General features: G+C 36.9%; 1 protein-coding gene across 3 annotated transcripts; it reads left to right on the top strand.

Annotated features, from left to right (window-relative positions):
- Window positions 1-55,765: 55,765 nt before the first annotated feature.
- Frmd6 (FERM domain containing 6) lies at window positions 55,766-141,518 on the top strand. 3 transcript variants are annotated; one of them, XM_021724847.3, is made up of 14 exons: window positions 55,766-55,788; window positions 99,791-100,037; window positions 107,592-107,682; window positions 113,296-113,399; window positions 114,374-114,450; window positions 116,489-116,675; window positions 119,860-120,015; window positions 122,982-123,047; window positions 123,887-123,955; window positions 126,597-126,771; window positions 131,592-131,927; window positions 132,988-133,119; window positions 136,369-136,460; window positions 138,539-141,518. In XM_021724847.3, exons 2-14 carry the CDS (start codon window positions 99,939-99,941, stop codon window positions 138,821-138,823), a joined length of 1,869 nt encoding a protein of 622 aa, XP_021580522.1. In that variant the 5' UTR covers window positions 55,766-55,788; window positions 99,791-99,938; the 3' UTR covers window positions 138,824-141,518. The 3 variants fall into 3 exon arrangements, with proteins under 3 accessions (XP_021580522.1, XP_021580523.1, XP_005322911.1); XM_021724848.3 differs by lacking the exon at window positions 55,766-55,788 and adding an exon at window positions 56,062-56,181 and having other exon boundaries at window positions 113,296-113,375; XM_005322854.5 differs by lacking the exon at window positions 55,766-55,788 and adding an exon at window positions 56,062-56,181.
- Window positions 141,519-144,179: the final 2,661 nt, after the last annotated feature.

Genomic DNA, 144,179 nt, shown 5'->3' with positions numbered 1-144,179 from the left:
TGTTCATACCCAGTTTTATCCATGGCCATGGTCCAGTACTTCTCCAAATATGTTCCATAAAACACTAGTTCATCAGGATATTAATAAGCAATAAAAGAGAAAAAAAACTTTAAAGTTGACTTTCTCTTAGCTAATAATATGGAAAACAACAGGTTGCTAAACATTAAAAACATTTTTTTTTACAATGACGGATTTCTCAGAGCATAGTCTGACACTCCATTGAAATATCTAGACACTTCTTCAAAGATGTATCTAGAATTTTCCAAACATTTGACAACAGATCCATTTTTCAAGTCGAATCTCTTAGGATCTGTCTCTTGGACAGTTTTGGTTTGGTTTTTCCAAACCTGCTAATGTCTGCTAATATCATTTGGCTATTCTTGGAGAGAGAAAAATTGTTCTTACCCAACCACTTTTTTTTTTTACAAGGTTTCTTATAAAACTAGTAAATCCTGGAAGAAATGCTAAATTCACCCAGGAAAGGTAAGCCAGTCTGGGTCCCTTATAGCTGAAGGGTCTGGTTTATGTGCAGCATTTCCCTGTGAGGAAGAGCACAAGAAGCAGCCAGAAAATCCTAGGCTTTGATATTCTCATGTTAGTAATTACATGTCCTTAATAAAGACATCAATAAAGTTCAATTACCAAAGGCAGTGAAGGAAAGGGAAACTTGCTTTCAGACTTACTCTTTCTAAATCCTGGTGGTTATATATTTACCCCTTAAGAGATATGGCTGTCTCTTCAAAGGTCTGATCCAAATGCAGAAAGGAACTCAAGTTCTGGGGAGGAAATGATTTAGCTGGGTGGAAGGCACTGAGCTGCCCAGGGCCATCTATTCCAGGAGGACAGCTCTGACTTATCATTTTGCTCTGTTGAAGTCAATATGTAGCCTGATTTATAAATGCCTAGGAGGGCCCTATTGCCTTTTTCCTCAAATGAAACCTGTTCAGCCTGGTATCTGATACCTCCCTCAATGGCATCTTTATCTCTCACCAATTCATTTCTCACCTTAGATAAATCACTTAGCCAATGTGAGTCTCTGTGGGTTCTGTTTTGTTAGTTTGTTTTAGCATAAATTTGGGGAAATCATATGCTTTATTAATTCTGAGGATCATGCTAAATATGGATCATATTGGTCAGGACCAAGGCTGGCTCATATTGTAGCTTTGTGCCAATTAGGAAAAGGCAGTACTTTGGGAAATTTGCAGCCTGCTTGCTCAGGTTTGGCTAGCAGCTCGGGCTAGATTTCAACCCCACCTACTCCTGAGCTTGGTATGACTCGTCCAAAACTGCACAGCTAGTATCAACATATCCAAGAGGACTTTGTAAACTGAAAGATGCTTTCGTCAGGCAGTGTGGTGGAGCAGTCGAATATAGCACTGCCTAGATCTTGGTCTCATTACTGACTGTGCTACAGCTATGTGATCTGTGCAAACTCATCAACCTCTTCCTATCCCAGTGTCCTCATGATAAATTGAGAATGATAGCATATGAACTCCAAGAGAATATTAAGTGAGATAATGTCTAAAAGAACCTGGACTAGAGTAAACACTCAATAAATGTTAGTAATTACTATTATTATTAAAGCATGTTAAAGTGGACTTTTGGGCATTATTATCAATTTTTATTCTAGTGTAGATCCTTCCAGCCAAATTAATCTTCTTCCCAATGTAACAAGGTCCATTGGCCAATTGCTGGGCCTTTCCTTATGATGCTTCTTACCAGAAAGTAGCTCAGTCTTGGTCAACCACAGCGATCATGATATAAATCATGCTACAACATTACTAGAGACTAGTTAATGATACGAATTAATTCTTATGATAGTTCTATATCATAAGATTCAAATCTAACTTAAAGATCATGATACAAAATAATATACTCACAATCCTAATTTTGTAAAATAAAAAATGTTGAGAATAGGCGTATCCATGTTTTACATTGGGCTCATTTTAGTTATTGTGGATTAGTTAAATAATACTTGACCCCAGCAGCATAGTTCAATTTCCCTTAGTATATTGAGCAGTTGTACAGAGTAAAACTTCAGGTTTATCAGTATAGTCCACAAATTACTATATGAATGACAGTTCACATCATGATCACTGACCATTCATATCACCAAGTCTGTGATTGATCAGTTCATGCACAGGCAGCAAAGTTATGTGGCTGTGTTGCCTCCTTGTCTCTCAGTGAAAAACACACATGGCACGCTTTTTAATGGACAATAGAAGAAATTGGTCAATGTTAATGAAAGTGCAGCAAAGAAATGAAAAGTTGTAATGGTGGAAATGAAATTTGAATTGAATGTATATTGAGTTGTAGAAGAAATTGCTGACTATGGAAATATTGAGGCTGCCACCTTTGAGAGATTCTAGACATGATACACAGATAAAACTTAGTTAAGATGAAACTGATAGATGAGGAAAGTGGTTGTGATTAAAAGTATGAAAATGTCAAAGACGAATGGAAAGTAGTAAATCTTTACATTAAAGAAAGTCTCAAAGGTAGCTCACATCTTTGAAAGTAGAAGGCAATCCAGACCTAAATGATAATTTGGTATGATATGATAATAACATGATATGATATGATATGATAATTTGCCAAAATGTAGTAAATATGCTCCCTCTGTATTTAAAGTTGTACAATGAAAACCAGACAAGTACTGTTCAAATGGCTTTTGTTTTTTACAAAAATGAAAAAATAAACTGTGTGTGTGTGTGTGTCTGTCTGTCTCTCTGTCTGTCTGTTAGGTACCAGGATTGAACCAAAGGGCACTTAACTACTGAGTCACATCCCTAGCTTTTTAAATTTTTTTATTTTGAGACAGGTTCTCACTAGGTTTCTTACAACCTCAATGGTTGCTGAGACTGGCTTCAAACCAGTGATCCTCCTGCTCAGCCTCCCGAGGTGCTGGGATTTAAAGGTATGCGCCATCATGCCAGACAGTGTTCCTATATTTTAAGAGTACTAAATATTAATTTTACTATTTTTATTTCCCTATATACTTGTAACCAAACAGTAAGCAAGATTTTAGTGTTTTGATTTAAAAGAAGTAAAAGTCATAGAAATTAAATTTTCCCCATTAATAATTATTGTCACTTTGCATATTTTCAGCTTGCATAATCCTTTCTACAATCCACATAATCATGAAAAGTGACAACCATCTTGATATACTTGAATATCCCCCAAAGGCCTATGTGTTGAATGCGTGGTCCTCAACCTGTGGTGTTAGTGAGAGATGGTGGAACATTGACCAGGTGGGACCTACTAGAAGGAAGTTAGGTCATGGATGGGCCCTTGAAGGAAATATTGTACCCTGCTCCCCCATTCCCAGCTGCTGTGAAGTGAGCAGCTTTGTTCTACCACATGCATCCTACCATAATGTTCTGCTTTGCCACAGGCTCAAAGCAATGGTGTCAAGCAACCATGAACTAAAACCTCTGAAACCTCTCCTTGCTTAAGTTGATGATATCTCAGGTATTTGTCAAGTGACGGAAATCTAACCAACATGCCTATACCTATATCTCCATAAGAAAAAAAAGAAACATCTAAATGAAAATACACCAAAAAGTTAATATTAGAATTACAGCTGATTTTAATTTCCTCTCTGAAATTTTTATATTTTTAAATGTTCAACCATTAGCATACATTACTTTTATGATCAGAGAAAAAGTTATTTATAAAGTAGTTAGGAGCTTAAGACACTTTTGAGTGGTCCTTACTATATTTTGTTCAGGGACCCTCAACCAAACATGATTAAGGGCTGGGGATGTGGCTCAAGCAGTAACACGCTCGCCTGGCATGCACGAGGCACTGGGTTCGATCCTCAGCACCACATAAAAATAAAAAAATAAAGATGTTGTGTCCACCGAAAACTGAAAAATAAATATTAAAAAATTCTCTCTCTCTCTTAAACAAAACATAATTAAGATGCCTTTTTGCTATACTGTAACTCTATAAAAGCTTTGTGTTGCTGCCTGTAATTTTAAAATTTTCTCAACTAGATTAAAATTTCTTTTGGGTAGGGACAGTGTATTTCATGTGTTATCTCTCCTATCCTCCAAGAATATACAATGTTCTATATACACAATAGGCACTTAAATATATATTCTAACCTATCTTCCAAAAACCTGCTAACTATTGTTGGGGGAAAATTACCCACAGATGCTCAAGGAACATATTAGAGAACATTTGAACATATTTTACAAAACTTCATGTAAAATTATTTAAATATTCTATTCATTTGATTAAAAATTTAATTCCTCTTCTTCAAACAATATAATGATTGAGAATCTAGAGGCTTCTAAATCATGTTAGTTACATTTTTGAGGTTTCCATGGTAACTGCAGTGCAGCTTCAGTGTCTTGACATTTCTTTGGATGATGGCAAATGGAGTGAAATTTATTATCCATAGCTACAGGTCAAAGGAAAGTTATGATGTTTTAAAATCCACAGCTTCTATTTCTTAAATGTTGTTCCTTAACACCTATCTCAAACATGACTTTGAAAGAAAATACATGTCCTTGTTAAAAAATGCATGAAATACAATGAAAGAAAAACTCTGAACCTTCTTCATCACATTTAGGGATTCACTATCTGAACCAGCTCAAGACTGATAGTGATATGGAAGAATTAGGCAGGTGTGTGATGTTATTTTGTCACTCAGTTTAGTACAGAATGCATTTGGTAGTTTTCACCTAAACCTCCTTCTTATTTTTCATAATTTGCTCCTGAGTTGTATTTCACTGCATTGCCCCCATCTTAATCTGACGTCCCTGATGCCTATGTCCCCACCTCCACTTGACCAGGAGTGTAGAGGAGGGGCTATCTACCACCTGCTACCCAACAGCTCCAGCAGACTCTCCCTTCTAAAAACAAAGGTGTTTGCAGTATACCTCTATGCCAGTCAAAGAGAGACTCTGCCTCCCTTCTTAGCTTTTTGCATTCACCTTTTCCTGAAGAATGTGAATAAGTAAAAGCAAAGGCAAATTCTAATTTCAAAACGTATCTAGAATGTCTAGCTCTCCTCTCCTAGCCTTTTTAATAAACAGCTTCCTCCTTGCTGGTTTATTCAACTGTACCAGTGACAAGTGACAAATAAGTGACTACTTTTAGACTTGTGTCAATACCCAAAGTTGGCTGGTGCCCACATGTCCCATGCCTCTGAAGGATGCTCAGATCCTCTGCCCTCAGCCTTGGAGATGATAATGAACATGTGAATGTGCCAGACAATGGTGAACTTGAGCTTTCTAATGACAAACCCGATTGTTTTGACTCTGTCTGCCCTGTTGGAGTTTATGGGCTTCATTCTTAAAGTGAATAATCTAGATAAACATTGATTCTCACTTCTGGATACCAGAACAGTTGTTGGATATATTAAGTACAAAATCAAAAATGGCAATTTAACATATTTACTATATATTTGCGAAGCCCCCTTGTCTACCACTGTGAAATTTCTGTTCTTTCTTGTCAAGAATTGAATCCCCATACTTTCTAACCAAAGATAGGACAAAATGGGTTTGCATATATAGATGTAATTTTGGGGTGTGGAAGTGGGGATGTCACGGTGAGTTATTGATAGAAACCTCAAACTCTTTTCTTATTCTTTCCAGAGATTTATGAAGAACAGGAAATGAGTACATGTTTCAACCCTCTTCCACCCCACTAATCCAACTCCCCATTACACTTAGAAACAGAAATAGAGAAGAAAGTGTTCCTGCTATTTACAGGTAGGAGGGTTTTGCAGAGCCATTTAGCAAAACTGACTGCTTTGAATTTTCATTCCTTCCTTTGGATATGATACTATCCAGAAAACTACAAGAACTTGTATAGAAGAGAAATAAAGAACTGAATGATGCCCTTTTGGGGTTCATCCAGCCTTAACAGAAGGGATGTGGAGCTCTGAACTGTGCTGGAAACCAGAAGAGCTTGTATTTCTCATCCCCAATGGTCCCAGAAGTCCACAGGGACCAATAGACCAAGGTTTTTAGAACAAGTAAATGAAGCACATACTTATAAAATATGATTTGAGAGTTCTTGAAAAATTCATGTTGCCAAAGCTATGTCAATCCTCTACACTTGGGTGCCCAGACTTCTGCCTTTTAGGATAGCAGTGGCAGAGCTAGTCACAGTGGTGCAGGTCTATAATCCCAGCCACTCAGAAGGCTGAGGCAGGAAGATTGCAAGTTTAAAGCCAGCCTCAGCAACTTAGTGAGACCCAAAGCAATTTAGCAAGACCCTGCCTGAAAATAAAAAAGAAAAAGTGCTGAGGATGTGGCTCAGTGGTTAAGCACCCCTGGGTTCAATCTCTAATACTAAAAAAAAAAAATTAGCAATGGTAGGTAAAGGCATTATGGTCAGAAGATCCCTTTGAATGCAAATATGTGCCCTGGAAATACAATTTAATTTTCATTAGCTCTTATTTCTCTAGATTATTTTATAAAACACTTTAATGTTCCTTTAACAGAGACTGGGGAAAAGATATTCAGAAATCATAATACATAGGACTGGTAAACTTATTGTATTAAAAAGGATGATAATAAAGCCTGCCTCCAGGGTAGAACTGCTATGAAAGTGTCATTAGCAGTGTGAGGGTTATCTCTGGAGTGAAGCGTCAAAAAGAAAAAGAATATTTAGAGAAGGGAACATAGGGTAATACCATAACAGCATCAAATCCAACAGTATCTGCCAAATCAAAGATGGCAAGATAGGTACCCTTCTGCTTCATGGAAAACACAATTCATAAGGATGAATTGAAGATAATATTATAGATCAATTTTATATGCAATAAAATAGAAGGCACAAGTTTTCCATATTGTTACAGACTATGGGTTCATTAAAAATATTTCACTATACAACAGCTTTCCTTCAAGTCTTAGACAATAATGGGTCTTCTCCATTCTGATTTTAATATTAAAATATTAAATTTGATTCTGATTTTAATATTAAAATAATTAATTAATAGGATTCTAATGTTGAATGGAATCTAAGTTTCACAATCTTGAATTTATAGTTCTTATATTTTAGAGTTTGTGGAGTTTTATATGTTTTGGTTTGTGCTTGTGGAAAAATGTTTTACTTCTGCTGCTGTTGAAATCATAGCCGCCTGCTGTTTTGCTGCAGCAATGAAATATTGTAAGTCTTGTCACTTGCAGAACTAATGTTCCCTCTGATGTTCCCTCTCTAGCCCTTTTGATTAAAAAGTGGTGATGGCAAGAGACAAGGTCTGGGACTGAGAGTTGCCTATTATTTTTGTGTCTTATTTTGTCAGAGTGATTTTCACCCCAGATGTTAGAGCAGAATGAACTATGAAGCTTTTTGGAATTGTGGAATTTCCAGGAGTGGGGGGTGGACTTAAATTCCACAGGGAATCTTATGCATAACTGGAATCAAGAATCCTCACTTCTTTTGACTTTAGGGAATATTTTCACACAGTATAAGTCTGAGGTTGGGAGATGATTTAAACTCCATAAGCTGAAACTATATAAGATCCTGTCAAATTATTAGATTAAAATATTTTGTGAGCACTCCTCTCTCTGTTAATGATTGCTCCTGTGACTTCCATGAAAGTTACAAGTGTCCTCCTTCATAAGTTACCGTGAGGCTAAAGGTACAGAGAATCATCAGAAATGACTTTGAATGTGCTGCTTTATATAAGGGTGGAAATGTTTTGCATCCTGAGGGTGGTGGCCTGAGTTGTGGCTGAGGCTCAGGCCCACAGTTAAATGGTGACAATTCTTGTGGCATGTGAACAGAGCTTGACATGTGGGCAAGTTGATGGGTCAGAGTTACCTTGACCAGAACCCTACGGCCTTGGTTCAAAAGTTCATGGGCCCAGAGAGGGCAATGAGAATGTAGAGGTCCTGCAGAAATGTTTTGTTTTACACAAGAGGACGCAGAGGAGCAAGGTCCTCCTGGTTTGTATGAGACAAACACAGCCTTGCATATATTCGTGGGCTCCTCAGGTTGCATTTGTTGCTCTGTTATTGCAAGTCTAAACACTACACAAATGTTTATTCCCTCAGGAAAAATTGCATAGCATTTGAATAACACATGTTAATGTATTCATTTTATAAATATGCATTTTTATAAGAGCCTCATCTCAATGTAAAAGAGGGCATTTATTCCTGAAAAAAACATAACCTTTATGTGCACATTCATCCAAGCATTTTTCCCACCGTGTGATAGAGCAACACATATTGTCTAATGTTTGCAGAGGCATGAACTAGGTGCTGTGGGAGCTGGGTGGTATGGGAGGAGAGAGCAGCTCTCTATCCTACCATGGAGAGCTGACCTTATGTTTATAGACAAAACGTATGCACCATGACTAGAATACAGGGTAGAACATGGCACATGACACATGGCACAATTAAACTACTTTGCTATTTAAAATGAGGAGATTGACTCCAGCTGAACGCAATTAGCAGAGACTCTGGGACAGACAGTATTTGAGGGCTAAGTAGGATTTGGACAACACAGAGGAACCAGGTGGAGGAACCAGGTGGGATGATTTCCAAGCAAAGGGAGCAGGGGTGAGCAGAGGCAGGAGACAGAAAACCTAGGACTTAAACAGCAAGTCTGGTTGGAATATGGAAGGTATAAAGAGGAAAGGCAGCTCTGCCACCTGGCAGAGGGCCAGCCCAAATGATTGTGAAGCCTCTCTGTGCCCCAGTGTCCTTATCTGAAACAATGGAAATAATAGTGCCTACTTGCTCGGACTGCATGAGGAACAAATGAGCTGAGTATGCAAAATATTTGAAACTCACTTTGGTACATAGTAAGGGCTCTATAAATGTTTAAGCCTAGTGATTAACAAAAGGGATAAAGAAATCCCAAGACCAAGATGACCTAAAATGGTTCTAACTCAAAAGACTTAGTATTCAGGGCCACTAAGAGTTCTGCATGTTCTCTGACACTGGGAGCGGCCAGCTCTCCAGGCTGAGGTGACACTGAACCTAGGGGCAGTTTTGGGGAACAGGGTAGTCAGAGACAGAGGCCTGGACATAAAGATGATTCCAGGTACAGAGGGCTGCCCCCCCCCCACTTCTGCTGTTGAAATTATTACAGAATTTGAAGAGCAAGAAACCATCCCAGGAAGCCTCCAGTGGAAAATTTCTTACTTTGAATTTCCTTTAGCTTTCTTTCACATCTTATTTAATAATGAAAGGATTAAAAAAGAGAGTGAAGAGAAAGATAGCTTTGCCTTAGGAGAAAAAAAAAATAAAACAACACACCCAGAAGTCAACATTAAAATCTGTATTCCTAGAACACAAAGTGGCCCCAAGAGCCAAACCTCCATGCTTACCCTTCATGCCTGTGGCAGAAAGACCCCAGGAATAACTGAGAACTAATGAGACAGGCTCTCTGGTGTGGGTAGAAATCAGTCTTGCTTGCCGGGTCACATCTCATTACCTTTCTAAGGCAGGTACAAAGTTCCTTAGTCATGTTCACTCTTTTCTTCTTCAAGTTTTTTTTTCCCCTCAAGCTTGGTAGTCAAGTTCTGAATGGTAACAGCCTCCCAGGTTAAATTCTCTTTGTTGGATATTGAAATAAATGCCTCTGAGACTCTCTTGCTTCTCTGTACAAGATTCTCCTTGAAGTTTAGTCTGGGTTCTGAGTGTGTCCCTGAACGCTCAGGTCCTCAGGGTCTGAACAGGGAGCCTGGAGTGTAGGTCCCCATTTCAGCTCCCCCAACACTAACCCCATCTCTGCCTATCACACAGACTCCCTCCAGATCATTCTCACCCCAGAGGAGTTGTCAGAAGACTTGAAATCACAAATCTGAAAACCCCTGCCCTTTATAAATTCAAGGTCACATTGTCGCTATTTGAAGTTTTAAAAATTACAGACTCTTGATTTTTCTCCCAAAAAGGCATACAAAAAGAAGACAGTGTGATTTGTATTTTTTTCCTCCTTTCTTAGCGAAAGCTCTCTTTTGAATCACCAAAGGGAATTAGTTAGTTGAACACAGACACAGAATTATTGTGGTGATGATAAAGTAAGATGCGCTGAAGCTCAGGGGCTTAATTTTTTGCTTCGTTCAGTAACATATTTCAGAAGAGCAGGAGTAATTGGGACATAATTTATTTATCAACAGGAATTGGAATACTTGCTTGAAGTTGATTTTAGAAATCCATTTGACTCTTGCCGAGTGTTATCATCAAGATGAGAAAGGCTAGAAACAGAATTTCAATGACCAAAGGGGGAAGAGTTCACTGTGGATGTTTAACACAGGCTGGCATTTGGCCACCAACCTCTGGGTCTTCCTTCGAAGTTCCTGATGCCTTCATTTGTAAGGAGGTTAATAATAGCCTTATTCCTACTCCTCCGCAGTCACAGCTAAATAACAATTTCCATGATAAGCCTTTATTTTTCTGCAATTTAGAATTTAAGGCAGCAATTTCATCTACAATGTCTAAGCCCAGAATTTATTTTTAGCTTTTACAAAAGAGAGTCATACTCATTTAACTTTGCCTGACAAAAAGAGAGAAAAATATTTCTTAAAGCACAGACTTTAATTAGCTAGGCAGTGTGCCTTTCTCTGAACCACCGAACCCTGGCCATTGCCAAAGGCAGGGAGCCAGTTGAAGTGGAACCCTGGTCTGGTTATGGAGAGGCAATGTCAAGGGTTTGCTTCAACCAATAGCCTGGTCTAATAATGTGAATATTATTTTAATGACCTATTAGTACTTGGCTTTGAAATGAAAATTGGGTGATTAAAGGAAAGAATATCTGGGCAGCAATTTTGAGAACATAGAGATAAGGTGCATTTTTCATCACTGCTTTTCAGAAGCTCTGAGATGCCCAGATGTTGACCTTCAAGCTGCCTCTCCTAGCTCTGGGGCTTTGGGGCAGACCCTTCCCCCAGAGCTCCCTGTGCTCTCTTTTGAAGCCTCTGGCCAGGGTCACCAACCTAGGGAACATTGCTGCTAGGGAAAGTGGGCTGGCTTGTAGCCTCTAGGTTTACGTGTGTTTTGTTTTTTCCAAGACTACCTTTGTGGGACACCTCACAGTAGGATGTTCTGCCCCTGTGTTTAGGGTGTGTCTTCAAGGAAAGAAGACTTGGGACTTCAGTCTGGGTAACTTACCTTCCTTCTTCTCCTTGGGGAGAAACCCTTGTATACCACATTTTGCATCAAAACCAAGTCCAGTGGTTGCCTGAGAGTTAGTGGTGAAACTCCCAGGTTCAGTCACTTGCTAAAAGACTCATGTATGCCTTTTATTTGGAGCTTTACAAATCTCTCAAAATTTAGGGAAAAGTTCAAGGACTGCCTCCCAGCTTGGGTTGCTGCTTAATGCAAAAAGTGTTTTTCTTTGATCATTTATGCACATATAAAACCATAAAATAGGGACTTCAACTGGATAAAAGCAATGGGACCCTGAGGAGGTTGCAAAACCATGATCTCTAATATTGGGATAAATCTCTCTAACTATCTCTGTACATTCTAATGTTTTTTGAAAAGGGAGAAATATTGTTTGCTTATTTTATGAGCGTTAGAAAGTTGTTTATCAGAAGGCATTAAAGCAAAAAAAAAAAAAACAAAATATTTTGCTCCCCTAGACATCTAGCTGTCCCAGGCTATGTAAGTAGTACAGGAAGCCTCTTGACCAAAGGACAAAGCCTCTTCTGAACCACTCCATTCTATTGTCTTTGGGATACCTAGAGTCCCAGCCTTCTATTCACTCACCCATCCACCTCCCCCCCACCCTCTACTCCTTGCTCTGTACCTTTCATCTTAAGGACTTTTTTTCACAAGAGAAATTATGGAGGAAGGCAGGGCATCTTTATAGCCAATATTTTCCATGATACATGTTGGGAACTGACAGTTTTTCTAATGTGTTTGAGCCCATCACCACATGAGTGGTTGAAGAATGACAAAGGTTAGGGTCCTATGTCTACCAATACCAGGCAAATGTCTCCCAATGCCTAGGCTTAACAGCATTGTGCAATTATAGCAGTCCTTTACATAGCTTGGCTATTTCATTTATTTTGTCACTTTCTTGGCAGTTAACAGCTTCCGATTTGAATTTTTATTTTTCCTTGTACTAAAATTGTTCTGTCTCCCTGACTCAATTGTGAGTACCCAGTAGACAGAGTTATCTTAGCCTTCTTGGCAAGCCTCTTCACACCAAAATCAGCTTCCTCAATGAAGAGCTGGATATCCTGCCACTCAGAAAGGGCTTCCCCAACATCCGGTTAGCCACGTTTCTAGCGGTCACTTGAGTGGAAATTCCAAGGGGCAGGGCTAGTAGTCCCTGCCAGTGACTGCTTATTATGAATTACTTCAGCCATGTGGTAGATGCTCCCAGAAATAGAATTGTCTAAGACAAATGGAAGTAATTTTTGACCCCATAGAATACGGGGAAGTTGTGGCCAGACTACCAAGGAAGGATTTGAGGTAACCAGGGGTGTGTGTGTGTGTGTGTGTGTGTGTGTGTGAGAGAGAGAGAGAGAGAGAGAGAGAGAGAGAGAGAGAGATCCAGGAGAAGAAAGGGTTTGAAAGTGAATCCTCACTAACTCTGTAACTTGGTTTGTGGCTAGAAGCAGATGAGAATTATGTTTATAAGTACAAAACAGATGATTTGGAGATAGGGTGGGCAGACTCTAGCTGTTTTTACATGGCACCTTAGCTAAGGGTAACTTTTACATTTTTGAAAGGTTGAGGAAAAAAAATCAAAATAACAATATCATTTTATAACATGAAAATTATATGAAATTTAAGTTTCCATATCTATATATAAATAAAATTTCAGTGAAACCGTCCTACTAATTCATTGGTGTATTGCCTATGGCTGTTTTCCTGCTATGAGTAGTTTTTAAGCAACCTTGTGGCCTGAAAAGCCTAAAATATTCACTACCCTTCCCTTTACAAGAAAATTCTGTTAACTCCTGATTTTTTTTTCTTTTTAACTCTAATATCTTTGTATGAACAGCTTTTTATTGCTGATAAATATTTTTGAACAATGGTATTTCTTCCTTTCAAAAAGGAAAAAATGTAGAGACTATTAAAGAGATTTTCATACTAACATTATTAACACAGAGAGAACAAAAGTTCATGCCTAGCCATAGGGTGTTGGCCAAATTATAATGCATCTATACAGTTGACTGGTATAAAATCACTTATTGGTGCTGTTCTAAATGCTTGCGCGCGCGCGCGCGCACACACACACACACATACACACACACACACACACACACACCCCACACACATTAATATGTTGAAATGATGGTTAGGAGGTAAGGTTTTAGGGAAGTGGCTAAGTCATGAAGGTATGAAGGTACAGCCCTAATGAATGGAAGTGGTATCCTTATAAAAGAGACCCCAGAGAGCCAGCTAGCTCTTCCACTGTATGGGAACACAGCAAGAAGCCTCCAGATATGAACTAGAATTCAGGCCCTCAATAGACACTTAATTTGAATGTATCGGCAGCTTTATCTTAGACTCCGAAGACTCCAAAACTATGAGAAATAAATTTCTGTTGTTTATGAGCAACACAGTATTTTGTTATAGAAGTCCAAACAGATAAAACAAGTGCCATAGAAGTTTTTCTAATATTAACTCTTTATCTAGCATGTGTCCATAAAAAGTATTCTAATCAAAAGTATATTCAAAGACTTATACTAATATTTAGACATGTTATATCTGAGTAGTAAGACTGCAAGTAATTTTTTTCTTCTGTTTCTCTGTATTTCTCTAAATGGTTTTCCATGAACAAATATTACTTTTATAAAAAGTAAAAATGTATAATGAAAACCCCCTGTTTCTCTGATACTAGACATGCATAGAAAAATAAAACAGATAGTACATTTGATTTTTTTCATCCTTCTGTAATGTCAAAAACAAAATCTTCTGGGGGACAGTGAAGCAAGGCCTGGGCATCAAGCTGCCCACAAGGCTTTATAACTCTAGTCTGCTAGTCACTGGTTGGATCATATGGTGTGAACTGCTTATGCTCTCTAAGCCTTGGATTCCCAAGTCTTCAATTAAGGAAAATAATATTCTCATAAGACTTTTTAAGGTACTAAATAAGACCAAACATAAAAACAACCCATGACTCACATGGTGACAGGCACAGAAGCATTAAAAAACTAAATTTTCAACATATCTTATGGAAAATGTTGGCTATAAAGTTGTCCAGCCTTCCACAGTAATTTCTCTTGTGGAAACAAACAACAACAACAACAACAAAAATGTCCTTAAGGTGGAATGTATGGTGTGAGGAGTGGGGAAGGTGAGTGAGTGAACAGCAGGGCAGCAAGCAGGTGGGAATGCCAAGTATCCAGTGGACATGGAGTGGTTCAGAAGAGGCCTCTGCTTTGCCATTGGGTCAGGGACAGCAAGGTCAGGGAGCGGGGTGCCATGATGAAATGTCTGTAGGTGTGGTGGTGCAGGTCTTTGGAGGAATTCTAAAAGTTCACAGCACAGTTAACTTTTTAGAGTGCCTGCTAGGTGAAAAGCACGAGGCATCCCAAGATGCATAAGGCATAATCTACTCCAGAGTGAGCCGGTGGGATTGGAGAGATGACTTTGGGATGAGGTACTGAGCGCTGTGTGCCACACCTATACAATTCAAGGAATCAATGCTCCAAGGAATGCTTGCACACTCAGGGTTAGCAAGAAAGAAAAGGAAGATTACTACTAAAATGCTGTTAAAATAACCATATTGGGGCTGGGGTCATGGCTCAATGGTAGAGCCCTCGCCTAGCACATGCGAGGCACTGGGTTCCATCCTCAGTACCACATAAAAATAAATAAATAAAATAAAGGTTTTGTGTCCAAATACAATGAATACACACACACACACACACACACACACATATACATACACGTATACATATATGTGTGTGTGTACAATAACTACACTTGAAAAAATATTTGATATGATAGGACTAAAAATAAAAATAGTCACTAAAAAAATCTAATGATAGTTAGGGGAATAAATTCTAAGAGCTTAAGACAATGGAGAGAAGTGAAGTCTCTAGCCTATGATATTGGACACCAAGGAGCATCTCTTGGGTAAGATAGCATCAAGTGTACCATATTCTTTTATTCTTCCTCATTCATTTTGTTTTACAGGGAATACTACTAGGAGTTCATATTCCACATTTACCATTCCAGATCCTTCTCTTATCCATCTAGTTCTAAACAATTAAATTAATACTTACTATTAATACTGCCCTATGAATATAACCCAGTCCTTGAGATTATATCCTTGTATTTCCAATGGCCGACAAGAGTTGTGATCTCAAAACACATGAGGGGTAAAAGAAAATAAAAGCCAACCAACACCATAACCATCTCTTTGTGAAGTTCACTATATCTCCATCCCTGTCCTGCCACCATCTAATTCATCACATAGTCATTACTTTTTCCAAGCTGTTTTCTGGTCTGTGGGTTCCTTTACACATTTATTTATTTACATACAGTCTTTGCATTGTGTTACTTATTCAAATTTTAAGGGGGATTTGCAAAGGCAAGTTATTGCTATATCAAACAAGGGAAATAAATTATTTTCTTAATGTGTTTATGCCTGAAGTATTTAGAATCTCTATAATTGCATTGCTTACATCTTACCACAAAGATGTATGTTCTACTTAAATGCCCTTCATGGGCACAGGAAGGATATATATATCCCAAGAGGCTCTCCAGTGGGGATGTCATACCCCTTCTATAGAAAAGGCACCCAGTAGACCAAGATTATACATAATTAACTTCCTGTGGGATATGGAAGGATATGATTCTTTATGAAGTGAAGCCTCCTCTGTAATGGGAGATAGTAAGTGGACCATGCAAAGATTTTGATATTATGTTATACATTTTGAAGCCTGTTGAAAAGGAAGACAACTGACTCACAAAATATCACTTAATTCATCTATAAATGGAATTAATATGTGAGGCAGAAGGAACTAGAACCCCTGAGTCTAAGAACTTGTATATTTCCCCTGCTGAAGCAGAATACTCTGAACTTCTTTAGGGTGATTATTTATAACCCAGTTTCCATGCTATTGGCTCCAGAGGATCAGAGAAATTGGTGCCTTAATTGAAAACTGATGTTGTAGCTAGAAGTTCCCAGAGGCTAGCTTCTGTCCAGGGTAAAGTGAGGACTATCTTCTGCAGGGACCTGTGAGGTTCCAGGAAGCCTGGAGGAGAGAGTCAAGGATGCAGCATCACATCTCCAAGCAACTTGATAGCACCTACTTGGGATCCTTGTCTGGAGAAAGAAAGATCCTCCATTCCACACATATACTCACACTCAGACTTGCACACACAGATTCACACACATGCAGTGGTACACAAATAAATAGTCACAAATACACATGCACATGCACATTCACACACATATAAACACACATACAGTTATATATACAAAAGCATGACATCCATGTGAACTCTTAGGATTCACATAACATGTGCACATCCTCTCACATGGACTCCTGCACATATATGCACAAACCTACTGGGCACTGTGCAGGATCTTTCCAAAGAATAGTCTTAGCCCCAGCTTCCTCCCAGAGCCTCTGCTCTAATGATGTTCTGACCTTGGGATGAGCTCATGGTGACCCTGATACTCCTGGGCTTGGTCCATGAATTATTCCCATTCCAATAGCTCTAGGGTTGAGTGTCTGAAATGAATACTAAAAAGCAGGAAGGCTGCAGTTGGAGAAAATGAGAGGGCAGAAGGAAGGGGGTGATCTCTTCATCCTCTTCTGGTTTAAAAAAAAAACCTGTGAAACCAGCAATGTTTGGTATGTTATGGTGGAAAGTGAATTCTGCATGTAGTTTAATATGGAGACGATCAAAGAAATTATTGGTCCTGTCACAGAAGTGCTAATCCTAATCTTGAACAACAAAGAAATATCAGGATTCATCTTTCACAGAATTATTTTTTCTTTCTTAAATTTCTTTGATTTATTTTATTATTTTCTTTATATAATAACATACGAATGTCATATTATTGTGAAAATTTCAAAAAAAATATAGGTAAAGCCAAAGTCATCCCTCTCCCCTCAGGTGACCCTTCCTTAGAGTCAACCATAGTTAGCAGGCAGCATAGGGTCTTCTAGAATGTGGGCTGTCCGTGAACCTTCTTTCCAGATGTCTGTGACACCTTAATGCATGAAATGTCTTGAGACTTACCGTTCTTGCTTTTAAATCATATGTCTTAAAGAGAGAGAAGTCCCCAGGCAGGATCTTTGCCCCCTTCCTGCCCAGTTCCACATGGTGCCTGTGGTTGTTACAGAAATCCCTGATTCTGAGTTCCTGCCTTTCCCCATCTTCCAGATGCAGCACTTGCTGCTTTACAGTGTGTCTTGGCTCCTGCCTGTCTGCTGTGGCCACGTGAAGGAAGCAGAGTCGTCTTACTGTAATTATTTGAGGTTCTGGGCAGTTTTCTGTGCATCAGATCCCGTAACACAAAGCAGAAGAAAACCATTATGCCCCAAACCCAGCTATTTACTCTCCCACACAGCATTTTCTGGGAAAGGGAGGTTGTAGTGATCTCTGTGGGAGAGGGAGCTGTGAGATCCCTGGCTAGGAGGCAGGGTCTGTGGGGAGCACCCTGGGTGCCCAGGCAAAGGGACTCAGGGAAAACAGGACCTAGGAAGGCTTGACTAGAGCACTTTGGCCAAGGAGAGTAATTCAGTACATTTTTTCCTCTTTATAATTATACATAATAGTGGGATTTGTTGTTACATATTTATGTATGTACACAGTGTAACGATATAATTTGGTCAATATTATTCCCCAGTATTCCCCTTTTCCCCCTTTCCCTCCCTCCCCTGGTTCCCTTCATCTGTTCTACTGGTCTCCCTTCTATTTTCATGACATTGCCCCCCACCTAGTTCCCACTCCCTCTATTTTTCTCACTAGCTTTCCACATGTGAGAGAAAATGTACAACCCTTGGTTTTCTGAGTTTGGCTTATTTCACTGAACGTAATGATCTCAAGTTCCATCCGTTTTCCTGCAAATGACATCATTTCATTTTTCTTTCTGGCTGAATAAAACTCCATTATGGATACATACATTCTTTCTCCATTTGTTCACTGATGAACCCGTATGCTGTTTCATAGTTTGAGTATTGTGAATTGTGCTGCTATAAGCATGGGTACATATGTATGCTATAGTATAATGACATTGATTCTTTAGGATTTAGGGGGATTGCTTTAGCTGGGTCCTATGGTGGTTTCATTTCTAGTCTTTTGAGGAACCTCCATAGTATTTGGACTAATTTACAATCCCAACAAGAGTATAAAAGTGCTCCTTTCCCCACATCCTCTCCAGCATTTGTTATTGTTTGTATTCTTGATGGCTGCCGTTCTCACTGGAGAGAATAGCCTAATATTAACACAATATAGGCATCATCATCATCATCAGAGTTTATTTCTCAAATCCCAGTTTCAGGACCCATTGGCTCTAGAACTTCAGTCAGATACATATTATCTGCACACCTTATCCTTCTCATCTAAGGAATGGATATATAATAGTCTCCCCTTATCTGTATGGATAGTACTGAAACCTATATATTGTTTTTTCCTATGTGTACATTCCTATGATAAAATTTCATTTATAAATTAGTCACAGTAATAGTAATAGCAATAACTAATAATGAAATAGGACACTTGCAACAATGTGCTGTAATAAAAGTTATTTAAAACATATGAATTATTTATTTCTGGAATTTTCCATATAATCATTTGAACTAACCCGTGGTTGACCGTGGGTTACTAAAACTGGGGAAAGCAAAAACCACAGATATGGGGAGACCACTGCAATAGCAATTATGGCCACTTTATGGGGTTGTGAAGCTTATGTGAGAGAATGCATAAAAGTCCTTAACACAGGGTCTGGCATGAAGTAATTCCTCAAGAAATATAAACTGCTGAGTGAGCTTTCTCTTCTCCTTCCTTCTCTTAGAATTCTTCTTGGTGATTTCACACCCTTGTATCTGTCCAGAGAGCCACCCTTTCTGTGTTCAGACATGCTTGCAAAGCTGACAACCTGCCTCCTACCACCAGACTAGCCCTCCCCTAGGTGGGAGCTCCCTGGGATTTGCCCTCTCTCATCTTTCCTCAAACCCTAAAGCTAGTTGCTTTAGATCTTCCTCTGAATCCCTTGGGTAATTGAAATTGACCCGCACTCATTCACACATTTGCCATTTATTCCTTCAATGTATACTTATGTTAGCACCTACTAAGTGCCGGGCACTGCAATAGGATAGAAAGGATAGAAAGTGACATAGTCCCTCCCCTGAGGGTGCCCAGTCTATTGGGTATCACAGACCAGTAAACTAGTTGTCATAATGCAGGGTGACAACCAAATGCTCTGTATGATGCCTTGAAGAGGGCATGCACACCAGCCTTGGAGTGGCTTCTCTACTTTCTGTATTTCTCCAACTCTATTTTCCAAACCTCCTATTGAATTTTTTATGCTATCAGTTACATTTTTAATTTCTAAGTATCTTTCTCATTCTCAAATTGTTCTTTAAAAAAAAAAAACAGTGGTACTTGAAAGGTATGTAGGAATCAGCCTGAAATCCTGAAATATGCATTTGAACTAGAGAGATTCTAACAACTTGAGAAGGAAACCTGGTTATGATTATCCCAGCCTCTTTGGCTCTGGTTCTCTGTGAGATCTAAGCAAATAATTGGCCAAGCTGATAAATGCCGTCATTCATTCTCTCATTCCTTGCATCAATATCATTTTTGTCTCTATGTTATGGCTTATGGTTTGGAGTGTCAAGGGGCATGGACTGTACTTCTAAGAATTCACAGACAAGTGGAAGATTGCAGCATATGAAGAGTTACAATACCAATGGGCAACTCTACAAGTATCAGTGATGTATTGCTCAGGAAATGGTATAAGAAGAAGAAGGGAAAGGTATGGCAGCAAGGGTAATATTATTGTTGTGTCTTAAAGAATAAGAGGTCATTCATCAGGCAGAGAAGGCACAGAGCAAGTGGCAAAGAAGGAATAATATTCTTGGCAGAGAGAAAGGCATGCATTCCATTGAACAAGTATTAAAGATCTTATAGCATGATTGAAACTGGTGAGAAGTTCTAACACTGGAATTTAGTGTTCCCAGAGTAGAGGGAGGTTGAGGAAAAGAAACCTGCAGGAGATTCAGATCAGAAGAAGTTGGTTCATCTGGATTGTGCAGGGCCTCAGCTGTCATGGTAAGGACCAGGACTTTGTGGTCATTAGACACTTAATATGGATCATTTAGAAAACATGGTAGAAATTATGACTTTTCTCATCCCCCAAATGCACATAAACAGAGTTTCAGGGCATAGAAACTCTAGGCCCCTTCTTGTCCTTTTGTTGAAGCAGAGGGGAAGCCTCTAAGAGGCTTTAAGCAGGAATTTCACATTGAGATGGAGGATCCAGTTCTGACTTACCCACTTTCAACTGCGTGCAGGGCCATGGAGTCACCTCTGGTGTGAGCATCATATACCTGAAGTTGTGATGGACAGTTTTGTGCAGTGTCCCCTCCCTTGACCTGTACACAGGCTCACTCTCAGGGCCTCTGTCCCTTTTGACATAGGGGAAAGGAGAATTGGTGGATAAATGCCAAAGCCTCCTTTCTTCCAGGCCACCACCCCTCCAGCCACTTTGTTTTCAAGAATTCTCTAATTGCTCATGGACATAGAGTTCCCATTCTATTCTCTTTTTATACCTTTTAATTTTAAAAAATTGTTTAGCGGCTATCAGGCAGGAAAAGAGTTAAGTGCTTATACTCAATTGGCTGTCACTAGCTAGATATTTGTTTAATTTTTTTGTACTAGTTAGAATAAAGCTTAAAATAAAGTATAAAATGTGTTTTAACAATAACTTTTAAATGGAAAACAAATACAAAAGTAAGGTTAAAAACAGAAGGAAATTAGAACCAGGAACCTCAAAATTCTGATTTAAAGATTTTAAGAAATTTTAAAAATCACTTTACGGGGGCTGGGGATGTGGCTCAAGCAGTAGCGCGCTCGCCTGGCATGTGTGCAGCCTGGGTTTGATCTCAGCACCACATACAAAGATGTTGTATCCGCCAAAAACTAAAAAAAAAGAAATAAATATTAAAACTCTCTCTCTCTCTCTCTCTCTCTCTCTCTCTCTCTCTCTCTCTCTCTAAAAAAAAAATCACTTTTCATTGGCCAAGTAAAATGCCATATGCCATGTTTCACAATAACATTCTCTACAAAAGTCAAAATACTCAGCGTATGTGATAATAGGTAAAACTGACTTCCAGTATTGAAAAGGTGTATACTCCCTGGTCCCAGGGTTAGAAACTATTAAACACACTGAAGGATTAGGAGAGAAAAGTTTTCCAAGGTAAATCAGAAGTTTGGATTTGAAATGGTCAATTGAAAAAAAAAATGAGGAGAATCAGTTGATGGTCATGACCTTGGCTCTTCTTTCAACCTATGGCTGTGGCATTGTGTAGACAGAGTCAGATTCAAAATTCACTGACTTGCTTAAGGGCAAGCAAAGGAGAAAATGGACATGGAGCAAGCAGGATAATGTGCTGGAACAAATAAAATTACTGAAAAGAAACTGAGGAATCTTTCTATTGCTTCTTGGCTCTGTGATACAGGAAAACCACTGTTTGTGGTCTTTGAGCATGATCTGCAGAGGGTGTTAAAGCCAGGAATCTCTTTGGAGAAGGAAAAGTAGTAGAGGCTAGAAAGAAAACTGCAGATAGGAAAACTAAATAAATTTTTAAATTCCAATTCCCTTTAAAGTATTTTGCTTTTGTTGTTGTTTTGTCTTATTTTACCAGAATTTCCCATGGAAATGTATAGAATGATCTAATAGGAAGAACTCTGTCAGTAAAGAGGGCTGCAAAAACATCCTTTGATCAGTTCCTGGCAGGAACTTGGTTCCTTCTGGAATCACCAGGCAGTACTGAAAAAGACTGATGTTTGGGTCCCACTTTTAGAGATTTTGAGTTAGCATATATATGACCTGGGTATTAGGATTTTAATCATCTGTCCAAGCTCTTCTAAAGTACAGCTGAGCTTGAGACCACTTTCTTCTCACTACAGTCTTATACTTTATTGTGAACATGAATCATCTGGGAATCTCATTAAGATACGGATTCAAATTCAACAGATCTGGGCTAGGACAAGAGTCTACATTTCTAACAAGCTTTCAGGTACAGAAATATAGATGCTGCTGGTCTGAGAAGACCACACTTTGAGGAGCAAAGGACAAGAGATCACTGAGGTCATTTTGAGCTGTTAATGCTATCATGCAATCAGCTTGCTAGACTTTGTCTTTAAATATTACTCCATTAGGATTCAAACAACTCTAAGCATTATAGAGTGAGTAGTTGATGGACTACTCACATTATGAGAGCCATGAAAAGTTATGCCGATGAAGATACAGTAATAATGGAAGAGTGTCCATGTCATGATACAGAGTGAGATAAAAAAAAATAATGGCAGATGAAATTTTGTGAGATCACAAATATGTCAAACCAAAAATGTACAGAAAAAAAACTGGGAAGAATTATATCAAATGTCAATAGTAATCTCAATGTTGGGGTATTCTATTAATTTTTATAGTTTTGAGTATTACAAAATGAACACCAATGACTTTTATAACAAACACAATATTTTCAAAAGAAATGCCTAAAACTCTACAAGTTGAAATAATATAGTGCATTAAGTACTTTTGTGTATCTAATTGTATATTTAATCCATCCTTGTTTATATTAAGAATAAATACAGCTAATGTAAATCTCTTCATTTTGCAGATGAGAAAACTCTAGATGAGACAGGTATTTTAATTACATAGCTAATAATTCACAGGGTTAAGGATAAAACTAGCCTCATGTCACAATGCGGTCTTTCCTCTGAAAAACATTCTATCTCTCTGTAAAATATTTCATCCTTTTTGTGCTGAATAACTCAGAGTGCTACAAGTTTATGTAACCATGTAAGACAAGAGAAAGGGGTTAGACCAAGTACAAGAATACTAATTTTATCTTGCCAGGAAACTAGGTACATGACCTTGGGCACATTGATTATTTTTCACTTCCATAAAATGGGTATTAATAGAAATGCCTACTTCAAAGGTCATTATGAAGATGAAATGAGATAGCAGGAACTTACTGAGATGATTCTACATCCGAAGGTCTTGATTTGCTTGTCAAAGAATGAGAAGGCAGAATAGAAGACCTCTAAGGCTTCCAAGCTTCCTCCAAACTCTAAAGTGTAAGATGGGAGAGCTATATTTTTGGAAGGCCCTATAGAAACACTACTTGGAAGTTATCTTCTGTCAAATAACTTCCTACCAGTTCTTAGCACTGTAATAGGCAGCAAGGACAAAAATTCACAGTAAAATTCAATACAATAGGATATGTGCCATATGGGGAGATACAGAAAGTGCTATGAAGTATCTGAAGATGGAGATAAACACATTGTTGGTTGCAGATTTGGTTTATCAACTCTGTGGGTTTTGAAAGGGAAGGAAAGGGTATTTTGGCAGAGGGGAGCAAGGTGTCAAACCTTAAAGGTATAAAGGAAGGCTAGGTCCAGTCCAGGGTGGCTGGAGCATATCTTGAGTAGGGGAGAGGATACAGAACCTGAATCCAGGAAGTTAATAGAGCAATACTCTGGCTACAATGAGGGGTTTATGACTTAATCTTTGAACCAGAAAGTAATATAATCAGATTTGTGATTTAAGAATTAACTTTAGGACTAGTTCCCTGGTAAAGTATGTGCTTAGCACGTGCAAGGTCCTGGGTTCAATCCCCAGCACCACATATAAGCAAAAAGTAATAACTCTAAGAGTAGCAAGAAAGATGATGTGAAGAAAGAGAGGGGAATTGAAGGTTATGATAATAATGAAGGCAAAATAAAACCCAAAAGGGTGTATTAGAGAGACTGATAGTTCTTAATGACTGTTTGTGTGTATGGGTGTGGGTGGGGAATGAAGAAATACAACTGTGACCCAGATAGAAAATGCAGGAGGAGGAACAGGTCATAGTGAGAGGTGCTAATAAGTTCAGTTTTCCTGGAGAAACCAGGAAGACAGAGTGAGCAGATGGGTGGATATGTGTACCTCCAAATCTAGAGGGAGAGCGATCATAGACTCTGTGTATAAGTGGTGAAGTGATGGATGGGTCAACCTGTGTCTCTAAAATGCCAGTAATGTTAGGGGCTTCCAAATGTGGTCCAAGGACAGCCTTGCCTGTGTCACAGTCCCTTGGTACTGGACTCTATCAGAGGCCCACTGATACAGTCTCTGTAGGCTGAGGCATGAGCATTTGCATCTTAACCAGAGTCTTTGCTCTAAGAAGAAATACATTTTGAAAAACTGACAAAAGCTGTAGACCCAGACCATCCAATAGAAATTTAATGTAAGTTACATATATAATTTTTTTTCTAATAGCCATATTTTTTAAGAAGTAAAAAAGGGCAAAATTTATTTTAACAATGTTTTTTAGCAAGCATATAGGTAATATTTTTATTTCAGTTAATCCATATAATAATTATTAATGAATATTTCACATTCTTTTTTATCACTGTAAGTCTTCAAATTTGAGTGCAGAGTTCATTCTTCTAACTTTTAGTTATTGATAGACCTTTATTTTACTCATTTATTTATATATGGTGCTGAGAATTGAACCCAGTGCCTCACGCATGCCAGGCAAACACTGTAACCCTGAACCACCACACCAGCCCCCAGATTTCATTCTTAACCACCCACTTTAATTGAGGGCAGAGCATATCAAGTGCTCAGTAGCTACACATGGTAGTGACTACTGCAGTTATCCATTTCCCATTTCCTGCCCTGAAAAATACACATACACACAAAATTTGCTAGCATCCTGGGGATTCTCACGGCTCATAGAGCACATCTGTACTTGGTTGACAACTTTGTTTTCTAGGGTCTTTGAGGTTTTTGTTTGTTTTGTTGTTTGAGCCTGATTCTGGGAGTAGATGGCTTTCTTTGGTAGAGTAAGGATTAACTTTAAATATTTTACTCACATAGAATATAGAGCAATGTACACTATAGAATGATTAGAATTCATCCTTGTACTCAAAAGAATGGTTTAAACAAATCTCTTTGTTTTGCAATTCAGTAATGGACTGTCTATTCTAAAAGATGGATTTTTGCATTTTCCAGGACATACTGTTGGTTGCAGACTTGGTTTATTAACTGTGGATATTGTTTCCAGGCCAAACAGAAATAGAGAGTTCTATGTGACATTTTCTGGGTGAACACTTTAGATAGGATTTTAGTCCTGTGAGTTCTTTTCTCTGGTTTGAGTGGCTTCCTTTCCCCAGGCTTGGTTATATACATATTGCAGAGAACTGTCCTGAGGCTGTCCTCTCTTCCCAGACTCCTGCATGTGGGTCCTTAGGAGCAGCACCTTCATAAAGAATACTTCTTACTGAGTCTCAGGCAGAATTATTTTTAGAGGCAGCATCGTGTTGTGTTTGAAAGAATGACCCCTCCTGTAATTAGGACTATTGGGATGATTTGATTGTGGTCTCACCTAATTATAGACCTGTGACAATGGTCTGAGACCATCAGCATATTTCCGAGGCCTCTAAATCAAGGGTGAGCAGTTAATTGCTCACAGGTGTTTTCTTGTGCTTATGAATACATGCAGTCTGTGAGTTTTACAAAACTTGGCAGAAAAAGGAGCTATAAGTCCGAGCAGGTTCTTAGATTTACTGAGCTGATTAATCAGGCAGAGGAGGGATCTGACTACTCTGTTGAAGAAGCTGAGTGGTTGGAGTACAACTGAGATGTAACCTACACATTCGAAGGATAGTTTAAGAGGAAATCAAAAGGAAACAGAGAAAAACTTTAGTAAGCTGCTGCCACTAAAGATTCAGTGCTGTGGCTCAGCCTGTCCTTGCTGCTCTGTGGAGATAAGTCACCTCTGAGAAATGGTGCTAGGTGCTAAAATAAAGCAGAGTATGTCAAGATATGAATTTTAATTTCTAAAGCTATCTGTAAACTATAAGCCACACCATTGATTCTTGTCTTCTGCCCACTAAGAATTATTTTTGGGACAATGACCTTGGAGAGTATGGAAATGTAGATGAGAGGAATTTTATTTTAGATGTGTTTGGAAATTTATCCTAAGCAAGCAAATGTGATATTATTATTCTATGGCTTATGATAACACCTCAAAGAATGCCCTAATAATTGTCCCAGGTAATTTCTACAGCAGTTACCCATGAGAATAAAAGCACACAGACTTGCAGATATATAATTCATTTACAGCCAGGTAGACCACATCATTCTACCCAAGAAACTAGGTAGAAAATGATTTTGCAATTCAGTTCAACAAGCTAGAGTGAATGCCCATAATGAGCTGGTACTGATATTAACAGAGATGAATATATAGCACATTCCTGCTCTCACTTTGCTTACATTTAAGAGGAGATGATGAAGAAAAGAAAAGAAAGTGGAGAATTCCAATTGAAAGTGCCACATGCTATAGAAGTCTCAAAGCAGCCAGGGAATTCTGGAAACATTTCATGGAGACTGTAGCAACTGAGCCAAGTTGTGAAGGATTAGGAAGAGTTAGTCTGGATGTGAAAACCTAGTGTTCTGGGGAGAAGATTAGCAGAATACGAAGGACTATGTGGGGAGTGGGAAGACATGAGAGTGGAGACAGCAGTAGAGATGACAAGCCCCAATGATTCCTTTCCAAAGAAGGAGAATTAAGTTTGCTTGCAATCTAAATGGAAAGATCCAGTAGAAAGAAAGAAATAGAGACATGTGGAAAATATGGGTATAAAGGACAGAGTTTGAAGTTGTTCTGAAATAGAGGGGTGTATCAATCTCCAACCCAAACTGGAGAGAAGGGCAGCAGGGTGAGAGTAGATGTGGAAAGCTTGTGGGGGGATGCAGAGTTGAGACACCTGTGCTTTATGGCCTCACATTTTCTGATAAAGTAGAAGATGACATTATCTGCTTAGAGCAATGGTTATAATCCTTGGCTGTAAACTGGAATCATCTAAAACAAAATAAAAAATTTATGAAAAAGTACTGATTCTTGGCCTCATTGCCAGTAAATTCACTTTAGTGGAACTAGGATGCAGGGTAGGAATTGGAATTTTTCAAAGGACCTAGGGTGACTTTAATGGGTTGCTACAGTTGAGAACTGCTGGTTTAGACAAAAGGGGTTCAAGAAAGCAGTGAATATTTGAAACAGCTGCTGGGGGGAAGGAGAAATTCAGCAAAAAATAAGCAGTGTAAGTGACAGAGCCACTTTTCTGCCAGGCTAAATATATAAGGTCAGTGTGAGGACTCTCAAAGACCAGGTAAGTCTTGAGCTCATATATTTATGAGGACCAATCTGCAAGAGCTTATCTATCTATCTATCTATCTATCTATCTATCTATCTATCTATCTATCTATCTATGTATCATCTCTCTCTCTATCTGTATATATTATTTATTTATTTATTTATTTATTTGTTTGTTTGTTTGTTTATTTAGTTTTACCTAGCAGCACTGTTTGTGAGTTTGTCCCAAGGTGGGTTTTGGTGGCTACTGGGCCTGATGGTGATGAAGAGCATGGGCTCAAGGAGACTGAGGTCTGAGAGAAGGTTCAGGTCATTTCCATGCAATCTAAACTGGGCTGGGAAGAAAAGGAGGCAGGAAACAGGCCATCTGAATTTCACTATTATCCTATATTTTTGCTGGGGTAGTTTTGATAAACAGAAATATGGGCCAAAAAACAAGCAAATAAACAAATCACTAGGAGAAACAAAGGAAGCAGGGACTCTACTACCTATGTAATTAGTTGCTATATAACCTAGAGGTGACAGTGCATGCTTACTATAAATACGCATGGTATTACTATGTCAAAAACTGAATTTTATCTCCATCCCGTTCTGAAAACCACTTTATATGCTCATAAAGTAAAACCTTGAATATGTCTATGATGTGTATGGCTTTCCCATTTGTCATAGGAAGCTTCTCTTAAATCCTTAGGGGAGCTGTGTGGTAGTCCCCTTGTTTTCCACAGGGACAGGCAGCATTGCTCTTGTTAAGGCGGTGACCTACTATTGAACTGCTTTGCATGTACACAGTGAGTCATTGTTCTGGCAGAATTCCCTGCTCTCCACACACATTTTGACCTACCTTTGGAATGTGGGAAAACTGACCTTATATATGTAGCCTGGCAGAAAAGTGGCTCTGTCAGAGATTTTACTACTGAACAGCAGGGGATTGGTGGGGGGGGGGAGAAGAGAAGAGAAAGGAAGGCAGGAAGAGCAGTGGCAGGAGATGGAGAGCAGAAAGGGCACAATGGTGAAGAGGAACCGGAAGTCATTCTTCCGTCTGCAGTATTGCTCAATTATGGGAAACCTGATTAAGCAAATCACAGTATGTTACAGCTACATTTCAGTGAGATAACAATATGAATGTGTATTTCTAATGCAAAATCTATTTAAATAATATATTACTGCATGAACATGTTTGAGACCTTGGACAAGTTATGTAACCTCTTTGTACCTCCAATTTTCTTACTTATAAAAAAGAATGATTATATAACCTACCTTGTAGGGTTGTTGAAGGGATTAAATGAGTTAATATAATTGGAAAAATTCTGGCACATGGTAAGAGAGCAATGTGATAGAGAGGACTTTGTTCCCAACACAATGAAATATGTCTGAAGGGACAGATGTGCTAATTATTCTGATCTGATCATTATATATTGTATACCTGCACTGAAATACAACAATGTACCCCCAAAACATGTACAATTGCTATGTTTCAACTAAAAATATATTAACAAAATATTAAGAGCAGTAAATATTTATTCTTGTTAATATTGTTTTTCTGTGTATTAGGCAGCTGTGAACTTGAGGATCTTAAACCTCCTTTTCTTGTTTAATTTCCTCTTTTAAACTTGTTTTGCTATCTGTAAAAGGAAGATATAATCATCTGGGGAATATATCGATAAATTTAAGGGATTAAGGACAACCGTGTACTTTAAAATATGCAATATACAAATGTTATAGCATACAGTGATGATACATTTATTCACAAGAATTTATTGGACATTTATTATGAACATTTATTGAGCCAGAATAGACATAGTATCTGCCTTCATGTCTATAGTTTGTGGTAGAAGTTAGGCATTTTACACTGAGAAAGAAACCTTACACGTATTATGTGTTAAATTATATAAGATATATAATGATACAATAATTATTATAATAATAAATACAAAATTCAAAGTTGTGAGGGTTGTGAAAGAGAACAGATTATTAGGTCTGAGAATAACAATTGCATTCTCTGGGTGTATTACATCACCCACCTCAATCTGGGTGTAAGAATTTTTTGAAGATTTACATTTAGAGAAAACTTGAGGGTAAAAAGAAACCTGTCAGTGTCCAGGGTGGGGTACAGGGTGGTAGGGAGAAGAAAATATTTTAGATAATTTTCAATACAAAGAAGGGCAAGACAGCTAGAATTTAGGAAGCCAGGGGGAAAGTGGCACAAGATCTGAACTCCATTAAGGTATCTGGAAGCAAGAGCATGAGTTGCTCATATTTTCTTCTTTAAAGGGCTGGCTGTGAATAGAACAGAGTGGATAGGGGCCAGTGTGGATGGAGAGTGACCGAGGGGAGGCCATTGATAAATGGTCTAGCAAAGAAATGAAGGGTGGCTTGGGGAGAATGGAATAATTGAGGTAGGGAGAAAAATAGGCAGAGTCAAAATATATTTTGGAGGTGAAATTGACAGGAAATGGTGCTAGAAAGATCACAAAGTGTGAGTGCTGAGAAGTATCAAGAATGACGCCCAGTTTTCTAGTCTGAGATGCTGGGTAGATCGTGTGTTCACTGATTGAAATGAGGAAGTCTAAAGGAGGAACAGGTTTGGTTGGAAGATGATTACATGTTATTTGCTTTCAAAATTATTGAATTAAAAATAGAAATTATTTTAATCCACTGAATTCAGTAAATTATTATAACTACAAATGTACTTTTATGAAGAATTGACAGTTTCACTTATGTGAAATATTCACGTGCATGTGTATATTTACATATATATGTAAATTTGTAATATTAAGGAAGTCCAGATGATCCTTGAACTTCACACACTTAAAGAATTTCAAATAATTGGTTGTGAGTAAAAAAAAAAATATGTAATCAATCATCAGGGAACCCAGAATCCCTTTGAGTGTTATTTTGGCATCATTTGAACCTACTATTCTGCACATGACAGAAATTTGTCATGACAGAAGTTTGATTCAATAAAATGAAGAGTCTTCTTGTATTTATATTAAAACATAAATTTATATCTTTACAGAAGCTGAGAAATATGAAGGAATATTCATTTTTTCATAAATGCACAGGAGATCAGGCATGGTGGGACACTCCTGTAATCCCAGAGACTTTGGCAGCTGAGGCAGGATGATGGAATGTTTGAGGCCAGGCTCTGTAACTTAGATTCTGTCTCAAAATAATAAATAAATAGGATTGGGGATGTAGTACAGTGGTAAATCACCCCAGTATCAAAAATAAATATACTAAATGCATAGGAAGTTAAGGTTCAATCAGTGAACAATGAATACAGTGTCTCTTCTGCAGTCTTTTGCTGTACATAGCCATTCATTAAATAACATAGTTGGGCTTTGAGATATAAAATAAAGCAAGGGAAAGGAATACAAAGAGGAGAACAGGAGGAAAATAAGGACAAAAAAGATGGGAAAGGAAATGGAGGAAGGAAATGAGAGAGGGAAGGAAAAGCAGGAAGCAAGGGAAGGGGAAAGGGAGAGGAGAGATGAGATGCTGGCTTTCTGTCTCACATAAATTTGAGGCCAACACAAAAAGAAAAAAACTACCATTTGGAAGGGTTACCATATGACAAGAAAGATTTCTTCCCAAATAGCCTACACACACACACACAAAAAAAAAAAAAAAAAAAAACCAAAACCTCCCTACCATCATTACCTCACAGAACCATCCCTCACTATTCTACACTCAGAGCATAAAGGTCTCTAGCTATTGGGCAGTGTATGACTACAACCTAGGACACAAATCAGTCCATATGTTTGGAGAGCCTCATATTTCCTAGAAGCTGGTCCTCTGTACCTACCAAATTACATCAGATACTTTGCATACTTTTTGGAATGTCTGAAATAACTTAACAGCTGGATTCCGTGTGTGTGTGTGTGTGTGTGTGTGTGTGTGTGTGTGTGTGTGTGTTTGTGTGTGTGTTTAGGATTTAATATTAGTCCATGGAGAAGAAAGAGTTGGAAAGTGAAAAGAAAGATGAACTTGAGAGTAACAGACAAGGCTTTCTTATGATAACTGTATTCAAGTTGTCCCTGAAGACAAATGGGCATTTCCCCTGTCGCCCAGATCCTTTCAGAGATGACCAGCCAAGAGCTGTGAGATAAGACAAGTTATTCACCTTTACGAGCCCCAGGTCCTTTGTTTGTAGAATGAAACAACTAAAACTAAATAGTCTACTTGAGATTTCTTCCAGGTCTATCCTTCTACGACTTTGATTCACCTTCCTGGGAACACTGTATTCCAACACCATGGGAATTGGCTTGACTTGCTCTGTGGAGGTCATCCAAACCTGATTTCCACTCAGCTTGGTCTGTGGATTCTACTTTTAAATTGGCCTGGGAACTTTTCCTCTAAAATTTACAACTGGATGAAATAAATCCATCAAGGGCAGCTAATTAGCACAAGTATAGCTGCCAGCAGTAACTTATGAAGGAAGTTCTGTAAGGATAAAGGGAAATTATTCTCCCAGACCACAAGAAAATTTCCACTGATTTGGCATAGGATCAGGAATTGGGCACCAGAATAAAGGGCAGAGGGGTGATAACTGGATCCTTTTCACTGAGAAAGGTATGATTCTAAAATGGGAATGGACAAAAGTCCCCCTGTGCCCTTCATTCTATTTAGAACAAAGTTGGCTACCTCAGGCACAAGAGCTTCCATGGAACACATGACGACAGAACTATGGTTCAAGTATTGTCCCCATCAATGTTGCTGGCATATTATTGTTTGTAAGTTGACACCAAACTTGGTGAGCTGGGCAGAGCACATACACTGTCTTTAAGTTCTGACCTTCCCAGAGACAGTTCTGGAGTAGGAAGTAGTAAATTCAGGGAGAAGAAATGTCCAAGCCAGCTGACTTGCCAGAGTTTGCTGATAGAATCAACTTTGTTTGCTGCAATGGGGCTTTCACATCACCACATTCCAGGCTGAAGTATACTTACTTTAAACACAGAGTGGCATTTAACGATGCCACAGTTTATATGCCCAAATCAGCCCTCAGAGAAAACTGCCTTAACTTTTTGATGTAACCTCGACACTGCACATGACTTTGGCAGAGCAAAAGAAGCCTGGTTATTTGTGCCTGATGGGATGACTCCAAGGTGCTGAGTGGTAGAGTTTCCAAGGGAGCTGTCTCAATGTCCTCGTGGGTCCAGCTTTCAATGGGGTGGAGGTTTTCTGCCTTACTGTCCTTTCAAAGTGATGTAGTAGGAATGAACTATTGTGACCCATTAAGGTCAAGTTATTGCCCACATAAACTTCCTTAGCTCCACCAACACATTCAAATGGCATGTTTCACCCAAAGGGGAAGGGCCTAGATGAGCTTTTTAACTGACCTGAATTTACTACTGCTCCACCCAATAGGTTGTTCAGGAAGATGGGTGGATCTTCATGAGAACATAACAGCAGGGACTAACTCTACTGGATTAGATGGTCCCATTTATAGATTCTTGGATTTCTAAATGAAAGAAGCTGTACATACCAATGACTGATTTGCTTATTTTCTTTTGGTTCTAGGAATTGAATGTAAGGCCTGATAAATGTATCAGTAGGCAAGTTCTCTTCCATTGAGCTACATCCCCAACCCCCAGTGACTAATTTTTTAAAATCTATTTAATTCATATAATATCCAAACAATGCCTTTTAAGAAGATAGAAGAACATAAAAGAACCCTTTTCACAACCTATTATAAGTAGACAGTGTTTCCCCTACTTTAGGATTGGGAAACAGAGACTATTTCAGGCAAGCTGGGACAGAAAGCCAGTGAAAATATTAAAGTTAGAAGTGAGGGCTTATCATCTGGGCCAAGCTTGTGTGGTCACAGAGGGGACCAACATAATTAAGCTGGCTATATGATTTCTCATGCAAAACAGGACTGTTTTTTAGATTGCAAAGGGAATTATTAAAATATAACCAAGAATTACAGGTTTAACCTGAGACTTTTATCCAAACCATTCTCCTGCAGCCTTTACTAGTAGTACCACATCTGGGTGAACCCTGAAACCAATGAAGTGGAAGCTTCAGATTGCACAGGTTTCTGTGAATGCTGGGTGAGGCCAGCACTCCTAGAATGTTGTAGGTTTAGGACCAAAGCAATCAGGAAGTATTCTTTTGTAAAATTTTCTGGTACCTCATTTAAAGAGAGGTAAAGTCCCAAATCTCCAAGGCTTGTCATTTAGTTCCTTCTTCTAAATAATTATTCTGAATTGTCTTTACTTTACATACATATTTTTATTTTTCTCAAAGAGCACCCTCCTATTCACTCCCTCACTGCCTTCCAAATTGTATAAACTTCAAGCTCCTCACCTGGTGGAAGGCCACCTGTTTAAATGGGATGGTCTGAGAGAGAAGTAGGATTCAGAGTCTATCCAAGAGGGTGCAAACCAGGCAATTTCTCACACTACCACATTTGATCAATGGAATCAGAATTAAAACCATCACTAAAATTGTCTCTAGAGAAGCTAAAGCAAAGGGTCACAGGTGAAACAAAAAGGGTAGCAGTAGTCCTGATTCCAATTCTCTGGGTGTAGAAAGAAATGTGAAATTAGTTCACTGAATGCTTATGAGCTTCAGAACCTTTTGTAGTGTCCTGTTAGAGTTACTTCCCTGTCCCAGAGCTTCACACCTAGGCAGTCCCTGACCACACCACAACTCCCCCACCTGGGAAAAAGTCAATTGAGTTTCCACAGAATTTAATTATATTCACAGCACTACAAAGATACAGCCCAAGTCAAGCTTTGGGAATCTTACAACTGAATTCCTTCTCTGCACAGATCATTTTGTGGTTTTGTAATTTGTCATCAGAAGATCCCATTTTCTTGAATGTGCAGTGAAAATAAATAATCCCTGCTCCTCAAAAAAAAAAAAAAAAAAGAGTTCCAACTTAAAAATCAACTGGTCTCTATTCTTATGAAGCAGTGTCTTCAGTGTGGGGAATGTAAAATAGGAACATGTAGTTGTTAAAACAAAGCTAACAGCACAAAAAAACCCAAACTAAAATAATCTTGGTGGTACTCATCATGTTTTAAAGAATAAATTGAGATTCTCACTCTGCAGAATCTCTGCTTCAACAAGTTGTGCATTTTGAACCAGTCCATCATCATTATCCTGATCCTAAGGAAGTGGCCTTTTAAATGGGCTCCTGGATTCTGCAGGTCCTAATGCTCAATTACAGTTGATGAAGAACATCAACCCCAGGTCAGTCACTCTGAATGCTGTAGTTCTGCACATCACTCAGTCCTCTCTCATCTCTGTGGCCTTTCAGATTTTTGCAAAGATCACACACATTTTCTCATGCTTCCCTACTTATTTACAGCTTTCAACCTGGACTACTTCCCATCATTCTCCAGTTTTCCCACATACCACAGCTTCCTGGAAGACTGTCAGACCACTCACTGTTGCCCGCTTTCATCACTGGTAGCCTCTTGTTCCTGCTCACGCCCCAGCATGCTGAGCTGTGTTATGAGGTTTTGTTGACTAACCCATCTCCTTCACTAGATAAAGGCAATCTGAGTGTGAAGACTGTTTTGGCTATAGTTGTAGACATTCAAGGAGTGCTGGGTAAAGGACCCAAATGAATGAAAGCAAGAAGACACTGTATGGCACTGACATGGCAAGAGTTGTAGTTTGGTGGCTTTGGAGATAGATGTAGAGAATTTCTTATGAAACTTACTCTGCTGTTTCTCAACTTAGAATCTGCAGCATTTACTGAAAATATCATGTGGGTAATACTATTCAAAGACATATAAAAAGAAAATTCCAAGGTCTGAAAGATTCTGAATGATATATTAAAGGATAAATTAGACTCTCCAGTCTAGTTTCTGGACTTTCTTTCTTTCCTAGCTTATAATATTGTGGCCTTCCTAAAATTGAGATAAATCTGTAGAGTGAGTGTGAACAAATATATGTCATTCCATTGTGGAATACATCTATCTATCCTGTTGGTCTTTTTGAAAGGGTTTCTGGAAGGCTCTGCTTAGCCAGTGGACCAGAGCATCTTCTGGAGCTGCTTCAGTGCAGTTCCAGGAGCCCTTTAGGGATGTTTTTCACTTGACCTTATAAACTGCAGCACTGAGATAGCTAAACATCAGCATCAAATCTTTTATGCTCCACAGGTTAGTAAAATGAATTTTTAAAGTCAAAATTGGAGCTGAGGGAGTTTGGAAAGATTTGTCTGGAAATCTAACTTGCTATCTCAAAACTTACTAAAATAATTGTTCATCCCCGTCTTGTACTCATTTAAAACTGCATAAAAACACTGGAAATTTTTCAAATTGTCCAGGTAGAAGAAAAATTGTAATGACAATATAAGATTATATTGTATTGTTTGAAAGCCATAAAGACAGTTAACATGATCTCTCCTGTTATATTAATGGGCCAACATTATAATAATTTTAAAACATTACTTATTTCTTATTCTGTCTCCAGCATAATATGAGTTGGAAGGGGGCAAAACAAGGTGTTTGGAGGGAAACTTTGTAAGCAAAATCTATATTTGAACATTCAGTATCTGACTTCCAGCCATCTGCATATTTAGAATGAGATGAATTTTTGTGTGTGGGAAGCAGTAGTAGAAGGTTGTATGTATTCATCTCCTAAAAACTAATTCAGGAGAGGTTTAATAATTTCTACTATTGCATTTTCAGACAACAAATGAAACCAGAAAATCTAAATAGAACCCAGAAATTTTAAGATTTCTAAGCCTTTATTTGTCCTATTGTCCTTCTGGAGTTTCCCTTATCTTTTCTTCTTTTTAAATGATGGTTGAAAAATAGACACATTTCTATCCATGGCAGGAAGCAGTACCTGGATAACTCTTCCTTGTACCCTTATTGGAACGGAATTCATTTAGTGTCACAATGAGCTGCAACACACACACACACACACACACACACACACACACACATCCACCATGCGGCCAGCGCAATGGTTTCATTAATGAGGTTCTTGGCATAAAAGTTAGCTAGCAGAGATCGAAATAAAACACACAGACTCAGGTACCTTTTTCTATGACCAGGTCCGAGAAGGCTCCCCTCTCTGGCTCCCACCTGGAACCACCCGTAGGGCAGCAAGGATTACTCAGGGCTAGCAGGAGGGAGAGAGAGCGAGCACGCCAGGGAGTAGTCTTTTATTGGGGAACAAGAAATTCAGGGGAGAATTCCATCCAATGAAGGTTGGGGGGGCCGCACTCCAAGGTCAGGGTCAGTGATTGGGCCCCATGGGTCGGTGGTCAGTCACACCCCCACACGGACGGGTTCTCTCATCAGGAGAGGGCCGGGAAAGCTCTGACACAGCCAGAACGCCTCAGACCCAAGCCAGGAGTCGCCCAGTCACATGTGAGAATGGCTCTACACACACACACACAAACACACACACACACACACACACAAATTGCTGTAGCCTTCAAATCTTGTTAGCTGCCAAGAACAAACCCTATCATTCCAACCAGGTGGTTGTCCTCCTTGTTCTTTGATATGACATTCTCATTCCTAGCTCTAGGTCTTTGCAGAATGTTCTTTCCTTTCTTCTGTTTATCCACACTTGCTTCTATCAGGTCACAATACCAATGTGTCCCCCATTCTCTTCAGCTATTGTTAACTGTGCCCTTTTCTAAATTTCCCTAGTACTTACTGTCCAAATCATTCTTTTTTTTTTTTTTAGAACTTAATCTTATTTTCTCTTTACCAAATTATGAGAACCTAAAGTACAAGGTCTATGTCTTTTTGGGGGGGGGAGTTGTCATATGCTGGGTTCATGCTTGGCATTAAAGGTACAAGATAAATATTTATCTAAGCAGACTAAAAAATCATCTAGCCTTGGGGTGGCACTCCAAGGTCTGGAGAGCAAGATAGCTATAGAGAAAACAGGCATATGGATTTTGAGTCAGAATATTTTAACCTCGCTTGCCCTGGTTTTTGTTGTTTTTTTGGTTCTCTTATCCTAAAAATAGGAATAAGAATACCTACTTTGCCAAGTTATCAGTATTAGAAATTATAAAGGGGAAGGGACAGGTACGGGGCTTTCTGCATAAAGACTTTCAATAAGTAGACTTTCAATAAGGTTGTTTATGTACCTGGTAAATAATTATCCTATTTTGTATTAGTTTGTAAGTGTGTCATAATCATCTGTGATATAGTGCTCTTTCAATTTCTTGATAATCTTAACTTGAGATACTGGGACTGAATAAAGTTGAAAGGAAATGTTATTAAATTATCAAGTCTTAAATTAGCCAGATTTAATTAATCCTTGATATTGTTGGTCACATTTGTTTTTGTCCATAACATAAATTGCAGATTAATAATCTTGGCTTCTTAGGTATATCTTTGTGAATGAGACCTAGAAAGATACTTCATGAGTGACCGAAAAATAATGATTGAAAGATAGGGTTTTCCTTGATTGAAATGGGGCATAAAAGAATCAAAAGAAGGTAATAGCCAGATAGTACAACCTGGTGCACAGGAGACTGAGACCAGCAGATGGAGGAGCATAGTCCAAAGGCTCAAAAATAAAGACAAATCAGGAGATGGTAGGGCACAGAGTGGCTGCTGGGCCAAGATAGGAAGTGGCAGATGGACATGTTGGGTGCTAGTTCTCAAAAAAGCAGGCCATGTCATTTCCATTGCTAATGTTGGAGGATAGAAGAAGCTTCTGGCCTGCTCATCTTCTCCCTGCCTCTATGGATTTTGTATTTAATGGAATCACACAATATAATCTTTTTTGCAGTATATCTTTTGCTTAGTATAATATTTTTGACATTCATCCATGATGTAGTGTTTATTCTGAAATGGTCCATGTCCATGCATCAACTTCTATTATTAATAAGGCTGCTATAAATATTCACATGCATGTCTCTGTGTGGATATATGTTTTCATTTCTCTTGGATAATTTTAAGAGCAAAATTGTTGAGTGATAGGTGTAATTTTTAAAGAAACGTCCAATTGTTCTCTAGGATGAAAAATATCTTATATTCCCCACTAGCTCCACATCCTTTCCAACACTTCTTATTGTCTGTCTTTTTAATAGTACCCATTTAGTGGATGTAGGCATTCTACCATGACGAATCTACTTATCAACTTGAAACAGGCTCTTTGATATCTGAATAAGCAGAAATGGGATGTTAGTTCAGAATCAAGGAAGTTATTTATTCTTCATTTTATTCTCAAAATAATGGGACTGGGTGAGAAGACACACATGCAGAGGAAAAAGGAAAGCAAAAACCCAATGTTTACTAACTGTCCACATGCTAGATATGAAAGGAGCATTTCTATGTTTTTTAAATGCAAAATTTATAATCCTTGAGTTTTATAATTGCCATTTCACAGATGAAGCAGAACAGGCACAGAGATGTTAAGAAAATGAAAAGAGGTCACACAGATAATGAGTGAAAGTGGGATTCAAGCCCATAGCATCCAGTTCCAAACTTGATTCTATTTCACTATGCTAACTGAGGTAAACAAAGAAGGAAAAAGTTTAATGATCAGGAGAATTGTAACAGGAAATAAATGTACCTGTCAATTAATGAGAAACTATGAGATTTTGCAATTGCCAATTATTATACCTAAATTACACGGTCAACAATATCTTGTGATACAGAACTTCTACTCATTTTCACACTTTGGTGCTGTATGTATATGCAAAGTTCAAACCCTGTGGTCTAAGAGTCCTAACTGAAAGCTTCAGGAGAAATGTGGAGGAGTGGAAGTCCTGCTTATTGAAAAGGCATTTTGACTTTCTCCCAGCTGAGAAAAGATTGTTCATTCTGAGTACTTGCCCAGTCAGTGCAGAGAAAATCCACAGAGACATTTTTACCATCCAAGGTGAGAAACTGAGACGTTCCAGAATTAAACTGGTACATTTTTTGAGTAATAGTTTTGCTTCCCTCGGGGAAGAGGAATCTTTGCTGATGTCATTGCCACCCACCACCACCTGGCATCTCTGCATGGTGGCTCCAGAGCAGTATATAGAAGGAATGGTGAATTTAGAAGCAGTTGCAGAGCCCTTGGAAGACATGCCTCTCCAAGAAACAGGTTTACAGATTCCACAGTGAGCATCTCCTTAACCTTTCTGTTTAGAACATTGGACTTGTGGTCTCACCCTGTTTTTCCCCCATAAATGTTTATTTGGTTTTCATGAGAGGAAAAAGTGGTATGTTATCTTTAGGATATCTAGTTTCCTTGATTCCCTTATTACTTATAGAATCAACTAAGGGGTGGCTTGTGCTTAGGTTGGGAACAGCATAAGAGGAACAGGGATAGGAGATGGGCATATTAGTAAAATACTATGAAGTTGCTTTTTCTCTTTAAAACAGCCAACAAAACTCTGGTTATTGGGGATTATTTGGATTCTTACCAATTACATCTTCAAATTTTAGGGCTTTAAAGTAAATCCTAATTCTGTCAGTAGTTTGTTAACTAGGCCTGTTTGTGTACTTAACAGCAATTATCTTCTAATGGGAATAAAAACACCAGTTAACAAACACAGCATCAAAGAGTGAGAGAAATAACCAGCAACATGGGAGTGGGAAAGACGGTGGAATGAGATGGCCATCATTACCCTAAGTACATGTATGAAGACACCAATGATGTGAATATACTTTGTTTTGTGCTCTATATGTGTAATATGAACTGCAATTTTCTGCTGTCATATATTACAAATTAGAATACAAAATAAAATTAAAAAACAAAAAAAGGGAAAAAAACAGCAAGAGTGAAAAGGCATTTTTCCAGAACAAATTCTCATTGGTGTACTTATAAAAGCAGTGGTATTATAGCACACAGGTCAATGTACTTCCCAAAGTACATTGTTCTAGGATATCAGGCAGGCTAGGCAAATGCTCTACCACTGAGCTACATCCCCAGCCCTGTCCTAAGAGATATTAACAGGTAATCTCTTTAGGGTGGGGGACCCCAACTCCATAATCAAATAAGTCTGGGAAATACTAAGTAAATTTTTTATTGAACATCAGAGTCTTTATTACATTAAATGTTCATTATGAATTGTGTAAAAGAATGTTCTGTGGGTATTTTCTGGATTTCTTGAAGAGAAAAACTTTTAATCTCAGAATCATATGATAAAACATTTGGGGGGGAAAGATGGCACAAAAAATGTATAAGAATGTAGTTTCTTATCTATGTAAAGTTCTCATATCCAGGCAACCCTTTTCCTCTCACTTCCATCCCGTCTTTCTAAGAGCTCCAAAGAGGGTCCAGTCTGGTAAACCCATGGAGTATGGGAATATATTGAAAGAGGAATGATGCTTATGGCTCCTTCTATATCTGAATTGTCTTCCAGGAACCTAGAAAGCCAAGCTGATTGAGATACTCATTGATGATGATTTCATGTACAAGGGGAATTCATTGTAAGACAAAACTAACTTATACAAACAGAACTATTAATTACTGTTTGAACTTGGATTTACAAGCTGACTGTAGGAAGACAAGTTTAAGATCATGGGAAATTTGAATGGTAAGGAATTATTATTAATTTTGTTAGATCTGATAATGGTAGTTGGTTATATTAAAAAAACACCATTTTTAAGAGACACATATTCAAGCATTTAGTGTGGAATATTATGATGTCTAACATTTGCTTAAAATGCCTCAAAAATACACGAAGCAAATAAGGCAAATATTAATAACTTCAAATCTAAGTAATTTGACATATGGGAGCTTTATATTTTTCATCATGAAGTTTGGACTTTTTTCATCATGAAGTTTCTTAAATGTGGATTTATCAGCACCAAATCAACCAAATCAAACTGTCATTACTTGTTGGATCCTGGGTTGCAAGTGTGCACAGTTGTTTCCCTCTTTCTCTCATGTCATATTACCAATGTTTTGGGCGTGTGGGAAGCCAAGATGATGGCTGCCTCTGGCCTTTTAGGGTCTTTAAACCTTAGCCAGACATTATGGCCTGGTTCTTTATTTTCAAGAGCCCACAAAGCAGTGCTATAGGTGTGTGAGCTTGTAATGTAACAAAAACCTTACTTATTGCCCAGATTTATATGGTGACACTACAGATGCTAGCTCAAAGATCAACTATTTCATTAAACAAGTAAGTATAACATGTCTTGTTATTACTGATTAGTTCTGATGTTTGCTGTCTATAATACAAACACAGCTACAATCTTTGAATTAAAACAGAGAAAGTGAATAATCATTTATCATAATTATAAGATAACTATAAATTAAAATAAAAATCAATGATATGTTTTAAAAGGAAAAGAATTTAAATAATACAAATAACTCTAGTCAATTTATAAAATATGTCTTAAAAATAAGTTCCTTGGGGACAAAAGAACTACTTAGGATTAGCATAACAAAGTTATGTATTATATTTCACATACTAAATGACTATCAATCTTTAGAAGTGATATTTTAGTGTATCTTTCTAAATTTTATTTTTTAAAGTAGCTTTTAAATGAATGCTGCAATGGACAGAAAAATTAGATATGTGTAGAATCCATGCTATTAATCCATATCACCTGTATTTTGAATAATCCATATCATACTTTTGAAATGTTACTGCAGAAGGTTTACAGAACATGCTGAGTATCTGCCTGTAGTTTATATGGTCTACATAAAGTGGATTCCCAGAATGATCAGCCATGGCCTAAGGCATACAGCCATTAAATGTACATTTGTAAGCTGTTTTGGTTTTTCTACATTGAAACAAATATATAACTACATTTTCATGTACTGAAATAATATACAACTATTTTTTAAAAAGTGCTTGTCTGTTACCATCTAAAATCATGTGACAACACAAAGAGTACTCTTAGTACACTTTGGAAGACATCAACCTAATTTAAGAGCAACATGAATAAATATATCAGAACCTTTGCTAGTAGAGAAGAAAGGGAGAATTATTCCTCAAAGGACAAACTATACTGTAATTATATTTGCATGACCTGTAGCTGGCAAAGTGTCTAAAACATCTTAAGCATGCAACAGATATCTGTTCGAATAACTGAATGAATGCTTATCATATCTCTGAATTATCTTTATCCCCTATTCCCAAAACCAATTAATTGTCAAGGTGAAGGATTTAATGAAAGCTCTTAGTCCATGAAAATTAAATTGCTGGACTTGGCCCCTTTTGTAGAAAATGTAAAGCTCATAAAATGCAAATACTCCTGGGAAATCCAAACACATTTAATTTACAAATATCTATAAAAAATGCAAAAATATTTAGATAAATATTTACTAAAATACGTTGATATTAGCTTTTAACATTTTTTAAAACACAAGAATATGGAAATTTCTCTCTCATGAATCTGGAAGCAGCATAGTATAACTAAAAGAATGCAGTCAGAAAGACTAGGCTTGTATCCTGGCTCTGACACTAGTTAGCTATAGGTAATCTGGTAAACACACTTAATTGCTCTGAGCTTTGGCTTTTTCATCTATGAAATAAAAATGGTAAATTATCTATAAGTTACCTTCCACCTCTAAAACAGAGTCTATTTTCTGATTATCCTTCTCCCACAGGATACTGAGTAGTGCTTGGTGTTAAGTTTTAACTTCTTTACTAGTATTGAGCAAGAGAGTCTGGCATGGCACTGTTCATGGACCCAATAAATTATCATTCTGAATTATGAACCTAACTCCTGGCAAACAAAAATCCTGGGCATATCAGTAAAGGGTCTTGGTTGTCCAATTTTTTAAAAAGTTTATTTAGAAAAATTTAAAATGCTCTCATTTCCTTTAATATTTTAAATAAGTTTACTATGAGGCAGAACATTTTAGCTTTCAAGAACATATTCTCTGCAGTTAAACTGTATTTGAATCTGGTTTTAAAACCTAGGACATGGAACTTTTTTGTGCCTCAGTCACTTCACCTTTTTTTTAAAGTGATTATTAATTTGAAAAAATACTCTGCTTCTTGCATTTGTTGGGAGGCGTAAGAATTAAATGAAAATATACTTTGCACTTGGGTGTCTGATACGTAATAATCACTCAGTAAAACTGATACAAACTTTGTTGTATATCCTTTATCTAGAACAACAACAACAAAAAAAAAAAACAACCTTTTTTCTGCTTAAACAAGTCTCTTGTGGGTGTGCCAAGCCCTTCACTCTGACCTGTTTATGTTCTTGTTCTCAGAATGAAAGATGAGGCAAGTGAAGACCATCACCTGAGTGGTCCTTCCCATTCCTATCCTGGAGTCCTAGTCCTCTCTTTCATTGATAGAACTGCTTTGGTCAACTCAATTTTGCCCTCAGTTGGCTTTTTTCCTGTTTGGCTTTGTGCTGTTGCCCATGTGAAATACTATGTTGAAGATGGCTCAGGAAGTCCTTGTTTAGCTAGTACCCTCTGTTTTTATGAGCCACATGAGATAACGACTGTGGTTTAAGAACTATAAAATGCTACTTACTCTATGTAAGGTCCAATTTGAGGATAAAATCTACAGGGAAAAGGCTAGAATGTGCGCTATGACCCCTAGAAGGTCTCATTGTTACAAGGTAAAGTGCTCATGCAGCTGTTTATATGTCCCCATTTGTGTACCCTGAGAGGGATGATCTAAAGGAAAGTAGAAAGCCCCTTTTCCAAGAGGTCTGAGAAACAAGCTAAGAAAATAAGCAACTACTGAGAAGAAAAAAAAAATTCACTCATAAATATCATCTCACATTCACAAACATTTTAATAATATTTCACATTTAAAATTCTTCATTTTTAATTAAAATAATTGGTCATAAATTCTATTTGTATGTGTATGTCCCATATTTAAGGGAAAGAATAAACATCTTAAATAAAAGCTATTACATCAAATCCTTTAAGAGCTGATTGTACTTTGATGTTAATGACTATTCTTCCTTTATTTTAGGAACAATTTTGTTTTATATATTTTTTAATTAAAAACCAATTTATATATATAATTATTATTATTATTATTTTCTTTTTTTTTGAAGAGTAACAAGAGTGATACCATTGGCTAGAAATAGTGACTGAGGGGAAAAAAACTGACCTAAAGCAAATGGCATGTTATCAGCACAGAACAGTACAATTAGTAATAACATGTTGCTGCCTCACATACTTCCAATGCAATGTATCTAAAAGCAAATTAAAGGGAATGAAGAATAAGGAAAATATCCCCCCCATTAATTACCATAAGTCACAAAATTAAAGGGATTGCATTTTGAAGGAGGAATTACAATTCGGAAGTTTATGTCTTTATATTCTCATGAATGTAATCCATAAATCTAAGTTTTTTTCAAATCCATTTCAATTTAGGTCATCTTTCCTCAAATCTCCCAAAAGATTTTAATGGTTGTCTTCTCTTGAAATTAGGATATATATTTATGAGTTCTCCAAAATGCTGAGTAATAACAATCTTTGATTTAAGAAAGTTTGCCAGTTTTTTTCTATAGGTAGTGAGTAGAGTGAGACAGGATAGCTTGGTGCCCAGTCCCCAAGAACAAGGGAACGGCAACTCATCCTTACTGTGTTGCAAGTGGCTCAGGAAGTCCTTGTATTGGATCAGTCCTTATATTATAACCACTCCACTCAGACTGAGAGCTTCCAGCTAGGGGTGGTTCTGCATTGTTCACATTCCTACTAGAGAGTCTCACTGCTGTGCCACTTTGCTGAGAGTCACAGCTGACACAGGAGGTTCTAGTGACATGCTAGATTTTACAACCTGGCTTCAACAATGATCCACAAAAGCATAGGAACTAAAGACCAAGATGATTCCAGGGACTACCAATTTCACATTTGCAAGCTAAACTGTCAAACTTTCTCCTTTATACTATGTTTGTATGGCTCAAATGAAGTAACTGGAAACTTGGAAGAGAAAAAGCTGAGTTGCAAATAGAATGCAAAGGGGTGTAGCAACTTACCTGAGAGCTTTGATAATTCTTGCTTGAAACTTAGTTTAAGACATGGGCAAGCTGAAGCTGTTGTAATGGAAGCAGTGTCACCAAGCACAGCCATATTGATTCTTTCTTGGCAAATGACTTCACATAATTCTTTATAATTATTTTAAAATAGTTCTACCCACTGGAAATGGGCTGAGAATTTTGTTCCTAGCCCTTTTTGTTCTATATACATATCTGGGTTTGAATCAATTTGAGTGGGCACATATCTTGAGTACCTCTTCCAGTTTGCTGAAACAGTTTGTTGTCTTAAAACCTGGTATACTATCAAAAAATTGTACACTCCAATTTCAGATTCTTTTTTTTTAAACACTTAAAACCAGGTCTGTCCTTTCTTCCTTCCTCCCTTCCTTCCTTCCTTCCTCCTTTCCTTCCTTCCTTCCTTCCTCCCTTCCTTCCTTCCTCCCTTCCTTCCTTCCTTCCCTCCCCCCACCCCCCACAGGGCTTTTTTGCTTTTTAAAAATGATTTAGAAACTCAACTACTGATGAGTTATTTAACTTTGGGTAATTGTCTGTGCCCTGGCTTCCTTATTTATAAATAGGAATTATGGTGTTAACCTATCTCATAGGATTGCTTTTATGATAAAATGAGAGAATAAACTTGGTGCTGTACCTAAACACAGTAAATGATCAATAAATAATAAGCTATCATTTTAATTTTAAATGAATTACATTTCTGGAAAGTACCCTTAAACTTTTCATTGCAAAATAGTTTGTATCCATGCCATCTTACATTTACCTATGGAGTGTCCCCTTCCTGAATGGACCAGCACAATGAGGATGAATTACATCTCTCTATATATCTAGATATACACACATTATATTATGTATGTATGTGTGTGTGTGTGTATATACATATATATATACATACATATGAAATATTTAAATATTAATTAGACAGCATCAAAAGAACAAAATTATGAAATGGGAAGTAGAAATTGGAATGGTTATAAATCTCATTCAGTTTATATTCTATTTCCTCAACTCTGCCCTTTAGCATATTTATGGAAATGTTAATTAAGACTATGCTTCATTCATACACAATTAGTTTGATGTGGCAGTTTATGGTGACTAGATGCAATTATGTTATTCAAAAACTTCATCTTTAGTTGAATGGCTTCTTATTGACCAAATTAATAACCAGCTTTAGTTATTCCATTCACATCACAGGAAATTAAAAATAGACAACCTTTTCCCAATTTAAATTAGATGTTCTGACGTCAATGTCCTCACTGTGATAAAAAGATTACTAATTGCATCTTAACACATTCCCCCTCCTCACATGTTTGCATTCATTGGAAGAGGGTGATACAGTATCTAAAGCACTTGGAGCTGCAAATCAAACATTTCAAAATCTGACCTCTTCATTTAAAACTTGCTTTAGCAACAGGGTGAGTGCTCATATGGTCATGAATGGGTGTCAAAATCATTTGGAGTTTGTTGCTGTTATTTTAATTCAAGACCCTATCACCAGTTCTTAAATGGTATCTTCAAAATCACCCCATATTAGAAACAAAGACCATAAGGAAGATCATAAAATGTGTATTGGCTGTTTCGGGGCTAAGGGAAAATCTAAATAATGTTAGAGGAAGGGTAGATGTAGACTCTTAAGTCCAGATGCCTCACTCTGTAAGTTCAAAGACATGATCCTTCAGCTCCAGCTGCTTTTCAGCAGGCCCTTGGCATGTTCAGCCAGTATCCCAGATGGAATCCACTGACCACCTAACACACAGGGCACCTAAATGTTCCAGTCAAGTTTGCCTTTTAGATCGGCAGTTCTCAAGCAGAGGCAATAATCCTTCATTGTGGGGCTGTTCCCTGCCCAGAAGGCTGTTTAGCAGTATCCTAGCCTCTACCTACTTGGTGCCAGGAACATTTCCCTTCTCCCATCCCCATGAAGTCATGACATCCAAAAATACCTCATCACTCTCTGCGTGAGCAGCACTGAAGTGGCAAAATATGGGTTGAAGATTCCTTTGCCTCACAAATATCTCCTGTCTTCAGATGCCACAATACCCTTAATAAAGTCATGTACTTTTCTTTCTACAACCATAGATTAAAAATCTTCAACTATAGGTACCAGTTTAAGGTAACTTTGGTGAGAATACATTTCAATTAATGCTTAACTAGTCAGTGCATAATGGAAAAGGGTTGGTTCTCAGTACCTACTCAGAATGGAAATAATAAGTGCTAGAGGTTTCTGGACACATGAAATGAGCAATTTTTAATTAAAAAGCCATTAATAAAGAAGAAACTTCTAAATCTTGACTGTGTTACCTGGAATTATTCCATCCATTTGTCAAACATGTACCAAGTGCCTTGTCAGGTGAGGTGCTAGGCATAGTATGAAATATATAGAGATCAGCATCTCTGTAGGTGAGAAGGGTCTAAATGGTGGGATGTTGAGTATTTAAGAGAAATAATTTTTAATGTAAAGCTCCAGGACAGGAGGTTAGTTTATGTTTACTTCTGCGTCCCTAACACCTAGTACAAAATGGTACTTAACAAGTATCTGCTAAATGAATCAATAACTGAATGATGGGATAAGGCCTTGGAAGAACTAGAGGAGCTTAGGACACAGAGTTTGGGGAGGGGACTGAGGAGTCAGGATAGAAAGGTACAGAGAGAGGTCTATAAACTATTTCAAAAGGAGGTAGAAGAGACTAAAATCCAGTAAGGAAACACATGACTAGTTCTGTAATGAGAGCATGACACTTTGGGTCAGGGTAAGAAGTTAGCATGTATTTCTTGGGTTCAGACTCAGGCACCACTATGTATTTTCTGTAAGACGTTGGGCCAGCAGTGGTATCTCCCTTAAAAAGCTGTTGTGAGGACTCAATAAAGTCATACTTACACATCTTATATGAGTGACCAGTAAGGATTGGTTGACTGATTAGAATGGTAGGATTTGGGATGAGGGACTTGAAGAGAGCCATGGGCATCTGAACAGTCATTGAAATAAGAAAGTTAGGCAAACAGGGATGAATAAAAAGGTGATGAAGCATCTGTGGCAACACTAATGGACTGTGGTCTTGGTGCTATGCTTGACTAATCAGCTCGTTTATTCAGTTTTTGTTAGGCTTCCTTCATGATTTTAAAGCAAACTGCAAGAAAAGGGATGACTGAGTTGACCTGATTTTTGAGATTGTTAAGAAATTTGGATTAGAAGGTCAAGGGGATTGGGACACAAGACAACCCCAGGAATTAAACTGAAAAGAAAAGAAGCAAAACAAACAAAAGCAGCTAATACATTGAGGGGCTTGGGGACAGAGGACTGAAAGTCTGGAGAGACAGGTAGAAGGGCAGGATGTGGTGAATAGAGCAGCTTCCAGGAAGGGTTCAGAGGTACAGCCACTCCTGCTGACATGGAGTCCAGTCAAATTTCTAAGGAGAGTGAGCAGTAGAAGCAAGGCCATTCATTTACTCTTGTGAAACTTGAGCCACTCTGTTCCCAAGGCTATCTCATCAAAATTATTTGATGGCAAGGAATTAAATAATAAGTAATCACTCCAGAAAAAATCCTTTTAATGAACTTCTTATTATTGGAAAGATTGTAGGATAAACAGTTTTAAAAGCAGAAGTGAATGTGAAAACAAAATCTACCATAAGGAACAGGGATTAATATAGAATATTTATCATATAATTATATCTACTTGAAAAAAATAAACATTAATGAACTGGCTTATATAAGATGTCCCATTCAAATCATCCAGAAGTCTTCTCAAGAGATAGATCCTTTCTCATAAGTCCCTGGGATATCTGCCAAGAAGCATCTCAAAAAATGTTAATCCTTTCCTGTTCTCATCTCAGTATGTCTCTCTTCTCTCCCCGCAAACCTTAACACACAAATGCACGCATACACACATTCTTCCTCCCTCTCTACATATAATTTATGAAATTCACTCATTTAAAAATATATGCCAGACACTGTTCTAGATACAAGGTCACAGAATGTAGAGATCAGCTCTGTGCTCATATGAGGCTTAACTTCTAAAAGAAGAGAGAATGGATAAATAAGTGAACACATTCATAAAAAATTTCAGAGTGAAGTGCTATAAAAAATAAGCACATGATAATACTTTATACTGATTTGTATATTGAGTCTGTATTATACATAAAAATTAGCATAGATTAGGTATATATCTCCATTATTTTTTAAGAAACTGGGACAAAAGTGACAAAAATTATTGTCTAATATAGACTATCAGCAGAGTAGAAAACTACTAATTTGCTGATTGTTTTTCTGCTCAAGAAACCACACAGAATGTTTGGCTTCATTATGAATCACAAACATATACAAAGTTTTAACAAGGGAACATATTTAAGGAGTATCTACCCCACTAGAGTCTTCCCTTCAAAGCTACATCTAGTTAAGAGTGCTATTGCCCGGCACTTTTTTTTCTCTCCATGCTTATCAAAACTAAACATCTGGATCAGAGGTATTTTGAGAATAGTTTCCCAATCCATGGTTTCTAGTTCAAACTCCCTGGTCTAATTACCAGTAGTCTTTCCTTGAAGAACTAGAATATAAGAAATCAGTCTAGGCTAAGAGAATGCTTGATTAGGTCACCTTGAAAAAGAAAAATCTAACCATTCCTTACCTATAGAAGACTCGCCCCCACCCCCACTTCACATTTGGATTTATAGCCAAGCCAAAGACTAAGGGAAGATTTTGTTTCTTAGACGAGAGGAAAATAGGAATCTAATTTAGGTATCTAATAACATTTTGTTGCTTTCATCCAACAAGCTAGTATAACAAGCAGATAAGAGCTTTATTTTATATACCCTGTTTTATAACCAAAATATCAAAGGCAAAGTTGTTTCTTGGAAGTCCCATCAACCGAATCCTTCAGTGTTAGTGAACTTCCTATGAAATTCCAGAGCAAGGGTATTTATCTATACTTTTATTCATCATTCATTTATAAGCAATGAAAAAAAATTAGGGCATATATGTTATGCTTACAATTTCCTTAACGTAATTAAGTTAAAACAGAATGGTCAGATTTCAGAAACCCTCTTCAATTGGGCTGCTGTTGATATTTTCTATAAAGCCAATACTGGCCAAGCTGGAAATGCATTTCTGAAAGATGGATGTTCCATATCCCACTGCTTTTGCTCAATAGGTCTTGGGCACAAATTGAGAAAATGTCATAAAATACCAAAGAACCTTGCAGGGACCTATGACATCCATAATGTTATCATTTGTGTTTGAAAGTAACTCCTCCAAGAATATTATCTCAGACACAGACAGAGCATGCCTGAGGCATAGTTCAGAGTGACCAGGGTGTACCCAGATTCCTGCTTCCTTTTGTCTCACATCTATATCTCTCAGTGGGAGTAGAGGGAGTTGCCTCCCGACAGTGGAGTAGGTATGTTTTATTTTAGCTTCTCAGAGAGTAATCAAGAAACCAGAGCTAAAAAAGTACCCTGGAGCTTTGAAGACCCACTGTATAAACACACAAGTGATACACAGTACATTTTTATACCATAGGGAATCTACCCTTTTTCTCATACTTCTAGACATTTTTCTATACTAGAGCCCTTCTACTTGCCCTCAGTCTTAACCCTCATGCCTAAAGCAGCAGTCCTACTTTTTGCATGGAACTCCTCAACTCTATTTAAGTTTAGCAGCATCTCCCTTCAGTTAGTCCTGCCTCTGCTGCTATGCCTTTCAACCCTAAGCCTTCAATACAGTTCTCTATGCTGGGTTATCCTACCTTGTACAACCAACAACTTCATAAGAACGAAGGACTGGGTCTGGCCTTCTTAGCCCTATCAAACTTTCCCTTTCCATCTGGAGTATTCAAGTGTTCAAGCCCTCTATGAATTGGAATGTGATGTTAATGGTCAAACTGAAACCATAACAGAATAAAAACAACATAGCTCCTCAGCTCTGTTGTATATGTCTACTATATACTTTCATATGCGAAAACAAACCAAACTTTGTTCCTGTGTATCAACTTATCCTTCTTTTAAATATTTTCTCAAAAGTTGATGAGCAAGAAAGCAGAGTTTAATGAATATAATTTTTTCAACTTTCTATCTCTAAATTGGGGAAGATAAATCATTCTGAGTTATCTTGCTATATAATATCAATCCCTATGCTGTTGTACCATTGTAAAACAATGACAAATGCACCTCATGGGAAAACAACCCCTAAACCCATTGCAACATGAAAATATTATAAATTGAAAATGCATTTAATACACCTAACCTACTAAAAATCATAGCTGAGCCTACTTAGCCCACCTCAAATGTTCTCAGAACACTTACGTTAGCCTATAGTTAGGCAAAAAAAAAAAAAAAATCTAACATGGAGCCTATAATAAAGTGTTGAATATGTAATTGATTGAATCAACTACATTGCAGAGTGTTGGTTGTTTACCTTTGTGCGGCTAATATCACAAGACAGTATTTTTTGCATAATCACTAGACGAGGAAAAGATAAAAATTCAAAGTGTGCTTTCTACTGAATGTTTACCGATTTTGTACCATCATGTAATTAAGGAAAAAAATCCAAATACAAACCATCATTAGTTAGGGACCATAAGTTAGGTACCATCTGTACTTGTATTCTTGGTTAGATGCTCCTGGAATATGATAATTAGATAGTTGGATTAAATGATGTCAATAAATTTTCCTGATTTGAGCACTAAAATCTTTTTTGCTGTTTTTACTTTACTGAACACAATAAAATTTCAGCTGGGAAGAGTAAGAAGGGCATTTTAAATGTTAGGCAATGGAAACCAGAACTATAGCACTACACTATTTAAGTTTTTATGTGTAATTATTCTATCTTTTATCAGCTACAGGGACTTTAAAACCCTACAAGAGGACTTAATTTTGTTTGAAATACATTTAATTTTGTTTTTAAAGTGAATCTCCATAATTACAAAAAAGAAAAATGAAACTAGTTTCTTTATTATGACCTTCAGTCAGAATGATGAGTAGTATTTAATTTCGGAAAAGTATTTTTTAAAAACCAGTATGTCAAATTAATGACTTATCTTCTCAGATTAGAACTTATATTTCAGCATTAAAATATACTCTGAGGGGCTGGGGTTGTGGCTCAGTGGTAGAGCACTTGCGTAGCACATGTGAGGTGCTGGGTTAAATCCTCGGCATCACAAATAAATAAAGAATAAAGGTATTGTATCCACCTACAACTAAAAAAATATTTTTAAAAAACTTGTTCACAAATTTAAAAAAATATACACTCTGAATCCAAAAATCCTTGAATTAATTATATGAGATGAAAAATATTTTTTTCTCCTAATGCACTGAACTAAATTGCCAATATATTACCCTGGTATATAGAAAGTACTTGTAAAGAAATATAAATTACATGTATGAAGATGTGAGGAAAAAAAAAAGAATAGCATCATCTTAGATTGGGTAAAGAGAAGTGAGGGGAAGGGAGGGGAAGAGATGAGGGAAAGGGATGAGGGAAAGGAAGAATAATGGAATGAAATAGACATTATTATTGTTGTGTGTATATATGTGACTGCATGACCAATGTGATTCTGCAACCTGTACACTCAGAAAAATGAGAAAATTATATCCCATCTGATTCAAATGTAAAAAAAGAAGAAATGTAAATTATAAATTATATAAAAATTATAAATTATAGCAGTTACTATCTATTCATTTTCTACATAACTATGTTCCTTACACCAAAAAGTTTAAATATCACCTACCAAAGTTTAAGTCTTTTTAATTACAATGGTAGGCTATAAGGTCATTGTGCTTTAAAAGCATGCCTCTGTGCTTGCTAATTCTGTGACATCTACCTGTCTAAACTTAAAATAATCTGAGGATATTTAAAACAATCCAAAGCTCATGTCATATTCTAGAAAAATTAAATGGTGTGCCTGGGACACACACATTCATAGTTTTTGAAAATTCTCATATGATTCCAACATGCTGACCAGCTTGAGAGGCGCTGCATCAATGGACCTGTTTCCAAGCAAACTTCTGTTCATCTTTACTATCTCAAGAGATGTCTGATGCTGTCCCTGCAGGTCCTAGGCTTTCTGCTATTCCTCTTGCATCTCTCTACATTAGCAAGCTTTAAGGATGCTTTAACTATTCATGTGCATGCTAATTTCTCCAATCTGCTATAAGATTCCAGAATATTTTTGTTTTTGAACTCTGGGTCTAGCACTGTGCCTGTTTTATAGGTATACTCAATATACCCATGGGATGAATAACTTTTCCCTAAGAAAAACAAAAGATAAAATATAGAGTTGTGTTGATATTTAAGTGTGCCTCCTGTAAACTTTTACATGCTATATAGAACAAATTTTGTCCCTGGATAATCAAGTTGTGCTATTTTTAAATACATTTTTTGGAAAAAGTAATAATTTCAGATGTTCAGGATGATGTTTCACTGGTAGGCAATGTCCCATATTTAGGAAAACATTTAATTATATCAGTGAAAATCAGTGAAAATAAAACTATCTCCCAACATCAAAAAGAGTAATATAGCTGAATTATCCACAAAATTGAATTCATTCTTATGATAAGCACAAAAGAATACTTCCTGAGATAAGAAGTATCTAAAACCATCCATTCTTTCTTTGCTCTTTTTCTATTATTAGTGGACTGTGTATTGTTTTCAGATTAATGCTTTCAAAATTATTTGATGTTGCACAGGCTTATGAAACTTATCTGAAAAGTATGTAATGTATATATATGTATGTGTGTATTTATTTATTTAATTGCGGATTGAACCCAGGGATGCTCTACCATGAGCTACATTCTCCAGCCCATTTTTTATTTTGAAACACGCTCTTGCTAAATTTCCCAGGCTGGCCTCCAACTTGTGATCTTCTTGCCTCAGCCTCTGGAGTCTGGGATTACAGGACTGTGCCATTATGCATGGCTTGATTTAAAAGTTTAAAGTACACAGTTTACAAATGTATTATATAAGAGTCTATACTTATTGCGGCACTCGACACTGTTAAAATGATCATTACAATTCAAAAAATATTCATGTAGTAAATTTTGTTACAACCTAATCCTAGACAATAAACCCAATCTTAAACACATGTTTTTTAAAAAGCTGTTTAAAATATTTTGCTCTTTGGTTTGCCTAATTATTTTATATTAGCAGCAATGTTTCACAACCTAACAATATGTTGTTTTTTATCTACTAGGTTTCCATGCATGAAGCTTGAAAATAAATTAGATTTAGGAACTGTTCTCCAAAATAATAATATATTTCTCATTTACCTCGTTTATCATATACATAAAGTGCTGGATTATCTCATTAGACATCAAATTAAAGACCTTACCAAGTAGGTATTCAATATGCACATACTCTGAAGGCATATAAAAATAAAATTGAGAGAAAAAGTTTAATCTTCCACTTTAAGTGACTATATTGTGATCTACCACTGTTAACCAGTATTTTATTTTAGTATACCAATTAAGTACAACTAATTTTAAAAGGCAGGGATTGAAAACATACTTATTCTCCTTTTCATAAAGTTGTGATTTTACACCATAAATTCAATCTCTAGAAACTGTCCAGTTTTACAAGAAATGAGTTCTGAAGATATTATCAATTGTGAAAAACACGAAAGATCACAGCTCCTAATATGCAGTTTTAGTGTCAAGTTCTCAGAGCTGTGAATAAGACAAGTATTCCAAGTGAACTCCAGTTGTAAAGAACACAAAGATGAATTTCTTTTGCTATGCAAACAAGGCACAAGGGACAGGCACATTTTGAATCAATAATAGCTTAGCTTTACACATTTGTTTGGATCGAAAGCAGAGGACAATTTTAAAGTTGGCTTTTGTCAGCCATCTATCAGATGTTGGCTGGTGTCCTTTCTCAAGTTCTCCTCCGCTTTCTTGTCAAAAACAGACACGAGGAACCCTCTGAATCATTCCTTTTGTGAAGGACCACTGGGGTATTTCTGTCACCACAGGCCAGGGGTCACAGGGTAAGCAAAGTCAAGGGAATACCTAGGTGATTGGAGTTTCTAGGAGCCAGAAGGAGTTTGGGCCTCTTCCTCTGTCCCTAGAAACTCGCTCCTCCCTTAGACCTAACAACTAAAGGTGACAAAGAAACCCCCAAATCCTGGCTCCATTCTTAGTGCTATAAAAGCATTGTCCACGGTCCCTTTCTATCACTCGCCACCCAGCCAGCCACCAATGAGAGGGGGCAAGAATAATTTCTAGGGGTAACATACGCCCCAAACAGCAGAAGCTGTGTCTACCTGGAAAACTGGAGAAGCAGAGAGAGGGGGGGGGGAGGCCTGGCTTCCTTGGCAGCACCCCCTCCATCCAGTATAAAACCTGAGGGCATGGTATCCCAAGAGGTGGGTGGGCAGGTGGGTGCGGGACTGAAAGGTTGGAGGGAATCGAGGAGTCACGAAGCCTCCTCCGGTAGGGACCGCCTCCTTTCCGAGTGGCCTCCCCTCCGTTTGTTCTGAATTAGTAAAACGAAGCTCAGGCCAAACAGCCGCCCCCGCCAGCCGACTCTGCTTGGGAGGGAGCATCCCGGGGGAGCGGGGGGCTGAGCCGCGGAGAAGGCCATTTGGCCAGAAGGGGGAGTTCCGACAGGGTTCCCTCGCGCCTCGGTCTGCCTCGCACTAGGGAAAGCTTCCATCGCCACGGTCCACACCACGGCGTCCGCCTGAGGTTCGTTTCGCTCCTCAGGGCCTGTGAGGGGCGGTTCCCGCGCCTTTCTCCCCTTCCAGGCTCGCGGTACCCCTCCGGAGTACGCTTGGTTGGGTCCGAGGCGGGGCGGGCAGGGCGCTCCACGTGCGGTGGCGAGCCCTGCGCCGGGACTCCGGCGGCTCCTCAGCCTCCGCCACCACCTCGGGCGGGCTAGGGACTGAGCCTCGGGGGCGGGACGGGGCGGAGCCATGGGGGGCGGGCCGGGAGGCGAGGTGGGGCGGGGCGGGGCGGGGGCTCAGCGCTCGTCTAGCAGCCCGAGCCTAGGGGCCGAAAGGAGCGGGCAGGCTCGGCGCCGGCAGGAAGAATCCGAGAGCTGAGGAGGGTCCGACGCCTGGCGCTCGGGACTTTCTAGAGGTAAGAGTAGGAACCCTGAGCCTGGGGCCTCCTAGTCCAACCCCTCGCCTGGTCACCGCGCCCCGGCCGCCGGCTGAGTCCCGTGTCGGCCGCACTGTGGCCGCCGCCGACTGGACGGGTTTCGGGAGGGTTTCTCGAAGTCACCAGTCCCGGCGAAGGCAGTGTCCCCCTCTCCGTGTCTTTCTTCTTCTTCTAGCTCCCTCGGGTCTAGGCGTCGGGCACCGGGCGAGCAGGTCGCCTCGGCGAGTCGGAGCTCGCCCACGCCGGGGCGGGAGGACGGGGCCCCGGGGCAGCAGAGCCTGGCAGCGGGGGAGGCGCGGAGCTCCCGGGCCGCCTCTGCGGAGGGCGGGAGGCCGGTCGCGACTGCGGGCTGCGTTCCTGGGCTCCGTGCGCCGTGCCTCGTCCCCCGGATCACTGGGCTCCGGAGGTTGCAGGGCTCGGTGGTGTCTCCGACGCTCTGTTCTAGGGCTCTCTCCGTCGCTGTGAAGGGGACCAGCATCTGAGCCCGCATTCCTGGGGGCTGTGCGGTGCCGCCTGTTGTGTGCGCCTGGAGGCCGGGCAGCCCGGCTTCGGGAAAGGACCGGGGCGCAGCGTCTGCTCCGTTGACCCTGAAAGTGCCTAGTTGGGGAAACCCAACTCCAGGATGGAGCTCCTGGGCGCCTGAAGGGGATCTCGGGGATATACGAGTTGGGGGCGCGGCCTGCAGAATTTGGGATTCTGGGGGAGTTTGCGGCCCATAGGCCGGGCGTCAGGCAAAGAAGACCACCAGTTGACCCTCCGGGCTGTCCGGTCAGGCACTGTCAGGTATGGACACCTGGGGCCACCCGTGGGAGGTCCACAAGGATTAAAACAATTAAAACAACACCTCGAGTCCCGGGATGGCATAGCCTAATAGTGGGGCATTTTCTAAGATATGAATAGATGGAAAACTGTCAAACTAATATATTTTAAAGTTGAAATGAAAGCTTGCAAAATTTGGGGGCCGTACAGTTGTGTAGCTAGTGCCTAAAGAAATATTAGGTCATTGACTCCCTTCTACCCTTTTTCGTTTTTGTTTTTATTTTAGCAAAGAATCTGTTTTGCCAGTATTTTCCTCAGGAGTTGTGCATTACTCACAGCAGGGTAGAAAAACTTAACAATTCTCAGGTTGCTTTTGACTGAAAGTCTGTGCTCTTGCACTTCTAAATGTAGAGGAAAAAGTATTTCTTGCTGTATTTTCTATGCATGATTCCTTCTCTTCTCAAGGACCCGGTGATATTTGTTAATTGGTTTTATAACATCTATTTAAATGTAATTTTTGTACGAAATACTCCCATTTGCCACAGGGTGTAGTTTGGGGATTAGAAAATGCTGTTGGAGAAAGCTGCTAGTGGCTTCATTTTCCAAGAATGTAAGTCATTTCCTTTCTGTGATTTCAGGGAGTTGATATTTCACAGCATCAGAACTTTGTGGGGAAAATTTTCCGTAATACATCTGTCATTAAAAAGGCTTTTGGGTTTCCTTCCTAAGAGCAGAGCATAAATTTAAGCCAAGCAATGTTAAAATATAAGAAGTTTTTCAGCATCTAGAGCATTATAAGACTACTGTAGAAATAAATTTTAACAACGGAGACCTACAAATGGTCTGCAGGATGTAGAGTGGGGGAGGGGAGAAGACCAGAAAAAGGCAGGAAAACAGATGCCTTTGCTTTTGTCCTCTGTAGTATAAAACTTGTAGCACCTAATCATTTTCCTTGTAGTTTTGGGAAATAAAAGGTTTATGTTAAAAAAGAAAACACTTCACAATATGAGACAACTGACATTTGAATGCCTTTTCAGTATGTTTGTAAACATATTGGATTCATATTTCATATTAAAGTGGACCTTTGGTAGGATTATTAGATATATAGGGTCCCTGAGGGGATATCTCATATCAGGTTATCTGCAGGATATCTTCTTCAGAAAGCAGACTGGCTGTAATATGAACTTACCCCACGCCCCCCATATCCCCCTTTGAATTGCTTGTAAGAATCCCTGAGATCTGACATTAATGGGCCACAGTAATCAGCAGTTCTTGCAGTGCTCAAAACATTTTGGGGGACAGGAAATCTTTCTCTATATACCCTCCTTTTGGTGGGTATCAGGGGTAAGTACACAATTTGAACTTGCAGATTTAAGATGCCCCTGGTTCTACAGAAAAAAGCCTGAAAATGACATGGGCTAGGATACAGACACTGCTTTTAAAAACAAATGCCACTGTGCCAGGTAACAGTTTTTAGCTACAAGTTCCTTAAAAACTATCATTAGACTGGGCTAGCTGAATTAGAGGTGTTATAGAGCTTTTTCTAGATTCTGGATCGTGTTTCCACCTTTAACTATGTTTATAAGGCTTTTGGATTTCAGAACTTATGACATAATAGACTGTGTACCCTTTTGTGGCAGATACTTGGAATGAGAGTTTCAAACAGAATTGTTTTTGACTGAGCTGTCAGTTTTAGAGTTTAGTACAAATGAATCCTGTCTCACAACTAACTTTTTTTTGATAAAGGAATTCTTTGTAGTTTTCAACTTGGATATTGCACATTTTGATTTCTAAAGATGTGTTTTTTTAATAAAACCTGCAAACAATTATTTTATTACATGAAAGCCAGTACCAAGAAAAGATTAATTCAATCCAGATGTAAAAATGTATGTGAATTTTAAATTTGGATGATCTCAACAAGTTTTCTTTTTGTTGATGAGGCTGCCTGGATCCCAGATGGCATTCACAAATTATCCCTTAGGTTGTATTCTGAATTGAGTACAAATTTCATGGGCATTCTCTAAAAATAATTTTATCATGGTTTTAAGTCTTTAAAAGGTAGAAAGTGGAGATGCATTTTTTTTATTATTCTTTAATACGTACTTCATAATGCTCTAGTTTGGTATATGAAGCCTATTTCTCAAGTGGGAAAATGAGTTATTTAGTATTTTGTATCCTTATGGGCAAGGTATAGTGACTTTATTTTTTATTTGTGCAATTTCAACTTTTTCCTTTTACAGGACAAAAAAAGTCTTAGTCTTCAATGGAATTCTGCTGCAGTATAGTTTGTAATTTCAGGTGAAGCAATTAGTTCTTGTATGAAGATCCTCAATCCTCTGTGGCCTTCTTACCCCTGACAACAAACAACAAACACAACTTATAAGGAAACTTCAGTGTATTTTTTAATCTGTATCCCTAACACTGGAATTTTAAATGGTATTTGTGGCATACTTACAATTATATATTTTTAGGAAGTCTTTGTATGATTATATATATAATTACACATTTTGAGAGTTTGCTACATTGTGATTGTGTGTAAAACAGAAGGAAGAATAGGAAAAATTTAGGGAAGGAATTTATGATAAGTGAACTTTTAGTTAAAATATATCCTTCCTAAACCTAAGCAAGGAAAATGGTATTGTTGGCCTCTGTGGTTAAACTTCAATGTAGGGGGTAGTCTTTTTGAATTGTACCTTATCCTGGGGTAGAGACTTTGGTGGGGGGGCTATAAAAATAAGTAAAAACAAGCTAACGAGATAATTTGAGAGGAAGGAAGAAGTAGAATACTGGGCATTGAGTTGCAAGGAAAATTTAAACTTAGAAGGATAAGTATTTAAAACAAGGCTGAGGTAGGAAGAACTTTTAATTTAGATTTGGGAATTAAAGATTGAGATCTTTAGTTGAGGAAAAAGGACTAAATGATTGGAATTGAGCTGCCTATAAGCATGGAATAGGTCTTCTGGTTGATATTTGCCTTGGAAGCCTTGTCTCCCTTAGTGTTGTGTTGAATCACTAGTTTGATGTTAAATAATGTGCGGACTCTGGGTGCTTATTACTGTCCCCTACCTCCACCAAAAGCCAGTTCCTGTTTCAAAGATTGGGAACAGATTTTGTCTAAGAGCTAATGATGAAACAAATACAAATATTTAATTAGTCCCCCAGCATTTGGGGAAGCTACCAATGCCTCCCTCCTATGCTGTGGGACCAAAGGGACTCTATAAGCAGTAATAGCTGAAGTTATTATAAAGTTTTGAGATTAGCAATCTGTATTTCTCATTATCTTATGTAATTTAGTGTATAATTACTTCTGATGCAAGTTTGCATACTATCACTTTTTATATGAATCATATTGAGCAATCATGCAGTATACCATATTGATCAAAGAGGGATTACAGAATACTGAGAATGGCAAAGAATTCATTGATCTGACAATTGGTCATATTACCTCATCAAGATAAAAATCTTATAAAAAAAATTCCCAGATGAACCCACTGTAGTCCTAAGGAGAAGGCAGTGCTTTTCTGAACATTCTTTTGAGTTGTATAGCATTTTCTTGAATGTCTTTCCCCACCTGTGGCCTTATCAGTAGAGTTCAATCTGTACTGCAGGACACTTGGTAGAGATTGGGTCATTATTGAGGTCCTTGCATTAATGTGGTGATAGTTTGGATGATTTTTAGACCCTTAGTATTCCAGGTATTTTCAGATGTTTTTCTGTTTTTTTAAAAAATTTTATATAAAGCAACACCTTATATTAATTGATAGCCATAGTTTTATGTGAGAGAATTCATTGTAAGAATGAATTCTGGAAGAAGATTTTAGGAAATGCATTGAAGATGCACACTGAGCTTTCTAGGTGGTTCTCTTTCTGGTCACATTAAACGATACACTTGTGGTATATCATTTCAGTAGATGTTGTCGTTGTCGTCGTCTTCTTCTTTTGTGGGGGTGGGTACTCCTTGTTTTATTTCTTCAAATTTGTTCTTGAATTATTACATATAGCCAGAAAAATACACAAATCAGAAGCATACAGCACAAAGTGATCACATTTGGGTAGCTAGCATCCAAGTCAAGGAACAAAAAACCTCTCTGTATGGTCATAGTCCTTGTCCCGAGGTTAACCACTATTCTGACTGCTAATGTCATAGGTTAATCTGTTCTTGGACTGAATTTAAATTCAATCAAACATAAGATGTTGTTTTTGGTATCTTCTTTAGCTCAATATAATGCCATGTAATATGTCCAAATTGATAAAAATAGCAACAATTTTTTTTTTATTTCTGTGGATGAATATACCCAATTTATTTATCCATTCAGCTGATGAACATTTGGGTAGTTTGGGGCTAATATTGTTGGGTAACCTTTTGATGGCTCTTAGGTTGGAAGGAGAGCACAGTCTTAAGATTAACAAAGTAACTTCCAAAATTTTTTTCAGAATAGTCCGTTCTTTAAAAAAAGAAAAAAGCTGCAAAGAAGATTCATTTTTTGCATTCCTCCTGTGTTTATGCTTCTCCCCTCTACAAAGTTCTTTGCTTACTCTACACCATCCCCTCCCAATGAAGTTATCTTTTCTTAAATACTCATGGAAACATCCAGTCTTTACCCAAAATAGCAGTGAAATTCTGATGTTAAAGTCTGTGGTAGTCCCCAGAAAGCACTTAATATAAAACATAGGATTATGATTTCACTAAGAGATCGAATAGAGAAAACAAAGTGTTTGCAAAGGATGACTATTTGTACAGATATTTTATTTCATGTTTACCTAAAGAATAAAGGAGATTTCATTATTCAAGAAAAGGGTCAGCCTTTTAGCTTAGGATCGTTAAAAGGTGAAAAAAGTATAAAATTATAGATGTTTTATAAGTTTGTTGTAAATATATCCTGCTTGGATGAGATACTGCTTACAACAGCAGAATTTAGCATGTATAATCTTAGATTTTTTTCTTTTTTTTAAAGAGAGAGAGAGAATTTTTTAATATTTATTTTTCAGTTTTCGGTGGACACAACATCTTTATTTTATTTTTATGTGGTGCTGAGGATCAAACCCATTGCCCCACGTGTGCCAGGTGAGCGCGTTACTGCTTGAGCCACATCCCCAGCCCAGATTTTTTTCTTTTAAACATGCTGATCATAGATCCACTTGGATAGGTTGCTCAGTGAATTATAAAGGTATATTACATCTTGAACATAGAAGAGAGGCAAGAAAGTAAAGAGATCTTTGAGATCAGTCTTCTGGGGTCCAAATCCAGTTCTTTTATTCTCTATTATTATATAACTTTGGGAAAATTACTTCAACTCTCTGAACTTCTTTCTTAATCTGTAAAATCATGGGTAATAATAGTAACTACGCTACAGAGTTGTTTAGATTATTAAATGAAATGGTACACATAAAATAACTGGCCTGGTCTTTGCCACATAGTAAAAAGTCAATAAATATTGGCTATTATTATATAAGACAAAAAGAAATTATATATAGAAAGATTTGTGTATTTTTAGAAGTCTCTGAGCCTTTGTTTATTGGAAATTCATGGGTGTGTGTGTGTGTGTGTGTGTGTGTATGTATGTGTCTGTGTGTATGTGTATGTGTGTGTGTATTTATTTATTCATGACATTAAGCAGGGGAAAAAAACCTAGTTTTCTCAGTTACATATGTTGGAAATTATTATATTGCTGTATAAGGAACAGCTGGCCTGTCCCTCATCACTAATTGATCGAGTTATTTTTTTCCTAATTCCCAGCCATCTTGGTCCCCCTGGCTTCTGCCTGCTAGATAATTGTTTTTTTGCAGATGCCAACAAGCAAATCCACAGATTTAAATTCTCTTTGTGGTGATTAATGTTGTGTAAAGTACTTTTAAACTTAAAGAGTACTGGTGACCCAGGTCTTCTGCTCATGTACTCTGTAGTTTCATGTGGGTCCTTTTAAAAAAAGCAGCTATCGTTGTGGGGCAGTTGTTTATTCCTCCCACTTCCCTGCCAATATTGACAGTTTATATAATGTGAGTCAAATCCTTTATGATTTTTGTTATGAGGCTCAGAGTTTAAGATTTTAAACCATTCATTCAAAGAAAATTAATAGTCGAAAGTTTCAAAGGGAGCATTTAAGAAAAAGGAACTTAAGCATGTTAGAAAGACACACTTACATCTAAATATCATAATTACAAGCTCAGCCAAATAGACATAGGATCCTCTAGATGAATCATGCTTTATCATTCTACTCTGTTCATTAAAGGGAGGACCGTCCCCATATAACCCTTTTCCACATCTGCATTGTTTGTGTAAAATCTTGAACTTAGTACTCTAACTTAACACTTTAAAAAGGTTCACTAAGTCCATCAAAACATAGGTTTTGTCTTCTTCAAGTATTCAAGACTATAATGAACACTTTCAGCAATGCCTGTCAAAGTATTTTATATCTGGAGTTAGGGAACAAAATGTATGGAAAGGTATTAGACATTTCCAGGTAAGTGTTAAATTGACTCCTGGATTTTAGGTAGCAAAGTCAATGATGGCCAAGCATAAGATGTCCCCAGTTCCTTAGGGTTCTGGGTTTATTTAGGGTCATGAAGTCTGACTGAGATCTATCTTCAGGAACTTTCTAGGAGCAACAAGAAAACCAAGAAATTGAAATTATTAAATGTTTAAATTACTTTGTTTATTTATTCAACATAACATATGCTCAGGATATGCCAGTCTATAAAAAATTCTAGGCCCCAGAGACAGGGCAGTGAGTGAAAAAAAGAAAAAAAACTGTGCCTCTGTGGATCTTATATTCTGAGACAAATAACAAACATAACAAAGTAAATTTTATTGTGTTTTAGAAGGTAATGCATATGCGTGGGGTGGAGTAGGCTAAGGGCATTAACTGGCCTGGGGTAGGGGAGGTCTTTGCAATTTGGATTCCAGATGCTCCTTTACTTAAGATGGGATTTTTGTCCCAATAATTTTGAGAATATTGTGAGTTGAAAATGCATTCAATACACTTAGTCTACTGAATATCATAGGTTAGCAACATAGTAGACTAACGATTATCAATGTTTGCCCCAGTGATCAAGTGCTGGCTGGAAGCTGTGATTCATTGCCAGTACTCAGCATCATGCGAGAATATTATACTGCCCATTCACTATACTGAGAAATATTAAATTTCAAAATTCACAGCACAGTTTCTATTGAGTACATATCAATTTCATACCGTGGTAAAGTTGAAAAATCATAATAGAACCATCCTAAGTCAGGGATTTTCTGTAATGTGGTCAAGGTAGTCCTCACTGAGAAGATAACTTGAATGAGGACAGGAGCCACCCAGAGATCCCTGAGTGAAGAGCGTTCAGCAGAGGGACTAGTGAAGGCCTTGGGAGGACTGTGCCTGGTGTGAGAAGGCCACAGCTGTGGTTCACAGAGAGCCAGGAGCATAGGAGTAGATGACATCAGAGAACTTTGGAGACTTCATGGGGTAGGGCCTGCCTGGATCATTTTAAGGACGGGGAGCCATTGGAGGGTTTTAAGCAGAGGAGTGAAATGATATGATTTGCATTTCATAGAATCACTGGCTGCTATGTTGAGAATAGAAAAATGGAAGGGTGGTCAAGGGTAGAAACAGGGATACGAATTAGTATCTATTGCCAAAATCCATTTGAAAGATACCAATAGTAGAGGAGGAGATGTTGAGAGATGGCCAAAAAGAAGAGCCAGCAGAATTTCTTGACCAGTTGTTTCAGGAGTGTGAGGGAGATCATGAGAGAGATCAGACTATAAAGATAACATAAAAGCATTTTGCGTAATTTTGGAGTTGCTAGTAACTGGGATGGAGAAGATAACCAAGACCTGTTTTGAATATTTTGTGTTTGACTTCCAAGTAGAGAAGTTGGAGAGGTTGTTGGCTATAGAATCTGGAGTTTACTGGAGAGGCCCAGTTTGGAGATACAAGTTTGGAAGTTGCCAACAGAATTTGGTTGGGGTAATTTGAGGAATATATGTAGACAGAGAAGGAGGCCCATAGACCAAGCCTTGGAGCAAATCAAGTATCTGCAGTTTGTAGAGAAGAGAAGAAATACCACAAATAAAATAAGAAATTATTTTAAGCCTAAGGAATTATGCACATATTTCAACATCGTGGATCCAGTTAAATGTCTCTATTCCTTGAGTAACAGTGTTTAATTATTGGAATATATTGATAATTCCATTGACTTACACCATAGAACAGATAGACTAAGAGATATTTTTCTATCATAATGATGTACTGGGTTAAACCTAGATGCTTTGTCTAGATGGTGAGTTTAGAAGGAGAAATGAGAGAGACAGGAAGGAAATTAGAAAAATGACCCCAAAGACAAGAAAAGAAAATGTCTCCAGGAGAAGAGAGTGAATCAGTGGTATCACATGGTGCTAAGAGATTCAGTACTGGATGAGGATTGTGAGTTGCTTGTTGGATTTAGCAACCTGGAGGTAATTCCAGTTGTTGATGGAGGGATAAGGACAGAGACCCATTTTGAGTGGGCTCAAAAGAAATGGAAAAACTTTTAAAAGAACAATTATTTGCAATTTGGTTTCTTATCAATATTTAACACTGGATGTGAGTATTTTTCATATGTCTGATAGGATATGGGGTAGGACTCCAGAAATGGGAATGTTGGAGGCAATAAGGGCTTTCATCAGACTGTGATAGGGATGGAGAGCCTCTGAGTTTCTCCCTAGTTTTTATTGATAAGACTCTAGTATGAAAATTATAGTCTTGATTTTGAACAGTTCCCATGCAGTTTAAAAATTCTTTATAGAAAGTCTTTGGACTGTTTCCTGGACTTGGAATGTAGCTCAGTGGTAGACTGACTGTGTTGCCTAGTATGTGTGAGCCTCTGGAGTTCCATCTCCAGCATCCTCTGAAATATGCACACACACACAAAGAAAAAGAAAGAAGTATATACTGAATGCACTCACACTTTGTGTTAACACATTTTTAAATGAAGATGAGTTATTTAATTTAACTATCAATTATTTTCTATGAAAAGTGAGCCGTGCTTTGAATTGGTTTCTTTGTCAGCTTTGCTGATAGGTTTGAGGTGTCCAAGTCACATAGCATAGTGCCCCACCATACCTGGAGGCCACAGAGGAGATGGTTCAGGTTAGGGATCCCCAAGAGCCAGAGCAAATTAAGTAATAGAAAAGTTGCTTTTTTCTTATTTCTTTTCTACTTCACTGATGACATTCATCAAGGATATTATTCCAGAGTATGTGATTAAGCAGTCTTCATAGTTCTGTATTTTATGTCATAATTATGTACCAAGAATTTTCCAGGAATTACCTTTGAATTATAATGCTGTCTATAATACTATCAAAACAAATCAACAAGTCTCTGATACTAATTATCTTTGCTTTCTCTAAGCTTATTAAAACACTCACACTTAGGCTTTTAATGCATAACTATTGTTTTTGGAGAGTTAAAGGCTTACAGTGATTGGTAGAAGTAGCACTTTGTTATATGTATTTTGAGTGTTGTTTGGTAATAAAAGAAAGTATAGTATTAGCCTTTGGAAAGTTGCTAATTATGGAAAAATCTTTAAAAGGGCAAGAACTTCTCATTTTTAGTAGATTATGGCACATATGTTAAGATGTAGAGCTCCACTGATTATATATGTTTCTAGTGAATTGTGTCATAGACACATAATGTCAGCATTCTCTTAGGTACTGCTTTCTCAACACTATTTTATTAGTATCATTTTTGAATGTTTTTTCAGCTGAAACTTGTAAGTCACTCTACAGTTAAATGAATGTAATTGGCTTGTAAGAGAAATAATCAAGGCTAATGTGAAATTATTTGGCAGTGTGCAGAGTGTTTTACATGTTACATAGTAGAGTGTTCAGAGGTTTTAAAGCTAAGAAAAAATTGAAATTAATATTAACTCTTTAAGTCAGTGACCATAGGATAAAACTCAGATCTCTCATCATGGAATTCATCTTGCCAAATAAGAATTGCAAGCCTGAGGTCCACAAGCAAGATTGGCTGTAAATATGTTTTAGCTCTCAGTGTGGTGTTAAAAACATTTATCTGCTAACATTTAAAAACCAAAAAATATGACATTTTAAAACATTGAATTTTATACTTTTTTTCTGAAATATTGGAAGGCCTGTCAGTGATCTCTTGAAGCAATATAACTTTCCACTTTGTACAGTATGGCCTCTGCAGTCCTCACAGTTCCCAGAAGAGATTTTCTTGCCCCCAACATCAAGACCAAGTGACTTAGAACATTCTGTTGTTGCCTGCACCTGTGAGTTTGCTATGCTTGTGTTAGTTACTTATTTTCCCATTATCATTTCAGAGTCCCTCAATTCTAGTCAAAATGTTCTGCCTGTTATGTGAGATATACACATAACATGTGTATGTTACATGTTATGTGTATATACAAGCTTAGTATATATCATATTTCCTCTTCTGGATTCTCCTAGTGAACCCCGGCTACATATTGCTGTATCACATCGTTGAAACCTAGTATGCAACACTTTAGTCATTTATATATGTATATATATTTTCCCCTAACTTTCCAGTTGTACTGTAAGTTTCTTGAAAGAACCATATAAATTACTAGTGCCTAGCAAATTTATTTTACATTTTACTGGATTAACTATTGTTTAGATTTCTCTTCCAGGGCATGGTAGTCTATGATTGTAATGACATTGTAGAAGAACTAGAAAATGCCAAAATGTTTAAAAATCTACTTCTTCAAATAGTGCTTTCTTAATTTCCTCTGCCCATTCCTTTGTAGTAGCATGTACACGATCTATTTGAGTATTAATTCACTAAACACTTCATTAATTACCTATTCCTTGGTTCTGTAATATAGATGAGTGAAGTTTCCAGATAAATGGGCCTTTACTGCTTATCATTTTCTTTATTTTTAAAAATTCTTTTTAGATATACATGACGTAGAGTGTATTTTGACATATATACATGGAGTATAACTTATTCTGATTAGGATCCCATTCTTGTGGTTGTACATGTTGTGGATTTTACTGGTGGTGTATTCATATTATGAACTAGGAAAGTTATGGGTGATTTATTCTACTGTCTTTCCTATACTCATCCCCCATTTCCCTCCATTCCCCTCTATCTAATCCCCTCTGTCTAATCTAACTTCTCTTCTTCCCTCTCTCCCCCTTATTGTGTGTTAGCATTTACATATCAGATTCATTTTATTTTCAATATGCTTCTAATGACTAATACTATTAAATATCTTATTTTTTCATTCATTTGGCAGATAATATGTCCAGTATGATATATCCTCCTGATACTTTTTTTTAAGCTATAAAGGTAGATTTTAAATAATGGAGTACTAATGATTTAATTTTGTTAAATATTACTGAGAAATAGGTAACTTTCTCATCTATTCCATGGCAGTTTATAAAATAATCAGAATATAAAAATATAACCTTCAAAATGTAAGAAATTTCTATAGCAAAATAATAGAAGTGTGCTTTTGTAATAGGATACGAGTATTCAAGGAAAAGAAAAAAATTGCCATTAGCCATAATCATTGCATTAATAATAAATAATGATAATTTATAGCTTTAGAACTTATTTTATGATACATAAGTTGAATTCTGTTTTAAAAAGTAAATAAAAGACAAAGGGAAACTTCTAGAAATTTAAACTTAGCTAACTTGGAAAACAACTTTTGTTTTATGAAACTATAATAATTCAAAAAGTATTTTCAGTAAGTATTTTTATCATAACTTTCAAAATAAATAATTAAAAAATAAATATATTTGCCTACAACTTGTTAGAAGATGGTCCCTTTGTATAATATTTCTAAGCTAATGATGGAAACACATTAATTGTTGGTCAGACTAATATTAAAGTCATATGGTATCATAAAAAAAACTTAGTAGTTAAGTGGAGTCATGCATGAACCAAAAAATAGAGTGGGTTTTTATGTGGCTGCATGTATTTTATCACAACATCAGAAACACTTTACATACTTTTTCCAAAGAAAATCAAATTCTATACTTAACTAAACCCATCTAAATATAGTGGTGAAGTTAATTTTTCACATAGCTCAGTGTCACACTGAAACAAAGGTCAGCTGCCATGGTGCCATTTCTGAAGTCTGTTGAGGAACTCATGTTACTTATAATTATAGAAAGAGATTCAGAAATAATTAACCTACATAAGGAAGTTTTATTTCAAATATAAGCCAATGTGATATTAAAAATATTTAAGGAAATCATTAGGAAACAGTTTTTAAGAAATGTCAAGTGTCATTTATAACTTCAATTCTAATTAAGTATTTTTAAAATAAAATATTTTTAACCTCAAATATTTATTTTCTGGTCCTGCATTCATTTTAAATCTGTAAAAAAAAAAGTCTTTGAGCTAATGATTTGTAACTGACAAATTATTTGCTCTTACAATTGTGTTAAGAAATTAAAAAGAAATTTTCATATATTTTCTTCACATAATAAAACCTAGCAGGAAAAACTAATGGAAATTATTTAATTTATCACACAAAATATCCTTTAAAAACTGCTTTATGTATTTTTGATCTAGGCCAGTGTTTCTGACTAGAAAGTTTTCAGGAAATTTATAATCAGCATATTATAGACAAAGATCTAAATGCATTTTAATCTATAGTCTATTTTCTGTCAAGGAAACTTGAAATATATTTTAAATTGCCTAGGAAATTGAAAAGGCTGTGAAATTTTGTTTGATGTCCTGGATGGGCTGGGTAGTGGTCAAATTGCATTTCTAAATGCTTGAGTCCTTACCAGACAAGCTGTCATGGTGACTCCAATAGGTATATATTTTTCTGGTGGAAAATAACACTGTGTTATCAAGGTAGTCATGTCTGCATAGGTAGACAGTGAGCTGCTTGAGGACAAAAGGAAGCTATGTTTCTACCTCTCTTGAGCACCTAGCACACTGCTGGCCCTTGACATAAGCCCACTATATCATAACTTTATTCTTTCTGATCCATATAAGGGAGAAAATTGCCATGTGGATTTAAACTAGCAAATCAAGTGTGACCTGATGACCCATGGGGAAAAAAGAAAAACTAAAAGAATATGTTTATCAAAATCCATGTGCCTCTTTTTCAAGTCTGGCATATGAGCAAAATATAACCCTCCTCATATTGCCAGTATGTTGGCATTGAAAAATATACATTTTATTACTGAAATTTTCAAAATAGGCAAAATACATATTTTCTTAAGTAGTCAAAAGACCCCAAGTAAAGTTTTCCTTTTTCAATTGCCAGTGTAATGCAGCAATAGAAATTATCTCTGATTTCTCAATAAAAGAAGGCAAGGAATCTTTTGAAATGCCTTAGTTTGGGGTTTATTCTCAGTCTTCTCTTATATATGCCATGTTTTCTGTGAGCCTAATGAAAATATAGTATTAACCCGTTTTCCCTGCTTTCCTGGGGTTGACCAAGGCATAAGATTAATCCATTGGAAATTCTCATTTAAACATGACTGCAGTTTTCCCTCCTGCTGTCTGCTCTTGAGGTGATTCAGTTGTCCACAATGAGATGGTCTTAATTTGACCTGGATCTTGCTCATTTGAGTTGGTGTTCTTGGCCCTGTAGCCTAGGATTTAGGTGATAATGGATGTCATATTTTCTTATATAAGAGTGTTGTATTGTCTACCTTTCAGATTGGGGAGGGGGTGAGACAAGTTTGGATTGTTTCTAAATAAAAATTATATGCTGCTGTGCCAGCCACCTTCTGTGCTGTTACCTTGACCCTCTTGGAGATCTATGAATTTTAGCTTCCTCTGACTTCTATTCTTCAACTCTCCTCTCTTTTCTGTTTCACCTATGTTCTCTATTATTACAAGAAAAAAAAACCCTCTGCATATGATATGTCCTATATTGGGATCAAAGGGATAGTGGAGAGGAAAGTAACTAAAATCATATTTAGAGATTTTTATCTCCTAAAAGTTTATAGGTAATACAGTTAATTTTACTCCTGTGTGCGTATTTGTACATTTTTCCTCTTGAAAATAGTCATAAAATTACCATGTAGGTGGTCTTGTGAATTTAAGCCTTCAGAAACTCAGGGAGAAGTTTGAGCTATACAAAAACTAAAAAAAAAGTTAAACAACAAATAAACAAATAACTCAATCAACAAATGGACCAAGGACTTGAACAGACACTTCTCAGAAGAGGATATACAATCAACCAACAAATACATGAAAAAATGCTCATCATCTCTAGCAATCAGAAAAATGCAAATTAAAACTACTCTAAGATACCATCTCACTGCAATAAGAATGGCAGCCATTACGAAGTCAGACAACAATAAGTGCTGGCGAGGATGTGGGGGAAAAGGTACACTCATACATTGCTGGTGGGACTACAAATTGGTGCAGCCAATTTGGAAAGCAGAATGGAGATTCCTTGGAAAGCTGGGAATGGAACCAACATTTGATCCAGCTATTCCCCTTCTCGGACTCTACCCAAAAGACCTAAAAACAGCATACTACAGGGACACAGCCACATCAATGTTTATAGCAGCACAATTCACAATAGCTAGAATGTGGAACCAACCTAGATGCCCTTCAATAGATGAATGGATTTTAAAAAATGTGGCATTTATACACAATGGAATATTACTTGGCACTAAAAAATAACAAGATCATGGCATTTGCAGGGAAATGGATGGCATTAGAGCAGATTATGCTAAGTGAAGCTAGCCAATCCCTAAAAAACAAATGCCGAATGTCTTCTCTGATATAAGGGGGGTGACTCAAAATGGGATAGGGAGGAAGAGCATGAGAAGAAGACTACCACTAAATAGGGAAGAGAGGTGGGAGGGAAAAAGAGGGAGAAGGGGAAGATAGAAGGAGACCCTCGTCATTATACAGAATACATGTATGATGTTGTGATGAGAAAAAGAAAAAAAAAGTGTGTCACATTAGATTGGATAGAGAGAAATGATGGGAGGGAAGGGGAGGAGTAGGGGGGATAGGAAGGGCAGCAGAATAGAATAGACATTATGATTGCTGTATGTATATAGGTGACTATGACCAGTGTGATTCTGCAATCTGTACAGTTAGAAAAATGAGAAATTATACCCCAATGATTCAAATGTATGAATTGCCAAGGTCATTGTAATGTCATGTGTAGCTAATAAAAAAAGTAAAATTAGAAAAAAAAATACTAAACAATGTGTTTAAGAAAAATCCACGTGTTTATCTTATAAGTATGACATAAGCAGAATACAGCTCTTTTAAGAGTACTTAGATTTAACATTGGCATTGAAAAAATATAAATTTTGTTGTTTGAATATTTGAAAGGATATAGAGATTGTATTTGAAGATTACTAATAGCATGTAACTATAAAACAAACCATTTCCTCAAAAAAAACAAACTGGTATGTCATTGATTAGGTCACATGGAAAACAATTTTAACCACATATATTTTTAAATGTTTGATTATAAGAATCATTCCAAATGGTGTACTTTAAATTCTCTGCTAAAAGGTAAAATAGTATATCTTTACTTTAGTTAATAAAGTTTTTCTGCCTGATTATGGTGAGAAATACAGCCACACAGAATGATTAAGAATTCTAAGCTGGGCGCAGTAGCACACGCCTGAAAGCCCAGTGGCTCAGGAGGCTGAGGCAGGAGAATCAAAACCAGAGTTCAAAACTAGTCTTAGCAACTCAGCAAGGCACTTGGCAACTCAGCAAGACTCTGACTCTAAATAAAATATTAAAAAGGACTGGGGATGTGGCTCAGTGGATAAGTGCCCCTGGATTCAATCCCTGGTACCCCCCCACCCACAAAAGAATTCTATTATAATTTGGTATTACAATAAACTGTAGTTCAGAAGTTGAATTATATCCAGTATTTGAGAAGATGTATTTGGAAGATACTACTAGGATGGAATAACATATTTGAAAATGCCTTATAAGTGTGGTACAGACAAATTTTAAGTTTGAATCACAAGTTAGCTGAATGTGCATTTACCTCTGCTAGGTGTCAGCAGAAGAAACAAGAGCAGAGAATTTGTTATAGTGTGTATGTGCCAGCCTAGAGAATGTTGCTTAACCTAGGCTGCAAGTAATAGAAGGGAGATTCTGAAACCCTAAAATACTATTCATTTATGGATGCATATTTGTAGGGCAAGGATGTACAACATTTATCACATTATTCTAGGGGTCTAGAACCCAATATGATTAAGAATCATGATTTGTTTATGTTATCTCTTTCTTAAAAATTAATGTAATGTGGGCATCTATTTCATTTCATTAGATTTTCTAGTTTTGTGATAATAGTTTATATGTATATGACATTTTGTAGTTTTAGAAAGAATATTTACTTTGATTATTTTCCTGGATTCTCAAAGTGGTAGTCTGTTTTACAGATGAAGAGACTTTAATGATTACATGTTTTCTGATGCATTTTGTGGCAAAAACATATTCCACCAGAACATGGAACTCATCTAACATGGACATCTGTGCTTTTTTTTTTTTTAATTTAAGACATTTCTAGAGTGTTTGCAAAATATTCTGCAGTATTTTTATTTCTTTTTTGATACCTTTTAAAGTCAATTTTAGTTTCTGCCAGACACTAAATATCTTATGTTCTTTAGCTTACATTGATTTTGCCATAAGAAAGTTTTATGTCAGTCTGAGCTAGAGATCTTTTCATTTTCTACTTTCTATGATAATGCATTTAACTTGATATAGAATTTTAGATCATTGGATTTTATATGTAGAAAGCAAGGTACATATCAAGCTTCGCATTATCGATCCTTTCTTCAGGGCACTTGTTATCTTGAAAAATCCTCTACTAATTTATGGAACTGGTTGGAAAAGGGAAATTAAAAACTGTTTTGAAATGATTTCACATTACCCATTTAAGGTTAGACATTAAGGATAACTGCTTGATCTACTCTTTAGGATTTCATTATCTTTAAATTGGAATAAAGAAGGCTGCAAAGTTCAAGTGGAACAAGGCTAGTATTTAGTGGAAGCATTTGCATATATATGTAGCTCCTTTTTATTAATGGGTAGTATTCAGTAGTCACAATTTATACATTTACTTTCTGTTAATGGATATTTGACTTGTTTTCAGTTTGTTATTATTAATGAAGTTACTATGAACATTCGTGTATAGGTCTTGTGTGTATATATTTTTAGTTCTTAGCTGCATGATAAATGAATGCTTAAATATTAAAAAAACATAAAAATTCTTTTCAAAGTGGTTAAGTCATTTAACAGTTCTAACACCAGATTATCAACAAGACTTGCATTGTCAGTCTTTTTAATTTTAACTCTTCTGGCAAATGTTCAGCAGTATTACAGTGTAGTTTTTATTTGCATTTTAATAATGATTAGTATTATTTTCATGCTTGTCATTTGTATATCTTCTCCAGTAAAGTGGCTTTAAAATTTTTGGCCATTTTTTTGTCTTCTTTTTGAGTTGTAAGAGCTATTTATGTTATTCTGGACTTAAGTCTTTAGTCAGATGTTTTCAAAATCTTTATTTGTTCTTTTTAGTTATACATGACAGTAGAATCTATTTTGATATATTTATACAAGCATGAAGTTAGATATGTTTTAAAGTGTTTTTCCCACTTTGAGAATTTCTCTGTCATTTTTAAAATTTTTTAATTTTATTTTTTTAAAGATAGAATATTTATTTTGAAAAATAAATTTCACTATGACAAAATTTAAACTTAAATTTAAAGAATTAGACAGTGAACTCATGTACCCCCATGTACTTTATACATTTTTAAAAAATGTAGTTGGACAGTATGCCTTTATTTTATTTGTTAATTTTTTGTGGTGCTGAGGATTCAACCCAGTGCTTCAAACATGCTTGGCAGCCCCAGCCCAATTTCTCTGTCATTTTTAAAGTGATTTTCAAAAGGCAGAGTTCTTACATTTTTTTTTATAGTTCATTTTTTTGAACCCTAAAAATCTAAGGTCATAAAGACTTCCTAGAAGTTTTCTGCAAGTTTTAGGAGTTTAGCTTTAAAATTTGAATCTGTCATTCATCTCAAGTTAGTTTTTGTGTAAGAGTTATAATTTTTTTTCCATGTAGATATCAAATTGTTTCAGCACCATTTGAATTGTCCCCCATTGAATTATCTTGCTGCCTTTGTAAAAAATCAAATGACTTTCTACATGTGACTTTATTTGCAGGCTTTTTATTTTATTGGATGTTTCTGGTTTCTGTTCCGTTAACCTATATGTCTGTCCTTAGCCCAATATTATACTGTCTTGATTCCTATATCCTTTATAGGAAGTCTGCAAACCAGGAAATAAGTTCGCCCACTTTATTCCTTTTCCAGATTGTTTTGGCTAATTTGAAATCCCCTTGTTGATTTTTACAGAAATAAGAAAGAAAGCTCATTGGAGTTTTTTAGAACTTTGTTTTGAAATTATTTTCGACTTACATGAAGTTGCAAAAATAGTAGTTCCCATATTCCCTTTGTTAGTTTTCCTCAATGATAATTTCATAATTATGTTTATAGAACTAGGAAATTGACATTGGTACAATACTCTTAACTATGCTATACACATTATTTCAGTTTCTCCAGTTTTTTCATGCAATATTTTAATGGTTTGGCATTTTGGTCTAGACTGCATTGAATATGTAGATCAATTTTGGAAAAATTGACATATTTTAATAATATTGGATTTTCATTCATATACATTGTATCTCTATATTTAGTTAGTTTCTTTACTGTCTTGAAGAATTTTTTCTTCAATGGATAAGTCATATATTTTGTTAAATTTATCTTTAAATACTTCATATTTTTGATGGTATTATAATTGACAGTTTAAATTTCAATTTTCAGTTAGCATTCAACATAAAACAGATTTTTTTTGGTATGTTAACCTGTTGTTTTGAACTTTGCTAAACTCAATGATAGTATTTTTGTACATGTTTCAAGATTTTCTACATTGACAATCATGTCTGCAAACAAAGATATTTTTACCTCTTCCTTCTTCCTTACTTATCTGGATGCTTTTTCTTAATACACTGGCTGGGATCTCAATATCATGTTGAATTGAGTAGTGAGGCTGACATCCTTGCCTTGTTCCTAGTCTTAGGGGAAGAAAGCATTCAATCTTTCAGCATTAAGTAGAATTAATATTAGCTGTAAATTTTTCATAGATGTGTTTGATCTGGTTGAAGAAGTTCCTCTTTATTATTAGTTTGCTAAGGATCTGTATGTTTTACCATGAACATGCGTTGAATTTTGTCAGATGTTTTCTCTGTATTTTTTTGAAATTGATTTTGTAGTTTTTCTTTTATCATCTATTTTTATAGTGAATAACACCAATTGTTAAAAATTTTTTACTAGTATATTATAGTTATATATACTACTGACATAATCATACATGCATGTAATACAGTTTACTCCATTTCAGTCCTTTCTCTTTTAGTCCTTTCAATATTTTCTCTTTTCCTTTCTCCTCACTCCTCCTTCCCCCTGTTCCCTTTCTCTACTCTACTGGTCTTCCTTCTATTTATTGATTGATTTATTAAAATTGGTGCTTTATAGATATACATAAAAGTGGAATTCAGCCAGGCACAGTGGCATACACCTGTAATCCCAGTGACTCAAGAAGCTGAGGCAGGAGGATCACAGGTTCAAAGCCAGCCTCGGCAACAGCAAGGTGCTGAACAACTCAGTAAGACCCTGTCTCTAAATAAAATACAAAATAGGGTTGGGGATGTGGCTCAGTGGTCCAGTGCCCCTGAGTTATTCCCCAGTACCAAAAAAAAAAAAAAAAGTGAAATTCACAATGGTATATTCATAGGTCTACATAGCATAATTTGTTCAAAAACCCAATTTAGTCATTATATTTATTCTTTATGTGTTACTGGATTCAATATAGCAAATTTTGTAGGATTTTTGTGTCTGTGTTCATGAGGGATATTGATTTTTTTTCTTTCTTTGGAACTTACATTACCTCATTTGGTGAATTGCTGGACTCAGAATTAGGAAATATTTTTTTCTCTTCAAATTTCTAGGGACAAAATGAATAAAATTGATATTATTTTTTCCTTTAAACATTGATTGAGTTTACCAGTGAGGCCATCTGTCAGGAGAGTTTTCAAAAAAATTTTAATACATATAGGGATGTTCAGGTAATCTATTTCTTCTTGAACGAGCTTTGCTAGTTTGTCTTTTAAGAGACTTGCCTATTTCATGTGTATTATAGAATTTATCAACTTAAATTTGTTTATAATATTTTCATTACTGGGTACTGGATTTGGAGAGTTTGGACTGTGTTCTGACATGTAGGTATATTACCATTTGATTCTTTCATGTACTCCTTTTATGCTTTAAAAATATAGGTCCAGGGCTGGGAATGTGGCTCAAGCGATAGCTCGCTCGCCTGGCATGCGTGCGGCCCGGGTTCGATCCTCAGCACCGCATACAAACAAAGATGTTGTGTCCACCGAAGACTTAATAAATAAATAAATAAATAAATATTTTAAAAAATATATATAGGTCCAGAGCAGCCTGCAGGTTAGAACTACTTCACCTGCTCTAAAGTAATATCTTTTTAAAGCACGCTGTCTGATGCCTTAAGTATTGAAGGCCTCTCCTGTCTGCCTAGTGAGAGTGAGAACCATTCCCAGATCTATGTGAGCTCCAGGAATTGTATGCACTCTTGCTTTCTGAAGATTCTTTCTCTGGCCTTGTGAAAAACATTTTTTTTCCACATAGGTTTAAATCAGTACTTTGCCAGTGATTTGAGGGAATCTTTGTAGATCTTTGGACCTTGCTCTGCTGCCACTGCTTCCTCTTTGGTAATCTATGCTGCCTACAAGTTCTGACTGCCTTTGTCGCCTAGACTTTAATTTCACCTTTTCAACTCAGTGAGATTGAGTTGATGGGCAAGAACTGGGAGTTCTTGGCTCTAACAGGTAATTTTTTTTAACTCCTCAAAGCGGAAGAAATACTGTGTAGAATATAGTGTTTATCTTGATTTTTAAGGTAGAGTCCCCTAGAATAATCACTTGTCAATTGAAAATGATTTATAGGTTGTTTTGAGTATGTGGTGCAATTGACATGGTAAGACTGAATTGGACTACTTTTATAATATCAATTTATTGGAAGAACATGGCTGCCAGCGAAGAGGCAGCACATACAATGCCTCCGTGGTAAGGGGATCAGAGAGACTCATTAATACACCCACATGCGTCCTGCTGGGAAACTTCAAGCAAATTTCCTCTGAAAGGAGACCTTCCTGGAACTAGTAAGTTTAATAGGAGGTGTCATATTGTCACAAAATACTGAATCTCGGCAACCCAGAGCAGGGGCACAGTCCCGCCGGGGCCACCGAATGGCCGCTGCCTACACATTGCAGTGAGCATAGGAGCGGACACTAACCGCCTGGACCCCCGCGGGCGGGCTCTGTGAACCCAAGCCGACCGCTGCCCACACGCTGCAGCATTCGTGGGAACGGTCGTTGCCTGCCTGGGTCCCCGCGAGCTGGCTCTGTGAATCGCAGCCGGCGCAGGCCACAGGCTGCATTGTTCTTGGGAACCATTGCTGCCTGCCTGGATCCCCGCGGGCGGGCCCTGTGAACCCAAGCCGACCGCCGCCCACACGCGGCAGCGAGTTTAGGAGCAGGAGCGACCTGCCCGGGTCCCCGCGAGCTGGCTCTGTGAATCGCAGCCGGCGCAGGCCACACGCTGTATTGTTCTTGGGAACCATTGCTGCCTGCCTGGATCCCCGCGGGCGGGCCCTGTGAACCCAATCCGACCACCGCCCACACGCGGCAGCGAGTTTAGGAGCAGGAGCGGCCTGCCTGGGTCCCCGCGAGCTGGCTCTGTGAATCGCAGCGGCGCAGGCCACACGCTGCATTGTTCTTGGGAACCATTGCTGCCTGCCTGGACCCCCGCGGGTGGGCCCTGTGAACCCAAGCCGACCGCCGCCCACACGCTGCAGCGAGTTTAGGAGCAGGAGCGGCCTGCCTGGGTCCCCGCAGCCCGGCTTTGTGAACCGCCCACACGTAACATCGAACTTGGGAGCCGTTGCTGGCTGTCTGCCTGTCCCCCCCCTCCTCCGGGCTGGCTTGGTGAACCTCAATCAGCCGCTGCTCACACGGCGCAGTGAACATGGGAGCCGGCGCTGCCTGCTTGGGCCCCGCAGACCAGCTCTGTGAACCGCCGCTGGCTACCGCCAAGCGGCCGCTGCCTACACCCTTGCAGTGAGTGGGGGAGCAGGCGCTGCCTGCCCGGCCCCGAGGGCCCGACTCTGTGAACCTCCTCTGGCGGTTTGGAGCTGCAGACGACCACCCTCCACCTGCCAACCCAGTGCTGCAAACGACCCCTGACCAGCTCTGCAAAAGGCCCCGCCCACACAGCGAACAGCAGGAATGGAGACCCGCCCAATCCGGGAGGAAGTACCGCTGCACAGTGATTGACTCCCGCCTACTGAGAGGAGAAACATGGCCCGGTGGGCATAGCTCCACCCACTGGAAGAGCAGTTAATCGAACTCTAGGACTGCATTTATAAAAATTTTTTTTTTTTGCTGTCTTTTTAAATGTTTTTTAATCCATCTTATTTTATTTTATTCTATTTTTTAAATCTCATTTTCCATTTCTACTATTATTATTTTTCTTTAAATCCCTTTTAATCTTCTATTTTTTTCTATCCTTCTTTTCTCCTGTCTTTACATCTCTTTTTAATTTTCTTATTCCCCCTTCCTTGAATTCTACCTGCTTACTCTTATTCTCTTTAGTGACTTCTACCCATCCCTTCTAATACCTTTCCTCCCAAGCTTCAAATATATTTATAGGAGTAAACAGTAACTCAGCAGTCAAACAGAACAAGAAACAATATGAACAGCATGAAAAAGCAAGGAAGAAAAGGAGTGCAAACAATGCAGGGCAGCCTAAATATTCAGGAGGATATAGAATCACCAGAAAAATGGTCATATAAAGAACTCATGGAACACCTGAGACAGATGGAACGGAACCTTAAAGAGGATACAAGACAGCAAATTCAAGCAGCGAAAGAACACATTGAGAATGTATTACACAAACAGATAAAGGAAGAAGTTAAGCATCTTTATCAGGAGATAGAGACTATAAAAAAGAATCAAACCATAATCTTAGAAATGAAGGAAACTATAAACCAAATTAAAAACTCAAATGAGAGTATCATTAATAGAGTGGAGCAAGTAGAAGCTAGAACATCAGATAATGAAGACAAAATATATCATCTGGAAAAGAGGCTAGCCATCTCAGATAGGCTGGTTAAAAATCATGAGAGAAGCATACAAGAGATATGTGATAATATAAAAAAACCAAATTTAAGAGTCATTGGGATAGAGGAAGGGATAGAGATTCAAACAAGGGGAATGAGTAATCTACTAGATGAAATAATCACAGAAAACTTTCCAGAATTAAAAAAGGAAACAGATATACAAATTGTAGATGCATACAGGACACCGAACATACAAAATCACAGTAGACCAACGCCAAGACACATTGTTATGAAGATATCCAATATACAGAACAAAGAGAAAATATTAAAAGCTACAAGAGAAAAGAGAAAGATTACATTCAGGGGTAAACCAATAAGGTTAACAACGGACTTCTCAACTCAGATGCTGAAAGCGAGAAGATCCTGGAATAACGTATTTCAAACACTGAAAGACAATGGATGCCAACCAAGAATTCTGTACCCAGCAAAATTAAGCTTCAGATACGACAACAAAATAAAAATCTTTCATGATAAACAAAAACTAAAAGAATTTGCAGCCAGAAAACCAGCGTTGCAAAGCATCTTGAGCAAAACACTTCACGAGGAAGAAACGGAAAACAATAACCAAAGCCAACAGTGGGAAGTACCTCAGTAAAGACAGACGGAGGGGGGAAAACTAATCATGGTGAAACAAACGCAATTAAAAAAAAAAAAAAAACGAGATAAATAATCAAATATGGCTGGAAGTACAAACCATATATCAATAGTAACTCTAAACATTAATGGTTTAAACACTCCAATAAAGCGACATAGGCTGGTAACATGGATCAAAAAAACAAATCCAACAATATGCTGTCTCCAGGAGACTCACCTGACTGGAAAAGACATACACAGGCTGAAGGTGAAAGGTTGGGAAAAAATATACCACGCACACGCTCCTCGCAAGCAAGCAGGGGTGGCCATCCTCATATCGAATAAAATCGACTTCAAGACTTAGTTAATCCAAAGGGATAAGGAAGGACATTATATACTGTTAAAAGGAACCATTAAACAACAAGACATAACAATTATCAATATTTATGCACCAAATAATGGCGCTTCGAAGTTTATAAAACAAATTCTCCTCAAGTTCAAGAATCCAATAGACCACAACACAATAATTATGGGTGACTTCAACACACCTCTCTCACCATTGGACAGATCCTCCAAGCAAAAGTTGAATAAAGAAACTATAGACCTCAATACCACAATCAATAACCTAGACTTAACTGACATATATAGAATATACCAACCATCATCGAATGGATATACTTTTTTCTCAGCAGCACATGGATCCTTCTCAAAAATAGACCATATATTATGCCATAGGGCAACCCTCAATAAATATAAAGGGGTAGAGATTATACCATGCATTTTATCTGATCATAATGAATTGAAACTGGAAATTAATGATAAAAGAAGGAAGGGAAAATCCAATATCACATGGAAAATGAACAATATGTTACTGAATGATCAAAGGGTTACAGAAGACATAAAGGAGGAAATCAAAAAATTCTTAGAGATAAATGAAAATGCAGACACAACCTATCGGAATCTATGGGACACAATGAAAGCAGTTTTAAGAGGGAAATTCATCGCCTGGAGGTCATTCCTCAAAAAAAGGAAAAACCAACAAATAAATGAGCTCACACTTCATCTCAAAGCCCTAGAAAAGGAAGAGCAAAACAATAGCAAATGCAGCAGAAAGCAAGAAATAATTAAAATCAGAGTGGAAATCAATGAAATTGAAACAAAAGAAACTATCGAAAAAATTAACAAAACTAAAAGTTGGTTCTTTGAAAAAATAAACAAGATTGACAAACCTTTAGCCATGCTAACGAAGAGAAGAAGAGAGAGAACTCAAATTACTAACATAAGGGATGAAAAAGGCAATATCACAACAGACGCCACAGAAATACAGAAGACAATTAGAAACTATTTTGAAAACCTATATTCCAATAAAATAGAAGATAGTGAAGACATCAATAAATTTCTTAAGACATATGATTTGCCCAGACTGAGTCAGGAGGACACACACGATTTGAACAGACCAATATCAATGGATGAAATTGAAGAAGTAATCAAAAGACTACCAACCAAGAAAAGCCCAGGACCGGATGGGTATACAGCAGAGTTTTACAAAACCTTTAAAGAAGAATTAATACCAATACTTTTCAAGTTATTCCAGGAAATAGAAAAAGAGGGAGTCCTTCCAAATTCATTCTATGAGGCCAACATCACATTGATTCCGAAACCAGACAAAGACACATCAAACAAAGAAAACTACAGACCAATATCTCTGATGAACCTAGATGCAAAAATCCTCAATAAAATTCTGGCGAATCGGATACAAAGACACATCAAAAAAATTGTGCACCATGATCAAGTAGGATTCATCCCTGGGATGCAGGGATGGTTCAATATACGGAAATCAATAAATGTAATTCACCATATCAATAGACTTAAAGATAAGAACCATATGATCATCTCCATAGACGCAGAAAAAGCATTCGACAAAGTACAGCATCCCTTTATGTTCAAATCATTAGAAAAACTAGGGATAACAGGAACTTACCTTGATATTGTAAAAGCTATTTACGCTAAGCCCCAGGCTAGCATCATTCTGAATGGAGAAAAATTGAAGGCATTCCCCTTAAAATCAGGAACAAGATAGGGATGCCCTCTATCACCACTTCTATTCAATATAGTTCTCGAAACACTGGCCAGAGCAATTAGACAAACGAAAGAAATTAAAGGCATAAAAATTGGAAAGGAAGAACTTAAATTATCACTATTTGCAGATGACATGATTCTATACCTAGAAGACCCAAAATGGTCTACAAAAAAACTACTAGAACTAATAAATGAATTCAGCAAAGTGGCAGGATATAAAATCAACACGCACAAATCAAAGGCATTTCTGTATATCAGCAACAAAACCTCTGAAATGGAAATAAGGAAAACCACTCCATTCACAATATCCTCAAAAAAAATAAAATACTTGGGAATCAACCTAACAAAAGAGGTGAAAGATTTATACAATGAAAACTACAGATCCCTAAAAAGAGAAGTAGAAGAAGATCTTAGAAGATGGAAAAATATACCCTGTTCATGGATAGGCAGAACTAACATCATCAAAATGGCGATATTACCAAAAGTCCTCTATAGGTTTAATGCAATGCCAATCAAAATTCCAATGGCATTGCTTGTAGAAATAGATAAAGCAATCATGAAATTCATATGGAAAAATAAAAGACCCAGAATAGCAAAAGCAATTCTAAGCAGGAAGTGTGAATCAGGTGGTATAGCAATACCAGATTTCAAACTATACTACAGAGCAATAGTAACAAAAACAGCATGGTACTGGTACCAAAACAGGCGGGTAGACCAATGGTACAGAATAGAGGATACAGAGACTAATCCACAAAGTTACAACTATCTTATATTCGATAAAGGGGCTAAAAGCATGCAATGGAGGAAGGATAGCATTTTCAACAAATGGTGTTGGGAAAACTGGAAATCCATATGCAACAAAATGAAACTGAATCCCCTCCTCTCACCATGCACAAAAATTAGCTCAAAATGGATCAAGGACCTTGATATCAAATCAGAGACTCTGCGTATGATAGAAGAAAAAGTTGGCTACGATCTACATATTGTGGGATCAGGCTCCAAATTCCTTAACAGGACACCCATAGCACGAGAGTTAATAGCAAGAATCAACAAATGGGACTTACTTAAACTAAAAAGTTTTTTCACAGCAAGAGAAACAATAAGAGAAGTAAATCGGGAGCCTACATCATGGGAACAAATTTTTACCCCCCACACTTCAGATAGAGCCTTAATATCCAGAGTTTACAAAGAACTCAAAAAATTAGACAATAAGACAACAAATAACCCAATCAACAAATGGGCCAAGGACCTGAACAGACACTTCTCAGAGGAGGACATACAATCAATTAACAGATACATGAAAAAATGCTCACCATCTCTAGCAGTCAGAGAAATGCAAATCAAAACTACCCTAAGATACCATCTCACTCCAGTAAGATTGGCAGCCATTAGGAAGTCAAATAATAACAAGTGCTGGCGAGGATGTGGGGAAAAGGGTACTCTTATACATTGCTGGTGGGACTGCAAATTGATTCGGCCAATTTGGAAAGCAGTATGGAGATTCCTGGGAAAGCTAGGAATGGAACCACCATTTGACCCAGTTATTGCCCTTCTTGGTCTATTCCCTGCAGACCTTAAAAGAGCGTACTACAGGGATACTGCCACATCAATGTTCACAGCAGCACAATTCACAATAGCTAGACTGTGGAACCAACCCAGATGCCCTTCAATGGATGAATGGATTAAAAAAATGTGGCATTTATACACTATGGAGTATTACGCAGCACTAAAAAATGACAAAATCATGGAATATGCAGGGAAATGGATGGCATTAGAGCAGATTATGCTCAGTGAAGCTAGCCAATCCCTAAAAAACAAATACCAAATGTCTTCTTTGATATAATGAGAGCAACTAAGAATAGAGTAGGGAGGAAGAGCAGGAAGAAAAGATTGACATTAAACAGAGGCACGAGATGGGAGGGAAAGAGAGAAAAAAGTGGAATTGCATGGAAATGGAAAGAGACCCTCATGGTTATAAAAAACTACATAAAAGGTTGTGAGGGGAATTGGAAGAAAAATAAGGAGAGAAATGAATTACAGTAGATGGGATAGAAAGAGAAGATGGGGGGGAGGGGGATAGTAGAGGATAGGAAAGGTAGCAGAATATATCAGTCACTAGTATGGCATTATGTAAAAATGTGAATGTGTAACCTATGTGATTCTGCAATCTGTATTTGGGGTAAAAATGGGAGTTCATAACTCACTTGAAACTATTGTTCGAAGTATGATATGTCAAGAGCTTTGTAATGTTGTGAACAACCAATAAAAAAAAAAAGAAAAAAAAAATAATATCAATTTATTAACAAAAGTGGATCACTTAAAGCTCATTTGTCATTTCCAGTTCTGTAAATGGCAGCTTAAGAAACTGTCCTATCTTATACTCTTGGCGCAAATAATTTCTAAACTCTAGACAGATCCCATTTACTTGGAAGATGCTTTTGAAGGAAAGACTATGCAGAGGGAATTTCAAGATTTGATTTCCTGAATATTGGAGACCTAAAGGTTTGTTTGTTTCAGTACTGGGGATTGAATCCAGGGTTTCACACATGCTAGACAAGCACTCTACAATTCAGCTACATCTTCAGCCCTTGAGACCCAAATTGAAGGTGAAAAGCAACTAGATAATTCACAGTTTTGTGAATCTTATATCTGTTAAAAAGAATCCTCACCCATCTTTTCCTAGTACAAAATCTATTACCCAACCTTTTCTTAATTGGTTCTTCTAAATGTGAGGGTCACTGAAGGAAAATAGACTAGACATTCCTCTTTGATTAATTAATTTTATGATGCTGAGGATCAAACCCAGGACTTCACACATACTAGGCAAGTGCTCTACCTTTGATCTACATCTCCAGCCCCAGACACTCCTCTTAATGAGTACTTAAAAAGACAAAAAAAAAAAAAAAAAAAAGTCCCACTTGATTGTTTTTGTCTTTGGGACAGAGATGAGACGATTCCAAGGCAGCTCTTGATAATAGACAGTTTTGCTTTGGGTAAGGTTAAGAGAGTAAGAAAGTTATAATGTGCTACTGGTGTTGAGTGGTGGTCTTTCCATGAGTGATGGCTAACCTTGGAGTAGGCTGCCCATCCAGTTTCTCCAGGATAAAAGTTTATGGGTCAGTTTCAGGAGTAAGTCACCTTTCTGGTGTGATTAAAGCCTTATGGGGGGAGGGGGAAGAATGTCAAACAGAGGTAGGGTGGCTTCTGTTTTTTGTTTGTTTGGCTGTTTTTTTTTTGTTGTTGTTGTTGTTTGTTTGTTTTAACTCTGTCCTTCAGAGTTGATGTATGGTTCTATTTTTCATGGAAGATTAACCTTGTTAGTGTAAGGTAACATATAATTCTATTTTCCTTCCTCCACACCCTTTAAAAACCAGACTTTAAGTCTCTTACAGCATCACAGGATGACTACCATAAGAAGGAATGCTCTCTTTTGGCAATATGGAGAGGGATGCACATCATACAACCAGAAAATCCACTGAGTTGGTTTGTCAAAAGGAGGTGACTTTACTAGGCTATTCAGTGATGAACTATGGAGTTTTGTCATCTTCACATACCAGAGAGTCTAGAGGTTCACTGTGTGGTTTTATGTCTATCTTTTTTTTTTTTTTTTAGAAAAATGGATAATAGTTGACTTAGTCTGTAGCTTATTTCAAAATCCCAGTTGAGAAGAGTTTTACAAATAAAACCTGCATGGGCTGGGGATGTGGCTCAAGCGGTAGCTCGCTCGCCTGGCATGCGTGCGGCCCAGGTTCAATCCTCAGCACCACATACAAACAAAGATGTTGTGTCTGCTGAAAACTAAAAAAATAAATACTAAAAAAATAAAATAAAATAAATTAAAAAAAAAAACAAATAAAACCTGCAAATTGGCATATGGGAAATAGAATATTATTCCACAGTAAAGTACCATTGGAAAATGATATCCACATATCATAGCCATTTGGTGGAACTGGCAAATCTGTGGTAGTCATCTTTCAGAAGCGGGGTAAGGCAATTAACTGAGCAGTGGATGACAGGTAAGGAGAGACAGTTTCTGATTAAAGCTGAGGTAAGGTGGTTTTTCTTTGGGAAAAACATAAGGGGTGCAGCCCTGATTTTCTGTGATGCTCCCTCCAGCCACCAGTAGTCTCTAGAACAACACAAGACACCTCTGTCTCCTCAGAGTAGATTTGACTATTATTTTATGACACCCTAGGGAAATGGGTTGCTTTTAAAGATTGGATTGTTGGTCTCAAGTTAATGAAGGCTGTGTTAAGATAGAAGTGTCTTTTAATGAGTTGGAGATTGAATCCCTACATGACAATGACAATGGGAAGTATTTTGTGAAACTATAATAAAGAAGCTATATATTAGATAAACACTTTTATCATTGTATCTTAAGTGCTTTTAAAACTATCAATCAGAATTCTGAATGGATGTGACAACTTTGTCTGCAACCTATGTATTCATAGCAAAACCCCAAAGTGGGTGTTAAATAAGGACTTTTGTAGTAGTAGAAATCCTTGTTAGAATTGTTCAGAGTTATTTTTTTTTTTTACTTTGAAGTCTATAGATTGTGCTTTTGATCTTTTACTGTAAAGAATGACTTGCCCCATGAGTCTCACTTTGCACCATTCTGTGTGAGTGAGGGCATGGCCTGTGTCCAGTGCTACTACTTTGGGTGTGTCTCAGGAATAACATAATCTCAGCCCTGAAATTTGTGTTGTATAAGGGTAAAACTTGGATTCCTGGCATTTCAAAGTCTTTCTCAGGCTACATAAAATTTTTCTTTAATAAAAGGTGAAAGATTTATATGATCTGAAGAGATTTTTTTCTCTAGTTTTCAGGGTAAAAGGCATGTTTTATTAACACTTGGTATATTTGACTTTCTGAGTCATTTTTAGCACATTTCTTAACTTTTCATTTAAATATATAAATCATTAACTTTATGAAAGAGACTAAATTATTTTCTAACCATTAGAGTGTTTTAATAGAACTGAAAAAGATCCTGTAAGAAAAAGCATACATTGGGCCCCCAAATGACTCAGATAATATTGGTCAGGGCGTTCTCTCAAGATGTTGAATTTTTTTTAACTCATAAAATTAAGGAGCTGGATGAGGTCATCTCTCAGATATGATACAATATATAGTTTTCATTTAATTACACTTCCTTGAAAGTTTTCCATGGAGTTATGGGTAGAAACTCAGAAATTAATCTATATATGTGTCAACTAATTGTCTCATAAAAAATTAATTAATAACACTAAAAGCTCTAAGCTTATTTACAGTTTCAGAGCCATGAAAACAATCATGTAGTAGGTGAAATAATATTTTATAATGATCACATTAGTACATGGTACACTCTGTGTAGGAACTCAATGGATTCCTCTTATGTGAAACATTATAGAAGTTACAAGCAGCTATAGGCAGTTACAGCAGAATCTCATACTTGTTCTACATTATGTATCATTTAAAAAATTTAACCACCAGTATGTGATTATTTACAGCATTATCAACATCAGTACTTCTGATTTATTTTACTTACTGAGATTGTGAAATAGACAAATAAAAATGTTTTTAATGTTTATGTGCATTTCAAGAAATAATAATGATAAAAGACACCATTGGATTTACTACCAAATTTAAGAAGAATGTTTCTCTAGAGTCTTCGAAGCTCCCTGTCCCTTTCTGAATACTTCTCCAACCCCCATCCAGCACCACTGTTATAATTTTGAGGTTAATCACACCTTTGCTTTTCTTTAGAGTCTTATCACATTTATAATGCCTCCAAATGAATTTTTCTTTGGTTTTTGCTTATTTTTAAAATTTCTGTTCACAGAAATAGAATTATATAATATATATACTTCTGATACTTGCTTTTTTAACTCAACATTGTTTTGAGATTCATACTTAATGTGTAGCTGTAGATCATTAATTGTCACTACTGAATGTTTTTAATGTACTTTTTATTGTATTGTCAATGGACTTGTTTGTTTCCAGCTTATATATTTTATTGTTGTTCATAGGAGATTTTTCATGATATAGAATATTCTTATACAATGTTCTAAGAATGCTAGAAACTTTCTAAATGTTTTGTTAATCTTTGTTAAAGGAATTATACGCTCTTTGGGGCGGGGGAGTATTTCAGAGGGAAAATAAGTAAAGATAATGTTAAGATTCCATATATTGCTACCAGATAATGAGAACTTTACAGAAAAATCATTATCTACAAAACTATAATTCCTGTGTCAGAGAGAATTGTGTGCAAGTCCCATGAATGAAGGAATCAAAGATTTCATTGTGGAAATTAGAAGCAGATGCTTCTAAGTCAGAGGATTTTCCCTGAGAACAGCACTTTTTGTTGGCGATGTCATGCTAGAAATTCATCTTGGTTGAAAGGAATTTTTGTGCCTGGTTGCTAAACCTGATATGACTTTTGAATACAGATGGCTGTGAGAATAAGATTTCTTTGGTTTAAAATTCATGAATTTTACATTGCCTTCATACTTCTTGTTGGTTCCCTGTCTGGTATCTCCCCTCATTCCTCAAGTTCTCAAAGGTACCCAGGTTTTCATTTTGCTATTCATGTACTTCAGGGGAAGTTGATCCCACTTCCAGATCCAGAGGTAGGCTTGTTCCTACCCAGTGATGGAAGCTGTATGACCCAAGATATTCAATAAGAGTGAGTGTAAACATTATTTACTTGCTTGCTTCTATATTCTGCTGGTTTGGCAACTCTGAGAAATGTTAGCTTTAAGGTGGAGCTGATTTCAAGGTGCAGGAAGAAACCAGTCCTATATGACATTGTAAGCTATCACATCAAACCACCTATGGACCCATTTATTCTACTTCTAGGCGCCAAGTTACTTTATCTTTTAAACTTCCTTAATATCATTTTATTAGCCCTATTTAACTACTAATAGTTAACATTTATGTAGTGCTTCCATACTATTGTTATTTTCATTTTACATGTATAAAAATTGAGATAGATGAAGGGACTTGTCCAAGGTCATACAGCTAGTTGTACAACGTTATTTGCTTAGTATATAACCAGCTGAGTAAGATCCAGGCATTTTGGCTGCCGAGTTCTAAGTTTGAATTTGGTATTTTGGGTACCTGTGACTTAGTGTATTCCAACCAATATGTCTTCTTGTATCTATACTTTCACATAAGTTGTCTTAACCTGACGCAGAGACTTTTCTATAAACATGTGTCTTGATAGTGTTGGAGAATAGCATTTTCACTGTTTGTTCACTAAATTTTTGGGGAAATAATGCATCTTTTCTCCTATAACCAACTTGCAGAAAATATTCAAGAAACTGTGACCAATAGTGATTCCCACTGGGTGGGAAAGTACATCTTAAAGAATTTTACTCTTAACTGCTAAGGAACTTACATTTATGATGAATAAGTCTAAACAATTTATTGAGCTAGTCCTACGGGGTACCTAATACAGAGCCAGTACAACTTTAGGCATTAGAGAGGCATAAAGATGCAGACAGAACCTGTCCTGGAAGAGGTTTAAGTCCTCCACAGGGCGCAGGGGAATCACCAGTCGTCTCCTCAGGATGTGGAAGCATGCTTCAGACCAGTGTCTTGCATTGTCCATAGAGAATGAAGATGTTTTGTTCTCTTGGACGTGGATGGGTTGATGGGACAATGCCCAAGGGAGGATATTCTAGGCAGAAGGAACAGTGTGGTCAAAAGCATGAGAAGTATGAGAGCAGGACTTGTTGAGAAAACCACAAGGAAATGAATCGTAGTAATTCAAAACATGAATTGGAAAATGGTTATGTTGAGGAGGAGTGGGACTGATGGTGAAAGATTGCAATGCCTTAACATTTAGTTATCCTGTGAAAGTGCTGAACCATTAAAGAATGTAAGCAGGGCTGTGATATATAAGGTTAGATATACAATTTAAGAAGGTCCCATGGCAGCTTTGTAGGATGGATTTAAGGAATGAGACAAGAAAACATTAAAAATCCAGGTGAGAACATAACAAGGATAAAGCAGGAGTTAGACATTAAAAAGGTAGTTTAGAGGGAAGGAAAGGATTTTTTCTTACTAATATTATTTTTTAAATATATGTGTAGCAATTAAATCATCCTCAATCTTTCAATCACTGAGGACCATTAATTTTTAAAATTCTTCTTCTCCCCTATCTTCTTCAGTCCTTGTGTTTGGAAAGATGGCTTATCAAAACAAATTAAGTCATTTGTTTTCATTTTTTCACTCTGGCATGTGTTATCAAAATAAGCACTTAAAAAATGTTATGAATGCTATTTAAGTGAATTATCTTTGAATTTCCATTGAGATATCACCATAGGTAAATATTCCATCAGGCTTTTTGAAATACTGAAAGATCCACATGATTTCTGTTATGGGCTTTAGGATGGAAGCCATTTAATAGTTGGTTAACAGAATTATGCTTATTAATCTTTAATATAAGAAAAATGATTTCATTTTCCCAAATACTCCTATTATCATTACCCTTTGTGTTGCCTCTGTAATCAAGTAAATAAATGAGTATAGTCATACCAGAAAATAATGCCAAAGAAGGGAAAAACTTGAGAGTAGGAGTCAGAAAAACTTTTGCCAAAGCTATAGAAGGTGATTGGTAGAGGTAACAGAACAAAACTTTGAAGTGCATGCTACTTGTGAACTGTCCTGATGAGTCTCATCAGAAGCCTCTCCAGGTACTAAAGAAAGTGACTTACGTTTCGGGAGAACATCCCATAAATTGGTGTCTCAGCTGTCCAGTCTGTGAGTTCATACAGGAACCCCGCACAGGGCTGGGGCCTCCCTCCCGCCTCTCTGCCAGGCCCTTACGTCTGTTGCTTTCCACTCTTGGAGTTCTTTCTTCTCCTCACAACATATGTTGTTTCCTCCCTTCATAAAATCTTTTCTGAATGCTGCATTCCTGCCAGTTGCAGCCTTTTTCTCAAATCCCACAGCCTTCATCTTACCACATCATTTAATATTTAATTTAAAGTAAAATTACATCACTTTCTATTGTTTCTACTGTGTTAATTTTGACTCTTTGAAGAGATTATGAACTCTCTAAGGGCCACAATTTAGAAATAGTGTGAGAGTCTAAGAGAATTTTGCAATTTTTAAAAAATAATTCTCCTCACTTATTACTAAATTTAGAGGCTTTCTTTATATTTTAAAATATATACTAAAATAGTATAATTTTTTTGCTATCATAGGTATCTGTGATTTGAAGGGAATGTACTCAAAAGTATATTTTTAATTTTTTTATGTGACTTTTGATATACTATGATTTGCTTGTTGTTGGACTGTATAGATTGTTTTTCCAGTTTTTACTTTGATGGAATACACTTCATTGAGTACTTTTGTTCAGAAGTGTAATGTGCTTTGTTTGAATTATTTTTTTAATACATTCCCCAGGAGTGGGATTATTGAGTCGAAAGGTATTAGCATCTTTATGACCTTTACTATAAACAAAGCCATATTGGTTACAGTGATTTACAATGTTTCCCATAGCTTTTGAGAATATATAAATTTCACTAATTTTTCTCCTTATTGCAATATAAAGTTCTTCTCTTTCTTTTTCTCCCTTTTCTATAGCCAAAGACTCACCACATAATTTTAATTATTAGAGTGTGATGAGTAGTACTTGGCATCAACTTAAATCCACTTAAATATGAAAGTTCTCTTCAATTCTTAACCTCAAGGTATATAAAATCTTATTTATACAAGAATGAAATAATCTATTAGCTACCAACAGGAAAAAAAGATTTCTCAAGTTATGCTCGATAACAAAATGGATAGATTACAACCACTACATATTACCAAAAAGCAGAGCTTCTACTTGTTTTTCATGATATGAAGCCAGTTCTTTATCTTGATAGTATTTATCAAGGTCCATTCTAACTGGGTCACTTATGAGTAACCCATTTAATAATCTTCTTAACAATCTCATGTCAAAGGTAAGATAAATGGACTCAAAGAAGTAAAAAGACTTGCCTTGAGACACCCAGGTGATATCAAAGCTTGAATTCAAACCCAAGCAGTCTGATCTAGAGTCCAAGCTGTTAAGTAGCACATTATACTACTGATTGTTACATTTCCTCTTTCCAATCTCAACCTTTCCATTGATCCCACAACTAGCCTGCTTTTCAAGTGAACAACATAGCCACTTATAGTGCAGTTTTATAGTCAGATTACAGTCTCTATTGGGTTACATTTGATAATTAGCTTAATGATTTTTCCCTTATCAAATATATAAATAGGCCCCAAATTAATGTATTTTTACCAAAATTACTATGAAAATACTATTAGCAACTACGTCCACAAATTATGTATCAATCTACCTTTTCAGATACTTTGTTATCAGAAAAGGCATTTTTTTTCATGGCTGCAATAATTTATTACAGACAATGTAGTAAAAGTATATTCAGCACAAATCTGTACAAACACATCATAGTCTCTAATAAGACTGGATTAATACCCACACATTAATATTTAAGATGAGGAGGTATTCCTTTAATGCTGAAAATTATAGTTATGAATTAACTGCCCAACATGATTTGTTTACCTTAAAAACATTTATGCATTATTCACATAAGTTACTTGTTGTATGTGGTGCTCTTAAAGAATGGTAGTGTCTGCACAGCAGCTCTACCATCTAAATTTTTCAGTTACTTGGACTTTTTTCTACTTTTGTAGATCTTTTCTGCTTATGATGCGTACTCATCATAGTGAATATTCTGCTTTGTTTTTAAAATGGAGAGAAACTTTAATACAGAGCAGTTTTTTTTTCAAGAAAAGTAAATGTTGGTATTGGTGTGCAGCCAGTGGGTGTAAATATTTTGTGAATAAATGAATGAATTATGAAGCAATCAGCTTCTTGTTGGGTGGACTATATTAGAGAGGACTTACTCAGTTGCAAGTGCCAGAATTAGTTTAGGAGCAAAGATAGTTGATTGGCTCACCAAATGGGAATTACTATGGATGATTCCTGGCTTCGGACACAGCTAGAGGCAGTGGTTCGAATGATGTAATCAGCACTCATTCTGGGCTTTCTTTTCTTCTGTGATGGTATCCTTCTCAGGAAAGTTCTTATAAGGTGTTATCAAAGATGATTACTTGAGGCTCTAGACTCATATCCATCTCACAAAGAGCAATATAAAGAAAGAATTTGCCCTCTCCATCCCAATGTTTATACAAATTTCATGGAAAAATTCTGGTTTTGCTTAGGTTTTATTTTCATCCAACTTTATCCCCAAATAGACCTCCCAAAGTTTAGCCCAATTGTTGCATCTGGCTCTAAGGTGTATATTTCGGATATGAATTGTTGTTAGCTTCTCTTTACCTGTAAACTCATGACTCGTATTTCAGTGAACAATGCCTTCCCCCAAACAACTTGATGTATGATACTCATTAAAAATACTCATTAATCTCATGTAATTCTTCCAATAATCTTAGGAGGCCATTAGTATGGATTTTATAGATGAAGAATCAGTCTCAGAGATTAGATGACTTGCTCAAGGTCATACAGTTAGCTTTGGGGAATCTACATTAGGGTCTAGGTTTTACTCTAGGGGGAGGCTGGTCCATCTTAATCTGTATTTTGTCCATATTGCCTCTAAACACCTGAGGATCACCATATGAATAATGGTCTTAGGCCTTCCACAGTGCTTCATTTATCTATCCACATAATGATTGGAAGATGGGAAAGAGAGGACTCTAAAGAATCTGATGTTCTTGCCAAAACATTTGGCTCCACATAGTTGATAGCTATCAGTGACTTTCTTCTTAGGTAAAAACAATAACTGAAAAAACGGGCCATGACACAAAAGTGTTTAATTTTTTTATTATTCAAATTAAGTGACAAAAATAGTTCTGTGGTTCTCAAATGGCTCTTATGAGTAAATGAACCTTTCTTTTAAATTGGAAAAAAAATCCATATAACAGAGCATACAGGCAAATTGAAGATGAGGTATCAGTTATTTACAGGTAACTTTTTATATTTTCATGTATTAGTATCAAGATATAGAACCTTCTAGAAACAAGTGTCTAGTAATAATGGAAGTATGTTTCTGTGAGAAGTATAGTAACACACTACACTAAAAAAATTAAGTTTCAAGAAGGCTAAACTTCAAAGATGTTCCAAAGTCAGAGGCCATGCACATATAAGAAGCTGAAAGATTTGACTTTTAAGGTTCATATTTGAGTTTTTAGAATTCAATTATTGATTTTTAGTTAGAAAATATGTATTTAGGAAGAGCTATATTATTACTTAAAAAAAAAAAGAAAGAAACTCAGCTAGGTGGTTAAAAGAAGCCAGTAATGACTCTGGTGACTCTAGAAACTTAAAGAGCATTGGTTCCCAACTATGGGTAATTTAACATCTAGGACAAATTTTGGCAATGTCTACAGACATTGTGGGTTGTCAAAACTGGTAAGAGAAAGGCTGCTGGCATTTTGTGGGTATAAGCCAAAGATACTGCTGAACATCCCATAGTGCACAGGACAGCCCCTCACCACAAAGAATATTTGGCCCAAAATGACAGTAGTACTAGTCAAGAAAGCCTACTGTAGAGTCTTTATTGGCCAAAGACATATGTAGTAAACCAGACAACCAGCATTTAGTGAGGATATGTGCATTGGGGATTAAAACACACACACACACACACACACACACACACACACACACTCTCTCTCTCTCTCTCTCCCTCTCCCTCTCCCTCTCCCCCCCTCCTCCCTTCATCCTTCCCTCCCTCCCTCCCTTTCTCCCTCTCTCCCTGTTGTAAGATACCTTGTATATGATGTGTACTAAATATTAGCCATCATAAGTACTATTATTTCATCTATTTTGAACAATAAGTGAGCCTTAGCATTTACCATTCTCACTGCCTGGAAAACTCTTTCTTGAAATTAACAAATGAATGGATGGATGAATGGATAGAAGGAAGGAAATGATAACCCCCTCAATTCAGGTGTCTGTTCAGATATTGATCCATCAGAAATGCTTCCTCTGATTACCCTATGTGATGTAGCATCCACACCACTCTCATATCTCCATCTTCTCTCTTACCTATCCTGGACTTACTTTTCTTATAGCATGTATTATCATTATGTATTGTCTGTATGAGAACAGGGTATTTATTTTGTTTAGTGCTGTGTGCTTAGAGCTTACAGCAGGTGTTTAATGCACATATTTTGTATTAATAAATAAGTAACCAAAAAAAGCTGAGGCATTTGGATATCATTTTTAAGATAGACTATCATACATTAGAGACAGTATACTATTTATTCCAAAATGATCTCACCCACAGTAATGTAGCACAATATTCACATACTTAATACTGTTATCCATTATAAATTCTCTTGAGGTAGACATGAGTGTACTCTTAGGTATCAAGGACAAAAAAGTTTTTTGGCAGTGTTGTGTCCTTAGATGATTATTCCATAAGTGGTGGTGCAACATCTATTGCTTTTGTAGTCTTGCTTTTCAGCAAATAAGCATTATATAAAATATATCACACAGATATGTGATTTTATAAATGTGTGACAATTAAATTAGAAAATAGGGATCTCTGCAATCCAATTTTCCAAACAAATTTTTTTGCTTTTGTTAGGTATATTGATTCGATATGTCTTAACCAGGCTTACCTTATAATAATCTCTTATCAAATTATCATCTTTTCCCCCCTTTTTCAGGGAGATAACCCTAGAATTGAAAATCCTCTTTTGCCTCTATTCAAAACGAGACTATATTATATGGGTGGACATTCAAGGTGGAGAATTTCATATTCAGTGTATTTTGTTTTTAAATTAATTGTTAATGAAATGGAAGGGTAAGACTTGATCACTGTTAAGGCTGTTTTTTTGTTGCCTAGAAATGACATTAGGACAACATGGTTTGTCCATAAACACACTGTCATAAGATGTCAGATTTGAAAGATTTGCCTTGGAATAGGAAGTGTGTCCTCCTGGCACTGAGTTGGGGTTCAGCTGAGGATGAAGTATGAGTAGCCATTTTCTGACAGGCTGCTGGGTGTCAATTCAAATTGATATAAATTTATTCAGTTCTTTTCCCCAGCACTGCCCCATTTAAGATTAAATTTTTTACTGGTATATGTGGGAGAGATGGTGATTTTGCTATTTCAGTGGAACCATTTAATCAGTTTTAATGCTGTCCTGGGTAAAATAAAACTTAATCCTTTCTCTTTCAGAGCTTTTTCTACCTTCAAAGCAAAAAACAAACAAACAAACAAACATAAAACAGCTATAAAATAGCACTGTCTCTTCTAAACTCTGCTTTTATTAAATTTGCTTCAACAATCTTCCAGTCTTCTTCTGTGCTACATACTTAAACCATAAAATAAAAGTTGTACCCAAATGAAACTTTCAAGTTATTTTAATGAAGCTCTTGAAATATTCCAAACTTCAGAAGATTTTTTTTCTCAGTTTATCTTTTAAATCCTAGAAAGTAGGTCAGTAGGAAATACCCTGCTTTAATTGGTTTAATTAGAAATGGAAAATTACATGACTAACTCAATTTGAAGTATAGATTTAACTAAGAAGAATTATACTGGGGTTAATATCACTTAAAAGTTTGGCTTAAATAATAGGCATTTAATCATAACTTATAATTTCTTTTGTTTTTTTTTAAAACATTTCATACAGTAAAGAGGAGGCCTAACTATTGAAATATACCAATGTACAGGGAATATTTTTTTCCATGAAACATAATATTTGACAAAAAATCATTTTAAAACTGCATTTCTCAAATGATATGCCTAAGAGTATCATTGTACAGGTCCTTAATAGATATGCTTTGGGGATATTCCTGTATTGAAGTAAGTTTAAGAGATACTGAAGTAAATTAGAAGTTGCCTGCACGATTTCTCAGAGGCTTTAATATTTTCTGAATTTCTAGGAAAGGGCTAAATAGAATACAGTAGTAAACAAATTTGTTTGCCCTAGATCACCATTTTTTAGGAAAATGTTCTGAGTACACAAATTTGATCTTCTTTAGGGTTTTATACCTTTGAAATGTTAAGAATGTTACAGTAATGATATGATATCATTCACATATGTTGCTTAATCCCATTTCTTTGTTTCCAAGATATTTTCTCAATGTATACCCTAAGATAATATATCTAACACTGCTCTGTAGCTCCCATTAACTGAAGTGGTGGTTTTCAAACGTGGCTGCACATAAGAAATACCTGGCCTGAGACATTCTACGTCAGTAGCAATGTCACTGTGCTCAAGATTCTGCACCTATTACAAAGCACCCAGGTGACTCTTATACAATCAACACTGTACCCTGTCAACTGGTACTTTGGAACTGTTGTATGAAAAGCATGCATTTTTCTAGATGAGGGATTAGATTTTGGAATCAGTTAGATTGTGGTCCTAGAATACATGGCTGACCATCCATTCTGGAGAAAACTGTAGCACTGACCTCCAGCCACCTAGTGAGGTGATATGATGGTGCTGACCCAATGTGGAACAGTTGCACAAATACTTTAAGAAGAGTAGAATTTTGGGCTGGGGATGTGGCTCAAGCGGTAGCGTGCTCACCTGGCATGTGCGGGGCTCTGGGTTTGATCCTCAGAACCACATAAAAATAAAATAAAGGTGTTGTGTCCACTGAAAACTAAAAATAAATATTAAAAAAATAAAAAAAAGAAGAGTAGAATTTCTAAGCAGACTTCTGGTCCCTTTCCTAATGAGGAAATGCAGCATATGATTACCATTTGTTTTTATTTACTTTTGACTAATTATTTTATGGATGCCATTTTATTTATAACTTAAAAGAATGCTAAATTATATTTACTTCTTATGCTAATATATTCACTCCCCTCTTGCTGATAGCAGATAGACATTTAACTTTAAAGAGCAAATAGGCCAAGATTTGATCTCATTTATGTTTGATTTGTGTTTCTTTGAAAACACCTTCCTAGAAATTCTCTGTTGCATCCTATTTAAAAAAGTTGGCAAGGAATAATCCCATATATAGAGGACAACTAATCTTGACATATCTTTTTTGAATAATGTTCTATTAGCAATATTATATGTAAGCCTCATTAAAAGTAGGAAACATTTGCCACTTTTAAAATTGCTCTATAACGTGTTACCAATGCAATAAGACATGAAACAGAATTGAGAGGTGATTATTGAAAGTCGGAGACTAAATTTTCACTACTTGTAAATAAAATTTTATGCCTCAAAATCATATAATTTTTTAAAAATAAAAACCTTTTTTCAACTGATTAGAGATGGAGAGGCAACCAAAATACATAGTGGTTTAATATATACAGTCTTATTATTTCTATGTATTATTGGTTGCTGAAATGAGAAAATTAAGTTTGAATTATCAAATTAGAGAATCATGAGAGAGCAGCATCATAAAAACTGAATCAACAAAGTTGTAAGAAGGGCCTAAAACCCATGGTAAATTGGTAAAGTGAATCCTGTACTTTACTCCTGATGGTCTAAAGATGTCTGATTTCCTTAGCAGAGTGAGCTAGTAAGGTGAAGGAAGTGAAAGCCAGTCTATGGTCTTTGAAAAGTGAATGTGATATAAGAGACAAGACATTTATTTTGCTAGTAATGGAAGAGAGGTTTTGTTGTTGCTGCTATTTTTTGTCATTTGATTTCTCGTCCCTTAGTTATCTTCCTGTGAGACTAGGAACTCCTCAAAGGAAAGATCTGTTTCCAAGAGCATTATAGTGCATAATACTGCTTTGCATGTGTGAAGCGCTTGTTGGCTTTGAATTTAATAGATGACTGTGAATGAAAGTTTGAAAACTGCTAGTGGGCAAAATATGGAGGACATTTTGGTGACTTCTCATGTATTGAACAAGGCTCCCTGCTGTTCCTGTACTCACATAGTACTTGTGCTCTGCTCACCTCCCTGTCTCTGTCTTCATCAACTCAATACCTTATTCACCGGCCTCCCTTTGGGCTTTTTTACAGCTATGAAACCTACGTAGTCAAACAGCATGATGCTTCTCCTGTCAGCTGTGTGATGAGGAGGAGAGTTTGGCTTTGGAGCGCTGGGAACCTGAGCGATTGCTGAGGACTCAGAGAGCTCAGCCCTGACCACTAGAGAGCTCACAACACAATGAACAAATTGAATTTCCATAACAACAGAGTCATGCAAGACCGCAGGAGTGTGTGTATTTTCCTTCCTGATGATGAATCTCTAAACATCATCATAAATGTGAGTAGATCCATTTTAAGCAGTGTTTAAATATTGTGTTCCTACCACATTCATGTTATGGCTTGGTTCAAGGTGTAATCAATGTAGAATGAGACCAGTAGTAATATGGCAGAACTGGGGTTTTAAATAATCTACACAGGAACAATCTTACATTATGACTTATGTGCAGATGTCTTCAAATTAGAGAATTTCCATAACTCTATTCAAAAACAAACACCACTTTAAAACTTTTATTGAAATATAATTTTTCTTGAAATATATAAAGTCTAATCAATTTTAAGGACTAGGTATATGGGCTGTGCCTTTGGACACTAAGTAATCGTTTATGACTTTGAGAGTTTGTGAGTTTGTGAGTCAGAGTCAACTTGTTTAGTTAACCTGGATTGAGGAATATAATACTATTTTTTTAACTCTAAAAATCTGAGTTATAATTTACATACTGCAAAGTATAGAAATCTTAGTGTGCAGCTAAATGAATTTTTTACTAGTGTATATAACCTTATGACCACAACTCAGCTTGAGATATAAATTTTCAGCACCCTAGAAAGATCTTTTATGACCCTTCTAGTCAATAGCCTCTTTCTAAAGGGTAATAACTATTGCAGTCTCTATCACCAGAGAGTAGTTTTGCTTATTTCAACCTTCATGAAGTTGAAATTATGTGATATGTTTCACTGAACATTTGACCTGTGAAATTCATCTATGCCATTTCATGTGATAGTAATTCCTTTTCATTGTTGTATAATATTCCATAGTATGAGCATACCCAATTTATTTATCCATCTACTGTTGATGGATGTGGAGTTATTTTACGTTTTAGACTATTACAAATAAAACTTCTGTTAACATTTGATGAGTATGCACATACATACACATTTCCTGGTTTATACCCAAGTGGACATGTGAATCATAGGGTTTATCAACATATGTGACCTTGATAGAGACTGTCAAACAGTCTTATGGTCAGTAGCATACCTAGTATTTTTCAGTCCCTCTCCCTATTATCCACTTTCATATCTTTCATTTACTTAATTGCATTCTGATGGAATTAAGGGGAAAAATAGCCTTAATACAATGCCTTGAATTAGATTTTTCCATTTATACTACTTTATTTTTAACCCAATTGCTGTATAAAGGAATATTTCTAAATGTTATACTGAATATATTTGGCATTTAAATAGCATCAATAACAGGTTTAGATAGGAAAAGTTCTGCTTTATAGGCACATTTCTGGATTGGAATTTATCCTAAAAAATCAACAGTTTCTATATTTATTCATGTAACCTCATTTCTGCTCATAGGAATTGTCTGAGCATTAAACCTGCCTATTGGATTTTTATCATCTGTTAGGCAGAGTTTTTAGTGATGAACTGCATTCCTGCTCAGGATACTTAAGGTTATTTTGGATATACAAAGTGTTAGGCTATTATTTTTGTAGCATTTGGTTTTTTAAAATTTAGTAAAAATTGGCAACATTTCAGTGTAGGTACTGGAAAAATAAATTCAAAATTCATTATATGTGTGAATATGCTGTTTGAGTTCTTTTATACAGTTATATGAAATATGTTCTTTAGATTTTTAAAATATACATATTCTAGGACATACAACATAAGTACTTACTAAACTTCTCTCACTTCCATGTCTGTCTTCTTATTCAATGGGATATATGTATGTGTATTCATATGTGTAAATCCACATACAGGATGTGGACTAAAGCTAACTAAAAATCCCATCAGGGGATTAATTAACTTATTGGGTTAAGACTCTCATACTAACTGCAGTTAGGTGGAGAAGACCAATCTGACTTAGTGAGGAATACTAAGAGGAAAGTTTAATTTCTTCTCAAATTAATTAGTACTAGAATCTCAGCTGCAGGAGATAGTTTTGGAGAACACACTGGAAGATAGCCAACCCATATGTTCCTATAGATCTGTAGTTTTAAAACTTGAATACATCAGAATTATTTGGGGAGCTTGCTAAATTTTTAAACTATAAAAATGCTGATGTAGAAAGTTTATATGGTCCTTAAATAGGGGCTGTGGATTCTCTGAAATCTTAGACAGGCAAAGACTTGTATCCCAGTGTCACCTAGTTTCTTTCACTCTCCAGAATTCCATTTACTAGATTGTACTTGTAGCATTGTATCAGTGGCCTGACCCTTTTAACAGTAAATTATGCACAATATATTAAGCACCAAGTAAATGGTTATTGTTAGTAATAATATCATCATCAACATCATTATTGGGAGAAATGTTATAAGATTATTCATATTTTAACTCTAGTTTACTAGATTTGTGAATTTTGTACAAGTTGCTTAAGCTTATGTTTTTGTTAGCTTTTTGCTATTGTGACTAAAATTTCTGACAAAAACAATTTAGGGGAGGAAGAGGGCTCATGGTTTCAGAGGTCTCAGTCCATAGAAGGCCAACTCCATGCTTTGGAGCTCCAGGAGAGGCAGAACATCATGGCAGAAGAGTGTGGTGGAGGTGACTTACATGGCAATCAGGAAGCAGAGAGAGAGACTCCAATTCACAGATACAAATGTACACCCCAAAGGACCTACCTTCTCCAGCCATACCCTATCAGCCTTCAGCTCCCACTCAGTTAATCCCATCAGGGGATTAATTAACTGATTGAGTTAAGACTCTCATAGCCCAGCCATTTCACTTGTAAGCCTTCTTGCACTGTCCCACACATGGACTTTTGGGGGATATCTCACTTTCAAACCGTAACAACTTACTGTCTTACACATTTCCAAATTTAACTTGTCCAGTACCTGGCACATAGTGGGTACTCAGTTTGCATTGCCTTCCTTTCTGCCTGCCCTTTACAAAGAATAATTGAAGAGCAGTCTAATAGTGAAAAGAAGTGGATATGTTAAAACATCCAGACCTGAATTTAAAGCCCATATATGAATAACTTAGAAAGTTAATTGAGCCTCCTTCAGCCTTAACATCTTTACCTGTAAAATATGAATAATATCTGTGCTGTAGAGTAACTGTTAAGAATTTGGGGTTAACACATAGCATTGTTGCTGGTGCATAGAAAGCAGCTGCTATTGATATAGGTTGAGTATCCCTAATTCAAAAGTCCAAAATCTGAACCAGTAGTCTATGCAAATTTTCCAAAATCTTAAAAACTTTGAAATATGAAGCACTTCTAATCCCAAGTGCTTTGAATAAGGGTGACTCAACCTGTATTTTAATCACTATGCAGAAGCAAATTTTATGCTTCCTTAATTCCCCCTGTTTACAAAATTAGTATAATAATCTCTCTAAGGTGGTCAAAACTGTGATCATGGACTGAGCGGCCATGTATCATAATTAAGGTGGGTTTAAGAATCACAAGGACCTGTGTTGAAATCCCCACTCCACAACTCACTTTGCAATTTTTGAGCATGTTTCTTAGAGAATGTTTGTTTGTTTGTTGCTGCCTTGTTTGATTTCCTCATTTATGAAATGGGGATAGTCTTATGCTCCTCACCAGGACATTGTAAGGATTTAAACATGTCACAAGCATAAAGTGCTTAGTGTAGTGCCTGGCACCATGGGATTGCTCAGTGAGTGCTTCATAGAGTAGCATTTTACTTGTTCCTGTCCTTGGAGGTGTTTGTTCTTTTCCTCAGGGTGTTGGGTAATTGAAAGGAAAATGAAGAGGCTGCACCCCTCCTGGGCTTATAAGGTTTTTCCCTCCAGAGGCATAAGACTCTTCTGCCTCACCCAAGCTCCCCTCTAGTACCTGGACCCACAGGAAAGGGTTAAGTAGCATAGAGCTTTGCCACTGTTAGAAAAATATTTCAACTCTACCAAGTGACCTTTTTTTTTCTTTCTATAAAGTATTATGTTTGGATTTAGAAAATAGCACTTTGTAGTTTGGATATAACAAATTAAGTAGCAAAAATAATTTCATCAAGAGTCTTGTGTTTTATTTCATCATTTGTAAATTTTTTTTAAACAGAAAGATTTTTTTTTCTCTGACAAGTATGGTTTATAGAATGCTGCCCTTCTACATGTGGAGTAAATTTCAATCATTTTGAATTTTTTAGGAACTATACTAGGGGCTATTTTTAATTATGTTAATCATCAAGCAGATATTAAGTATGGAAACAGAAAATTTTGGAAATAAAATCATGATAAATGTAAGAGCCATTAGTTTTTGTGATAGAAATTTTGGCTAAGAGCATATGTCTTATTCAGAGGTGCTTAACTACTGAGCCACATCCTGCCCCTTTTATTTTTTATTTTGCGTCAGGGTCTTGCTAAGTTGCCTAGGGCTCTCACTAAGTTGTTGAGGCTGGCTTTGAACTCTGAATCCTTCTGCCTCAACCTCCCACACCACAAGAGCATATGTCTTAACTAGGGCTAGAATGAACAACTTTTTCTAGAGAACATTTTAAACTTTCTTGTGCAACAGCAAACCATTGATATATTTAGAATCAAATTGGTGTTTTAACTTAAAAGTTCCATATAGAGTATTATTTTATAAAACTTTAACTCTTAATACCTCATACTGTGTAGCACTTTTTAAAGTTTTCATTGTTCCTGAAGATTAAATAAGTTGAAAATTTCACAATCAGATTAAATATGGCTTGAAAGACTCATACAATGTGAATATAGGAAACTCAAGCTTGTTTTCACAGCAGGTAAGACTTCATAGCCACATCCTTATTTAATTATAGTTTTTAAATAAAAACACTATACTTATTGATGGTTGTTAAAGAGCTTTATCAGTAGGCTACAAATATCTGATTTAAACTGGTGGGACAATAATAATTATAAGGGATAATGGAGACATGTGCAGTATTGTTTGGTCAATAGTCACACAAAGTTACAACATAATTTATTTTATGTACACTTAGTTCAGGGTTTGGAATTTTAACTGTTTGCTACATTTTGTCCAGACTACTTTATGTCCAGTTAGGTCAAACTGAGGATTAAGTACATCAAAGTAAGTATTAAAGGTACTCTAGAATAATAAGGTCTCAAATTTGTAGTATTTAGTTCGACTTAAGAATTGTATATGACATTTGATATGTTCTCTTTTTTCATTGTTTATTTAAGCCTATTTATAAAGTGGAATTATGATAACATAGAACTCGAAATCCTGAGTGTTTTCAGTGAACATTGGAGATGATGTAGCCCCTGTAGGACACACATGAAGCTCTCTTATGGTTGAATCAAGCCAGTTGTATATAAGGGGATGATAGTGGTTTCCCATTGGTAGATGTGATCTCTGGGTTGTAATTGTGGGTTTACATTGATACATTTTTTCCTAAATTTCTAAATAGTACATTTATAAAATAGTTTTCTCAGTAAATTAGGAAGAAGTCAGTAGGCATGGAACACAACAAAGGTATAGAGGAGCCTTCAGGAATCAGGTTTCTGGCTTTCATTCATCAAACATTAATTTGAGTGCCTACTACATATCCTGAATATTAAATAAGACACTGTCCTTGTTTCATTGAGTTCCTGATGCTGCTTAAACAACTGAACATGTGCTACTCTGGCCTTAGGTGACTCTTCTTTCCAATGGGTAAAATACTTTAGGTTGGTGACCATGTAATAATGAATGTGCAAAAGAGCAATAAGTCCATCTTTCTCGCTGTAATTAGAATTATCATTAGATAGTGTTGAATTGTTTGTGTTTAAGTTTTCTAGGCATATTTTTATCACGATATTGAGTCATTAAATTCAGAGTTAACTAATTTAAAACTTATAATTTAAACTAATTGGCATCATTATCACTGAAGAAATGATTAGAAAATTAATGCCTACGAGAGGGGATATGCTTCATGTAATATATGTAGCTATAATTATAAACTATCATCTTGCACATATTTGTGTATTATTTATTCATTTATTTATTTTAATACACAAGTGATTTGTGAATTCTGCCTTTGATACTACTAGCTACATGACTTTAAGCTGAGATTTCTACTTTTACAAAATGAAGAGATTGAGCTCGATAGTCTTCTAAAGTTGATCCCAACTGTAATAAACTTTGGTAATTCGAATTCTGCAGATTCAGCAGAATTAATGCCCTCTCCCAACACTTCATTAACATTTGAGAAAGATCAAAACTATGTCTTAAATTTAGAATAGCTTACCCACAGAGTTCCAGATTAACATGATTTTAAAATGGAATTATACTAGACTCAGAAAAGGACAAAGATATTAGATAATAACAGTGATTGGCTGAAATAAATATAAGCTAGGCAGTCACTCATTGTTCAGTATATAAATAATTTACTTACAGTATTAAGAAAACTTTCCTTTAAAAGATACTTGCCCTGAACAGGCATTTATCAAAAGAAGATACACAAATCATCAATAGATGTATGAAAAAATGCTTAGCATCACTGAGCATCAGGGAATGTCAATTAAAGCTACAATGAGATATCACCTCACACCTGTTAGAATGGTGCTTATCAAAAAGAGTGAAGTTAATGAGTGTCAACTCATTAGGGAATGCTTGTAGTCTATTTCCATTGTGGAAAACAGTACGAGGCTCTTCAAAAAATTAAATATAGAACTACCATATGGTCCAGCAATCCCACTTTTGGATATATACAAAGGAAATGAAATCAGTAAGTCGAAGAGTCATCTGTACTCTCATGTTCATTCATTGCAGCACTTTTCATAATAGGTAAGATAGGATCAACCGCAATATCCATCAGTGGTTGAATGCATAAAGAAAGTCATGCACACATACACATCACACAATGGAATACTGTTCAGCCATAAAAAGAAAGAAATTCTGTCATTCATAAGAACATTTATGAACCCAGAGAATATTATTATGTTGAGTAAAATAAGACAGGCTCTACAGAAATATAAGTACTGCATAGTATTATTTATATGTGAGAACTAAGAAGTCTAACTCATAGAAGCAAAGAGAGAATAGTGATTATCAGAGTAGGGGTGAGTGGGGATTGGAGAGATATTAGTCAAAGGATACAAAATTTCAGTTATACAGGAAGAATGAATTCAAAAGATCTATTATATAACATGGTGACTATTGTAAATGATAATGTATTATTTACTCAAAAATGTGGATTTTAAATGTTCTCACCACAAAAAATCCATATATTGTTTCAGTATATCTATTCAATAATGTAAACACATATCAAAACAACATATTGCATCCTGTAAATTTAAATGATGCCTTATTTTTCAAAAAGAAAGAAAAGATGCTTTTCAAATGAGTGCTTTTTTTTAGTAATCAGGTAGGCTGTTCTAGGCATCTTTTTTCATACCCATTTTTCATACACTGATCAGGGAGCCTTGCCCACTCATCATGAGATTTATGAGTCTTGTGCAATATTGTATTGATACTTAATTTTCATGTTGTAAAATGGATATTGTGATAATCAAGGAAACACAGCCATAGATTAAAGTGATTTCCACAAATTAACAGTTGTTTTGCTAATTGGACTAAGGACTGTGTCACTTAGTCCTATCAAGGTATATATTTATAGGGCATTAAATTGCCTGATTGTGGTTCACTGTGTGTACCTAGTTTGTTATTTCAAGTTGTGCTTTTTTTCCTTTATAGGTTAAAATTCTGTGTCACCAGTTGCTGGTCCAGGTGTGTGACCTTCTCAGGCTAAAAGATTGTCACCTATTTGGACTCAGTGTTATACAAAGTAAGTCTTTTTTTTATTATTTTTATTTGTTCTACTTAGTTGTACATGACCGCAGAATGCACTTCAGTTCATCATAAATCTTTTTTATTAATATTTATGTTTTAGTTGGTCACAGTATCTTTATTTTATTTATTTATATTTATGTGACGCTGAGGATTGAACCCAGGGCCCCAAATGTGCTTGGTGAGCGCTCTTCCGCTGAGCCACAATCCCAGCCCCAGTTCATCAAGAATCTTAATCCTATCTCTGATAGATTTAGCCAAAGATACCTAAACTAATGTCTAACTTAAATCAGGCATATAATTATAAAATTGTGATTATAAGAATGTTTATAAACTTATCTTCACTCTTAGTCTAATATTTATTTATTTAGTTAGTTAGTTAGGTTCTGGGGGTTGAAACCCAGGGCCAGGCCCTTGTGCATGCAAGGCAGGCACTCTACCAACTGAGCTATATCTCCAGCCCTGATATTTATTTTTTAACCTCAACTACTATGTATTTTTTTAAAATCCAGATTTTATGCATTTATTTTCTTATGTTTAAAATTAAATATTTTTAGACTTTTTTTTTCTGTGTACTGGAGATTGAACCCAGGGGCACTTTACCACTGAGCTACATCCCCATCCCTTTTTATTTTTTATTTTGGGGAAAGGTTTACTAAGTTGCTGAGGCAGGCTTCTGATTTGCAGTCTTCCTGTCTCAGCCTTGTGAATCACTGGGATTTTAGGCGTGTGCAACCACATTTGGTTTACCAACTTATGTTTTAATGAACTAAGCTTCATCTTTATTTCCATGAATTGTGGGAATAAGTAGAGCTAGGAGAAAAGTATCCTAGATATTTTTGTAATCCATTTTATAATATTTGAGATTACAAAAATATTTCAATATATATAACAGTGATCTATTAATTGCATCTTATTTTCTGTCCTTCCCTCCCCACACATTTTTCCTAGTCAGACTATATGACTTGAAAACATAGGGTTGTTATTGTCCATATATTTTATGTGAGAAAAATTCAAATGAAGAATTCCATACAAGCTTTCCTCTCCCATAATATCTTAGAGTTAAATTCTCAGGACTTATCCGCAGCCATTGTTTTTATAAGTTTTCTTCTTTCAAATCATATTTTGAATTTTCTGTGATTTAGTCTTCTACATACTCAAAAACCTTTCATATCTTTGCTCATTTTGACAAGAAGACTTTTTTTCATGAAATTTATTTATATTTTATACTTGGGCATAGGTGTTGATTATTTTCTAATAGTAGGATTGGTATAAATTTTAAAGCTTAATATAGAACATGAAGAGAGAGCCTACAGAATGGAAGAAAAATTTTGTCACCTGCACCTCAGAGCATTAATCTCCAGGACATACAAGGAACTCAAAAAATTTAACACCAAAAAAACCCCCAAATAACCCAATCAATAAATGGGCAAAGGAACTGAACAGATACTTCACAGAAGAAATACAATCACTCAATAAATATATGAAAAATGTTTTACATCACTATCAATTAGAGAAATGCAAATTAAAACTACACTGATATTTCATCTCACTCCAATCAGAATGGCAATTATCAAGAGTACATGCAATAATAAATGTTAGCAAGGATGTGGGGGAAAAGGTCCACTCATACATTGCTGATAGGACTACAAATTGGTGCAGCTACTCTGGAAACCAATATAGAGATTCTTCAGAAAATTTGGAATGGGACCACCATTTGACCCAGTTATCGCTGTCCTTGGCATATACCTAAAAGACTCAAAATCAGTGTACTACAGTGATGCAGCTACATTGTCGTTTATAGCAGCTCAGTTGCTAAGCTGTGCAACCAACTTAGGTGCTCTTCAACAGATAAATGGGTAAAGAAAATGTACATATACACAATGGAATGTTACTCAGCCATAAAGTTTGAAATTATGGCATTTGCTAAATGGATGGAATTGGACACTATCATGCTAAATGAAATAAGCCAGTCCCAACAAACCAAAGGCCAGTGTTCTCTCTGATACGTAAATGCTGACTCACAATAGGCACAGGGGAAGAATTAGTTGGAAGCTCTCTGGATTGGAGGCGGGGGCTGGGGAGGATAGTGGGGGGAAGAGAGGGGGAGGGGTATGGGAGAGACAGTAGAATTCATTGGACATAATATTACTATGTTCATATATAAATACACCACCAGTGTAACTCCACATCATGTACAGCCACAAAATGGGAAGTTATAATCCATGTGTGTATGACATGTCAAAATACATTCTACTGTCATGTGTAACTCAAAAGAATAAATAATTTTTTTAAAAAAAGTTGTCTCTCTCTACACACACACACACACACACACACACACACACACACACAAACACACACACTCTCTCTCTCTCTCTCTCTCTCATATTGGTGTGAGGAATTTAATCCAGGGCTGCTTAATCATTGAGCCACATCTCCAGACCTTGTGTTTTGAGGCAGGATCTCGCTAAGTTGCTGAAGTTGGCCTTAAACTTGTGATACTCCTGCCTCAGCTTCCCAAGTCACTGAGATTACTTGAGTGTGGCACCACACCCAGCATCAGTACGTTTAAGTGTTTATATTTGCCAAGTTGGAAAGTGCATCATGATCAAGTGATAAACTAGGCCCTTTCTCTTCCAAAATGTGAACTGTGTTTAGTTGACTTTTTAGGAGATGCTAACCATGGTTCAGGGATCACATCAGGGCCCTGTGAATCAGCCATTTGCTCTTCCATTTCTGCCTGTGGTGGTCAGAGCAGTGAAAACACAAACACTAAGCTGTGTCCTTGTGTTAGTACATACCTGTGTTGTCTTTCAAGGAAGAGTCTAAGATGCCCTATAGAGTCTAAGAATTTTTAATGTTATATACTCAAAAGTTAATTCTTCTCACTGAACTACAGCTACATTGTTGATATATGTTGTTCAGCAAGTCAGTCCAAGAAAGCCAGTTTACGGCTCCCTTCGGTTTCAAAATAAGCATTTTAAAGATGTCCTCTTTAAAGGTGAAGAAGCAGTGGAATGGGTATCTGATGGCCCGGTTCTAATTCTGGTTCTGCCACTAACTAGCTGTGCAACTTTGGACATACCATTTGACTTCTATCATTGTCAGTTTTTCACATGTCAAATAGAACTTACTGCCCCACCAATTCTGCAGGATTGGTGTGTTCTTGAGAATTTTTTTTAATAAGCCTCATTTTGTAGAATACTTTTAGGTTCACAGCAAAGTGAAGCAGGAAGTATAGAGAGTTCCCTTGAACCCCCACCCCTGACACACACACAGCTTCCCCCACTGTCAACATCCTGCACCAGAATGACACATATTATAATCAGTGAACTTACATTGACGCATTCTTAGCACCTGAAGTCCATAGTTAACATTTGGGTTCACCCCTGGAGTGTTATATTCTATGAGTTTGGACAAATGTATAGTAGCATGAAACTACCATTCAGTATACAGAATACCTTTATTGCCCTAAATACTCTCACACATTCTTAGATTGGTATCTGAAGTTCTCCTTATAAGTCAAATAACAAAAGATATATTTTCTGGAGTACCTCAAACATTAACATTTTAAAATACAACTATTATTAACATTCTAGTGCCCTCTAAATACCAGGAATCTAAATACCATTCCAAGTATTGGATTTTTGTTTTGAAATAATTTCAGATTTACAGAAGTATTGCGTGAATACTACAAAGAGTTCCCATATCCCCTTCATTCATATTCCTCAGAAGTCAACATTTTATCTCATCTCTTTCTTCCATTCATGCATGTCTTTCCTCTATTCCTACATACTACAAATAAGGACATTCTCTTCTATAACTACAATGTAAGTATCATAATTAGAAAAATTAACACTGGTTTGATACTAAATGGCCTTTAATTTTGTCTGTTGTCTTAGTAATAGTCATTATAGGCAAAGAGAATCTAGGACTGTCAAATTTTTCCACTCACAAATTTCTCCACATATTTTTCTTTACACTCATGAGTTCATATTAACACACATAATTTGAATCCATTTCCATGGGATTCATTTCAGTCCTTTCTTTTTTCATTATTTGTAACCTCTTCCTCCAACAGTGAGAAACCCAGCCTACTCATTCAGTCATTACCAGTTTATTACAATGGATACAGATGAAGAGATGTATAGAGTGAGGTTGGGAGAAGGGGTACAGAGTTTCTATACCTTCTCTGGGAGCAAAATTCTCCAGGAACCTCCTTTCAGCTTTTCAGAAACTCTAGAATTCTTAAATTAAAAGCTCTGGTCAAACTGTAAGGGGGTGGAAATACAGTGGTAGGTTAAAAATATATATGTGCTCCCATGGTGAACAGTCTCAGTGCTGTTTATTATGTTGCTACTTCTTTCGGAAACTCACATCAAACACAAATTAGATTTAACAGGAAGGCTGTCTGGTCTTGTCCACTTTGTGTTTGATCAGTATAAATGAGAGATGGGAGGTAGTATTCCTAACCTGATAATTTGGTTTAAGTGGCATCCCTTTGTTGACTCTGGGATCACTACTTCATCCTTTTCATTCAAATTAGATGATATAATATTCCATTTATAGCCAGAGTAGCTTTACTCTTCCAATTCTCCTCTGTCATTTTTCCAGTTGAACCTCACTATTCAGCCAGGAAACAGCAGTGTAATCAAGCTTGTTTATTCTTGGAGCAAAGAGACCGCTTCCCTTCTAACATGAGTATTTTTATGCTGAACATTTCAAGAGGATGCCCCCAGTTAGTGACAGAGAAAAAGGAATTAGTTTGTAAAATAAATAAAACTTGGTACAAAACAAGAGTGCTTAAGACTTGTCTGGTGGAACATATTTCACTTTTAAAGATTATTTTTAGGAAAAATGGAGAATTTATAATCAGCTTTTTTTTCACATATGTATTCATTTTTACATAGCTTTAGCAGTCTTATTTTCTATTCACCTTATAAACAAGAACCCCTTGAAGAAATATTTTGGCATTCATACTTGTTTTTCATAAGATTCTTCTCTTTCCACAAAATGAATCCCAAAGGCAATCAAGAAAACACAGTATGACAAGTTTATCATTTTGTTTTGATGCAGGAAATACAGAGAATTATTCTTAAAGACTATTTTTGACAAAATGGCTTCAGAATTCTCACTTGGAAATGGGCTGTCATTAATAATTTATAATTTCTTACATAGCAGCAATTAAATGGTGTTTCTGCCCTCTTTCATTATTTTGCACCTACAGGAACAGTTTTCTGTGAGCTAAACAAAAACATGTTTTTCCAAGACTAAGTGACACCCACAGTGTTGGAAATTATATGAAGTTATAAATGACCCTAGAAACTAAGCAAAGCAGAAATTCAAAACCGGGTTTTTTAAAAATAATTTTACATATTACAACTACATTTTATGAGTTTTTGTATTGTAGAAGTGAAATAATTTATAATCTCATTAATGCGTAGCCCATAGTACCTTTAATATTTTAGTATCTCATTGAGTTTTCTTGGTAGTATATAAATTCAGACTACATTCACAAATCTCAAGGCTTCTTTTAAAAAGTTGTTTCTTTGAATATATTCTCTTTTAAATAACTCTTTTTTAACATCTTTTTTATTTTTTTACTGTGCAGATAACGAACATGTATATATGGAGTTGTCACAAAAGCTTTATAAATACTGTCCAAAAGAATGGAAGAAGGAGGCCAGCAAGGTACGACAATACGAAGTCACTTGGGTGAGATTATATTTATGAGCAAATTTTTTTAAACTTGTTTATTTGGCTGTTAAATATTATAAAAAATCATGAATAATAATTTATTCTATAGAGAATAGAAAAAGGGAATGAATTATACATTCTAAAATATCACATTAATCAAGTATGAATAACATATAGTATAATGATAGTTCTGAATGTTGTTTAATGTTGGATAATAATGTTTTAGTAATCTGTGATAATGCTTTGAAGTAAAAAGCATGGAAAAATTATATGCTTCTTTTCCATAGTTACGTTGTCAAAACTTGTTCTTAAATTTACTATTAACTATTTAATCTACTTTTACTATACTTGCATTTGATCTTTAGTTATCTTATCATACTGTTGCCTTTATTTAGTAAGCATTCCATTTATACGGGAGAACATTCACAGGAAATTCATATTGAGTTTCCAGGATCACCCTAGTAAGTCACGAATAAAATCACAGTGTCTAATCCCAGATGCTCCAATTTATAGTTAAGAATTCTTGGGATAAACTGGAGGGTTACTTCAAAGCCAGCTACAGACTAAAGAAGATGAATGTCTAAATAAACAAATAGCTTATTAGAATTTGGTATGTGGAATGTCAAGGGAATAAGAGAACATTTGTAATAAGGAGCAAATGGTCACCACAGGGGACAGAGCTGAGCCAGGAGCTGAATCTCAGCTAGAAATTTCTATGACATTTATTTTTATCTTCCCTTATGTTGTCATTGGCATTACTGTGAATGAGAATTAGATAAAGAGATAGTGTCCTGTTTTGCTTTGTAATTTCCTAGTTTTTCAGGGACCTGGTATTCCCACAGAACCCACTTCAAGCCCCCACTCATTACTACTAAATAAAGCCCTTCAGTGTTTAAAAAGTATCTTGCACATAATGGTTTTGTACTTGCTTTTGAAACCCATTTTTGAAGCAGCCAAAAATAGCTTGTTTTCTGTGTGTGTCTTTGTTTTAGGGTATTGACCAGTTTGGGCCTCCTATGATTATACACTTTCGTGTGCAGTACTATGTGGAAAATGGCAGATTGATCAGGTATGAGGACAAGGAGGAATTCTGAACCTTTGTTTTCTCATTGCACTTCTTCTAACGTACCAAATAAGTTACTTGTGTTTACTATTTCTTTCCACCTGTTAGAATATATAGTCTATAACAGTAGCAATTTTTTTCTTTTTCATCTTTTTACATCCTCATGTATCTTCAATCTATAAAAAAGGTACAATCAGTAAAAAATATTTATTGAATATTTAGTGATAGTAGTAGACTATGAATGAAAATGTTGACATCACTGGCTCACGTATTTTTTACTCCACATTTTCACTAAAATACTAGCCAAGAAGAAGGAATTAACACTTTCATGGAGAGGTTGATTAAAGGAGTGGGATGGGGTACAGCAGGGCCAAGAGCTTACTTGTAAAAGTGCCTACATCTTTGCCTGGTATTCCTTTTACACTTGAGGGTCTTGTTTCTATTCCTACTAATGCTTCAGAACTAAGATTAAGCCCAGTGGAGCTATCCTGTGGGACACTGAGGTGCAGTTTGATGAGGGCTGGTAATCGAGACTTGCTTCTAGGGGTGGGTTTGTGAAGAGTACTATGCCCATGATGCAAATTCAGAACTCAGCCCTTTGAAAGCTCTGTTAATCTTTTGTATAGAAGGATATGGTGCTTTAAAATTTTCAAAGGTGATTTTTCTTAGCTGATAGAAAACACAAGAAATGTGAACTCTGTTTTACTTTATTATTAAACTCTGAGAAGTTCCATGTAAAAGAGAAAAAAATACATTGCCTGGTGAATTATTTAGCAAATTAGTTCTTGATATTTTATGTTATTGCTAGGTGCAAGTTAAAGAGTAAAACATATCATCCCATGAGGAATATTTTTTAAAAGACTAAGAAACTTTACTAGTTATTCTCAGTTTATAGTTTTATTTTATTCAATTTACCTGATAAGGGTGCAATGCCTTGGAAAGAAGGAAAATATATTATTTAGCCACTAATTAACCCCATGGAGGTAACCTATACTTCTGCCTTTTCTCCCAGTCCAAACAATGTGTGGTCAGTATTATAAAAAGAAGTGCTCTGAAAAGTTCTATGTCCCAAGGGGAAAGAATTATATAAATGCTTTATTTTTAAGCTCCTCATATTTAAAAATTGCCTCAGTTAAAGTAAACCAGTATGTTTTTATTATCATCTACTAATGAGCTATATATCTTAGGTAAACAGTCAACCTAAAATGGTAAGGAGGCAGTTAGCTCATTAAAACACATACATATGCACACATTTTTTTCTTGCATATGTACTTTGATTGCAAAGCATCCTATTTGCCCATGAACAATTTTTTTTTTCAGCTTTGACCAGGTTTTCCATAATCCACCTTTAATGGAGACTGTATTTATTTCTGACCTCAGTGGACTGTCATGAGTGCACTAGTAGCTCTTCATTTTGTGGGCAGCATATGGTTGTCATGACCCTGTCTATGAAATATAAAGTAATATCTACTTAATAAAAAAATAACAGATTTAAGGGAAGCTTTTAGTTCACTCTCAGAGAATTACAAAAAAAAAACACTATAGTTAAGCAGATTTTTGTTTTCTAGAAGGGTATATAAACAAACATTTTTAAAAGGGCCTCTGATATTTGCAAGGGCTCAGCTAGGAAACAAAAAAGAACAGCAAAACATTAAATCCAGGATTACTCCTATATTTGTACTTATTTGTGTCATGTGTAAAGCATCATCGTGGTAGCAAACTATTTTAAATACAGCAGATGCCTTGGCTCCTAATAGGTCCATTCTGTGCATTCAGTGATATTTTTACTGTATTGGAGTAAATATCTCTACCCTTCTGTGATGGATCAAAAGCTGTGAGCCTTATCTTTGCTGTGGTAGTCTGACTTGGAGTCCTCCCCTCCCCTCACTCCCAAGAGCAGCACTCACCCTGTTTTCAGTGAAGTGGTGGGAGGAGAAGAAACAAAAGGGCTCCTGTCACCAGATGGAGAACAGGATTGAGTTCTGTTTACATGCCATTGCATTGTTCACCAAAATGTGATTTCTGTTTTCTTTTATTTTCCTAGTGACAGAGCAGCAAGATACTATTATTACTGGCACCTGAGAAAACAAGTCCTCCATTCTCAGTGTGTGCTCCGAGAGGAGGCCTACTTCCTGCTGGCAGCCTTTGCCCTGCAGGCTGATCTTGGGAACTTCAAAAGGAATAAGCACTGTGGAAAATACTTTGAGCCAGAGGCTTACTTTCCATCTTGGGTAGACACTGTTTTCAAATTCTCATGAGTGTTTTCTTGAGTAATTTTCTAATTTGCTGTTTCTTATACTGTTTTAAGCGATGGGAACCACATGGCTATGGGGCCATTAAAACCACCTATGATGCCCCAACATACACTTAACACTTGAGAGCATGATGCACGTGTCTTGATGTGTTTCTCAGCATGTAGCTAATGGGGGAGAGTCTATTCTCCACCACCAGTATGATGGAACTTGAATTTGCCATTCTCCTTCACCAAGTACTGTCTGTGTCTTATTCACTCTTAGTAGAGCAGTATTTTCCCCCATTGAGTAGGAAAACATTACTCCTTAAAAGATGAGATCATTCACAGTTTTCTTGGGCTAAGAAAACAAATCTAAATCAACTTCTCACTCTGACCTCTACGTCCTTTCCTCCTAGGAGAGGAGTCACCCTTTACTTTAGAAAGAAAATGTAGGTTGTTCCAGTGTGAACTGTCACTCCCTTTCTGTACCCTAATTCATTTATCTTCCCATCCTTCCTACAGATCTTGCTCTTTTCTCTCTTCTATGTCATCAGCCCCTCCTCAGACTCACACTCCTTTAGTCAGGACACTCAGAATGTGAGTGTTTGTCCATACAACCCAGAGAAAGAAGAGCCACCTCCGTTGCCTTCCTTCTCAGGAAGTTGCTTGAAAAAGCAGTGTGTAGTATAAAGTTACATGGCATAATGGTTAGCACTGTGGACTCTGAGAATGTAGTGTGTATTTAATTTTCTAGCTTCTTCCTTCCCAAGTGAACCCAGTGCCCCACACATGCTAGGCAAGCGCTCTACCACTAAGCCACAACCCCAACCCTTTAACCACCTTTAACAACCTCCTATATTCAGGTAACTCCCAAATATATTTCTTTCCCCTATGTCTGTGAGGTAGCTATTCATCCTTAAGTACCCAAACTCAAGATTTCCTAAATCAAATTCTTCATCTTCCCACCTCACTTCTGTGTAATCCTATCTCTCTTTTTGTCAGGGGCATGTCATCTGCTCATGTGCTCAGAAACTGGAGTCAGATGGCACTCTGTCTTATAACCATGCCTTCTCCCTGTCCTGTCCAGCCATCCTCCACAGCATCCTCTGATAAAACACTTCAATACCTGTCACCCTGCTTAAGAAATAACATCCTTTTGTGTTCATGGTTTCCCTCCCTCTCATGGTCCCTACCATTTTCCAGGCTCCAGTTCTCAGCAGCACTGTCGCTTCCTTGCTTATTCCATAGCTTGAGATGATTTTGGAGCTTCCCTGTTAACCGTGGTGTGAAATCCAGAGCTCCTAAGTATGACCTACAAACTCCCCAGGATGTGGTCTCTGCTGGCCTCTTTAGCTCTCTCGTGTTCTCTCCCCCCCCCCACGCCGCCCACTCTCTGTCTGGTTGTCCAGCACCTTGAACTTCTGTTCTAGCAATATTCTGCAATTGATATGTATTCACACTTACTGTGGTGTTTCACACTTCTGGGCCTTTCTTGTAGTTCTTTAACCAGTTGAGCCCACTCCTTTTTTCCCCCACATGTAATAGTTTTATTATTATTTTTATTTGTTTTACTTAGTTATACATGACAGTAGAATATCATACATAGATGGGATATAATTTCTCATTTTTCTGAGTGTACATGTTGTAGAATCATACTGGTCATGCAATCACGTATATACATAAAGTAATAATGTCTGTTTCTTTCTACTATCTTTCCTATCCCAAATGCCCGCCACTTTTAAGTCTGCTGGCTCCTTTGGGTCCTCCAAGACTCAGTTCTGGTGTGGCTTCCAACTCAGTTCTGGGCAGTCCAACTAGGCCCTATTCTGGCTGAAGAAGAACTTGAACATAAGTGTTGTCCATCTATTTTCAAATGATCTGTCCATTTCTTCTTCCCAGTAAATTCAGCGTTTCTTAGTATATTCCAAGGACCAGACATAAACAGAACCTTTATTATCTTCAGTTCACACTGCAATGCTCAATAAATTTCTGATTGACATTGCTTTACTCATTGAAGAGAAACCACAGTGTGTGTCAAGCTCTCACTGTGGAGTGCATTGCTTTCTTGCTTCTTCTAGTTGCAATCAGACACTAAATTTGATAGTTATATCAGAGATCCCCAAAGAGTGTGCTATGGTACCAGTGTCCTCTACTCTAGAGATGACCCCAATTATCCATTCTGTTACTCTTACAAATATTATTTTCTGTGGTTTTTGAACGGAAAAAAGAAATATTGACCCATACTGATTTAGGTGATTCCCATTTAAAAAAAAAAAAAAAGTCTAGAAAAACCTATAATTTGAGTTCTCAGCAAAATTGGATAATCATTCAATAACTTATAAAGTTTAATTCTTTATAAATTATTCAATAGGAAGAAACAAAATATCAATATCTATAAAGTCATTTTTAGGCTAAAAAATTGCTAATTTTTTATTTTGATTATTTTCAGCACTTTTTGCTCATGCATAATTCTTTACATATTGTATAATACTTGTGGAATCAACTAAGTCTTTAATCAACACCTTTCTCTTAGCCTGCAACTTCTGGATACTATATATTTTTGATATCTAAAATGTTACACTAATGAAAATCTAAGCTACAGGGAATTACAATGCATGTTCGAATGAGTTTGTTTTCTCACAAGTATTCAAATAGATTGTTCATAGCCTCTTAGGCAAGAACCAAAAATGTTTTGGAGAATTCTTCCCAGTCCCTGGCCTTCTTCTGATGAACATTTATACTCTTCCACTCCGTGGCTGTAATTTAGAAGTTAAGTAGGATCAAGAACTTGCAGATATGCTGACAGTAAATGTATTTCATTGTGCCAATCATTTTGCAAGTATAAACTGTGATGTGTACAAAATTATGCAAGTTTGCATGTCATTTTTTTTTCTTGGTGACTTTAAAACCAACAGAACCTATTTTTTCCACCTCCTGTGACTTTTCTTCTTAGATATGCAGTACTGCTGATAGTACTGCATATCTGGCTTATAGCATTAGCTGATTCAGCTTAGTCTCTTAACAGCTGATGAAAACAGAATAAAAGTGGGAATTTTCTAATGGAAATTAGCCAGTTTACATGGCCTGCTTTAGATTCTCTCCCTTTTATCATTTTGGCGATGGGGGTGGTACTTACATCCCTCAAACAAATGTTGCATTGCACATCCCTTGTATCCCAACAGGTTGTTTCCAAGAGGGGGAAGGACTACATCCTGAAGCACATTCCAAACATGCACAAAGATCAGTTTGCACTGACCGCTTCCGAGGCTTATCTTAAATATATCAAAGAGGCTGTTCGACTGGATGATGTTGCAGTTCATTACTACAGATTGTATAAGGTACAAAACTGAAATAAACTGTAACTTTTGAGAAAAATACCTTCTCAGTTAGGATTTCAGTTCTCTTGAAAATTATGATTTCCTGTTTTAACTGACTTTTACAAGTTTTGATTGAACTGTACTTTGTTATCAGAGGTTAGCCTGGAAATTGATGGTGCTTTCCCTCTGGCATGGAAGCAGGATAGAGTATTTTTTAACAGTTCTTATTTTTCAAAGTGAAACCTTGCGTACATCCTATGCATTAATTACTAGAATACCTCAGCAATAGCTAATGTTTATGGAGTACTGTGTTTATGGGGCACATTTCATATGTATTCTTTTTTTTTTAACCCTTATAACTCTATAAGAAAGGAACTGTAATCCTCATTTTATAGACCAGGAAACTGAGGAGGTTAAGTAATTCACCTAAGGTCACAAAACTAACTGATGAGCCTGGATTTAACCCAGGCCTCTTGATAACAAAGCCCATGTGCTTAAGCCACCACACTCACTCCTCACTCTTTGAAATCCTTTACTGTCTTTTGTGTCATGTGTGTCCCTAGTCTCACCCTGGGGCAGAGGTTACATACCCAAATAATGGAGGTAGGGGCATGTTCTGCCCAGAATCACTTACACTGCTGTTTCTCATCTTCTTGTCTTCCTACTTCCCTCTGTTCTTTTCCAAATTCCACAAGTGCCACTTCCTTTGTAAGAACTCCTGAATTCCCACTTCATTATTCAAGATATGTTTGCAAACCTAATAGGATGAAGAGCATGGTCAGTTGAGCCTAATTGCATGGGATTGAATCCCAGCCTGCCTTCTTACTGTATTACCTCAGACAACTTATTTACCCTGTCTGTGCTTCAGTTGCCCCCTTAGTTAGATGGAAACAATTATATTTACCTGTTAGGATTGCAGTAGACTAAAGGAATTAGTGGATAAAGAGTGTTTAAAACAGAGCTCATAACCTGATAAGCACAGTGCTAAGCTTGGTACTTTTCATCATTAGCATTGTTATTACTGTGCTTGTTATCTCTCCCACACCCTCCTGGTAAAGTTAGCTTAACTAGACCATTGGAGACTGAATTGTATTTAGATGTATTGCTGGGTAATCTAGCTGGTTCTGAAAACTTAATCAGGGACCAACATGTTCTCCCTTTTGCCCTCTCTCCCTCTCCTTTTTCTTAAGATATTTTATGTGTGACACTTTACATGAGAAAATGCTAATAAATGATACTTTTGACAATCAATTTATATTTTGAAATGTGTTAGAAGTATGAATAATATGATAGAAAAACTTTGGCTTTGGAATAAAGTATCAGGTAGAAAGCATATGTCACTACTCATTGCTGCTGGGTCCTCGGCTACTATAACTATAACCATAACCTCGGGCCATCTATTAAGTGAGAATGATGCTATATACTCCAAAAGGTTGAGAGGGTTTAAGGAGGTAACAAATCTGAAATAATAAGGTGGAATACCTGGCACATTAGTGAGTGCTCAATAACTATTAATCATTTCTTCCCTTATGTGCTAGGGAAGTTTGCTATTTTAAGAATTTTATGAAGAACTAAGATTCTTTCAGTGAGAAAATACGTAGGCCCAATGTATCTTTTTTTGCCAAAACCAGTTTTTCAAGTTTGCTTGATGTGTGGTTCTTCTATATTGCATAGAAAATTACTCTCTTGTCTGCTTGATTTAATAAGAATTTAACTGAATAAAATGAATGAATAGATATTGTTACTTGATGAGCAGTTTTAATTCTTTGGAGAAATCAAGTGACAACTGTTTAATACACTTCGTTTACGTGTTGCTTATTAAATTGAAAAAAAAGATAGGACAGGAAATATTCTGGAATAAAAAAGCTGTTTTATGATCCTTTCCCACCAATATACACCTCACACGTGAACAACCATCTTTTTCTTGAGCACAGTCTTATCTTAGAAGGTATCTCAAGTACAGCATGGAAAGGAAAATTAGTCAAAATTTGTCATGGATGTTTCTCCTGTTAAACCTTAGAAATACCTTTCATTACATAAAAATATATTAGTTGGAAAGAAACCAGTCCAAATAGGCTATGTCTTTATCTCAGATGACTATGCATTTTCTAAAAATATTTTTTCCATGTTTGAGAAAATTGGCATCAAACTTAATAATGACCTACACATATTCATTGGTTTGAGAGTTAATGAAAATATTTTAGTTGTAACTTTATTTTATATTTTGAACTTAATACCTTATATATACTTATTACAGATGAGCACTTGAAAGAAGGGGCCAAATCTCAGAGTATGTTTTTAATTGTAGGATTATTTTTCCTTATGCGTGTTGTAGTTTAAGTTTCACAGTTTATGGTTTAGTTGGTAGAATGCATATCATACTGGCAAGTGATAACTGAACTTCTTAAAAAGAAGTACTTCCAATACTTATAATATAAAGCTTTTGTGGTTTTATTACCTGTGCTCATGAAATATCCTTTAAATGTGTAATCATTTATCTGTACTTTTGGCTTCAGGATTAGGAAGCTGGGAGATTTGCCCAATTTTAAATATATGTAGTCTAATGCATCTCAGTTTATAACCATGACATTAGATTCAAGATTCTAACATCTGAGAAAAGAGTAAGCATAGATGGAAGGTGAAAAAAATTAAATGATGCAAAAGCAACAAAAAAAGTCTTATCTGTTAGAGTTCTCAATAACCAAGTATTTAGTATATTATAAGAAATCAAAGGATATTAATACACTAAAAACACTAAAACTTTGAAACCTAAGGACTTAAAATGTAGAATATGCCATTATTGATTTAATGTAGGTTCATTATTTTCTCAAATCTTGTAGAAAACTTGGAATGTGAAAAGATGTGAACAAAGTTAAGTCAAAAACTTTCCAATCCTGAAATTTCTCTCTCTTTTTTTTTTCCTTTGGTGTTAGATTGTTTGTTATAGGGGAAATAATATACATTTTCATAATATTTTATTCCTGCAGGATAAAAGGGAAATTGAAGCCTCACTGACCCTTGGATTGACTATGCGGGGAATACAGATCTTTCAGGTTGGTACATGAGAATGTAACACCATGTCTTACATTGAAAGTGTGCCTGTGAGATCCTACATAGGCGCAGTGGTTCATTTCCAGTTATTATTTCCTATTTGTCTAGCACAGATGTGGATGATGGTGACTGAGTGAAAGAAGTGACTCAGCCTGATCTGATAGTAGTAAGTCCTCTGTAACAGAAAACAAGCTGAAAGTTAGCCCAGGTTCATCATTAACAGATCACTAGCAATTGTTATTATCCAAACATTTCTGTTTGTATGGCATTGATTTTCAATATTCTTTTTTATCCTCTAGAGAATTTAATAACTGTGGAAATAAAAATGGCATTTTAATATGGAGCCTGTAATTTCTGTTACCCTTTTCTGATAAAATTTGTCCCTTTAATAAGTAGTGGCTATTACTCTTTTGCAGGTAGGATACTGTTATTCCACAGCCATCAACCAGGGAGAGAGAAAAACCTTCCTGCAAGATAGAGGACCATATAAGGATATTTTTGATGTAGGCAAAATACCCAATTATGAAAGTCTGAATCCCTTATCACATCTTTTGAATGTCTGAGTCTTTTGGACTTTTTATTTAAATTTAAGGATAGGCCAGAAGGGAAAAGATTGCTTAAAAGGGCTAGTTAAGGCAGTCATGAAGGAACTAAAAGCTACAGAATTTTATCAGTAATCTTTTAATTACTGTCTGCACTTTTCCAGAGAGAGTTGAGGAACTCTTTCATATTTTAATTACTAAATTTTACTTTTCTAGGAGAGAAAAGCTGGAACCATTTTAGAGTATATGTTCTTTTTCCTATTAACTCTAATGAAAATACATCACCATTTTTTCCACAGAATCTAGATGAAGAGAAACAATTACTTTATGATTTTCCCTGGACAAATGTTGGAAAGTTAGTGTTTGTGGTAAGTTGAAAATAACTGATTAAAAAAAAAATGTAAGAAAAGTCTCACAAGTTGTTTGTTTTTGTGAATCTTTGTTTTTTGTCTTATTTTGTTTTTAGAACATTTTGTCTCAGGCACAAAAGTTGTTGTTTTTAAAAAATTGAAGCTGGAAATAATTTGCTTTCTTACATCCTTATAATCCCTGTCAGTCATAAGAGTAGTGAACTTAAAGTCAGATAATATTATAACAAAAGAATTGTCTGATTTTAATTTATGTGTTCCTACCATAGTACCCTAAGTTATTTTAATTGCAGAAGAAATAGGGTAGGAAAAGCATGAGTCAAATTCATTAGATGGGATTACCATAGGAAAACCTATAGCAGAGGGCTGGAAACAGAAAGCCATAATCACAGGGTGAAGTATCTTGGTATGGAGATGGGCTGGTGCTTTTGGAGGTTACTTCTTTTGAACAAAGAATAAAGAGTGATATGAAAAGATGTTTCTGTTAATATCAGACTATTTAAAACTCATCATTATAAAAGAAGGTCTACAATGCTTAATGGGAAAATGCTTTTATTTTTAGAATCTTGAGAATGATACACTTTCTTTTGTTGTGGCAAATTCTTCATTTTTCCCAGCTGTTTCTTTGCTTTGGCATCTATATCCATTTTTTTGGTAAGGTTCAAAGAATTCCACTTAATATTGTGTATACCTGGTGATCATTAAAATTCATAAGTCTGCTTTGTTCAGAAATTATTGGAAAATATACAAAGTAAGTATATAAGAATAAGGATTTAAAGACCTATGCTTCTCCCCTGTAAGGAAGATGGCCAAATAAATAAAGAGCTGCATTGTGCATGGAATGTGGACCTGACTCCATGCTGTCCTGTGAGTCAAGAGACCTATTTCTGATTTCACATTACTTTAATTACTTGGGCACCATTCAATCCAGGATTTCACTGTAGTCATACATTAAGTGAGTCCTGCCCTGCCTCCTCCTTACTGGCTCTATTGTGTTCAAGTTCTTTGCAAAAGGATATGACCTGTTTGAAAGTGAGCAAATCATAGTTCTGCTTATTCCTTTCATGGCCCAAATTCAGTAATAATAAAATGTACTAGTCAAATTCAGATTTTTGGGGTCCTGCACTCATGGTTCCTGAATCTTTTTGTGAATCAGCCTTATCTGAAGAGTTTGCTGGCTGTGTGACCCTGAGAAAGCCACTTAACTGCTACATTGGTTTCATTCTAAAATGGTGATAACTGAGCCTTCCTCAGAGACTTTTTGCGAGGATTAAGTAAGTTAATAGATGCTTAGTGCTTACTAAATGTCAGTTAAAACTATCCCAGCATTGGGATCCACTAGTAGGTCCTTTAAAAAGCCCAGAGGTTTGGGCTGGGGTTGTAGGTCAGTGGTAGAGCACTTGCCTCGAATATGTGAGGCACTGGATTTGATCCTCAGCACCATGTAAAAATAAGTAAATGAAATAAAGATATTGTGTTCATCTATAACTAAAAACAAAAAAAAAAGCCCATTTCTATCTGAGCCTCACAATCTCATGTTGCTTTCCAACTTTGAGGTGTGTAGATAGACTATATTATCTCCTTGCTCTGTCTTGGCCTTTCAGTGGAGAATCATTCTGTCCAAAATATTTTATATCTCTGTTGCCTAATTTGTTATTAGAAAAGTTTAAAGAATTCATAATATCCAAATACAGTAGGAATGTTGAGACTCACCCACAAACACACAATTTTTATATTAATAATCCAGACTTAAACAGTCAGGTTTTTGGGGAAAGGTATACTGGAGCATGAACACAGGTGTGCTTTTAGCACTGAGTCATATCACCAGCCCTTTTATTTTGAGACGTTTCCCTAAGTTGCTTAGGACCTTGCTAAATTGCTGAGGCTGGCCTTGAACTTGAGATCCTCCTGCCTTAGTCACCCAGGTTGGAGATTCCTTATATTACTACTAATAGTTATTCTTCTTTCTCTTTTTCCATCCTCCAAATATCAGCTGCCTCCTTTATCCAACTAGAGAAGTTTTCTAAATTTTTTAAACCTTAAATAGGTGTCCTGTATTGTTCACTATAAAAACTGATTTATTGCATTTCCAGAATTTATCATAAACTATAATTATTTCATGTGTTTATTTACCTTCTTTCCCATTGGACTGTAGCTTCTTGAGATTAGGGACTTGTCTTATTCATTGTTTTTTTTTTTTTTTCAGTACCCAGTCAGTGTTTTGTTAGTATTTGATAAATATGTGGATGCTTTAATCTCTTTAGAATTTTATCTCTTATTTGTTGAGTTAGGGTGTTGGAATTGCATCTCAGGGTGCTTTTATGATGGGCCTTTCCCTTATCCATAATACAAATAGCCTGACCAACCAGAGAAACCAAACACATTCCCTAACTGTCCTTTGTAGAAATTGTTTCCTAGAGGACATTGGCTAGATACTTCCCTGAATTTTTTATAATCCTCTGTCCTGTGACATTTTTGAAAGGGAAAACAGTAATCTATCCCTTAGGGAATTTTGAATGGAACTTTATACATCTATTTCTGAATATGTAGTCTTTCTTACTAAATAAAAAATGAAAGAGGCCTTGGCAAATCAAATCAGATGTTTTTCTTCCTTAATTTGATTCATGCTTTTCCTCCACAGGGTAAGAAGTTTGAGATTTTGCCAGATGGCTTGCCCTCAGCCAGAAAGCTCATATACTACACAGGGTGCCCCATGCGCTCCAGACACCTCCTGCAGCTTCTCAGCAACAGCCACCGCCTTTACATGAACCTACAGCCTGTTCTGCGCCACATTCGGAAGCTGGAGGAAAATGAAGGTATCACAGGGTCTTGGGGTTGTAGCAGCAAATGTTGCCTCTACTACCCCTGGGCACTTACTCTACTGCTGCTGTGAACCAAATTTAAGCTCTGGAAGCCTGGGCTTTAGAGACTGGGACTCAGAAGATTCAGAGCAGCAGTTCTGTTTACATCTCAACATGGTCCTGGAAGGCAAGAGGATGGGCTTGAGGCCCACCAACCATAGCACCTCTTCAAAATCTCTGAAGTTACCCCAATCCTTTAGCTTCATTCTCTTTAAATAAAGTTTCCCACAGCTTGCCCAAAACCCCTCACAAAGAGCCATCAGAGAGGCACAGGGCTAGGGTTTATCTGCAGCTTATATTTTATCTGCAGCTCAGAGCTCTGTATACACTGACCCACCTTGGTACTGTTATCCACAGGCAGTCTGGAATTCCTCTCAATGTGATTATTCCTTAGGTTAAAGTGATAAAAGTGTCTCCAGCCTCTCAGATTGACCGCTGGGAGACCCCTAAGTTTAACCCAACAAGAATGACAAAGGAAAAAGAACTTTTTATCTGAGGACTTTGTGAGACAGTCCTATGGAGGCTTTACTAAGCTGAAGTTGGAATACAGTAGTCTATTTGGGGCCCCAGAGTACCAGACCCTGCAAATGGGGGAAAGTCAGAGTGAGGAAGGGAATCAGAAGTCAACTTTACAATATTAATCTAATGGTTAACCTTTTATCTTGAGTTGTGGCACATTGGTATTCCTCCATCTAACTCACCCAACTTCTAGTTCTCCAAAATGCTATCTTCACATGTACTTATTTTTTAATGTTTTCAATTTGTTTTTCAAAGTCATGTTCCAGTTATTCTTATAGTAATTAGGCCTTATGATAATTTGATTATTAGAGTTAATGGACCTCAGTATACAGATTTTTATCTTAGATCCATTATCTAAAGCAAGTTTTGACCCCGAGACCTTTTTACCTGCAAAAACAGGACAACAAAACCAATAAAATAACCTTAAGTTCATGCATTTATTTGAGTTCTCTCAAAAACTCTCAATCCATATAAGATCTTGTTTGGAGAGTCCCTGGTAATTTAGCAGCAATTAGGATATGAATCACTCCCACTGTCTGCCACTAGACTGCATCAGTCTAAAGAGAGAATTCATATAACTTTTCAGATGCATTGGCTTTTGCTGCTGCCAGACTGGCAGTTCTTCCCCACCATGACTCATCTGGCTGGGAAGTCCAAGATCAAGGGATTGGCACCAGGTGGGGGCCTTCTACTCCATCATCCAAAGGGCAAGGAACAGGAAATAGAAATAGTAAAAGGAGGCCAAGTTACCCCTTTTACAGTGAACTCTCCCCCTGTATAACAGATACATCTCCCCTGTGCTAACATGAATATTTAGAGGAATTCAGTGGAGCCTTTGAGAACCGTTGACTTAATTAGGTGCAAATCCTATAATATGCTGAGCTTACCTCTTTCCTAAATGGATACAATGGCACCTTGAGAAGTTCATTTATTCCATCATCTCTCACTTGTAGCATTTTAGTAAATTCTTGTGTAGATAATCTTATGGTGAACCCTTTAGGTCCTAAAAGAATTAATGACCCTCCTCTGTAGTTTTTAAGATAAAATTCTAAAGGATTTTGATTTCTTGGAGGGACAGGGCTTTGTCCATTACAATGCTTCATGCCTAGTGTAATTGGGAGCATCAATGATGTTCTAGTCTTAGTTCATTCTATGCTACGATAACAAAATGTCATAGACTGAAGCATTTTATAAAGAACAAAAATGTATTTCCTACCATTCTGGAGGCTGGGAAGTCCAAGATCAAGGATTGGCACCAGGTGGGTGCCTTCTACTCTATCATCCAAAGAGCAAGGAACAGGAAACAGATATAGTAAAAGGGGGCCAAGTTCCCCCTTTTATAGTGAACTCTTCCCCCTAAGAATGGCATTAATCCATTAATGAAGGCAGAACCCTCCTGGCCTAGTCACCTCTTAAAAGTCTCATATTTTAATACTGTTTTAGCAGCAGTTGGATTTCAATATGAGTTTGGCAGGAGACAAACAGGCAAACCATAATGTAGGGGACTGAAGGATGATAAAGGAGTAAGTTGGAACTTTTATTTGGATAACTGTAATAGATTCAGGGAAAACATCTTTTCTTTTTCTTCTTCCAAAGAAAATGTGCTCAATTTTTTCTGCTTAGAGGTACCTTCAGTGCAAAGAAGTCTTAAGCCAACTTTCTCTGGGCCAACTTTGGCCTAAATTCAGTTATCTTATCTACACCTAAGGGCTTATCATTTTAATAAGAAGCACCTCTTTCTTGACATTAGAAAGAAAGTAGTTTTCTTAATTAAATTTCATTTAGAATCACCTTATCTGTGACATTGTTTTACCATTTTATGGTAGAAAATGATAATGAGAATTTCTTCATAGCATTTAGAAGAGAAGGAAAAACATTGCCTTGTGTCATTAAAAAAAAAAGTTTTAAGTCCAACTTCATTCAGTAACTTGAATATATTATTAAGTGTAGGTTAAGAGGTATTATTTACTCTACTGTGCTCAAAAATTATGCATGAAAAACTGTTGTCTCTGAGCTTTTACAACAGAGGGAATAAAAAGAACACAGATTGATGATCTATGCTGTTAATATCAATGATTATTACAGGGAGTAAAAGATCGCATTTTGCATTTCTTAGAATAAATTCCAGAATTATTTAAGCCTTTTCCTCATTTTGGAACTGGGTGAAGCTTTTTAAATGTTTACAAAAGGCCTAAATGACACAAACTAGGAAGAGAATAGAGGCTAGTCCCTTAGAACAGCAAGGCTGCACTAATATGTTGACAGCAAATATGATTTACACTAGGCTCCTGTTACGTTTTCACATAGTGACTATAGAGCTATAGTGATTGTAGAGGAACTGTAATTGATTCTGAGCCTATCAGGAAGATGGAGTGAAAGGGCTTAAAAAACAAACTTATTGGCGCATTATAATTATACGTAATAGTGGACTTTGTTGCTACACATTAGTGTATGTACTTAACACAATTTAGTCAGTTTAATTTCCCATTACTTTCCCTTTCCCATGCTTCTTCCCTCCCTCTAGTCCGCTTCCTTTACTCTGCTGGTCTCTCTTCTATTTTCATGAGATTTCCAAACCTGTCCCCCTTTTGTTTTCCTTCTTTTCTATCTAGCTTCCACATATGAGAGAAAACAGATGGCTCTTGACTTTCTAGGTAAAAGAACTATTTTTAAAGATGCAGGAAAACTTGAAATATTAGATCCACAATTTCTAATTGTCTTAGACCTATAGAAATACAGCATCTTGTAGCAGTGTTTTATTTATTTATTTTTCTCTTTCTAACTTTTATTTGGATAACTGGGCCACATGGCTATTATTTTGAAACAACAGTGTATAGAAATTACATGAGAAATTTGTAAGCCCCTTTGATCCTGCATCTTCATCTCTGCCCATGTTGACTTCACAAGTCGGGAATCATCAGAGTCCATCTCATTGTGATGATGGGAAGGGATCTGCTACTGAGTTCCAGCTTGCCTTCTCTGTGGCTACACATACTTGCCTTTGTATTTCAGCCTGATTCCTTAGAATAACATGAATGAGCTGTAGCCCAGAAATGTTTACATAGCCTTACCCAAGCATTTTTTGCATTTTGCATTCTGGAAAGTGCATCTTCTGTCTCCTGCCACTCGTTGCCTCCCTGGGGAGGCTATAGTGATTGTGCTTCAGAGCTGGATTCAGACCTGAGGAGTGCAAGTATTTTCACTTAACCAAGAAATAAGACAATTAAATCCATTAGCAACCCCCTGAGACCTCAATTACCCTTCTAGTTAGCAGTTTGTAAAATAACATCAACTTAACATTCCCCAAGTGCACTCTTGTCTTTAATAGTGGTCTAATGTGTTATTTCTCATCAGTATTGAGAAAGCAAGGAGGCTAAACAGTTTTTTTACATTTTCTGACCTGAAACAGAAAAATAATATTTTTATATCAGTGCATACCTGCAGTTCAGTTTTAACTTCATGCTTTAATAAAAGAGGCTCCCCGTTGTCTTTCATGTCTAAGTTTGACTACATTAAAAAACAGCACTGACATGTTAAATCAAAGAATAGTTTTACTAATCTGAGGCCACATGTTTATAAATCATCAGACCAGTAATGATTACTGTGTTTTCTAAATAGATAATAAAGCCTCACTAAATGGAGAAAAGCACTCTCATATTCATGAAAATAAAAAATGTAGAATCTTTGAGAGAAATTTTCAGAATAGTTTTTTTCTTAAATTTTATACAGCAGCTAGACCTAACAATGGACCAAATTTAACAAATGAATAAGCAAACAAATTAAATTGTCTTCTATAACAGTGCTTCTGAAATTATCTGTGGAAAAAGGACCAAATTTTTTAATATCTAATATGTTATGGACTGATACTTTTGCAAAATACAAAATCACACTAGTGACTGTCACATTGCTCTGGAAGTTTCTAAATGTTCTCATTTATTTTATTTATTTCAGTATGGGACAGTAACAACTTGTAGAAAGAAGTATTCTATGACTGCACTTTGAACAGCACTTCCCTCTAATGTGTGAAGCTTCAGAACGCTGAGTGGTTTAAATAGTTCCCTCAAGTCTATTATGTTGGTTTTCATTCATTCTGCATCCTCCTAAGTCAAACTTCTCTCTCAGTTGTCACCACTTATCAGTCACTAGATTCAGAATTTGAAATTGTACTTGTTCTTGGCCTGATGACTCGCACAAGCCAGCCAGCCATTCCTTGTGTCTTAGTTGACATGATGATGAGCTATGTTCTCACCACACAGAGAAGAAGCAGTACCGGGAATCTTACATCAGCGACAACCTGGACCTTGACATGGATCAGCTGGAGAAACGGTCACGGGCCAGCGGGAGCAGCGCAGGCAGCGTGAAGCACAAGCGCCTGTCTCGTCATTCCACCGCCAGCCATAGCAGTTCCCACACTTCAGGCATTGAGGCAGATACCAAGCCCAGGGACACAGGGCCAGAGGACAGCTACTCCAGCAGCGCCATCCACCGCAAACTGAAGACCTGCAGCTCAATGACAAGCCACGGCAGCTCCCACACCTCAGGGGTAGAGAGTGGTGGCAAAGACCGTCTAGAAGAGGATTCACAGGATGATGGTAACAGTACTGTCATCACCAGATCACTTTTTTTCCCTGTAGTTTTTTCAACTATTGCTTCTGTAGAATTGGTATCTAAGGAGCAACTAGGTAGCAGTAATAGAGAAGTGGTATCATGTGGTCTTCCCCTGTGACTTGATTGAGTTGCTTGTGTTTGGTTGTGAACAAGGCAGCCCACTGGCCCAGATTCTTTGCAGCCAGAGGGTTGGCTGTTTAAGTGAAGTAGAGTGGAGTTTAGTCCTATAGCCCTCGCATCTATATTTCTGACTCCGAGATGAAATATTTAAAGGCAGTGGTTAGGACAGCAGAGTGGAGTGCAGCGATAGTGACAGAAACATCTTGAACTTCCACTCCCTCCCCTAAAGAAGATTTGAGTCCATGGTGTTGATTGGATTGGTATGGTATTTTTTTAAGTGCTTCCTACATAAGCAGAACTATAGGGAGTATAAACAAAGTACAGCACCTGGCTGCTAGAAACTTAGTCTCTGTTAAGGAAATCAGATGAGATCCATGGCCTATGTCAGCCTATCTTAGCATCAGTTGCCTCTTTTTAAATATTTTTTCTGTCTCAAATGAGTACCATAGCATTCTAGTTGGGTGAAAATATGTTGACTCTGTTAAGGGAAACTACAGAACATGTTTATTATAGAATTCATGTGGCTCTCAAAGCAAGTCTCTGAGTGCCTTCAGAGCAGCAGCTATGGGTGAGGGGGAGCTTCAGGAATGCCCATTCTGCCTGTATCAGCAGCCCTTGCTTTGACATTCAGCAAATGGCTCATCAGCCTCAGTTTGCCCTTGGTCATCACTGCAAGGTCATGCAGTTTTCATTCTTAAAGAATAATTGATAATCAAGTCATGTCATGAGAGGATACACAGATAACACAGAAGGCTTATGGAAAAGAGAACAAGTGACTCTTGGGGCTGAGAAACCCTAGAATTTCCTATTGAAGAGTCTCACTAGCAGATTTACTTTCAAATTTGAATAATTATATGACTACCTTCAAAATGTGGTCACCATTTCCCTTCATGTTATTAAATGTCTTCTTTTTCTTCTGGTCAGAAATAGAGATGTTGGTTGATGACCCCAGGGACCTGGAGCCGATGAATGAGGAATCTCTGGAAGTCAGCCCAGACATGTGCATTTACATCACAGAGGACATGCTCATGTCAAGGAAGCTGAATGGACACTCTGGTGAGCTCTTATGGCCAGTTCTTTCCCTGAGGCAGTAGATTATTTTAGACCAAAAAGCATAGGTCTCAGAAAATAGAAGGGGCAGGTGGGAGCTCTAGATCAGAGGCAGGACTGGAAAAGAGCTGCTTTGAGTCACTGTCCTCAACTTCAGGGCCAAGTGCCCTCTGAGGGAGAAAGGAGGAAATTAGCTTCTTTTATCCATATTTAGACAAAAGGTAGTTGTATAATGGGTTTTCTTTCTTTATTTTATTTTGCTATTTTAAATTAGAGTCAGAGAATCATGTAATGTCTCTGGAATGGGCCTGGAGACCTTTCAGTCTGGCCTCCTACATTCTTACAGGTGAGAAAACCTGTATATTTAGAGAGACGAGTGCTTCATGTCTAGACACAGAAGTCAGGCCTCTAGGTTTGCCTTGTCTTTTGTTCCCCACTGTATCATACAAGTATAGGAGTCTAGAGGAAAAACATACCAAATAGGGTTGACCTAAAAAGATACTCTTAAGTTTTATATTGGTATAAATTCTTCTAGAAGACATGCATTCACTGTCACCCTATTTTAGGATTACATAATAGAATATAAAATGTATGTTTCTACCATATGAAAGATACTATCTAAAAAAGGCAGCAGTGTGGCTTTCATTTTTAAACCTCAGTTGCTTCTATTTGCTTTTGTCACATGTCGTGAATTAGTCTCTGTTCTTTTAGGATATCTGCCTTAGGAGCCAGCACTGTAGAAGTGGCCTGAGTAATTATTGTCCTTCCACTTCCAGCTTTGATGGAGTTTAAAGCCCTGTTAAAACTGGGGTGTGGCCTGTCATTGCCCTGTCAGGTCCTCAGCCCCAGGGCAATGCTTGAGCCTCTCATCAGTGTCAGGCAACCAAAAATCAGAGGGCAACAGACTGATGCATACAGCCCCATCATCCTGGAACTTGCTGGGCAAAAATATAGGGCACCTTTAATTACCTTTAATTTACTTACCAAGACAACCCATGCCCTGCAGATGCTCTGCAGGTCCATTCTCCCTTATCAACAGACATTTGATGCTGGTCCCTGTAGATGTGCTTATTAGTTCATGTGCTAAATCTGCCCATTTGCTTTACTATATTGAACTTTCTCTTCACAAATACATTCTAATATATGTTAAGTATAAGCTCACAATTATAGGCAAAAGATAGGTTCATAGGTAGCTCTACATATATTTATTTGTGAAATGAAATAGTTTAAAACAGTGTATACTGCAGGGCCTGTGGTAAGGAGGACAGAGGACAGCCTACTTGTACTTTGTGTATTTCTATGTTCAATTTTTATAAGGTTGTTAATTTTGTAATTTAAGTAGAAATAAAATTTAAATAGGATGGCTGTTTTAAAAAATTATACACAAAAAAGTTTGTTGAAATGTTATTTGTAATACCAAAAAAAGGAAAAGAACAATAAATGGTTAAATTATACTCTTAGAATGTCATCCAGCCATTACATATGAGATTTTCAAAGAATATTTAATAACATAAGAAAGATAGGTAAGGAAAATAGTACAAATTGTATAAAAGTATGATCTAATTTTTAAAAAATGTTTATATAATAAAAGAAAATACATAAAAATATTTACCTTTTCTCTGTATGATAGGATTATGGTGACTTTTTCCCAAATTCTCTACAATGTGAGCATGTAAACATTATTTTTAAAACACTGAGCTAAGGTTGAGTAGGAATGAAGGATACAACTCTGCCCTTCTTTTTTAAGAAGTGTAATGGTAGGTCAGAGTTTTGAGCATCTGGCTTGATTCTGACTTTTGTGTGTGTGTGTGTGTGTGTGTGTGTGTGTGTGTGTGTGTGTGTGTGTGGTGAGTGTGGATTTTGGAGAAGAGTATTTGCAGGCATGATAGCCAAGGATATGTTTAAATTCACAAGGAACCATACCATGTGCCAGCCCAAGTCAACACATTCCTGTAAGGATTTGTTTAAAGGTTTAGGGCTATTTCCAAGATAAGTGTCTTTCTCAAGAAAGCCTCTACAAAAGCAGTGTGTACCAACCCCTAGAACATGAGCCTCGCCTGAGAGTTCTTAAACTGTCCACATGTTTGCCAGGAATGTTTTTACATTTCATATTTCAGTTGAACTGATTATTGAATCCTGACTGTACACAAGGCATCTGCTGAGTTCTGAATCATTGAGATATTTCTGAAACCTTAAGGAATAGAACACAAAGAGCCATTTCTATAGGCTACTGGCATTGGTTGAACAAAAATCCCATTTCTTGAGATTCTTTCTTTGTGAGGTTGGGTGTACTTTTCCTAAGTCATTTGGCCTTGTTGGAGGATCTAGGGCTTGACCTACTCATTTTCTTTACCTGTCTTACTGGTGTTCATTTACATCTCCAGTTCTTGTCAGTAATTTTAGCTTCTGAAACTTTTTTTTTCCCCTCAGGGTACTTTACTTACATGCCACAGTCATAAAGGGAAATGTCAGCCCTGGTTTCTGCTTCTGAAAATGTGTCAGATTTTCCCTGAACACTGAGGTGATTAGGGTCAATGTTGATCTCAAAGACTGGCACAAAATCCTCACTGTGGCCTCCCACCTTGATCTCTTCCTGGTGGGATCTGTAGTAGGAGATTTGTGCCACAGTGGCCTCATCAGCCAAGAGGAGCTCCTTACCCTTGTCACACATTCACTGTCAGGCATCAAAACCAACACTAACAGATACTGAACAGATACTGTTATCAGCCCCAAGTTGTAAGAGGAGACTAAGACATGGGGAGACTCAGTCATTGGCCAGGATACACAGATACTTCCTTATCTGGCCAGGTTTCAGCTCAGACCTGTCTGACTCTAAGACCAATCCCCACACCTAACGACCACCTTTCCAAGTGGAAGCAAACCTAGAAGGCCGCATCCTCTTCCCCAGGGGGTAGACTCAATGTTGGTGATATGTGGAGGAGGGAGAGGCTTCATGAGATTTCACAGAGACCACTTTATACCTGCATCTTTGTCTGTTTCTGTTGTTGTCATAAATAGCTTATTTAGAAGTTTGTTTTAGAAAATTCTAACTCTAAACTTCTTTCTCCACTCTAGCCTCACTTTTATGCACTACCCTCTTTTCCTGCAAAAGCATATGTGCCACCAAAGGGTGACAGCAAGGGTCCTCAGTAATGATTACTATTGGATTTTTCTTTCCTAGTAGTAGCATGTGTCAGAATAGAGTTGTGAATAATCTGAAATATTCATTGTTTTCTTCTCTGTATTTTACCTCAGGGTTGATTGTGAAAGAAATTGGTTCTTCCACATCCAGCTCTTCAGAAACAGTTGTCAAACTTCGTGGCCAGAGTACTGATTCTCTTCCACAGGTACAAAAGGAATTCAAAATTTTAAGTTAGCAACTGGAATTTGAGAAAATTTTAATCAGAAACTATTTATATTTACATAAATGAGCAAGAAATTAACCCAAGGAGATGATTCTCTTCAGATACATACGTTCTTGTTTTATTCTGAATTTATTTTCATCCTGTTAGTTCCACTTATTTTTAAGGTGGTTTTTATTTTCATAAATTGCATATTTTAAGGTGGTTTTTATTTTCATAAATTGCATACTCTATAGGTGGAAGTCTATGGTCTTCAGGCCTCAGGTTAACTGTGTGTGTGTGTGTGTGTGTGTGTGTGTGTGTGTGTGCGCGCACAGGCATGGTGCGTGTGTCTGTGTGGGCAGTAGATCTCAGAAAACCTGAGGGAATAATATTCTTGTTGGGTGTTTTGTGGCAGAAATGTTTCCACACTCTGGTTATTGCATTAAGATTGAATTTTTGAAGTATACTGAACTAGAGCATTTGACAACCTGTGATCACTGTTAAACTATTAAAATGTAAAAAGATATAGTAAAAGTACTCTGAAACTTAGGGTTTCAGCATTTGGATTTAATCTGCCTGATACTGCTATTCTCTGAGCACTTGCTCCTCCTCCTATGCCTTTCTTGGGCTCTCTCTGTGTTGTGTATGTATGTATGTGTGTACTTTCTCTTTTCTTTTTTTCTTTATCTCTTCCTTCTTTATTTCTTCCTTCCTTCTTTCTTTCTCTGGCATTTTGAGTCTCTTTATCACCTGCTTCTTACCCCTTTCTTCTTTTTTTCTCATATTTCCTCTTATTTCCATCAAAGTATCCATAATATAAAAATGACATTTATTAAATATTTTTCTGAAAATTCCAAGTCATTTTTACTACCCTCTGCTAGCAATGATTAATTGGAGTTTAAACTCAAGTTAGACTGTGTGGTTTGCAGCTTCACCACCCAGTGTTAATCTTTTGTACAGAAAACTGTCCATGAGACTCAGCTGAGAATCAGATATCACACCTACACATGTGAACATCACAGATACATGTGTGTGTGCCTGGAGGGCTTGTGGGGATGATCAAATGATCCTTTGTGTAAGATCCTTACTGTTGGAGCCTGGGAAGACTGCATCATCACAGAGATCATCCTGCACGAGTGGTACCACTCATATGTGACACTTGGTAGCAAAATGTCCTGCAACTTTTACAGCAAGCAAAAGTGATACCTTGTTCTAGCAAGGCTGTCCTTTTTAGTATGGAGCAACAACAGTTAAAGATATGATGCCTGGTTTTCTTAATCAGCCCATTAAGTTTCTTCCATTCTCATAATTATTTGAACCATTTTTAAATGTATTTATGGGATAATGAGTTCCAAAATCTGCTACCTGCAATAAAGCATTTGGCAAGACACAATTTCTAAGCATTCAGGAACAGCCTCTCAATCTTGGTACTGGCCTCTCAACCTTTTCAGCACCAAGAACACTCTATACCCAGAAATTTTGGCTTTTTAAAAACTCCTTCTTTGAATTGTGCTTCTTGATTGATAACTGTTTTGTTTTGTTTTGTTTTCTATTTCCTATTAAACTGATAACAGACCTCAGCACAAGAGTGTAGTTGTACTGAATTGCCATATCCTGGTGAGAAAAGCAAATAGTATTGTTATCTTTACAGCCTTAGTTTATGATAATTGCTTGATTTCTGAAATGCTGGGGATAGTTGGATTCTGTTGAGTTTGCATTTCTTTGCTTTGGGTTATTTATCTGTTGATCTTTTAATGGAGAGAATAATAGCATTTGTCTTCTAAAGCTATTGGGAAAATTAAATGGCTTAATACATGCTAAGTGTTTAAGTCAGACTTGACACATAGCAAGTGCCCAGTAAAAGTCTGCTGCTGTTGGTATCAGTGGTGGTGGTGGTAGTAACATGTTTCCCTCGCAGAGTCTCAGAGGCCCCAAATCTACTGATTGGAAACCACTTTCTAACATATAAGGATTATTTAGCTTTTTATGTCTTTGTACCATCTCTCTTTGCAGGGCAAACACGCTAACCTTTCATTTAGTCTAGACTCCTAAAGTAATCTCAACCTTCCCTTATTTTTCAGACTGTATGTCGAAAACCAAAGACTTCCTCCGACAGACATAGCTTGAGCCTTGATGACATCAGACTTTACCAGAAAGACTTCTTGCGAATTGCGGGTCTGTGTCAGGACACTGCTCAGAGCTACACCTTTGGGTGTGGTCATGAACTGGATGAGGAGGGCCTCTACTGCAACAGCTGCTTGGCTCAGCAGTGTGTCAACATCCAAGATGCTTTTCCAGTCAAGAGAACCAGCAAATATTTCTCTCTGGATCTTACTCATGATGAAGTTCCAGAGTTTGTTGTGTAAAGGACACCTGTGTGCAGCCAGGTGGGCAGCCTGCTGTTTACCAGCAGCTGTGGAGGTCATGGGTTCTTTACATATTGTGCCATATTTCTTCACCCCAACCATAGCTCTTTCTTTATAATATTTGTGATGGAAACAAAAGCCTTGGGACAATTGCACTTTAAGTATTATGCAGAGGTTAAGGAACTACAGAGAATGTACAGCAAGACAAGTGCCCAGAAGTTTATTGATCCTTTGGAAGGAAATGTGCTTTACAGGTTACCAGGCCTTCAAACTGTTGGACTGTGGTATGTTTGTTTATCTGTTGTTTTTTACTTCAGAAAATATAACATTACAGTTTTTATCACATGAAAGATGTTAGGCTTATATGTTTGCTTGTAAAATTTTTTTTTAACCTCTCCCTCATAAAGTGCTCATGGTTTAAAGGAGGAGAGGGAGGGTTCTCTCTTCTTGTAATGGAGAGTCCATTGCTTGGTATATAGCCATTGCTGCCTCACTGAGGATGTCCCAACGTGAACACTAATGAAGTGGTCACAGTCGAATGGTTCTAGCAAGCCAAAGATATGTCCATAACAGAGGCACCCACACTGATAGTCAAGAAGACGTGAACTAAGCAATAATCAGAAGAGTGTGCACACTGGGATGCCTGTGACTCCTTCACACGTGATAAGTTTCACGTCCTCCTCTGTGCTCTTCCAGAAAGCTCTGGGATTCAGTTGAGTTCCTCCTTGGGTTAACAGATGAGTTGTGCTCATGACATAATACATTTTGTGGCATTTACAAAGCTGGTGTCTGTTGAAACAATGGGAATGTCTCAGAAAACGTACCTGGTGGTGTTCTGTTTGTTTTCACTTTTCAATTATCAAGAACAAGTGATGGTAATGCTAGTTTCTGCTTAACCAAAATACCCTAACTATATGTATATATTATACATATATAAATACATGGGATTATGTGTGTTTATATGTGTTTAAAGCTTACTAACTCTTCATTTTGGCTTCCATAACTATCTTGCATATATAAACTTCCTTGTTCAGTACTGAGGATACATCACTGAATGAATAGTACCTACAGACAATCAGATGATATATGTAGAGTTAAGAAGACTTTTTCCTCATGTGCCTTTGGCCATGATTCTCAACCCTGACTGCATAATAGAAAAATTTGGGAAACTTTTAAAAGAACTAACAATGTCTGGGTCCTAACCTAGACCAATTAAATCAGTCTCACATGGGTGGGACCCAGGTAGAATTTCCTTTTTCTTTAGGTTTTCCAGATGGAGCTAATATGAAACAGGGTTGAAAGCCACTGATCTGGAGGGTGTTTTTTGTTAATTTTGAAGTAAAGGTGTACAGAAGAAGTTAGTAAACAAGAAAGGGCCATTTTTAAGACAGTGACTGTGTGCTGCTGTTATGATATATAATGAAACCAAGTCAGAAGGATAAACCTATCCACCTTTTGATGTACAATAAAAATGTTGTTGCTTGTGCTTCAGGAGAGAACTTCATAGCACAATGTCTTTCTATAGGATGTTTTTTAATGATTTAGTATTTTACAACATTTGTTTACCATATTTTGATAAACCATTTTTGCTATTTGCCAGGTTTTATTAAAAGAAAAATATATATTATTTTCTAAAGAAAGTCATATTTTTGTACAAAATTATGTTTTCAGGTAACAAAGAAATAGATTTAGGGGGACAATAGAATATAGCAGTGTTACTGTGGATGGGAGTCAGTATTAAAACTCGTGACTGCAAACATGCCCCACCCATGCTGCCCTTCATGTAGGGCACAGCAGCAAAAGAGCTCATCCAGTTAGTTTCACCTGACACTTTAAGAGGAAAACAAAAGTCCTGTATAGTCTATGGTCATGAGATTATTTTGTTTTCATCAAATGCTTTCAAAGAACCAAAGTTTCAGATATCAGAATGTATAAAAGTATCTCAGTCTATGTATAAAGAATAAAAGAATGAAGAGATTGTTTAATGATTTTTATTTATAAGTCATTAAATAATCCACCATATCTTAAGATGTTTAAAAGTCAAATCCTGGTCAAGTTTGTACTCTGAAGAACCCAGATCATAATGCGGTGCATTTCCTTAGCCCTTAATGTTTCTTGCAGATATTTTTTTTTTAAGTATTTAATTGAACAGGTAGCACCTTATACTTTTTTTCCTCTGCTTCAGCTAGAGTCAGACCTTCAGGGTTTGCCATCATTGTTGGTGGTTTTGCACACCCTCTTTCTAATTGGATTTGTGAATAGTCTTGTGGGTTTTCAAAAATGAGACATGCTAGGGAACATTTTTGCTTTTCGATCCACTGTTTGCAGCAGAATTATATATGTGTGTGTATATGAAAATCCACTTTGAATAATCTACATTTTTGTATTTGGAAAATGTTTTAAAAAATAAAAATGGAAAAGTATAAAGCTGTTATTTATTCTGCATTTGTTACATATCCATTGCTAGTAAATATACCAGTTTGGTATATGCTGCCTCTATACATCATCTACATTTGTATTTGCAACAATGAGCTTTATATCTACATAAACTGTAAATAATCCTTTCTGTGAAAGGATCATCATATCAGGATGATACCAAAAGTATGTAAAGAAACTGCATTATTTTGTAATTATTTCTTATAGGTGTTTCATGGTAAGATTAGTAGTCAATAAAGTTACTTTTTTGCCTTTAAAATGTCTTATTAGAATTTCTCGCAAGAAGCATGAAGAAGTGCATGTTTTCTTTCTTTCTGTCCTATGATGGAACATATTAAAGGACAATCTAAAGGACCCTTGTGATAAAATTCCAAGCAACACAGTCCTGTTAGTGATGATGGTGGTAGCTGTCACTGGGCACCACCATGGCCAGGCCCTGTTTGCATGTTCTATAACTGCATGTATTAACTATTTAATCCTCATATTCCCACAAGACAGGTGCAATTTTTATTGTCAAATTAGAGGGGAGGGAACTAAGGAGACTTTTCACAGTTTCTACCAAACAATGTGTGGAATAGAGCCCTCTGGCCAAACATGGAATCCAAGAAAAACTTTTTAGTGGGAAATTACTCAAGAATTTTGCAGAATAACTGATAAATTTAAGGAAATTGAAGTCAATGGAAGAAAATACCTGTTTAGCCACTCTGCGTCTGATGCTACACACATCATGTCAAATCCTCCTTCCCAGGAGTTGTCACCCTCCTCCTCATTTCACAGTGGAGGAAACAGTTACACTGCCCAAGATCCTACACCTGGTACAGCAGTTTTTCTACCAAAAGCTTTTTCCTTTATATATACCATGTTATTTGGTGCCCTTAGAGAAAGTCAGATCTGAATAGAGATGACAGACTCACTTTTAGTAGTGTTATTAAGTAAAATTTGTTTACTGATTTGGTGACTTTTTTTTTTTGTTGTTAAGTACCCATTATGTGCCAAACAGAGAGGAGACTGATAGAGGCATTGCTTTGACACAGAGAAGCAGTAAGGAGCTGGCAATGAGGAATGGAAGCCTGGAAGATATGGAGGTTTTACTGGAAAGGCCATCCTTGAATGGGGAGTACTGGCAGGATGGGGTGAGATGTGCACCATTCAGGCAAAGGCTTAGAAGCAAGAGAACAATGGTCATTGGAGGACCTCATGGGACCTTTTGCTTGAGTCATCACTCTAGCCTAGTCACGAAAGGCCCTGGATGCCTAGAGAAGGGCAGCAAGTTGTTTTGTTTTTCCTAGATAGCAAGGAGCCACTGAAGGGAGTTGCAAAAGGAAAAAGAACTGGGCTGGCAATGTAGCTCAGTGACACAGGGCTCACCTGGCATGCAGGAGGCCCTGGATTCCATCTCCAGTATCTCAAAAATAAATAAATGAAAAGGAGAAAGATTTGTGTTTGAGGTTTGAGAGAGAATGGGAGCAGTGCTTGTAGAAAGTTGGGAGGGGGCAATGAGAATAGAGATGGCCAGGGTCTGAAATAAGGGTGTGGTGGCAAGGAAGCAGAAGCCAAAGACTGATACACAAAGTTGTCCTTTCCTAAAATGCTTGACAAATAGGCAGTTTTCCTGTGCTTGGGAATACTAGAGTTAGCTACTGCTTTAGATTATGAACTGAATACTCTGTGTGAATACTTTGAATGTTAGAAATTGGCACAATGGCCACATCCACTTTAGTCCACAGCCACACTAGAATGACCTAGAAGGCATTAAACAGCAATACTTAGAGCATCCTAGCTCAGAGATTCTGACTGATTTGATCTGAGGTGTTTCTGCAGATGACACATGTACATCAGGGTTGCAGCCTATTGGTCCATATCTGAACCTGAACATGGTAGGACAGCCAGGCTCTCTGCCTCCAAAATAGTGTGGGACATGTTTGGATGGGTCTCTAGGCTGTCCAAATACACGCCATTTTGTGAGAATGGCATTGTTTTATCAAGCTGTCAGAGAGTGAAACAAAAAAGTTCAAGTGAGACACGGAACTCACCATTTCAGAAAATCTCAACACCCCCACATTCTAGAGAAGAGGGTGTTACATGCATATGACTATTGGGCTAAATATGAGGGAGGAGGCTATGTAAGTAGAATAAAATATTTTAAAATCTCCCTGTCATTGTTTTATTTGCCTCATCATTTCTCAGATGTTTTGTACAAGTTGATCCCCACAGAGAGGTATAATGAAAATAAGCTAAATCCAAACGGCCCTTTGATTCCGAACACTTGCATTTAGAGCTTAATGGAGGAGCCTGACCTCTGGAAAATCCTGCTCAAATGCACTGAGCCATTGTAGGTGACGAAGTAATATACTCTCAAGAGATGAATCGAAGTCTATAAACATGACACAGCTATAATTAACTAATTTGGTACTTAGGATGGGTGTTTACCCATCTGGTATCAACTTTAGTCAGCTGAGGTCTCCTCAATTCATTATTGTCATTACTTAAAGAGATGGATTTCATAAGAACAAACAGTTCCCAACTTAGGGAGGAATTATGTTCCAAGTTTGCTTCTAAATTGGTTGTTTGACATTTAGAACACACATCTTCAAATTCCCTAAGTAGCCCACAAATGCCTATTTAACCCAGAGATTATTAGAGCTAATTTTTTTCCTGTGCATTAGTAACATATCTGTCAAAGAAAAGGTCCATGACATAAATGAGGTAGGTGGAGTAACCCAACAACCAGCTACAAGTATATCAGTAGCTTGATCTTCAGGTTTTACTTCTCATAGTTCCACCATGCCAAACTATAATAAAAGTAGAGAAAGCATCAGGCGGGCCATGCCACGATGAAGTAGCCCCAAGCTAGCGTCCTCATCAACAAGGATTGCTTCTGCTGCTTCTCATCCACATCCCAGACCCCAGTCCATAGCTG

Source organism: Ictidomys tridecemlineatus, chromosome 5 (genome assembly GCF_052094955.1).
Source record: "Ictidomys tridecemlineatus isolate mIctTri1 chromosome 5, mIctTri1.hap1, whole genome shotgun sequence".
NCBI lineage: Eukaryota > Metazoa > Chordata > Mammalia > Rodentia > Sciuridae > Ictidomys > Ictidomys tridecemlineatus.
The sequence above is the reverse complement of the archived record's forward strand: the minus strand, read 5'-3'. Positions and strand labels throughout refer to the sequence as shown.

What these genes read in the sequence shown, in the direction of transcription:
- Frmd6 (XM_021724847.3), top strand. Translation starts at nt 99,939, where the DNA reads ATGAACAAATTGAATTTCCATAACAACAGAGTCATGCAAGACCGCAGG. An exon ending in TTGGAAAGTTAGTGTTTGTG is followed by an intron (nt 123,956 to 126,596) that starts GTAAGTTGAAAA and finishes TTTCCTCCACAG; the next exon opens with GGTAAGAAGTTTGAGATTTT. An exon ending in AGAGGATTCACAGGATGATG is followed by an intron (nt 131,928 to 132,987) that starts GTAACAGTACTG and finishes TCTTCTGGTCAG; the next exon opens with AAATAGAGATGTTGGTTGAT.